We start from the raw sequence: 144179 nt of genomic DNA, 5'->3' as shown, positions 1-144179 counted from the left end.
CTTCATCTCAGCCCTTGGCTTCTTTTCATTGATGATATCTTCATGCCAGATCCATCAAACGCTGATGTGTCTTTGTCCATCCATTCTAAATGTAAACTTTAAATTTTGAATAGGTAGCCTGTGCAGCTAAATTACATCCCAATTGACCTCCAACCCAGTATGTTTTGAAGGGTAGAATGAAACCAGAGGCCCCCCCTCCCCCCACCATGGAGGAAACCAACATGGACATGGGAAGAATATACAAACTCCTTACAGACTGAGCCAGATTCCAACCCCGGTCACTGGTTCTGTAGCAGCGTTACACTAACTGTACCTTTTCTGTCCAATTCCCTGGACATTGGACACTGATGTACCCCAGACTGTGCTTCAGAGAATAAGTTAATTTCATGCCCTTTTTTTCTTTCCAATGAGTGAACACATTTCAGCCACAGTCAGGAAATGTGTAAAGAAGGTCATGGTTCAGACACTTCTGAAGAGCAATTGAAGATTTCCTGATTTGCTAACTTCAGTTTTATTCACATCACACTTCTTCATATGGATGAACATAATTATTTTTTTATTTAATCTTATACCTGTCAGCAAGATCGATGCTTGCCTTATCATCTCCAAGAGTTAATGGGCTGGATTTTACGGGTGAATGCTAGCAGTTTCACATCATTGCCAGCAAGTTCACAATTTCCATGCATGCTTGAGTGAAGTGGATCATTACGGAGACGAGGAAATAGTATATAAAGTTAACTTGCATGTTACTTTGAAACATGCATTAAGACGGTGATTTATTTCTATACCAAATAAGTCTAAAGTAGCAAGTTAAGAAGTACACAACCTCTTCATCTTTCATCACAGAAAAAATTGAGAAGACAGCAATCTGCATGTTCTTCTTCTTTGGCTTGGCTTCACGGACGAAGATTTATGGAGGGGGTAAATGTCCACGTCAGCTGCAGGCTCGATTGTGGCTGACAAGTCCGATGCGGGACAGGCAGACACGGTTGCAGCGGTTGCAGGGGAAAATTGGTTGGTTGGGGTTGGGTGTTGGGTTTTTCCTCCTTTGTCTTTTGTCAGTGAGGTGGGCTCTGCGGTCTTCTTCAAAGGAGGTTGCTGCCCGCCGAACTGTGAGGAGCCAAGATGCACGGTTTGAGGCGATATCAGCCCACTGGCGGTGGTCAATGTGGCAGGCACCAAGAGATTTCTTTAGGCAGTCCTTGTACCTCTTCTTTGGTGCACCTCTGTCACGGTGGCCAGTGGAGAGCTCGCCATATAACACGATCTTGGGAAGGCGATGGTCCTCCATTCTGGAGACGTGACCCAACCAGCGCAGCTGGATCTTCAGCAGCGTGGACTCAATGCTGTCGGCCTCTGCCATCTCGAGTACTTCGATGTTAGGGATGAAGTCGCTACAATGAATGTTGAGGATGGAGCGGAGACAACGCTGGTGGAAGCGTTCTAGGAGCCGTAGGTGATGCCGGTAAAGGACCCATGATTCGGAGCCGAACAGGAGTGTGGGTATGACAACGGCTCTGTATACGCTTATCTTTGTGAGGTTTTTCAGTTGGTTGTTTTTCCAGACTCTTTTGTGTAGTCTTCCAAAGGCGCTATTTGCCTTGGCGAGTCTGTTGTCTATCTCGTTGTCGATCCTTGCATCTGATGAAATGGTGCAGCCGAGATAGGTAAACTGGTTAACCGTTTTGAGTTTTGTGTGCCCGATGGAGATGTGGGGGGGCTGGTAGTCATGGTGGGGAGCTGGCTGATGGAGGACCTCCGTTTTCTTCAGGCTGACTTCCAGGCCAAACATTTTGGCAGTTTACGCAAAACAGGACGTCAAGCGCTGAAGAGCTGGCTCTGAATGGGCAACTAAAGCGGCATCGTCTGCAAAGAGTAGTTCACGGACAAGTTTCTCTTGTATCTTGGTGTGAGCTTGCAGGCGCCTCAGATTGAAGAGACTGCCATCCGTGCGGTACCGGATGTAAATAGCGTCTTCATTGTTGAGGTCCATGGCTTGTTTCAGCATCATGCTGAAGAAGGTTGAGGGTTGGTGCGAGAACACAGCCTTGCTTCACGCCATTGTTAATGGAGAAGGGTTCAGAGAGCTCATTGCTGTATCTGACCCGACCTTGTTGGTTTTCGTGCAGTTGGATAACCATGTTGAGGAACTTTGGGGGGCATCCGATGCGCTCTAGTATTTGCCAAAGCCCTTTCCTGCTCACGGTGTCGAAGGCTTTGGTGAGGTCAACAAAGGTGATATAGAGTCCTTTGTTTTGTTCTCTGCACTTTTCTTGGAGCTGTCTGAGGGCAAAGACCATGTCAGTAGTGCCTCTGTTTGCGCGAAAGCCGCACTGTGATTCTGGGAGAATATTCTCGGCGACACTAGGTATTATTCTATTTAGGAGAATCCTAGCGAAGATTTTGCCTGCAATGGAGAGCAGCGTGATTCCCCTGTAGTTTGAGCAGTCTGATTTCTCGCCTTTGTTTTTGTACAGGGTGATGATGATGGCATCACGAAGGTCCTGAGGCAGTTTTCCTTGGTCCCAACAAAGCTTGAAAAACTCATGCAGTTTGACATGCAGAGTTTTGCCGCCAGCCTTCCAGACCTCTGGGGGGGATTCCATCCATACCTGCTGCTTTTCCACTTTTCAGTTGTTCAGTTGCCTTATATGTCTCATCCTGGGTGAGGACCTCATCCAGCTCTAGCCTTAGGGGCTGTTGAGGGAGCTGGAGCAGGGCGGAATCTTGGACTGAGCGGTTGGCACTGAAAAGAGATTGGAAGTGTTCTGACCATCGGTTGAGGATGGAGATCTTGTCGCCGAGGAGGACTTTGCCGTCTGAGCTGCGCAGCGGGCTTTGGACTTGGGGTGAGGGGCCGTACACAGCCTTTAGGGCCTCGTAGAAACCCCTGAAGTCGCCAATGTCCGTGCTGAGCTGGGTTCGCTTGGCGAGGCTAGTCCACTACTCATTTTGGATCTCCCGGAGTTTGCGCTGAAGATGGCTGCATGCGCGATGGAAGGCTTGTTTCTTCTCTGGACAGGACAGCTTTGTAAGGTGAACCTGGTGGGCAGCTCGCTTCTTTGCCAGCAGCTCCTGGATTTCCTGGTTGTTATCGTCGAACCAGTCCTTGTTTTTCCTGGAGGAGAAGCCCAATACCTCTTCAGTGGATTGCAGTATGGTAGTCTTCAGCTGATCCCAGAGGGTTTCAGGGGACGACTCCATGAGGTGGATTGCATTGTCGAGCTTTGCTTTGAGGTTTGCCTGGAAGTTTCCTCTCACTTCGTCTGACTGCAGGTTTCCAACATTGAGCCTCTTTCTGGGGGCTTTACTGTTCCTGGGCTTTGGCTTGAAGTGAAGTTTGAGCTTGCAGCCAACCAGCCGGTGGTCAGTGTGACATTCCGCGCTGGGCATGACCCTGGTGTGGAGAACATCTCGTTTGTCTCTTTCTCGCACCAGGACGTAGTCCAGGAGGTGCCAGTGTTTGGATCGGGGATGCATCCAGGTAGTCTTCAGGCTGTCCCTCTGCTGAAAAAGGGTGTTTGTAATGACAAGCCGCTGTTCTGCGCAGAGCTCCAAAAGGAGGCGCCCATTGTTGTTGCACTTGCCGACACCATGCTTGCCCAGGATTCTTGGCCAGGTTTCTGAGTCTTTGCCGACGCGAGCGTTGAAGTCGCCAAGGATGACAACCTTGTCGGCTGTAGGGGTGCGTTGAATGAGGTTGCGCAGGTCAGTGTAGAACTTGTCTCTGCTGGTTCTGCCTGGAGGGTTGGAGCATAGACACTGACGAGGGTGATGCGACGCTTGTTTTGAAGGGGGAGTCGCATGGACATGATCCGGTCCGAGTGGCCTATCGGGAGGTTTTCAAGTTTGGAGGCAATGGAGTTCTTGACCATGAAGCCTACACCAGATAGGCGTCGTTCATCCAAAGGCTTGCCAACCAGTAGTGTGTGTAGCCTGTGCTGCGTTCTTGGAGGCTGCCTACATCTGCCAGGCGGACTTCACTGAGAGCGGCTATGTCGATGTCAAGTCTGAGGAGTTGATGTGCAATGAGGGCAGACCGACGTTCAGGTCGGTGGCTGTCAGCCTTGTCTAGCATGGTTCTGATGTTCCAGCATGCTAGCTTGAGTTTGTGAGCATCTTTTGAGGGGGAGGACATGGAGGGGGAGGACGTGAAGGGGGAGTACGTGGACCTGTCCTCGGGCCTGCGCAAAGGAGCTTTTAGGTGGAGTGCAGTGCGCGCAGTACTGGCCCCACCCTTTACACCCATGGTTCGTGTGCCGTGGCCAAGCAAGCTGGGACGTGGCAGCGAGGTCCTTGGGTCGTAGGTTTTATATCGGAGTGGCCTTCTCCTATGCAGTTTTCTTACCCGGGCTGGAGGGGCCTGCCTCCCCTCCTAGGTCGGTCCATACTGCCCGGACCGGAGCCGGGGCCACCGCTGCTCTCCCTGTGCCCGGACCATTTCTAATATATTTAGAAATTATAAGATTGGTTCTACAATAATATGATAGTATGATAGTGGGACTGATAGCAAAGTTTCTCCAAGACTGCCCTGTGGCCTGTTCCCAAATTAGAACAAGGACCTTACAAGGCATTGGTGAGGCCAAATTTGGAGTACTGTGTACAGTTTTGGTCACGAAATTATAGGAAAGATATAAACAAAATAGAGAGAGAGCAGAGAAGGTTCACAAGAATATTGACAGGATTTCAAGGTTTGAGTTACAGGGAAAGGTTGTGCAGACTGGGGCTTTTTTCTCTGGAGCGTAGAAGATTGAGAGGGGACTTGATAGAGGTGTTTAAGATTTTGAAAGGGACAGACAGAGTAAATGTGGATAGGTTGTTTCAATTAAGAGTGGGGGAGATTCAAACTAGAGGGCATGGTTTAAGATTGAAGGGGGAAAATTATAAGGGGAACATGAGGGGAAATTTCTTTACGCAAAGGGTGGTAGGGATGTGGAATGAGCTTCCGGCAGACGTTGTTGAGGCGGGATCATTGGTTACATGTAAGGATAGACTGGATAGTTACATGGAGAGGAGAGGACTGGAGGGGTATGGACCGGGTGCTGGTCAGTGGGACTAGGAGGGTGGGAATTTGTTACGGCATGGACTAGTAGGGCCGAACTGACCTGTTCTGTGCTGTAAGTGGTTATATGGTTATATGGTTAAGTAGCAGATAGACATTAGAATATAATAATGATATATTGAAATGCAATTAAATATATAGCACAAAATAAATGACACAGAAGTTCACACTGGAAAGAGGTAATTGGAGATGATGGTGCCATAACTGTGGTAATAAGAATGCTTTACGCACACAAAGGTACATGACGATCATGCAGTGTAGGTGATGTCAAAAGGGACTGATCATGTACCCTTCTGTCATGGATTGTTTAGAAATGAGGAGTGTACAATGGGGAAAAAGATGTGCCCTACCTCCAAATGCATATAAAATGCCTTGTTTTGTACAATAAGAGAGTGCATGTGTGTCACACATATAAGATGACTATATTTCTCCTTCATGCAGGTGATCAATCAATAAATACTTCTCTCCTTGACTTACATTTATGAGAGGCATAGATAAGGTAGATATCCAAAATATTTTTTTCTGGGTGAAAATATCAAATACTAGAGGGGGGGCATTTAAAGGGCATGTGCAGGGCAATTTTTGGTTTGACTTACAGAGAGTCTTGAGTTACTGGAACTGGCTACAAAGGATAATGTTGGAAGTAAATACAGTTGTAGCATTTAAAAAGATCCTGGAGAGACACATAAATATTCAGGGAATGAAAAGATATGGATCACATACAGGCAGAAGAGATTTACTTTAATCATTTCGGGGCACAATAATATTTGCGACCTAACAATGGTATGTATATCAAAGTAGTCATGTTTAGTACTTTGTTGTATATCCCTTGCATGCAATGACAACTTGGTCTGTAATTCATAGAGAGCACCAGGTGCTGAGTATCTTCTCTGGTGATGCTCTACCAGGCCTTGACTGCAACCATCTTCAGCTCCTGCTTGTTTTGGGAGATTGTCTCCTTCATTTTTCTCTTTAGCATATGGAAGGCAAGCTCAAATGGATTTAGACCGGGTGACTGACTTGGCTATTCAATAATTTTCAATTTTTTAGCTTTGAAAAACCCTACGTTGCTTTCGTAGTTTGTTTGGGATCATTTTGTTGAACAACGAGGTGTCATCCAATGAGTTTGGAGTTATTTGTTCAAACTTGAGCAGATAAGACGTTTCATTTTGCTACTGCCATCATCAGTGAAGATAAGTGCACTAGTACCTGTGGCAGCCATACGTGCCCAAGCCATAACACCCCCATCACCTTATTTCACACATCTTGGATCTTGGTCAGTTCCTTTGTGCCTCCACACTTACCTCTCACCATCACTCTGATACAAGTTAATCTTCATCTCATCTGTCCACAAGTCCTTTTTCCAGAACTCTGCAGCCACTTTTAAATACTTCTTGGCAAACTGTAATCTGGCCATCCTGTTTCTGTGGCTAACTAATAGTTTGCATCTTGCAGTGCAGCCTCTGTATTTCTGTTCATGAATTCTTCTGCAGACACTAGTGATTCTGATATGTTGGACAAATGTTTGGGGATTTTTCTTCATTATGATGAGAATTATTCTGTCATCGGCAGTGGAGGTCTTCCTTGTAAAACTAGCCACTTTGCAATTACTTAGCGCACCAGTTCGCTCTTTCTTCTTAACAATGTACCAAACAGTTGATTCTGGTGATCCTGAGGTATGAGCGATGTCTCGCCATTTTATTTTTGTTTTTCAGTTTCAAAATGGCTTATTTTACTTTCATTGGCACATCTCAATATTGTAAAATGGCATCTACAGACTCCAAAGGTGAAGCAAGCCTAGCTCTTTTATACTTGCACCAATGAAGCAGTTAAACATACCTAGTAATCACAAACACCTGTGAAGCCAATTTTTTCAGATTTCAGATTTATTGTCAGAGTACATACATGACATCACATTCAACCCTCAAATTCTTTTTTTTTCTGCAGGAGAGGCAGAATTAGAACTTTTTGGTAGAGTAAAATAACTGTATGCAGTGTATACATGTAAATAAAGAACTGTAAACAGATAATGAATGTAAACAAACTGACTCTGCAATACACAGAGAATTAAAAAAATCAATAAAGTGCACAAGTATGAGTCTATGATTAAGTTTGTTGTTGAAGAGTCTGATGGTGGAGGGGTAGCAGCTGTTCCTGAACCTGGTGCTGAGAGTCTTGTAGCACCTGTACCTCGTTCCTGATAATAGCAGCGAGAACAGAGCTTGTGCTGGGTGGAGAGGGTCCATGATGGTTGCTGCTGCTCTCTGGCTACAGTGTTCCCTGTAGATGTTCTCAATAGTGGGGAGGGTTTTGCCTGTGATGTCTTGGGTTGTGTCCATTATCTTTTGGAGGGCTTTATGCTCAAGGGTATTGGTGTCCCCATACCAGACCATGATGCAGCTGGTCTGTACACTGTTCACCACACATCAGAAGAAATTGGCCAGGCTTTCTGGTGTCATACCAAATTTCCAGAATTTCCTGAGGAAGTAGAGGCACTGACGTGAGTTCTTCACAATGCCATCAATGCATTGACACCAGGAAAATTCCTCCAAGATAGTGACTCCTAAGAATTTAAATTTGCTCACCGTCTCCATCTCTGATGCCCCCATGATCACTGGATTGTATACTTTCGGCATTCCCTTCCTAAAGTCAACAATCAACTTCTTAGTTTTGAGAACAAGGTTGTTGTTGGTTCAGCCAAGTTTTCAATCTCGTCACATTTCTTTATACAACCCACTACCATGGTATCATAGGAACATAGAACATAGGAAGTAGGAACAGGAGTAGGCCAAAAATGGCCCATCGAGCCTGCTCCGTCATTCAATACGATCATGACTGATCTAATTTATGACCTAACTCCACCTACCTGCCTTCTCCCCATATCCCCTAATTCCTCTATCATATAAAAATTTATCTAACCGAATTTTAAATACGTTTAATGAAGCAGCCTCAACCACTTCCCTGGTTAGAGAATTCCAAATATTCACTACTCTCTGGGAAAAACTATTTTTCCTCATCTCTGTCCTAAATTTACTCCCCCGAATCTTGAAACTGTGTCCTCTGGTTTTAGTTTCCCCGGCCAGCTCAAAAAACCTTCCTACATCTATCCTATCCATACCCTTCATAATCCTATATGTTTCTATAAGATCTCTCATTCTTCTGAACTCGAGCGAATACCATCCTAGATGATTTAATCTTTCATCATAAGTCAACCCCTTCATCCCAGGGATCTACCTAGTAAACCACCTCTGGACCGTCTCCAAATCCAGAATATCCTGCCTCAAATATGTAGACCAGAACTGGACACAGTACTCCAGGTGCGGTCTCACCAGTACCTTGTACAGTTGCAACATTACCTCCCTACTCCTGAATTCAATTCCTCTAGCGATGAAGGCCAACATTCCATTTGCCTTTTTAATAACCTGCTGCACTTGCAACCTAACTTTTTGCAATTCATGATCATTGTTGGTGACCAAAGAGTATGGTAGCCTAAAATGGAGAAACAATGTATAAAAGCATTGTAATTTCTACATGGTCAAACCAAAATGTATATAAATAATCTTGAATAATATCTGGAATGTGCACTTCAATCACATGTGAATTGTTTGATTTGAAAGTGAATCACAGGGGCAATAAAGGGAGAAAGTGTCTTTATCCTAAACATTATGGGGCCTCACTTTATCTTTGTACAGAGAGACTAACAAGCAATTTTCAAAAATAGGATTATACCCATTGAAAATTGCATCAATACATTTATTACAATTTTGTCTTTTAAAATCTTAATTTTGTCTATTTTAAAGGAGAATGTGTCAATACTCACTTTTAGCGTCTACAACGTAGCATCTAAATAATATCTCACTGAATAGATGCTGTATTAATACAGACTGTTTGCCAATTATGTTAGTGACAGTGTCATTCCTTTCTTCATAAAATTTCTTCCACAGTAGGGGAGGTATCAGTCCCCTGCCCTTCACTCTGGTTTGGATCCTGGCTATTACACCATGTTTCCAGTCTTGACCTCGGTGGCAGGTGTCATTTAGGAGTTCTGCATTCCAGCTGGCATGAAAATAGTCACTGTGGCCCAATGCAGCCATGCCAACTAAAATGCCTTCCTGAGATAGTCCCACTTGCCTGCCTTTGGCCCATATCCCTCTGAACCCTTCCCATCCATGAACCTGTCAAAATGCCTTTTAGCTCTTGTAATTGTACCTGTTCCTATCGTATCCTCTGGCAGCTTGCTTCTCAGATTTCCTCATTCCCCTAACACTTTAAATCTATGCCTTCTAGTTTCAGACTCCCCTTCCCTGGGAAAAATATTGTGGCGAACACATTATCTATACCCTTCATGATTTTATAAAATTCAATAAGGTCACACCTGATCCATTCGCTCCTGGGAAAACAGTTCCAGCCTATCCTGGTCATTTCCATTAATGCTGCCTCCTCTCTCCTGGACTCTCTCTCTTTCCCTGCCCTCCTTGTTTTCTTTCCTCCAGTTCTCCACCATCCTTCCTTCCTTCCTCCTATCATAGTGTTATCTTCCTTAGCCCTCTGTCTTGTTCCCATCACTCTCAGTTTCTTTCCCTTCTCAAATACTATTTATTGTCATGTAATAAAACAGGAATGTTGTAGCGTACGCGCTACGTGAGCATGGAGAAGATTGACACACTCCAAAGCCTTGGAAAACAAGACTGATTTATTGCTCTGGCTATCACATTTATATGGGCCCCTAGCGTTGACGTCAGGGCCCCGTATCATTGAAGCATTTACCTCGGGTTGGCCGGCATTCCTGCCAGAACTCCCCATCTTTCCACTGTGCAGAGATCACCTGAGACGACGGCCGGTGTCACCCCCATGCTCGCGCAATCGCCACGTTCATTGGCCATTTTGCAGGCCGGTCAGTGTCTCCGTGTGCGGGCTGCTGCAACATATGTTTTTAATATAGTGGGAGTGAGAGGAGTGGGAGAGGGACATAGGATGGACAGAGGATTTAATATTGGTTCCTAAATGGTAGCAAAATTGAGCATGAAGGTCTATGTAAAGCAGCTGTCGCTGAAACTAAAGGGGGATGGTGGGGTTCCCAAAATTTTGAATGCATGACCTGTTGGCTGCCCTCAGTGCTGTCCCCTGCTTGTTGCTGTGGGTGTCGAGGCCTACGGGGGAGAAGGACAGTTATCTCAGCGCCCGTGCCTGACAGTGAGTCTCAGACATGGAGAAAACTAGCACATTGGCCAACCGCCACAGCCATCAATGACATTTTCCCAGGGTATTTCCTGAAAACCTGCACCCCATTGCTGATGGTAGAAGCATACCTGTCCCAGGGTGTTCATAGGCCTCTCTGGTGGCCTTGATCTCTTTGGGGGCTGTTCATACACTTTTCTGATGTGATCTGCGACAGTGCTAGTGTCCTTCACTGAAGTCCTCATCTGTAAGCAATGGCCATATATCCTCTGGAAGCTACTCCAGAAAGATCTGCTCAAAGAGCAGGCAAGGTTTGTGGCCCTTGGTTGAGCGAGCATCTCACTTATGAGGGCAGACAGGGCCTTGTCCCCCAATCCATCCAGGTGCCGAAACCAGGCGGCGCCCTCATGCTAGAAAAACCCAAAAGTGCGAGTTAGTAGCTCTTTGAGGGCTGCGTATTTGCTTCGCTCTGGAGGCTGTCATAGGAAATCTATGATTCTTGCCGCTGTGTCCTGGTTGAGGATGCTCATGATGTAGAAGAAGCAGGTGTTGTCGGTGGCATAGCTGGAATTGGGAATCGGCTTGCTTGAAACATATGTGTAGCTGCAACATCCAGATGTTGAGATCATGTGGATGGCTGCTGGTTCCACATGTTCCGTCATCTTCAGGTCCAACTGCCAGTTGGACATGTTGAGGTCACCAATTCAGTGAACGTGCTACGCGAGCATGGAGAAGAACAACACGCACACCAAAGCCTTGGAAACCAAGACTGATTTATTGCTCTGGCCATCATGTTTATATGAGTCCCTGGCACTGACGTCAAGGCCCTGGGTCATCGGAGCACCAGCCTCGGGTTGGCCGGCAATCCTGCCAGAGTTCCCCATCTTCCAGCTGTGCAAAGGTCACATGGGATAATGGCTGATGTCACTCCCATGTCTGCGCAGTCACCACGTTCGTCGGCCATTTTGTGAGCCAGTCTGTGTTGGTGTGTGTGGGCCTCTACAATGTAATATTACACAAAATTTCCTTTAGTCTGCCAAAGCCAGACAAAGATTTGCCATTAGCATTGCCTGACACCCCTTATAGCCAGAGAAAGGGAAACCAATGAGAGTCCCCCCAGAGTCACTGAGTGTCTATGAATTCACCTCCAGCTCTCCCATAGCCTCTGCAGCCACGCAAAAGACCAGTTCAGTTCCTACCATCGGCAACCTGAGCCCAGATTCAAACCTCTGACATGATGAGGAAGCCTTCAGGACCCAGGGCCCTTTGGGAGCCCTTCTTGCCCTTAGCAACCTCTCAAATCTCAGTTCTGATACCTGGTTCTCACAAGCCAATCTCCAGCAACCCACAGCCTGAATTGAGCCTGTGACATCAAATTGCCTACTGTCCACTTCCTGTGGGTTTCTCGCCCGCAAATCGCCAACAGTTTGCCGCATGTATGTGTCCTTCGGCCACAGTGGTCCGCCACCGTGGTCACTGTCCTTATTAATTTGGGTAAACATTTAGCTAACCTATTAGATAACAATTTTGATACAGTTTTATAATCAGTACTTAATAATCATATTGGTCTATAAGAAGATGGTAACAAAGGGTCTTTCCCTTTTTGTGGAATAATTGTTATTAAAGCTGTTTTAAACGATTCTGGTAAATCATTAGAATTTTCCATTTGATCCAATAATCTCATAAAAACAGGAATTCTTGATAAAACTCTGGCACTCCCAATGCTTTGTTACATCCATAAAAGAATTTGATAATTCCATTTTTTTCCTCCATATTTAACTCAAATAATATAACTTGTGACAGATAATTTTTTCTCTATCTTTCAAAGAATCAGATTGATATAATCTTTTATAAAAATTCCTAAAATCATCATTAATTTCTTGCTTTTTGTAGGTTGTTTGACCAGATTCCCTTTTTGTTGCAATTATTGTTCTTGATAGTTGTTCCATTTGTAATTACCATGCTTTGCATTCTTTGCAGCAACATCATCTTGTATTTTCTTCATCTGTTCTTTAATGCCTTGAATCTCAAACTCGTTACCTTTATTTTTTCCATCCGCCACTTCAAATCTCATGTCCACCTGTTGCATTCATTTCTCAATTTTTTCCCCATTTTTTTATCTTCATCATTTCTTTTCACCATAGATTGCTGAAAACCTTCCATGTACTTCATTTCAGCTGCCTACATAAAAATACCTGTAATTGTTTCTTTTTTCTTCTTCAAAATTCCTTGTTCTTGACGTTTTCCTTGTTCTTCCTGGAGCTGGAAGCTTCAGGAATCTTTTTTTTAAATTGCCTCCATTTTTTTTATGTGTTCTGCGCACGCACAACTCCTTGCGCATGCACAGAGTCACTTCTTCTCCCGTTATAGTCAGCCATTGTTAGGAGAGGCCTTGCATAGCAGTGTCCAAGGTCTCCCTGGCTTCTGGCCTATCTCCTTTGGATATTACCTTCTGGACAGCTCCTCAAGGTAGGACTCTCTTCTTTAACTTGCTCCTTTTCTTGTTCAGATCCTTGTGTCATTGTAGCAGCTTTGTCTTACTTTGGTGGCATGTTGATCTGTTCTATATATCTTTGAACACTTCTTTCTTCTGTTTCCAATAACTTTTATAACCATTTTTGTCCTTTTTTATCGAGGAGAATAGGGATTTACAGTCTAACCCCACGTCATCATGTGGCACGCCCCAACTCTGCTTCTTCTCAGTGGGTTGGGTGGGGGGGGATATCTCCCCATTACTGGTGCCCTGTACCAGTCCCATGCTCCTCTGGAGTCTGCAAACCTTTGTGGCCACTACTGAACACTGGTGCTGTAATCTTGGGCCCAGAACCTGAAGTCACAGGATTTTAAATAAAACATTGTTGGATTCATTAACAGGCCGTTAAAAGCCTGTATAGAGCATCAGCAGTCAGAATGGGTGGTAAGACCCTACAGGGGGACACTGTGACTCTACTCCGCATTGTCCCCGAGTCTGCACCAGCAGTGGCGCTGCCATTCTAGCCGCCATTTCTCTGGCACTTTCCTACCTGTATCTACCTCTTATCTGTTAGCTGTGCTTTACCCCTTTCCCCTTCCCCCTTCTTCTTCTATCCTCCTCCTACCCACCCCCCACTCCACCCCCAACTTTGTATTCAAGCATCCACCTGTCTTTCCACCTTCTCTGGCCCAAATCACTGACTGCCTTTTACTTCCTATGAATGCTATATGACCTGCTGAATTTCTCCAGCACTTTTATGTCTAGGTCCAGCCTTTCATCTCTTCTGATAGCTCAAGACCCCCAGTCACAGCAACATCCTTGTACAGCTTTTCTGCACAATCTCTAGCTTAATCAGTTCATCCTGTGGGATGGCAACCAGAACTATATATAATATTCTTGGTGCAGTTCACCAACATTTTATACACCTGACATCCCAATTGACAGCACAATCCAATAAAGTTTAGGCCTTCTTCATCACCATGTCTGCCCTATGTTGCTGCTTTCAGAGAACGGAGTACGTACCCCAAGGTCTTGGTATTCTCTAACAATCCCAAGGCCCTGTTGTTTACTGTGAAAGTCATGCCCTGGTTTATCTTCTTAAAATATGACATTTTGCATTTGTCTGAGTCAAATTCCATCTGCCACTCATTTTTCACTTTCTTGTAAGAACATTTAGATTATGAGTCCATTCTTCTGGAGAACAAGTGCAAGGCAAATTAAGTGCATGTGTTCTTTGATACCTTTGAAAGAAAGATAATGTCTTTACCGTCATCACTCTGGGTCATCGAAGAATAGGAATTAGTTCCAAAGGGACTGGAATAGCGGGAAAGGCTTTGGCGAAGCCTGAATTCATTGCCTTTGCAGTTGACACGGAAAGAAACAGCCAGCATTTCTGTCCATGATAACAATCAGGGAGAAACTTTTCTAATCCAGTTGAGCCATCAGTGACCTTGGACCTCAACATCAGGGATCTTTTTTGCAGTCTAGTTTACTTATTTTAATCATCTAAAACTTGATACATTTTGAATTAGTAGGAAATTTAAATCATAAATGTGGTCTATGATCATCAAAATTACAGCAAACCAAACAAAACCTAGGAGAATGCTATTGCCCTTCCAGAAAACAAACAATTGTAATTCAAATGTTGCTAGAAATTATTGTTTGCACCATTAGTCTGTAAATACCAAAGACAATACAACAAAATGTCTTTATTTACTATTTTAATGGGGACATTAACTTTCATCATATAAATCCTTCCTCGGCTTGTATTTATAGCTTGGTTATAATTAAATTTACAGACATACAAGCAGCAATTTGCATTAAATTACTAAAGAATTAATTATCTTAGTTATAGCTTAATTACTGCAGAACTTAGGTATTGAGTTTTGAGGCAATGACTGTAAAATGTTAAATCTTTAACTGTAATATTTAAATGTAGCAGTGTATTCCTTTCAGTAAGCAATGTGATGTTGCTCTATCATTAGTTGATAAGAAGTGAATAAACATCTTTTTTTTAAATTCAAGCTTTAAAATATGATTTTTTTTTTACAATTAATGCCTTAAAGTAGTGCTGTTGATTTATTCAGTCACTGGGACAGTTAATGTTGTGCCTAATGGCAGCACAATTTGCAGATTTATTGCAAGTTTTTTTCTGCACATGTATTTATTTTTAGGAACTCGATATGGACTGCAAACTGTAAAGAAGTTGACACAACTCTCAACCTTGGCCAAAGCTCTGACAGACACTTACCTGGCAGCATTCCTGGAAAAATCAAGCACTTTGGAATCCGATGCTGTAGGTTTCTGAGAAAATGGAAAAAGGAATTGTACCTCTTTACTGCTGAATTGGAGATAAATAATAGGAATGGCCATCCAGAGAGAAGATTTTGCAGTTTGAAAGGCCTTCAAGATGTGTCTAAACCTACAGTCAGAGTCACCGTGTTGGGGAAGCTGGCACATTCGGAAGTCAATCCTATGCCTCAGTTCAATTGCATTGCATGTAAAATTCATGTGCTATGTGAATAAGTTTCTGTAAAAAAAATACTACTTCCATGTTGACAGCAAAAGAAAGAGCAGAAATTTAAAATAAGGGGCAAATGCAGAGAAATCTGAAAATACTGAACAATCAAACGGTATTAACAATAGTCAGCAAAACATTCTCACGTCTGATTTTATCTTTGCCTCTGCATCAATCACAATTACTAACAATCTCACTTTGATACCCCTTCTGAATCAAAGGGAAATCATGGTTAACAAGTAAAGTTTCAAGCATCAGCGCAACTGTTTCTTTCCATCAGCCTTCCTTTAGCACCGAACACTGATTTTTGTAACTTCTCTGGAAGCCTTCTTCCCCCCCAGGCACTTGAGTTGCAGCACAATGATGAACGATTGATGATTCAAATTAAACAACATGAAATGCCATTCGTCTCTGATAGACCCGATGAATTCTCAACTTCTTACGGTGCTGATTGATTACTTTATTGCCTGCTTCATATGTCACCCTGAGAGCCATCCCCAATATGTTCATAAGGTATGGTTGGCTCTCAGGAAACAACTGGAAACCAGTTCTGATATTCTTCTTTTAGACAATCCCTCAGAGATAAAGATAAATAGCTTTCAATCCACCTCAATGGATCATGAGTCAGTTATAGGGCCCACAAACTCTGCCACAGGTGGGGACGAAGTACTGGCGTCACTAGGGGTGACACCATTAGAGTGGGAGACATCAAAATGATTGTCTATAAAATGTTTGTGCTGTGTTTGATCCGCACTATCAATGACTCCAAAGGCTGAGTGAGGAACGATAGGCTTGAATAAACATTAGATTTCAGATGGCCCAACTCTGTGCTTGAATGAATGGAAGGGGGTAGGGAAGTCAACCTTTATGGCCGGGTCACAGAGGGAGGGGTTACAGGGGATCGAGTCATTAGTGGGCAGGCCAGCCACTTATACACAGAACAGCACATACACATCACTACATTCATCCTCTCTTTAAAACACAAAACCCAGTCCTAAAGGTTCAGTTGGTCAGGTGGCTTCCTCTGCCTCTGTGACCTGTGCAGCTCTGCCAGGGGCGCACAAGTTGGCTCCCTTACTGGTTGGGTGTCTTTAGCTGTCACTGTAGGGAGTGGAGTTTGGTTGTCTGTGGGGGCGGTCGTGGTGTTTGGCTCAGCTGGGTGAGAGTCCCGGGCATGTGGTGGGGTGCCCGGGGGGTGCCGCTAGCCCGCCCCAAGTCACTGTAGGAGACAATGTGTGTGTATGTGGTGGCCGGGACTGGGGCTGAGGGTGTGTGAGTGTCTCTGGCATGTGCCAGGTCCTGGACAGAGACTGTGTCCTTGTGGCCATCGGAGTACTGGATATAAGCGTGTTGTGGATTAGTGTGCAGGAGCTGCACCTCTTCCACCAATGGGTCGCTCTTATGGTCCCTCGCATGATTCTGCAGCAGGACGGGTTCTGGAGATGAGAGTCAGGGTGGCAGAGTGATTCCAGTCGCTGACCTCCTGGGGAAGGAAAACATGCATTCATATGGGGTCATATTTGTAGCAGTGCATAGAGGAGATTAGATGGCATTGAGTGCCTCTGGCAAGACTTCCTGTTAGTGAGACACTGCTAGGCCTTTTGACTTAAGGGCCAGGAAGATTGCTTTCTAAATGGTGGTGTTTTCTCGCTCCACCTGGCCGTTCCTTCTGGGGTTATAGTTAGTGGTCCTACTAATGGCTATGCCTCTAGCCAAAAGGTACTGCCGCAGCTTGTCGCTCATCATGGAGGATCCCCGATCACTATGGATGTAATCTGGGTAACAAATCAGAGTGAACACGCTGCAGAGTTCCCTGGTAACTGTAGCAGAGGTCATGTCGTGACAGGGGATGGCCAAAGGGAATCTGGAGAACTCAACTATGACATTAAGGAAATAGACATTACTTTTGGTCAAGGGCAGGGTTCCCTTGAAATCGACACTCAGCCATTCGAAGGGGCACGTGGCCTTGATGAGGGTGTGCCTTGTTGGGCCTGAAGAATTGCGGTTTACATTCCGTGCAGACCCGACAGTGTCTGGTCAGAGGCCTGATGTCCTCAATGGAGAATGGGAGGTTCTGGGCTTTTATGAAGTGGAACAACCTTATGACTCCAGGGTGGCAGATGGAGGGACTGGAGGCGGTTGAGATGCGCACTGGCACAAGTTCCCTGGGATAGGGCAACTGGGGTGTCACTGAGTTGGCCCGGCCAGTACAGGATATTGTAGTAATAAGGGAAGGTTCTCCACCTCAGGATTTTATCATTCTTGATTTTACCCCGCAGTTTTGTGTTGAACATGAAAGCGAAGGCTCTTTGGTCCATCAGCAAGGCAAATCTTTTCCGGGCCAGGTAGTGATACCACTAGCGCACGGTCTCAGTGATCGCCTGTACCTCCTTCTTGACTGAGGAGTGCCATGTTTCAGGGCCGTGGAGGGTGTGGGGGAAAAAAATGCTACTGGCCTCCCCGCCTGGTTGAGAGTGGCGGCCAGTGCGAAGTCAGAGGCATCGCTCTCCACCTGGAATGGGATAGATTTGTCCATGACAAGCATTGTGGCTTTAGCGATGTCTCCTTTGATTTGGTCGAATTCTGCTGATATGGGGAAGCTTGGGGACCTTACTAAGGGATAAGCCTTATCGACATAATTGGGCACCCATTGGGCATAGTAAGAAAATAAGCTCAAGCACCATTTTAGCACCTTGAGGTTGTGTGGTATCGGAAGCTCCATAAGAGGATGTATATGGTCGGGGTCGGGGACAATGTCACCATGCGCCACGATGCATCCAAGGAGGGCTAGGCTAGTGATACTAAACACACACTTCTCTTTGTTATAAGTCAAATTAAGGGACTTGGCTGTGCTGAGAAATTTTGCCAGGTATGTGTCCAGGTCCTACTGGTCATAAGTGAGCAAGAGCTGTTGTTTTCGTTGTGGCTGGTGTTTTTATAGTTGTTGCTTTTGTCAAATTTTCTGGTGTTTTAGCTACAATTGTGGTCATTAGTATTTGTCAGCCGAGATCAATAACTTTTTTGAGAATGAGATAGTATGATATTATAACTTAAAAGTGTACTTTTAATTTAGCTAGTTGTTTATCCCACTACTATTTCCATTACGTTCAGTGATATACGGGAATTACGATTTACAAGTAATATCAGTGCAAAAAAAGCATAACTAAGGATTTTGTATGGTCTGGTACTCGATGAAGCCAGGACAGGTTGATTTGGAGATAGTGCATTTTTCCCCTATTTATGTGGCCCTTCTGTGTGTTCCTAACAAATGCACTCAAAGATCTCAATGCCAGCTTGAATGTTTCTTCTCTATTTTGAATTGTGATGAATCATGTGTTAGTGGGAAGCTTCATTTTTTGAAGGAGGCCTCAGTGACATCCATACATTATTTCCTCTCTCCAGTGCTAAATGTCTTGCTACAATGGAGCTTAGAGTTCAAGTACTGGATCTGTGTGCGACATTATCTAATGGAGTTGATTTATTAAATCTGAGCAGAGCCACAATGGCGAAGGTAGACAAGTTGGGCTGAAAGACCCGTGTCTCTGCTGGAAAACTCTGGTTCTGTGGTGTTCACCCTAAAATGTAATACCATCTTTGGTTCATTTCTCTTGTCACTGAGTTTGGAGAACAGTGGGTTGCTGCTGGAGGCAGATATAAAGGAGGAGGCTATAAGGGGTAGCCAATAAAATGAAAAACAACCTCAAGTGGAAGAACCACTGTGGAGCAGGTTCAGGGTGTGAGTGGATCTTTGACACTTTGGCTCCAGGGGCTTTGGTGAGCAGAGGCTGAGGGCAATGGAGAGCTCCTCCTGTCAGATGTGGGAAGTCAAGGATCATTGCTGAGAACATCTATGGGAAGTGACCCTTGCCTGTCATGAGCTGCAGCTGGAACAAAGAACGAGTCCTTCAGTTGGACGGATCTAGATTCATTCACGATGCTGAGAGCATCATGGATGTCTGTCACTGGGGTGGTTTGATTTGGGGGCTAAAAGAGGGGCAGGACTGGCAGTTCAGCATTCTAGGATAGAAGTGTTTCAGGAAAAAGAGAGGTAAAAGAGGAGGGGAGTTTACATTATTGGTTCAGGAGGATCTCATGACAATTGTAATAGTACAGTAGCACAGTAATTGAATGGGAATTGGAGGAGCAAATGAGCCAGGACATTGCTGCCAGCTATAGGTCAAATAAGGTTCTCATGGTAGAAGATTTTAGCTTTCCAAATATTGATTGGGAAAGAAATGATGCCAAAAGTTTAACTGCGGTGGAATTTGTCAAATACATTCAGGAACGTTCCCTCCAGATATAAGTACAGGGTCCCACACAGGAAAGGGTAATGCTTGATCTAGACTTGCGACATTAGGAAGGACAAGTGGATGTAATAATTGTGGATGGGCCTTTGAGGATCAGTGATCATTGTTTTTATTTGGTTTAAATAAGTTATGGAATGGGCAGGACCACCACAAATTAAAATTGGGGCAAGGCCGACTTTGAAGGTAGACGACAAGAACAAGTTCAAGTCAATTGGAACAGTTTATTTGAAGGAAGAGGAAAATCAGGAAAATTGGATGGTTTTAAAAGTGTGTTGACAAGAGTCCAGGGCATGCATATTCCTGTTAGAGAGAAGGGTCAGATTTGCAAGTGTAGGAAAGCTTGGATAATGAGGGGAAATTCATGTCTCAGTCAAATAGCAAGAAGGAGGCTTGGGGGCAGGTGCAAGTGGCTGGGATCAAATAGAAAGAATGAGGCTTGGGGGCAGGTGCAAGTGGCTTGGATCAAATAGCAAGAAGGAGGCATGGGGGCAGGTACAAGTGGCTGGGATCAAATAGCAAGAAGGAGGCTTGGGGCAGGTGTAAGTGGCTGGGATCAAATAGCAAGAAGGAGGCTTGGGGCAGGTGCAAGTGGCTGGGATCAAATAGCAAGAAGAAAGCATGGGGCAGGTGCAAGTGGCTGGGATCAAATAGCAAGAAGGAGGCTTGGGGGCAGGTGCAAGTGTCTGGGATCAAATAGCAAGAAGGAGGCTTGGGGGCAGGTGCAAGTGGCTGGGATCAAATAGCAAGAAGGAGGCTTGGCGGCAGGTGCAAGTGGCTGGGATCAAATAGCAAGAAGGAGGCATGGGGGCAGGTGCAAGTGGCTTGGATCAAATAGCAAGAAGGAGGCTTGGGGGCAGGTGCAAGTGGCTGGGATCAAATAGCAAGAAGGAAGCTTGGGGGCAGGTGCAAGTGGCTTGGATCAAATAGCAAGAAGGAGGCATGGGGGCAGGTACAAGTGGCTGGGATAAAATAGCAAGCAGGAGGCTTGGGGGCAGGTGCAAGTGGCTGGGATCAAATAGCAAGAAGGAGGCTTGGGGCAGGTGCAAGTGGCTGGGATCAAATAGCAAGAAGGAGGCATGGGGGCAGGTGCAAGTGGTTGGGATCAAATAGCAAGAAGGAGGCTTGGGGGCAGGTGCAAGTGTCTGAAATCAAATAGCAAGAAGGAGGCTTGGGGGCAGGTGCAAGTGGCTGGGATCAAATAGCAAGAAGGAGGCTTGGGGGCAGGTGCAAGTGGCTGGGATCAAATAGCAAGAAGGAGGCTTGGGGGCAGGTGCAAGTGGCTGGGATCAAATAGCAAGAAGGAGGCTTGGGGGCAGGTGCAAGTGGCTGGGATCAAATAGCAAGAAGGAGGCTTGGGGGCAGGTGCAAGTGGCTGGGATCAAATAGCAAGAAGGAGGCATGGGGGCAGGTGCAAGTGGCTGGGATCAAATGGCAAGAAAGAGGCTTGGGGGCAGGTGCAAGTGGCTGGGATCAACCTGGAAGAGATTCAGAAACTTAAGAGAAAATTAAAAAGGGAAATCAGGAGGTGGGAGATATCTTTGGCAGATAATATATTAGATAATCACAAGAAATCTTCCAGGTACATAGAGGGGGAAGATTGAAGTCCTCAGGAATCATTGCAGTCAACTGTGTGTGGAGATGGGCAAGGTCCTCAACGAGTATTTTTCCTCTATTTTTACTGTGGAGAAAGACATGGAGACTGGAGAACTTGGGCAGCCAATTTTAGTGCCTTGAGAATAGTCATTATTAAGTTGAAAAGGTGCTAATAGTCCTGATCAGATAACATCAAGGAGTCTTGAGGTAACTAGACAGGAAATTGCAGGTGCCCTGGCTAAGATTTATGTGTTGTCATTAAACCTTGATGAGAAGACTGGAGGGTGGCACATGTATGACCTCTATTCCACAAGGGCTGAATGGAAAAGCCTTTGAACTTCAAGCCACTGAGCCTAACATTTGAAAGTATCCTGAGGGAGAAGATGTGCATGCATTTGAACTGACAAAAATTAATTCAGGGAAGTCGGGAAGGATTTGTAAGTGGAAAGTCATGCCCAACAATTTTGATTGAGGTTTTTGAAGATCTTACCAGGAATGTTGACCAGGGCAGAGCCATGGAAGTGTTAAGAATGGATTGCAGCAAAGCATTTGATAAGGTTTTGAACACAATAGTAGATTGGAGAGAAAATTGCTTTCATGGAAGAAAGCAGTGGGTGATGGTGGAGGACTGTTTTCCAGACTGGAAGCCTGAGACTATTGGTGTGCAATAGGGTTTGATGTTGGGCCCATTGTTCTTTATCATCTGTATCAATGATATAGATGAAACTGTACATGACATTATTAGCAAGTTTACAGAGAATACTGAAGTCTGGTACTATAGAGAGTGAAGAAGGCTGCCAAAGATTGCAACAGGATCTTCAATGACCAGGCAGAAATATGGTTGAGAGAATTTAACACAGAGAAATATGAGGTGTTACATTTTGGGAGGTCTGACAGAGGTAGGGCCTACAGAATGAATGGCACGGATCCGGGGAGTGTTGTAAAGTAGAGGGATCTAGGAGTACAGGTGCAGAGGATCTTGAAACTGGTGTGACGGGTAGATATTGTGGCCAAAAAGACTTTCAGCACATTGTTCTTCACCAGAGTATTGATTATAGAAATTGGAACATCAAGTTGCTGTTGTACAAGATATTAAAGATGCCCCAGTTGGAGTGTTGTGTTCAGGTTTAGTCACTGAGCTTGTAGAAGTAAATGTCTTTCTAGTTTAGGTTGATGTTAATTAATACATCAAATACATTTAGGACATTAATTAATTAAAACATAAATACAACATGGTTAATGTTTATGCTGAAACAGCTGCAGATATGGACGGGGAAGGGGGTCCAGGATGTGTGTTGCCTGGCAACAACAGCCTAGATAAAATCCCACTAGCCCTGACCAAGGACAACGAGAGGCTCTGGAATGAATGCTGTCTAATATCAACAGCCTGGGTGATAAACCTCTACCTGTCCCATTTTTCTCTGGAATCATGTGGCTTACAAGAAACTGTAAAAGTGCTGGAGAGGAGGGGATTGTGATTGGTTCACCATATGGTGCATCATGTAGATGAATATTGCACATCTTAATGCTGATGGGATAATGCTTGATGCCTAGGAGGTGACTGTTTTGAAATTAGGTAATGTCAGATGGTGCTGGAGAATTTAAACCCATGCATTTATATACTCGGGGAGCTCCTTGATCCTCTACAGAAGTGACAGACCTCCCATAAGCCTCTGTATAAAATAAAGGGAATTGGGTAAAGAAAAGTCTGAGTCCATCATTCGTCAAGAGAGTAAACGGTTGATTGGAACCAGGATCAAGGATTTGTGATATCCACTAATAACTTGAATGAGAATCTTGTTGGTATGATTAGTCAGGCAATAGTGTAGACATTCGTAGAGGGGAGGAAGTTGGATCACTTGTGTTAATTACATGAGGAAAATCAACAATTGCCTCTACTCACTCCACTGGCAGAAAAACAATCCCACTAATTCTTTGCACAAAAGAATTCTGGGTTCTTCAGCACCCTAAAACTCCATTACGAGAAAAGGTATTCAGATCTATGGAAGCAACTGTCTAATTTTACTTGTTAGCATTTTGAGCTTTAACTTTAGGTAGCTTAAACTGTAGATACAGCTTCAATGTTTACCACAGACTATTTCCTGGCAGTTTCTGGAATCAGGAACATTGGTTATAATGATCTGTACTTCCAGCATTTACACCTTTGCTTCAAAGATTTCAGAGAAAGAATTGAAGTCACTGAGTAGGCCAGTGGTTGTCAAACTTTTTTTCCCATTCAGTTACCATCTTAGGCAATTCCTTACTAACCACAAAACATCCTATGTTATGGACCCTGGACAATTTTATTTTGGACCAGGGATAGGACTGAACCTAAGGTGAGAGAGAGGATCATGCACTGCTGTGAAGCACTGAAGTAGAGCTGGATAAATTGACAGCTGCATGGGAAGTGCAGAAACAGCTAAGCGCGAGAACCAGTGGACTCACAGAGAGCACAGCCGCTGTAGTCTACCTCTCTCCACCAATCGGGAGAACTGAAGACATGTGCTGGGGCAGTTGAAGAGCCCAGTGTGCTGAGGTTTGAACAGGTTGGTCAATGAGTTGATTGGTTGAAGGGCAGTCAGTCAGACAGTCGATCTGTGTGTGCGTGATCACTCGGCTGCTTCAGCAAACAAGAGGCTGAGTTGTTTCATTCACAGGCGTTAGCACTGCCATCCATAACTGTCTGTCAGTGTGCTCACCCACTAGTTTTAGTGGGGGAAGAAGTCTGAGCTACTTTGTGTGTGGGTGCCAGCACTGTTGTCCTGACAGAAGTTTGTGCCACTCTGATGCCCAGAGTGTGGGTGTGTCAAACTTGGGCTTCCCTAGACCCCTTCCAAGAGGAGAACTTGGTGTGACAGGAGTCACTTGATAAACCTATAGTGGGCTTCAGATGCATGAACCTCATGTAGTGACTGGGTGAAAATCTCCATATGAAGAAATCAAAGGTGGTTGTTACCACATTCGAAACTCAAGAAAGTCATAAGTCTACAGTGATCACAACTATTCGTCTCCACGCTCAACTAAAAGACCAGCGTACAACCAAGCTAAGAATCCCAAGCCTGGAGACCGGACTCTGCGAGCTGTTCCTTTTTGACTGATGGACTTGACATGATTGATTTGAGGTTCTGTTTTGAAATGTTCTTCTCGGGAATTTTGAGCTCCTTATAAAATTTCTGTTGTCAGTGTAGAGTTGACATAAAGGCTTATGTTCAAGTGTTAATTTATTGAGGTAATTCTATTAATTTGTTCATAATTTTTTGTTTTAACTTAACTCATCTCTTTATGTGTCTCTCAATTGTTGCTGGTGAGGCATAACAGTAAATAAAAGCAAATACACGGTCATGAGGTGTAATGACTGAAGAAATCTGAATTAGCAAGTGAGAGAAAAAGAGATTTAAAAAATAGGATACATTGCAGTTTTTACCTATTCATTGTCAGTCTCATTCTTCCCAGGCTGTGCTGAAGATTTATGGTAACATATCGTCATGCTAATCCAAATAAATCACACAAGTCTGATCAGTCAAACCTCAGGACTTCAAAACACATATCTTTTGATCAAGCTTTTAGCCAAACCAAAATCTTACACTGACATCATTTAATAAATATTTGAAAAGAAAATAGTTATGGAAAAATGTACAGGAAACGATCATGATAAATAGTTCCACAGTTATATATGTACCTATACCAATGCACTGTAATTTTGATGAATCTTACCACTGCAAGCTCAGTACTTTCAAATAATGCACTCAAATGTACAATGGTAGAAGAATAATGCACAGTAGTTGGTTGTTCATTAAAATGAGACCACACAGTTCTTTTGAAGAAATGTCCTCTTATTCCAACACAATCACACTTTACCCAGCCCTGCCAATTTCTTTTCTTTCTTGTGTTTATACAATACTTCATTTAAAAATATTTAATGAAAAGACTTGAATTTATAATGTGTATTTCTTGAAGTCAGCATGGGGTGAAGGAAATGTGGAAGCTAATTGCTCAAGCAGCAATGTAATGGCCAAGTTATCTGCTTTTAGGTGTCAACAAAACATTAACCATTTCAGATTTATTGTCAGAGAACATATATAACATCACATAAAATGCTGAGTATTTTTCCCAGGAGTCCATTATTCAAATTAGTGCCATCAGGACTTTTTTATTCACCTTTGATGTCAGACAGGACTTTTACTTAATTTTTTAGTTTGGGTCTTCAGTCAAGAAGGCACATCCGGATGCCTTCCCGATCATTGTAGGGGACTTCAGTCAGGCCAAACTGAAGAAGTCTCTGACAAACTACCATCAACACATCAAATGCGAGACCAGGGGAGCCAACACACTCGACCACTGCTACACCACCATGAAGAATGCATACTGAGCCATACCATAACCACACTTCACCAGGTATGATCACCATTCCCGTCATTCAAGCAGAGACTGAGGACCACAGCGCTAGGAGTGATGATGGCAAAAGTATGGTCGACGAGGCAGAGGAGTGCCCTTGAATCGCTGGACTGGAACATATGCAAGAACACATCCATAGACTTGAATGAATATACAAATGATGTCAATGACTTCATCAAGACCTGCATGGAGGAGTGTGGGCCCATGTGCAAGTACCAGATGTTCCCCAACCAGAAGCGCTGGATGGATCAGAGGATTCGCAATCTGCTGAAGGCGAGAACAAGGGTGTTTAAGGCTGACGATCAAGATCTCTACAAAAAAAAGCATACTATCTGTGGAAGGCCACCTCTGAGGCAAAGTGGCAATTCTGGAGGAAGCTAGAGACAGAGACAGATACACTCCAGCCATAGTAGGAAGTGCAGGCCATTACAGCATACAAAACAAGAGTGAATACCATAGAGAGATGTGCTGCTTCATCACTTGATGAGCTGAGCACCTTCTATGCCTCCTTTGAGAAGAGATAAACAGTGCCTACTAGAATCCCTGCAAAGGCTGAGAACCCTGTGATATATGTCTTTGAGGACAAAGTTAGAACATGTTAGATGCCGAAACTGGCAGGATACTGAAAATCTGCACCATCCAACTAGCTGGAATGTTCGCAGACAATTTCAACCTCTTAAAGCTGCAGTCGGAGGTTCACACCTGCTTCAAAAGGGCATCAATCATCCCGGTGAGCAAGAATAGAAATGTGACCTGCCTCAATGATCATCTACTGTAATGAAATGCTTAGAGAGGTTGGTCATAGCCAGAATTAATGCACCTAAGCAAAGATCTGGACCCATTGCAATTCGATCCACAGCATATACAATATTGCTGGCTCTCCAATCAGCTCTCGAACACCTCAAAAACTGCAACTTATTCATTCAGCTGCTCTACATCGACTACAGCTTGGCCTTCAATACCATTATTCCCTCAATGCTGGACAAGAAGCTACAAACCTCTATATTCCCTCTGCAACTGGATCTGTGACTTTCTCATTAGAAGACCACAGACAGTACAAATTGGAAACATTGTCTCCTCCTAAATGATTATCAACGCTGACGCACCCCAAGGAAGCGTGCTTATCCCACTGCTTTACTCATTATACATCCATGACTGTGTGGTCAGGTACAATTTCAATGCTATCCACAAGTTTTCTGATGACACCACAGTTGTTGACAGCATCACAAATGGCAATGAGGAAGAGTACAGGACAGAGGTAGGTCAGCTCATTGAGTTGTGTCATACTAACAATCTTGCACTCAACATTAGCAAAACCAAGGAGATGATTGTGGATTTCAGGAGGAAGTCAGGGGAACACGACTCAGTCCTCATCAATGGCTCAATAGTGGAGAGGGTCAAGGACATCAAATTCCTGGATGTCAGCATCTCCAAGGATCTATCCTGGAGCCTCCACATTGATGCAATCAAAACAAATGCTCACCAGCAGCTATACTTTGTGAGATACTTTAGGAGATTCGGTATGTCACTGAAGACACTCAAAATCTTCTACTGGTGTACTTGGAGAGCATATTGACTGGTTGCATCACTGTCTGGCATGGAGGCACCAAATTTCAGGAGAAGGTTGTTAACTCAGCCTGTGACATCACAGGCACCAGACTCCATTCCATCAAGGACATCCACATGAGGCGGTGCCTTAAAAGGAACTTCTATCCTCAAAAACCCCACCACTCAGGCCATTCCCTCTTCACTTTGCTACAATTGGGAAAAATGTACAGGTGCCTAAAGATGAGCATTTAATGGCACAAAGACAGGTCCTTCCCTGCTGCCATCAATGAACAAAAGACACACTTTTCGTGCACTAATATTTCTATTTTTATTTTTTATATTATTGTTGTCAGATAGTTTATAATATGAATGTTTGCACCATGACGCTGCCGAATTCCATGACTTGTTCATGACAATAAATTCTGATTCCGAATCTGAAGTCTGTGGAGTGCAATTTCCAAATCCCAATTTGGTGCTATCAAATTTTCAAGGTTATTTGAAATCCTAACTGCGCAGAACAATTTTCTCCTCCATGTCGACTATTTCTCTAGTTATTGACCATAATCATTGGAAATATTTTTTTTTCTTTATTTCCCCTCAAAATCTTAAATATCTCTCTAAAATCTCTACTCTGAGATGATTGCTATTTCTCCAATGTACTTGCATCACTGAGGATCCCAATGTACCCATGCCATTGACGACCACAATCAGTGAGGATTAGAAAGAACATCTCCTCCACAATCTACATCAGTACCAGAGAAACACAGGGCTGCATCCTTAGACCCCCTGGTCTACTCACTTTACATCAACAACTAGGCTCAACACACTAATGACATCATGAAGAAAGCACAACAACACCTCCACTTATTCAAGAGAAGGCAGAAGTTTGTTATGACACCATAAACCCTAGCAAATTTCTGCAGATATGTGGTGGAAAGTGTTCTGGCTGAGTGCATCATGGTCTGGTATGGCGACACCTATACCCCTGAGAGTAAAGCCCTGCAAAAGGTCGTGGACACAGCCAAGGTTATCCTAGGCAAAACACTCCTTACTATTGAGGACATCTACAGGGAACTCTGGTGATGGAGAACAGCAGCAATCATCTAGGATTCGTGCCACACACACTCTAATCACTGCTGCTATCAGGAAAGAGGTATAGACACCACAAGAGAGACACCACTAAGTTCAGCAAGAGCTGCTACTATCAGACTCCTCAACAACAAACTCAATCAGGGACTCATTTCTTGAGAACTTTATTGATTTTTGTTATTTTCTCTGTATAGCACACTCAGTTATTTACATTTGTTATCTGTTTACAGTTCTTTATTTAACATGTACATGGTGTGTACAGTTTTTTATTGCACTACCAATAAGTGGTAATTCTGCCTCGCCCGCAGAAAAAGAATCTCAGGTTTGCATGTGATGTCATATAAATTCTGACAAGTCTGTCAATAAATTTGAAATCGGATATCATTCTTTCTCCAGGGTAGCATTCCCATAAAATGTTCTATGCATTCTTCAAGGTCTTCACATGCTGCCAAATGAATGCTCTGTAGAATTGGACAATATATTTCAGGTGAACTATTGATTTATCAAGGTTTATTTTTGCATCTTTATTTATATTATGTTCAGCATCCCAATGCTTTACCATCTGCTTTGTTAGCTCTCCCCGCCAAATCTTAAAATTCAAAAACAAACATCCCAGATAGCTCTATTCATGCGCCCTTTAAAGTCGTACTAAAAACTGATATTTTCTCTCATTATTTTGCCAATCAGGTAATGCTTTTCTACACTAGATTTCATGTCCACTTTGTCCACTTATTTCACTTGAATTTGTAATTTTCTCACTCACTGTTTCCCAAATTGTGCTTTGTGCCTGCTTCTACATCATTAACAGACTTCAAAAAAAACCAGAAGGTCTAATACTGAACTCCTGAAGATTCCCAACTCATATCCCTATCCATTCAAAACACAGCAGTTCCCTGTAACACTAACTGAGTTGGTGTTTGACTGTTCCTTTTAACCCTGAACTGCCCTTAGTCTTCTCCTCGGTTACCCAATTGAAATAATTGATGTACTAGAATGAAACATCTTCTTTACATTTCACAAAGGCTCTCATTTATGTTTATTTCCAGAATAGTTTCATGTCCTGAATTATTGTTCCTTAAAGTAGGCAGCGTGGTTGGCTTAGCAGTTAGCTCAACGCCTGTGACTGGGACTGGACCATGGTTCAAATACCGCGTGGTCTGTAAGGAGTTTGTATGTTCTCCCCATGTCTGTGTGGGTTTTGTCCAGGGACTCATGTTTTCTCCCACCATTCAAAAAATGTACTTGGGGTGTAGGTTAATGGGTTGTAAATTGGATGGCACAAACTCCTAGGCCAAAATGGCCCATTATCAAGCAGTATGTCTACATTTTAAGTATTTAAATTTTTTCCAAAGCAAATGATACATTGGCAATTGATCTCTTTCCTTGAAGAAGGGGCTTAAACATGAAACATAGGTGATATATTTTTACCCCCCAGTTATTTTTCAACTTTTATTTTATTGGCACATGTAAAAATTATATGTAGAGCCAAAATTTCTATATATCAAATCAATACATGCTTTTTTATCATTTTTCTCTCCCCCCCCACCCATTCCCTCCCACACAGAAATACCCTCAAAGAAAAAAAAGAAATGAAATAGACTAATGTTAAAACAATACTGTATATTAACTTGTAAATAAATTATGACCTAATTATTCTAAAGCTTATGACTATCAGGTTTTTTCATCCTATTGACAAAATGTGACTTGCTGAGTTCGTTCAGCATTTTTGTGTTTCTACTAGAATCATAGCATCTGCAGACTTTTGTGTTTCAGTCTTTGTGGTAAACCACTACCATTTACTTGTCGGGACACATCCATTGGCTGGTTGTACCTGTGGCTCCACCCACAGATTCCTGACTAAAGGTGACCGTTCCACAGCCAACTTCCCAGTTTAGGACAGTCGACCATCATGGACGGGCCTCCATTCTACTGTGAATAAAAGCCTGTCAGTTTTGCATAACTTCCAGTCTTTTGGAGTTATTGATGGTACATCAGTTTAATTTGTGACCCTGACCATGAAGGTTACAGACTATAAAGGCTTCAAACTGCTAGTGATGTCACAGCTATGCGCCGCTGTGCTACTTAGGCAGGACTTTCAATGTCACCTTAAAAGTGTGATGATGAAATACGACGGGCCCCATTTCCCCTGCCCGCCATTGTCTGCAACTAGAAATTATTAAACCACACACTGTGCTCTGCCCTTCACCTGTCCCTTCTAACATCCCCAGCCAACAACCCAAACCACCACCAAAAGTACACAGTACAGTGCTGAGGACAGGGCCTTCATTAGGGCTGAGGTGCAGCGGCTGTTCAACAAGGTGATCATTGAACCCAGCACCAGTCCTTGGAGAGCACGTGGTGGTAGTGAAGAAAGGGGTGAAAAGCAGAATGGTCATTGACTATAGTCGATAATAGATACACACAGCTGGATGTGTACCCCCTCCCCCGTATATTCAACATGGTGAACAAAATCGTGCAATATCTGGTATTCTTCACAATCAACCTAACGTCAGCTTACCACCAGCACCCCATCTGCCCGGAGGCTCACCAATATACACATTTCGAGCTGGATGGCCACATCTATCATTTCATGAGGGTCCTTTGACATCACCAATGGGGTCTCGGTCTTCGAGAGGGATATGGGCATATGGTAGTGTAACAATATTAATATTTGGGGAGAATTTATGAGGTTTTGAGTAGGTCACATTTTAAAACAGATTTTATTTGAAAGACTGAAGAATTCACATTGTAAGATGTCTGGAGAAGGTAAGCACCTAGGTGTTAATTGAACTGATGTCATAAAATGCTTGACCATTGTCTTGTTGGAGTCATGCTGTCTATCAGTACCCTTTTCTGCAAAGTGCTCACAGAAAAGTCAGTTCTGGATTGTTTACCTAAGATAACACCTTGAGAAGAAAAAAGAACTCCTGTTGTTTGCTGGAGAAGATGGGGGTTTTGCAAGACATGAGTCACATGCTCTCTTTGGAGTTTCAGTTGAGTTAACAGCTCAATAAGTCAGTCAGTCAGTGTGTGGGACACTGACAAGTAACTGAAAAGTGCAATCGAGGGAAAACTGTTTGAAACTGATGAAAGCAAGTTCCAGAGCAGTAGATGATAGGAAGTGCTATCTGTCTAATGTTTTTCATGAAATAGAGGAAGGAATGGAACTCTGTGGTAGGTTGAAGAAAGAGGTTACCATCTAGAAGACCCTGATGGGGGGCAAGTTTCATCAGTGAGACATTGAGGTGACTAATGGTGTACCTCAGTTGTGGAAATCCTGGAACAACAAATCTCTCTCTGAAAACCCTACATGAACCTTCCTGAGTGGTAAACAGTTACCTTTTAAGCAGCAAGCCTGGTGAACTTTATATATGTTAAATTCTGTGCACAATATGGTGATTGCCTGCAACCAAAGAACTTGGAAGAAGGAGAAGTGAGATTGAACTGTAAACCAAAGAACTTTTCTTGAATTTACACACACATTACATACATGTGCGCTTAGAATTAGAAGGAGGTAATTTGGGTTATTATAGAATATAGTATAAGAATAGAGTAAAGTTAAAGTTTGATTCTATTTTCATGTTTGAAGTTGATTAAAAATAACTTTTGTTTTGAAAGCCACTTGTCTTGGTGAATGTCTATTGCTGCTGGGTTTTGGGGTCCTTTTGGCTCATAATAGTAGACCAGTATGATCTGCAGGGCACATTCCTGTATCTAAACAACGTCACCATCTTCATTCATGACCTGCATCACAATGACGTCAACCTCCAAAATTTCCTTCAGACCACCAAACTCCTCAAACTCAAGTACAATAAGGATAAATGCATATTTTGTACTACCTGCCTTGCCATCGTTGGCTGTGTCACTGAGAACGAAGTCATTGGCCCCATTTCTGATAGCATGTGTCCACTTTTGGAACTTTGCCTCCCTAACAGCCTTAAAGCCATAGGCTTTTTCTCTTACTATTCCCAATGGATCCCCAACTATGTAGACAAGGACTGCCCTCTCGTTAAATCCCCTCTTTTCCTCTAATACCAGAGACCCTTGTAGGCTTCAGCCACATCAAGGCAGAGACTGTCAAGGCTTCGATGCACTCTGTTGTGACAGATTATGTTGTGTTTGTATTGTATATAGATATGTTTTGGGGAGATAAACTAGGGAAGGTTTTCTAGTGTAGGTCACATACAAACACTTTAAAACAGATCTTAAAAAACTGGAGCTCTGCTCATGTAAGACATGTCAGTCCCAGAGCTTTTACAAAAGCTTTAGAGAATGCCCAAGAGACTTCACTAATGGATTGTTGTTTACTAAAAGGCAACAGATGAAAGAATTTGTTGGAGCCACATCTATCTGCAGTGGAATTTGCTGTTCTAGGAGAGTCATATGCTTTTGCAAGCAGAGAGAGTAAAACAGGCTTTCTCTCAGAGAGAGAGAGAGAGACAGACAGACAGACAGACAGACAGACAGACAGACAGAATTCAGTTCTACAGTTTTACAGTCAGCAGTAGCAGCTGGGACTGGAACAGGACAAACTGGCAAGCTTATGGAAAACCCCATTTGGAACATGGGTTGTGAGTGCTTAGTTCAACCTGGTCAGAGCCCTTGTGCTTCATGCAACAGGAGAGGACTGGCTGTCTCATGTTTCACTTGAAATAAGAAAAACAAAAAGGAAATCTGTGGTGACCTGAAGGAAAGAGGTTATCATCTGGAGAACCCTGAGGGGGCAAGTTTTGTCGGCAAGACACTGAAGTGGCTGATTAAGAAATCAGTTGTGTGTGTCCAACATACAACAAATCTCTCTCTGTAAACCAACAAGAACTTTCCTGAGCACCAAAGTCTGGTAAACTTTATAAATGTTAAATTCTGTGTACAGTATAAGAATTGCCTGCAACCAGTGAACTTGGAGGTATGGGAAGTGAGACTGGACTGTGAATCAAAGAACTTTTCTGAACTTACTCACATGTTACATACACGTGCGCTTAGAAATAGAAGGTGGTAAAATTATATTAGTTAAGTCAATAGTGATAAGTTAAAGTGTGATTCTGTTTTCATGTTTAAAGATAATTAAAAGTAACTTTTGTTTAAGTAACCATTTGTCTTGATCAATATCTATTGCTGCTAGGTTTTGGGGTCTTCTAGGCTCATAACACTGTGGACAAATCCATTTGTTCCAGGTGGAGAGTGATGCATCCGACTTCACCCTGGCTGCCACTAAATCAGACAGGCAGACTTGTCTTGTTATTCTCCTGCACCCTCCAGGGCCCCAAAATTTTATACTCCTCTGTCAAAAAGGAGGCCCAGGCCATTGCCAAGGCAGTACGATACTGGAGGCACCATTTGGCTGGCAAATTATTTACCTGTCTGATTGACCAACATGCATTTGTATTCATGTTCAATAACCAGCAGTGAGGTAAAATCAAAAATGACAAGATATTGAGGTGAAGAATTGAAATTTCCACCTACAATTACAATATCTTGTACCAGCCGAGGAAACTCAACGAGTCCCCAGATGTTCTATCCTGCAGAACCTGTGCCAGAGCACAAATAGACCATTTACAAGCCCTCCACAATGATCTCTGCCATCCTGGAGTCACCAGGTTCTTTCACTTTGTCAAGGCTCACAATCTGGCTTACTCCATCAAGGAGATCAGCTGGATGACCAAAAACTGCCGTGTCTATTCTAAATGTAAACAGCACTTCTACCGGCCAGGCAGAACACAGATGATAAAGGTCACCTACCCCTTTGAATAACTGAGTATCAATTTCAAAGGGCCCTTTCCCTCCTCGGTTTGTAATGTGTACTTCCTCAACATCATTGATGAGTACTTGCATTTTCCATTTGCCATCCCATGCCCAGACATGGCAGCTGACAGTCATAAAGGCCTACACAGTCTCTTCATCCTGTTTGGCTTACCCTGCTATATTCATAGTGACTTGGGGCCCTCCTTTATGAATGATCAGCTGCACCAGTGCATGCTTTCAAGAGGCATTGCCACAAGCAGGATCACCAGCAACAATCCCCGAGGGAATGGGCAGATGAAGAGGCAGAATGCCACAGTCTGGAAGGCCTTCCTCCAAGCCCTGTGGTCTAGAGGCCTTTCTGTCTCCTGTTGGCAAGAGGTCCTCCCTGAGGTGCTCCACTTGAAAAGGTCACTCCAATATATTGCCATCAATGCCATATCACATGAACAAATGTTTTCATTCCCTAGGAAGTCCACCTCAAGGACCACGCTGCTGGCCTGGTTGACATCACCAAGGCCTGTCCTACTCTGGAAATGTGAGGTCACATGTCCGACCCACTGGTTGAAAGGGTCCATCACCTCCACGCCAACCCCCAATACGCCTATGTTGTGTACACTGATGGACCGGAAGACATGGTCTCTATTAGGGATCTGGCACCCTCAGGAGCTCCGGAAACCATTACTGATCTCCCCACACCCCTTTCACATCCCAGATGCACCAGGACCATGACAGGTTACCCCAGCCCCAATGCCAGACGATGCCGTGCATCCACCAAGCCATTGCCAATGAGTGAATACTGGTGCCCCAGACTGGCCGAATCCCATCGCTGCACCGCAATCACAGCCAGTACCAAGATGGTTGCAAATCAGACCACCCAAGAGACTTAACTTGCTATTATAAACACAGATTACAAAGCTTTTGTGCAGTTCACCCTGCCAGACTCTTTTTTAAAACCAAGGGTTGAATGTGGTAAACCAATGCCTGTATATTTATCTGTCGGTGCACACCCATTGGCTGGCTGTATCTGTGGTTCCACCCACAGACTCCTGAAAGAAAGGTGACTATTGCACAGCCCTCTCCTCAGCTCAGGAGAGTTGACCATCATGGACGTACCTCCATTCTATTGTGAATAAAAGCATAAAAGTTTTGCATAACTTTCAGTCTTTTGGAGTTATTTATGGTGCATCAGCAATTTTGTTTCACATTTATCCTTCTCGCTTTATAGAGGTGAAAGCCAAGAAATGACATTGTATCTTTCCTGCATCAGTGAGTGGCAATATGTGTGGGTAAATTTTGAAGGTTGATTATTAATCAGCAAGACCTCACACAACCTCTCCAGCAGCAAAGACAGACCCCATCTCTGGAAATGTTTTATACCTATCAAAACCACACTTCAGCTTGATTCGCTGTTGAAGCCATGGAACAACTGAAATGCTGGGAGTAGTATTTGATACACATTAATAGTGGGAAAGTGTTCTTAAAATTAATTAGGTTGTTTAAAAAGTTTAACATTCAAAAAGATTTTAAAATATTTCAAATTTGACAATGAGATAGACAACAGACTCGCCAAGGCAAATAGCGCCTTTGGAAGACTACACAAAAGAGTCTGGAAAAACAACCAACTGAAAAACCTCACAAAGATAAGCGTATACAGAGCCGTTGTCATACCCACACTCCTGTTCGGCTCCGAATCATGGGTCCTCTACCGGCACCACCTACGGCTCCTAGAACGCTTCCACCAGCGTTGTCTCCGCTCCATCCTCAACATCCATTGGAGCGCTCACACCCCTAACGTCGAGGTACTCGAGATGGCAGAGGTCGACAGCATCGAGTCCACGCTGCTGAAGATCCAGCTGCGCTGGATGGGTCACGTCTCCAGAATGGAGGACCATCGCCTTCCCAAGATCGTATTATATGGCGAGCTCTCCACTGGCCACCGTGACAGAGGTGCACCAAAGAAAAGGTACAAGGACTGCCTAAAGAAATCTCTTGGTGCCTGCCACATTGACTACCGCCAGTGGGCTGATAACGCCTCAAACCGTGCATCTTGGCGCCTCACAGTTTGGCGGGCAGCAGCCTCCTTTGAAGAAGACCGCAGAGCCCACCTCACTGACAAAAGGCAAAGGAGGAAAAACCCAACACCCAACCCCAACCAACCAATTTTCCCTTGCAACCGCTGCAATCGTGTCTGCCTGTCCCGCATCGGACTGGTCAGCCACAAACGAGCCTGCAGCTGACGTGGACTTTTTACCCCCTCCATAAATCTTCGTCCGCGAAGCCAAGCCAAAGAAAAGATTACAGCACCACTAGCCCAGGTTCAAATCTGGTGCTGTCTATAAGGAGTTTGCATATCCTCCCACATTGGCATGGGTTTTCTCCCACTCTTCAAAAGTGTATGGGGATTGTAGATTCATAGGTGTATATGGGGGCCATGGGCTCATGGGCTCAAAGGGCTGTTACTGCGCTCTAAGTCTAAATTTAAATTCAATTTAAATGCATTTAGTTGAATCAATTTATTGATTTGTTAATTCCCTGAAACTTGGCTTCATCTGAGTGGAATTTGAAGTGAGAGGAGCTGATGTACCAAATCTAATCTGAAACAAGCAGGGCCATTTCCCGGACTTGTTAATGTAATTGCTGGCAAGCTGCAAGGAAATTGGTTCTCCACCTCTGAACTCAATGAGTTGTTGAACACAAGTATGCAGTCAGAATGCTAATGCCAAGGACCTTTCAGGAATGTTGGATCTTCAAGAGTCACGTGAATTCCCTTTGAAGTGATTTGGATTTTGTAGACTGGACCAAACACAGTTGTAAAGCATTTCAGATGTCAGATTTATTGTCAGAGTACATTCATGATATCACATACAATCCTGAGACTATTTTTTTCTGTGGTGAGGTAGAATTACCACTAATTGGTAGAGAAAAAAGACTGTACACATGTAAACAAATATAGAACTATAAACAAATGATGAATGTAAACAAGCTGACTGTGCAATACAGAGAGAATTTTTAAAAAAATAATAAAGTGCAGAAATAAGAGTCCTTAAATGAGTCCCTGATTGAGTGTGTTGTTGAGGAGTCTGATGTTGGGGGGGGGGGGGGTGTAGCGGGTGGTCCTGAACCTGATGGTGCAAGTCTTGTGGCACTTATACCTCTTTCCTAATGGCAGCAGTGAGAACAGAGCATGTACTGGGTGGAGTGAATCCTTGATGATTGCTGCTACCATCCAATGGCAGCACTCCCTGTTCTTGAGAATGGGGAGAGTTTTGCCTGTGATGTCCTGGACTGTGTCCATTACCTTTTGGAAGGCTTTAGGCTCAGGGGTATTAGTGTCCCCATACCAGACTGTGATGCAGCCAGTCAGCACACATCTGTAGAAATTTGCCAGGGCTTCCGATGTCATAGCAAACCAGTGCAAACTCATGATGAGGGAAAGGCGCTGACATGCTTTCTTCACGTTGCTGTTAGTGTGTTGGGTCAAGGAAAGGTTTCAAGCACTTTCATCAGACTTTGAAGTTAATGTACAAATAATATTTGTATTGTACAGAAACACCCAGAGGCTTGAAGTCCCAAGGAGCCATTACTTGGCATAGAGCTTTCACAAATTAATTAACTAGTTTTGTTATTCTCCAGTTTTCTTCAGCCACAGGGTAGGAACCTACGAAACTCATTGGCACAGATGGCTGAGGAGGTCAAGACATTGGGTGGATTTAAAGCAGAGATTGATAGGTTCTTAAATAGTAAGGGCATCAAAGGCTATGGGGAGAAATGCAGGTTTCTGATGGTTTGGTCTGAAGTGTGTGTGGCTTCAGAGGCTATGGGAGTGCAGGAGGCAAATCCATGGACACTAAGTGTCTCTGAAGGGACTCTCTTTTGCTTCTCTTTCTCTGACTGCATGGGGTGTCCAGGTAATTTCTGCTGATGGAAAATCTTTGTCTGCCTTATGGCAGACTAAATGTGATTTTGTGTAATATCAAAAACACACCATGCTGGAGAAACTCCATGGATCTTTATATAGCAAAGGTAAAAATGCATAACTGACATTTCGAGCTTGAGCCCCTTTATATAGCAAAGGTAAAAATACCTAACCAACGTTGTGGGCTTGAACCTGAATACATAACATTGGTTGTGTATTTTTACCTTTGCTATATAAAGGACACTGTTTGACCACGGTGGCTACAGATTTTTGTGTTTTATTTTGCATAATACTACATTTTTTATTTACATTACAATAAAATAATCTTGAATGGGGTTGAAAGGAAGAATATATCAGCCATGATTCAAATGACAGAGCATATTCAATAGGCTAAATGGCCTAATTCTGCTCCTACGTATTATGAATTTGCTCTGCTGTCCCTGAATCAAGATGCCACCTCAGTGCAATGCTAATAGGAGACAGATCTTTTGGCATGCTGTCTTTCTGATGACACTTTAACCTGAGGCCCCTTTACATCCAGATGTACCAGTAACAAATGATAGAACATAGAAACCTATAGCACAGTACAGGCCCTTTGGCCCATAGCACTGTGCTAACATGATCGATACGAACTGCCAAGAATGTCCCTACTGCATTTTTCTGGTTTCCATGTACACAGCTAACAGTCTCTTCAAATACCTCCCCCCACTGCCACTGCCATTGCTGGCAATGCATTCCAAGCAGCTAACACTCTTGTGACAAATTTACTTCTTACATCCCCTTGTTCTTAAACCCAAACACCTTAAAACTATGCCCTCATAATGATAGCCATTTCACCCTTGGGAAAAAGCCTCTGACCATCCACATGATCAATGTCTCTCACTATCTTGTACACCTCTATCTTGTTGCCCCCTTCTTCACTTTAACCTGCGTTCATGCAGTGATTGATCATTCCAAGAAGAAAAGACCAAATTTTCTTAACCTATCCTCATAAGGCATGCTTTCCAATCCAAGAAACATCCTTGTAAATCTCATCTGTAGCCTTTCGATTCCATCCACATCTTTCCTCTTATGAGGTGACCAGAATTGCAAAATTACCTCACAGCTCTTGAATTTGATCCCATTGTTAATGAAAGCCAACACACCAATGCTTTTTTAACAACACTTTCAACCTGTGCAGCACTTTTGAGTGTTCTATGGACGCAGACCCCAAGATCTCTCAATCTGTTCACACTGATCAGAATCCTCCCATTGTTTTCTGCTTTCAAATTTGATGTATCAAAATGAAGCAACACACCTCTCTTGGTTAAATGCCATCTGTCATCTTTGCATCCTCTCAAAATCTCTCTGTAACCTCTAAAAACCCTCCAGACTATCTACAACATCATTCACTCTCATATCATCCACAAACTTACTAACCCACTCTTCCACTTGCTCGTCCTAGTCATTTATAAAAGCCACAAAGAGGAGGAGTCCAAGAAAGATCCCTGCAGAACATCACTCACGAACCATCAGCCACCACCCTTTGCCTCTGTAGGCAAGCCAATTCTGCATCCAAAAGACAAGGCCTCCTTTGATTCCATGCCTCCTTACTTTCTGAATGAGCCTTGCATGGGAAACATTATCAAAAGCCTCTGTAACTTTCATCAATGCCTCTGTAATATCCTCAAATATTAGGTTCAGGCTCGTGAGACACTACCTGACGAAAACATGCTGATTATCCCTAATTAGACCATGAGCTTCTAAATGCTTTTAAATCCTGTCTCTCAGGATCTTCTCCGACAGCTTGCACAGCACTGAAATAAAACTCACTAGTCTGTCCTATCTCCACTCTCTTCTTCGAACAGGTGAACATTTGCAACCTACCAATTCTCCAGAATGGATGGAATGCATGCATTTGGAATCGTACACTTGCAGTGAAGAATCAGCCATGACCATTTTAAACGGTAAGGTAGGTTTAATGGGTCATGTGATTTGCTGCTGCTTCATTTTTTATATGCTTTCATTGTCTTATATTATTTCTCCAATGATGAGGAACTTGAAGGAAAATGGGGTGTGATGGCATTTCTGCTTGAATTCTCAGTGAAGTATTTACAGGGAAATTCTGCTGAAGCAATCCCTTGGAAACACTTTATAAAATCTAGGTCCAACTGCTACATTGTGCTGTTGATAGATTAGGTAATTATTGACCAAGACAAGTGTGATAATCAGGCAAATGGGTCTGGATTTGAGCTTCTTGATGGTTGGGCAACACCATTTATCTCCACAAGTAGTGCCAGGTCTCGGCTTTCAGGCATATAAAAAAAAGGGCAGGTGCCTCAATAAAAAGGTGGAGTGGGGAGGAGGAGGGGAGGGGAGGGGAGAGGGGTGGGAAGAGGTGAAGGGAAAGGGAAGGAAGGGGAGAGGTGAGGAGAGGGAAAGGGGGTGGGGATGGCGAGGCACACAGGATAATAAGTAAGAGAGAATGTGGATACCAGGTGGGAGGATAGAAGAGAAACAGGATGAAGTGGTAGGGGGAGAGGGCCAAGGATAAATCTCTGATAGGAAAGGAGGCAAAGGGATATGGAAAGGGACACAGGAGAGGCAGGGAACTCATGAAACTTGGTGTATTCTCTCCACCAGTCTCTTATTTGTAATTACAGAATGTGTAATTCTGCAACAGAAATTTCATTCCTAAACCATATCATACACTGTGGGGATGGGTTGCATCTAAATCCCAGAGGAAGCAGGATCCTGGCAGGGACGTTTGCTAGGGCTACTCAGGAAGCTTTAAACTAGAATGGTCAGAGGAAGGGAACCAAATAAAGGGGATCAGCAAGAAGAATCAGGCTGCAAACTGAAAAGGTTTGTAGGCAAAGTTTGGGGCTGTATAGACAGGTGATTGAGAAGGAAAACGATCAGTAGAGTAATGGAGGGGAGATTGTGGAAAGAAATAACAGATTTGACTGTAAAGATAGGGACAAATTGAGAGAAGGATGTGTGAAATCTCTGAAATGCATTTCCTTTAACGCTACGAGTATTGTTAGGAAAGTGGACGAGCTGAAGGTGTTAATAGACACTTGGCAGTAGGATGTGGTGGAGGTCAGTGAGATGCAGTTCCAGGAGAGTTGTGATTGGCAGCTAAATATTCCTGGATTTTGCTGCTTTAGGTGTGATAGAATTGGAGGGGTAGGGGGTGGGGTTGTGGCATTGCTTGTCAGGGGAAATATTGCAGTGGTGCTTAGGTGAGATAGATTGGAGGGCTCACCAAGTGAGGTGGTATGGGTGGAACTGAAAAATGGAAAAGGAGAAGTTACACTGATAGGAGTGTATTATAGACAACCTAGTGGGGAGCAAGAAATAGAGGAGAAAATGTGTAAGGAAATAGCAGATATTTGTAATAAGCACAGGATTGTGTAGTGGGGAATTTTAATTTTCATAATATAGATTGGGAAACATGTTCTGTGAAAGGACTGGATGGATTAGAATTTGTAAAATGTGTGCAGGATAGTTTTCTACAGCAATATGTTGAGGTACACACTAGAGAAGGGGCAGTATTGGATCTACTGTTGGGGAATGACATAGGGCAGGTGTGTGTTGGGGAGCACTTCGGATCCAGTAATCATGGTACCATTAGTTTCAATATAATTATGGAAAGGGTCCAAAGATTGAGGTTTTTGAGTGGGGAAAAGCCAGATTTAAAGAGATGAGAATGGATTTGCAAAGAGTGCATTGAGATAATTTGCTTCATGGGAAGGAGGTAGAGGAGAATAGGAGGTCTTTTAAAGATGAGATTTTGAAGGTACAGAATCTTTATGTTCCTGTTAGGATAAAAAGCAAAGCCAAACATTCAAGAGTTGTGGTTTTCAAGGGAGATTAGAAAGTTGGTTTGAATAAAAAGGGAGGCCTACATTAAATATAAGAAACAGGGTGTAAATATGATGATTGGAAAATATATGGATTGTAAAAAGAATTTTAAGAAAGAAATTAAGAAAGCAAAAAGAAGATACAAGGTGGCTATAGTGTACAGGGTGAAAATAAATCCGAAGGATTTTTCCTAGTATGTAAATAGCAAAAGGAGGGTGAAGGATAAAATTGGTCCCTTAGAGAATCAGAGTGCTCTGAGCCAAATGAGATGGGGGAGATATTGAACAAGTTCTTCTCTTCGGTATTGACTAGGGAGAAGGATATTGAATTATGCAGGATAAGAGAAGCAAAAGGGTGATGATGGAATATGTAGGGATGAGGAAAGAAGGGGTATTGAGGGAAGTCAGAGAATAGCAGAGGCTCTGACAGTGATTTTTCAAAAGTCATTAGAGAGGGACATAGTGCCAAAGGTTTGGCGTGGTTCCTTTGATTAAAAAGGATTTGATAGAGGTATTTAACATTATGAGAGGGATTGATAGAGGTATTTAAAAATATGAGGATAATATTCCTTGGGAGACATAGGCAAAAAAGGGTTAACAGCAACTGGAGATTCATACAATTACGTTCTCTGCTGGAAAGCTAAAGCTGATCACCCAAGTGAAGATAAGAACTTGCATGCTTCTCATTTTCAGACTATGAAAGAAACCAGGCATGATATTGTGTTTTACTATGTGGGCCGTAATGAAGTGCATCTTCCAACCTTGAATGAAGGAAATAAGTTATATAGGAAAGTGAAAGTATTATAAAATGAAGCCCATCTTATCCATATCAATAGAAAGTTAAATTATATTGTATCCATTCAAATCTATGAAGATAATACATGTGCCATATACATAGAGTACTTGACAAAGATTGTTCTATATCTTAATGCACGGATGAGAGAAAGAAGAATTTACAGATATTTTGATCTTGATCAATCAGAAGCTGGAGGGATTCAGCCATGCCTGGAGAAAAATGGGTAGTCATCTTTTTGGATCAGGATCTTTTCTCAAGACAAAGGTGGAAACCATGTCAGCACCTCAATTTCTCAGGAGTTTGGCATGACATCAGAAAATCTGACAAATTTCAACAGATGTGTGGTGGAAAGTGTGCTGACGGGCTGCATCACAGCCTGGTAAACAGACACCAATACGCCTGAGCAGAAAGCCCTCCAAAAGGTAGTGGACTCAGCCCAGGACATCACAAGCAAAATCCTCCCCACCATTGAGAACATCTACAGGGAATGCTGCCATCAGAGAGCAGCAGCAATCATCAAGGATCCACACGCTCTATTCTTGCTGCAACTATTAGTAAAGAGATATAGGTACCACCATGTTCAGGAACAGCTCCTACCTCTTCAGCATCAAACTCCTCAACAACAAACTCAATCAGAGACTCATGCAGGACTTTTACTTTTGCACTTCATTGATTTTTTTCTCTTTGAATTGCACAGTCAGTTTGTTTATATTTGTTTACATGTGTATGTACCTTATAACCATATAACCATGTACGGAGCGGAAACAGGCCATGTTGGCCTTTTGAGTCCGCACCGGTCCATTGATTTTGTGCGCCCTCTTCAGGCATTGGTCCCGGTAGATTCAATAACGATGGGTGAATTCAATGCAGGTGGAATCTTACTGAAATTGAAAGCAAGATTGTTGTCCTGGAACCACACGACCAGATTCTTGATCTCCATCCTGCTTTCTGACTCATGGTCATCAACCTTCTGGAGTACATTTATTTCACCACGAATAAATGGTAATTCTGCCACAGGAACTGCAGGGAAAAGAATTTCAGGGTTATATGTGGTGTCATATATTTACTCTGAAAATAAATTTGGACTTTGAACTTTAACTATGAACTTTGAAAGGAAGGTAGCAAGCAGAGAAAGAAAAGGGAAAGTCTCAGAAAGAGGCAAAGGGAAAAAGGATATTGGGAATGTAAAGGTGAGAGAGGTGATACAGCCATGAAGTTTGGAAGGATTTATAAACTATCAGAACAAGACAGGAATTGAAGTTCAACCCAGGAAAGTTAAGCGTCAGTTCTATATAACCATTAGAGTTTCAGGTTCAAATAGTTTATAACTTGCATTTTAATACTTTCCATGAGTAAAGGAAGGCTTACATTTATAAGGCATTTTCCACAATCTCATAATGATACAAAATGTCCATTAGAGGTGAAACGTTCCTTGTATTATCAATTGGGTGAACTCATAAAGAGTGTAAAGAGGAAACCCCATGGATATACATGACCTTGGATGTACAATCTTTTGTTGCTTAGTGCTTACGTCCCATCTTTAAATGTTCAAAAAGTGAACAACTGAACATAAATACATCTTCAGTGTTAAAATATCATATGCTAGTGATCAAACCATATAACATATAACCATATAACAATTTACAGTACGGAAACAGGCCATTTCGGCCCTTCTAGTCTGCACTGATTTACGTGAAACTCCACTAGTTCCACCTACCCACTTCCTTGCCCGTAACCCTCCAACCCCCTCACATCCATGTACTCATCTAACCTCCTCTTAAATTTCAGAATTGACACTGCCGCAACTATCTCTTCCGGAAGATCATTCCACTCATTCCATTCATTCCACTCAGCCACCACTCTCTAAGTGAAGAAGCATCCTCTTATATTACTCCTAAAGTTTTGTCCCCTAACCCTTAACTTATGACCCCTTGTTCCAATCTCCTCTACACTCAGGGGAAAGAGCCTATTCACATCTACTCTATTTATTCACTTCATCATTTTAAATACCTCTATTATCATATCCCCTCTCAACCTTCTACGCTCCAATGAATAAAATCCCAGTCTACTCAATCTTTCTCTGTATTCAAGATACCGCAATCCAGGCAACATTTTTGTAAACCTTATTTGCACCCTCTCTACAATATCTATATCCTTCCTATAATTTGGAGACCAGAACTGCACACAATACTCCATACTTGGCCTCATCAATGCCTTAAACAGCCTCAACATCATTTCTCAGCTCCTATATTCTATGCTTTGATTTATAAAGGCCAGCATACCAAAAGCCTTCACCACCCTATCTACATGGGAATCTTCAAGGAACACTGAACCATTATTCCAAGATCCCTCTGTTCCTCAGCATTCCTCAATGCCCTCCCCTTCACTGCATATGTCCTATTTTGGTTATTCTTCCCAAAATGAATCACCTCACACTTATCTACATTAATCTCCATCTGCCAACTTTCAGCTCACCTTTCCAAACTGTCCAAATCCTTCTGTAGTCCATGAAAACCCTCCTCACTAGCCACAACTCCCCATATGTTTGTATTGTCCACATATTTACTCACCCAATTTACCACCCCATCATCCAAATTATTAATATAAATGACAAACGACAAAGGACCCAACACTGATTCCTGAGGCACACTGCTCATCACCAGCCTCCATCCTGACAGACAGTTGTCCACCATGACTCTCTGGTGCCTATCATCCAGCCACCGCTGAACCCATCTGACTATCTCTATATTAATCCTTAGAGACTGAACCTTCCTCACTAACCTTTCATACAGAACCTTATCAAAACCCTTACTAAAATCCAAATAGACCAAATCATCTGCATTACCTTTATCAACCTTTCTGGTCACCTCTTCATAAAATCAATCAAGATTCATCAAACATGACTTTCATCTCACAAACCCATCTTGGATGTCCCTGATCAACCCTTGCCTTTCCAGATATGTATACATATTATCCCTAAGAATTCCTTCCATTAGTTTCCCCACCACCGATGTCAAACTTACTGGCTGATAATTGCTTGGCCTACACCTTGCGCACTTTTTAAACAACAGAACCACATTTGCAACATGGCAAACCTGCTGCACCACACCCTCCTCCAGTGAGCATTGAAAAATTACTGTCAGAGCCTCTGCTATTTCCTCCCTGACCTCCCTTAAGGTCCTGGGAAAAATCCCATCAGGACCAGGAGACTTATCTACCTTTATATACCCCAGAAGTTCTAAAATCCCCACTTTACTAATCCCTATCTTTTCCAGAACTAACACTTTTGCCTCACTTATCCTACACAATTCAATATCTCTTCCCTCGTGAACACCAACAAGAAGAATTTATTCAATATCTTCCCCCATCTCATATGGTTCCTCAGACATTCCTCCACTCTGATTTTCCAGTGGACCTATTCTATCCTTAACTTCCCTTTTGCTGTTCACATATTTGCAAAAACTTTTCGAATTTACTTTCACCCTATTTGCTATAGACCCCTCGATCCTTCTTTTTGCCTTTCTAATTTCCCTCTTAAGGTTCTTACTACAATCTATGTATCATTCAAGCATCTCATCAATCCTTTACTTCTTGTATTTAACGTAGGCCTCCCTTTTATCCCAAATCAACTTCCTAATCTCTCTAGAATGCCATGAACATATGGCCTTGCCTTTTGTCCTGACAGGAACATAAAGATTCTGCACTCTCAAAATCGCCCCTTTAAATGCTCTCCAATTCTCCTCTACGTCCTTGCCAGAAAAAAAGATCACCCAAACTACTCCCTGCAAATCCCTTCTCATCTTCTCAAATCTGGCTTTCCCCCACTCAAAGACTTCCATCTTCGGACCAGACATCCTTTTCCATAATTAAGCTGAAACTAATGGTACTATGATCACTGGATCCAAAGTGCTCCCCAACGCACAACTCCGCCACCTGCCCTATTTCATTCGCCAACAGTAGATCTAACACTGCCCTCTCTCTAGTGAGCATCTCAATATATTGATGCAAAAAGCAATCCTGCGCAGGTTTGACAAACTCTAATCCATCCAGCCCACTCACTGATTGCGTCTCCCAATCAATGTTTGGAAAATTAAAATCCCCAACTAACACCACCCTGTGCTTACTGCATGTTGCAGTCTCTTCAATCTGAGGCGCCTGCAAGCTCACACCAAGACACAAGAGAAACTTGTCCGTGAACTACTCTTTGCAGACGATGCCGCTTTAGTTGCCCATTCAGAGCCAGCCCTTCAGCACTTGACGTCCTGCTTTGCGGAAACTGCCAAAATGTTTGGCCTGGAAGCCAGCCTGAAGAAAACTGAGGTCCTCCATCAGCCAGATCCCCACCATGACTACCAGCCCCCCCACATCTCCATCGGGCACACAAAACTCAAAACGGTCAACCAGTTTACCTATCTCGGCTGCACCATTTCATCAGATGCAAGGATCGACAATGAGATAGACAACAGACTCGCCAAGGCAAATAGCGCCTTTGGAAGACTACACAAAAGAGTCTGGAAAAGCAACCAACTGAAAAACCTCACAAAGATAAGCGTATACAGAGCCGTTGTCATACCCACACACCTGTTCGGCTCCGAATCATGGGTCCTCTACCGGCACCACCTACGGCTCCTAGAACGCTTCCACCAGCGTTGTCTCCGCTCCATCCTCAACATCCATTGGAGCGCTTACATCCCTAACGTCGAAGTACTCGAGATGGCAGAGGTCGACAGCATCGAGTCCACGCTGCTGAAGATCCAGCTGCGCTGGATGGGTCACGTCTCCAGAATGGAGGACCATCGCCTTCCCAAGATCGTGTTATATGGCGAGCTCTCCACTGGCCACCGTGACAGAGGTGCACCAAAGAAAAGGTACAAGGACTGCCTAAAGAAATCTCTTGGTGCCTGCCACATTGACCACCGCCAGTGGGCTGATAACGCCTCTAACCGTGCATCTTGGCGCCTCACAGTTTGACGGGCAGCAACCTCCTTTGAAGAAGACCGCAGAGCCCACCTCACTGACAAAAGGCAAAGGAGGAAAAACCCAACACCCAACCCCAACCAACCAATTTTCCCCTGCAACCGCTGCAATCGTGTCTGCCTGTCCCGCATCGGACTTGTCAGCCACAAACGAGCCTGCAGCTGACGTGGACTTTTTACCCCCTCCATAAATCTTCGTCCGCGAAGCCAAGCCAAAGATATTATTGTGACACTATCAAAGTAAGGACAAAAAAGCAAGAAGCCACTTTTCTGAATCCATGGTTTTTCCATTCAAGTGGCCCCTGGAAAGAATATCATTAAACTGAATCATTAAGTATGTTGCATTGTACAAAGATATGTTGAGTTATCTCTGTTCTAACATCAGATCGGACATTGGTACAAGTTATCCTTTCCAGGCACCTAGAGAAAAAGAGGAAAACATCAAAATATTCATATACTAAATTTAACTATTTCTAGAAGCACATTTGCCCATTTTATCCCATTGGCTTAGTTCAACCTGCTCTGGGACTTACTGGACTTTCCTTAATAAATTCAACCCTCTGATCTACCATGAAAAAAATAATCAGCTGAAAAATTATCAACATGACAAGAGAGTCCTTACACTTCAAATGAAGCGAGTTTATGTTCCAAGAGTAGAAAGTTACTAAATATTTATCAGCTGGCACAATCCAAGACCCAAGGAGCAGGTGCTGTGAGAGTCTTCCGTTCATAAACTCCAGGTTTTCACATATTGGTGGCAGGTTACGCCCATCACTTCCACTCCCCTCCAACCTCAAGATTTTGTATTAGGTAGTTGTTCTCATATTTTGAGATATAAATATAAAATTGTGCCAGCAAAAGTACTGGCTGGAACAATGCTGTATGTCAGCAACTTTTGGTTATGAAATAAAATTTACAATTTAAAAGGAAATTAATCAAATGACTCCAGTAGGCTTCAAAACCAGGGCTCTAAAAGTTAACAAGGAAGGTATTAAATTATTGTTTGTTGTTAGAGGTTATGGGGTATTGGAGGTTGAATAAAAAGCTCGTTGCGCACTCTGATCGAAAGACCTACCCCTAGACGTACATTCGAAGCTCAGTGCTGTTTCTTTAGAAGTTCTCTGTCCTCTGCTCTGGTAGCTTTGCTAGATTTACAGGCTACAGTGTCAGAGTGAGAGCAGCTTTGAAGAAATTTCTGCCAATTTGAGTTGAATGTTTGAGTTTCCTTCAGAAATTTATGAAGAACTGAATTAAATAACCAATATATGGTGTCCCAGGGCTATGAGAAATGTATTAGATTTCAACTGTTAGCTTAAGATCAACTGTGTGGCATTAGGATAAATTAAAGATACCAGGATTGTTGGGTATCAACTTTTTACTTGCCTCTCACATATCACTTTAAATAGTCTCTATGCCATAGGTACTCTGTGATTAGTAAGGGAGTGCTTCAGGTGTTATGTGGGTGAAAAGAAAGAGTTTGAAAACCATTGTTTTAATTATATCTAATTGACTCATTATGTGCATGTTTTCATAACTCCAAAGGAAATGGGCAAATGACAATTTTTCTCAAGCAAAATATTTCAGTAACAATTGGGTCTAGAGCCATGATTCTCAACCTTCCCTTCCCACTCACATACCGCCTTAAGCAATCCTTTACTAATCACTGAGCACCAATGGCATAGGGATTACTTAAAATGGTATGAATGTGGAAAGAGAAAGGTTGAGAACCACTGGCTTAGGAGAATGAGGGGTTTCATTAAAACAGGAAAAAATATGAAAAGACCTGATATGCTGGATGAGAGGAGGATATATTCCTTGGCTGAGGTGTCTAGAATCAAGTGAAACCATTTCAAAATAAGGGGGAGGTCAAAGTGCAGAAAGATTTCAAGGTGGGGAATGAACCTTTGGGATTCTCTGCTCCAGGCAATTGCTGGTAAATAGCATACATTTGATCACTCAGACCACCATCTACATGTCTCTTTATATTTAGCTAGCTTCTTGTGAGTAATCTTTCCCATACATACAGACTGCACAATTAAAATTTCCACCATTCAGTTCATAAGTGTAGTTTGACTTCATAGAGTATTTGTGGAAATATTATTCCTAAAATTAATTGCCCACTATTTAACATTACATGGCAGAAGTGCAAGATGTTTAGAATAAACTGAGTAATATGTGATACCTTCGGTCATCATGTAGTGGAGTATTTACTGCTTTTATTCATTTGCCAGTCAATAGGATAAGAAATGTATTCACAAACATTGAACCGTGATGTTTTACTTGGCTTCACATACATGACTAATATCTTATTTTAGTTTAATAAACGCAGTATATACTTGCTCCTGGAATGTTTCCAAACTATGACTTCTAGTTGTAGCAATGTTATGCCTGAATTGTAAGTACAACAAATAGGAAAACTAAAAATGTATATTATGCACAATAAATAACACCCCAAAATATTAGCAGAAAATGCAAAGGAAGATCCATTTTAACAAAGTAATTCTGATTTCAAGACTGAACCATAACCATATATTTTCTGCCTGTGCTTCAATAGAAGGGCTAAGGAACATCCACCAGATTAATTCATACATAATTTAACCTGCTTCAGTTGTAAAAATTTGATTTATTTCTCTAAAAGTCATTGTCAATTTAGCTGGAAGAGCTTCTGAAAGTCTGTAACCTAGGTTAATTTGTTGACTACAGCACAGATAACACTTGTAGGCACTTGACAGTCTCTTTATTCTGAAGATCAGTAATTCATATACAATCAATTATGATAAATGTTAACTGGATCCAAAAGGGCAAAATGTCATCAAATGTAATTGGCCAGGGATTTCTTCAAAGCTGCTCTCACTCTGACACTGTAGCTTGTGCATCTAGCAAAGTTACCAGAGCAGAGAACAGAGAACATCCAAAGAAACAGCACTGAGCTTCGAATGTACGTCTAGGAGTAGGTACTTCAATCAGAGCACTGGACGAGCTTTTTATTCCAACATTCGGGTTCATTGAAGTCAAAAGGAATACATTACAGATGCAAATAACAAGATATTAACTCTACACATTCAAGGAAGTATTGTAAAGCACCCTCCTGGCACTGACTTGTCTCTCCATCTGTGGCAAGTCAGCTCACAAGATCACAAGGAAAAAGATCAGAAGCAGGCCATTTGGCCCATTGATTCTGCTCCGTGAATCCTCCCTGAGCTAAACTGTTCTCGTATCTAGTTCCAAGTTCCAGCCTTGTCCCCATATCCCATGATACCTTAACTAATTAGATACCAATCAATTTCCCCTTTAAATCCTCCCAATGATCCTGCTTCCACAGCTGCATGTGGCAATGCATTCCACAAATCCACTACCCTCTGGATAAAGAAAATTCTCCTCATCTCTGTTGTAAATTAGTACTTTTTAATTCTAAGATTGAACCTTCTTGTCCTGGAATCACCAACAGGGGAAACATCTCATTTACATCTACTCTGTCCAATCCATTCATTATTCAAAATGTTATTATGAGATCCCCTCTCATTCTTCTATATTCTAATGAATAGAGTCCAAGAGCCACTAAGCGTTCCTCATATGTTAGCCTTTTCATTCCTGGAATCATTCTGGTAAACCTCCTCTGTACCCTCTCCAACCTTGCTATACCTTTTCTAAGATTATGGGCCCAAAACTGCACACAGTACTCCAAATGAGGTCTCACCAGTGCCCCATAGGGTCTCTTCAATGCCTCTTTATTCTTATACACAATCCCTTTTGAAACGAATGTCAACATCGCATTTGCATTCTTTACTGCCAATCCAACCTTGCAGTTACTCCAGAATTTCTGGCATCAGTCTTACACCCTGGCCACTTGGACAATGAAGGCTGTTAATGGTTCCCCTTTCATCACAGCAAAATGTGTTGTTTCACTTTCCTCTTTACATGATCAGGATCGTAAAATTATATTTTTGGTAAATGCAACTGAAATCCTACACTCTGTGATGTGCTGCAGCCTGTGTATAACTACAGTTAACAACATAATTTATCATCTAATCTCTGATCCTTCCATAAAGTCATAAAAAATCACAGCTGAGAAACAGACCTTTCACCCCACCAGGCCTGTGCTGCCCATCAACCACCCATTTAACACTAATCCCACTATTTATTCTGCTCACATTCCATCATACATCAAGGCACAAGGGGAAATCTACAGTGACCAATTAACTGACTGACCCACACATCTTTGGAATGTGGGCAGAAACCAGAAACTCATATGGTCACAGGAAGAACATGCAAACTCCACACAGACAGAAGCAAAGGTCAAAATGAACCTGGGCCTCTGCCACAGTGAGGAAGAAGCTCTATTAGAAAAGCCAATTGAAAGTACTGTCACTTTAATGGGCAGAAAATAAGAAAAATGGAACGTCCATTGTACAAGGTCTCTCCCAACAGAAAAATAATTCAGTTGAAAATTAAGTTGCAAGCCCATAACTGGTTGTGAAGCACATAAATAAGTATGATTTACCCTTAATCAATGTTCCATGCAGGACTCAATTTTGACTTGATTTTGAAGTCAGAAGAAATAGTAAAAGGACAGAATTCAATAATGAAAATGTTGCCCAAGTTGTGCACGGACAGTTCAAGGTTTTCATTTCCTTAATATGCAGCTTGTGGGCAGTAACATGTATCAATCGAGGTGTGTCTGAAGATGTCGCTTACCTACTGCTTTACCAATTTAACTATCCCAGATCTTTCTGAGAAGTAAAGTGAAATCGACAGATTGTTTCTTGGAACAACATTGCCTAATATCTGCTCACGTAGAAAAGCCAATAATATATATATTTTTTAAGTTATCTCGCATGGTGCTGATAGTCACATTTTGGGAAGAAGATATGGAGGAAAATGGCACAGTAAGTGTGAACAGAAAAGATTAAAAGTTTGATTAATACATAATTAAAACTATAAAATGTAATGAATGAAGTAATCGTGAGCCTATTTTATTCTTAGATAACTTGAAAATAAAAGGTTTAGATCTCAAGACAGTCGTCAGATGTATAAAGAGGCAGATGAGAAAAATGTTTTCATGCAAAGTGTTATCATCATGAAAAAGGTTTTCGCTCAAACAGTTGATGCTGAATCCATTAGAGACAGAGTCTCTGAACAAGGGATGGAGGCTGCAAAATAAAATTATTCTGGAAAGAATACTAGGAAGATGAAATTGTCTGGAATGAAATCAAACTTTGGAAGAGTTAAAAATTCTACACAGGTGAGAAGAATCAAATAGCCTCCTCCAATGTGAACATTTCCAACTTGGTACCTGCTTCAGCCCCCACAAAGATGTTTTCAGGCAAACACAAAAAGAAGAAAATAATTTAACCAAATAACTTGTATTTTTTAATCATGTTAATAGTCATTAAATATTTTTCAAAATTACATCTAATTCTAAAGCTTCTAAAATGCACCCTGGAGAGGGAGGAGTCACCAGGATTAATAGACAGTAATTAATACAATGCCAAATCCAAAGAGGTCAATAGATCAAAAAGCAACATTTTAAGATCCACAGGAACAAGAAGTTGTTATTTGGCTTCTAAAATGCCACAGGCTACTGTCAATCTAAGACAGTATAGTTCTTATCTTAAACTTAGGGGAGACAGAGTCAACCAAAGATAATTTCCCTGCCTGCACTGCATGGTAGCAGTTGCCTATTGTATTCTGCTTTTGAAATGTTGCCCCACTGTCTTTAATGAGTTGAAGCTTTGGAAGAGAGTACAGCAGCCTCCCCATTGCAGTAGCACACACACAGATGCAGGTGACCAACAACGAAGTCCATTTTGGCCCTTTTGTCCCAATAGGTCACTGAATACACTAAGTCAGGCAGCATTTGTGCCTTCCTTACTCAAAGTAGGCACATTTTTGAAAGCTAATACATGATTTTTCCAATAAAGTTTAGATCAGTAGTTCTCAACCTTTTTCTTTTCACTTACATACCACTTTAAGTATTCCCGATGCCATTGCACTCTTTGAATAGTAAGGGATTGCTAAAGGTGGTTATGTGGGTGAAAAGAAAAAGTTTGTAAACCACTGTTTAAATTGTATCTTACTGACTCGTTTTGTGCATGGTTTCATAACTCCAAAGAAAATGGGCCAATTACAATTTTTTCTCAAGCAAAATATTTCAGTAACATTTAGGTCTAGAGCAATGATTCTCAACCTTCCCTTCCCACTCACATACCACCTTAAGCCATCCCCGACTAATCACAGAGCATCGATGGAAGAGGGATTAGTTAAAGTGGTATGTAAGTGGAAAGAAAAAGGTTGAGAACAACTGGTTTAGATTCGTTAATTGCATGTTAGTATTTTGGTTTGATAATGAAACATTAATGAAATTATCCTAGATATGATCAGAAAGTCAGATGTTTTGATCGAGTGAACAGATTTGATCTGCAAGACAGCAAAGTTAGCATAGCTTACAGTAGAGATGATTGGTAATAATTAGTTGAGGGCAGAAGTAAAAATAGGAAATTTTAGATATACTCAGCAAGTCAGGCAGATACTGTGGAAAGAAGACCTCAGAGAGCTTCCAATCTGAAACGTTAGCTGCTTCATTTTTGACAGAGTCTACCTTTTAGTTTAAAGTAGAGATAATTGGATAGGGTTAGATGGGAAATTGGTCCGGTTAACGTTATGGGTGATTGGGTGAGCTAAGTTTAAGGAGGAGATAATTGGTTCAAATTAGTTTATGATGGAGAAGAATCAATCAGTTTTACTTAGGGCAGATATGTTTTGATCATGTTGTTTCATTGAACAGAAACCAGAGAAGTCGATGTTAATGCCATTTGATTGGTGGCTGCCCAGACGGCATATTAGGTGTTGTTCCTCAAATTTGCATGTGGTCTCAGTCTGGCAGTGGGTGTTGTTCCTCCAAACCAAGAGACAATGCTGGAGGAGCTTCAGCCCTTGATCTTATCTCACAAGTCTGAGAATCTTGCATGGATAAGAGTGGGATAAGAGCAGGGGCTGTAGGAAGGATGAGCAACCGGATCGTGACACCATAGTTCATGAAGCCATTCAAGGGGGGAGGGGGGAATAGAAGAGAAATGTAGTAGTAATCAGGAAAAGTATAGTTAGAGGGATAGACAAAGTTCTCTGTCACAGGGATAGAGCATCCCAAAGGTTGTGTTGCCTACCTGGAGTCTAAGTTCAGGATGCCTTATCTCACTTGCAGAGAAATTTGCAGTGGGAGTGGAAAGATCCAGTGGTTGTGGTCCATGTGGGTACCATTAACAAAAGTAAAACCAATAAAGAAGTTCTGCTAAGGAAATTTGAGGAGCTAGGGACCAAATTAAATAACAGAATTGAAAAAAAAATGGTTATCTCTGGATTACTACTGGAGTCATGTGTAAATTGGCCCAGGGTACAGAAAATTAGAGAGTTAAATGAGTGACTCAAGGATTGGTGTTGGAGAAATGGATTCCAATCTGTGGGACATTGGTACCAGTATTGGGTAAGGAAAGAACTGTTCAAATCTGAACCTGGATCCTGGCAAATCACATAATTAGGACTGTGGACAGGGCTTTAAACTAAATAGTAGGGGGTATTTTCAACAGACCGGAGAGGAATGGATAAGGTAAAAGAGAAGTGTGGATAAAGTAAAACCGAAAGTTAAAAAAGAAAAAAGTAAGACCAGAGAGGATAAAAGACAAGTGCACAAGAGGCAAAGATTAACGGATTTTAAAAGCATGATGGGTATAAGGGCACTTTATCAGAATGCCCATAGTATTTGAAACAATGTTAGTGGAATTGTGGCACAAATCAGTGAAAGTGGGGTATGATTTAGTGGCCATACAGAAATGTGGTTGCAGAGTAGAGAGGATTGGGAATTAAATATCCAAGGATATCAGGTTACAGGAAGGACAGACAGGGAGGTAAGGGAAGTGGGGTACTGCTCTTAGGATGAGATCAGGGGAATAGTGAGAGATGATACAAGATCTAAGGAGCAAAATATTGAGTCCATTTAGGAAGAATAAAGATAGAAAATAAATCACCAGTTGGAGTGGTCTATAGGTCACCCAGTAATAACATTACAGTGCCACAGGCAATAAATCAAGAATTATTGGAGGCATGTAAGGATGGAACAACAGTAATTGTGGGGGACTTTATCGTGCATATAGATTGGGTGAATCAGATTGGTGAAGGCAACCTTGAGGAGGACATCATAGAATGCATATGATATGGCTTTCTTGAACAGTATATTACTTAACTTACAAGGGATCATATTATCTTGGATCTGGTCCCATGCAATGAGACAGGTAAAATGAGTAATCTAGTAGTTAGTGATTCTCTAGGAAAGAATGATCACAGTATGATTGAGTTTCTCATACAAATGGAGGATACAATGGTTTGGTCTAAACCGAGGGTGTTATACCTAAACAAGGGAAACTACATGGAGATGAGGGAGGCAGGATAGAGTGACAACATGGAGGGAAGGTTGAGGAACCTTGGAGGAGTCTCAAAGAGATTTTTCACAGTGTTCAGCAAAAATATATTCCAGGTAAAAGACATGAAAGTTGGTGGAAGTCAGCCTTGGTAACTGATGAGATCAAGGAAGTCATCAAAGTAAAAGATCATGCCTTCAAGGTCATCAAGAGCAGTGGGAAACCAGAAGATTGGGAAACCTGTAAGAAGCAACAAAGAACCACGAAGCAACAATAAAGGGAAGGTGAGAAAAGGTAAGTATAAAGTTTTTTAAAATAGACAGTAAAAGTTTTTATAGTTATTCAAAGCACAAAATGGAGCTAAAGTGAAGGTTGGACCCTTGGAAGATGAGAAGGAAGAATCGATATTAAGGAGTATAACATGGTTGAATATTTAGGGATACTTATTCTGTCCCTGAGTTCTATGTCCTTGTTCTTTCCCTAATATGAGATCTAGGTAAGAAAAGTAATTAGATTCTCCGAAATGGATCCTGGAACCCAACAGTTCCTCTTTCTTTCCTCCTTTTTTTTTGCTCTTCTGTTTCTTTCTCTCTTACCTATTTTCTTTTACTTTCCTTTCTTTTTTTCTATCTTGGGGTTTTGTTTGGGTGGGAGGGAGGATGGAGCTGTTTGGAAATATGGACAACTGGGATCACTGACTTTTTCATTTCAATTTATGTATTTGGGTAATGGTTAATTCTTGATACATGTTTAACTACAAAATTTAAAAAGTATTCAAAAAAAGGAAAATTTGATATTGGGTAATGAGGAAATGGCTGAACTTTGAATGACTATTTTGTGTCTGCATTCACAGTAGAGGATACATGGTATATGCCAAGGACAGAGGTTATGGATGGGATGGGAGATGAGGACCTGGATATAATAGCTATCACTAAAGAGTCTTTACTCAGAAAACTTAAGTGTCTAAAGATAGATAAATCACCTGGTCCTGATGGGATGTATCCTAGGGTACTACAAGAAATGGCAAAAGTTATAGTTGAACCTTTGGTAATAATTTACCAAAATTCTCTGGACAGGTCCCAGTGGAATGGAAGATGGGAAATGTCATGCCAATATTCAAAAAAAGGATGTAGGCAAAAGGCAGGGAAGTTTTGGCTAGTTAGTTTAATATCTATGGTTAGGAAAATGATTAAAGCTATCATTAAGAAGAAAAAGAGAGGCATCTGGAGGACCAGGCAGGTCCTGTTTGACAAATTTACTGGAGCTTTTTCAGGACATAACATGTGCAGTAGTTAGAGGGAAGCAGGTGGATGTTGTTTACCTGGATTTTCAGTCGGCATTGGAACAGATGCCGTATAAAAGACATCCAAAAGATAAGTATGTATGGAATTGGGGGTGATGTATTAGCATGGATAGAGGATTGGTTAACCAATAGAGAGCAAAGAGTTGGGGTTCAGGGGTGTTTTTCTGTTTGGCAATTGGTGGTTAGCGGGATACTGCAGGGATCGGTGCTGGGCCCACAAATGTTCACAGTATACATAAACAATCTGTAAGAGAGGACATAGAGTACTGCATTTAAGTTAGCTGATGACACTAACTTAAGTGTGAAAGCAAATTGTGCAGAGGTTATACAGGTTAAGTAAGTGGCAAGGGACTGGCAGATGGAGTACAATGATGGCAAATGTGAGGTTATCCACTTTGGAAGGAAGAATGGAAGATCAGAATGCTATTTAAATAAAAAGCGATTGCAGCATTCTAAGTTGCAGAAGGACTTGGGAGTGCGTGTCCATGAATCTCAAAAGATTGGTTTACAGGTGCAGCAGGCTATCAAGAATATAAATGGAATGTGGGTTTTCATTGCAAGAGGGATTGAATTTAGGAGCAGGGAGGTTATGCTGCAACTGTACAAGTTTCTGGTGAGACTGCATCTGGAGTACTGCGTGATGTTCTGGTCTCTTTAATTGAGGAAGGATGTACTGACTTTGGAGGCAATGCAGAGGAAGTTCAGCAGATTAATTCCAAGAATTAAGGGGTTGGCCTATGAGGAGACACTGAGTCATCTGGGACTGTACTCACTGGAATTTAGAAGAATGAGAGAGGATCTTATAGAAACATGTACAATTGTAAAAGATTGGTTGAGGAAACTAGAACTAGAAGACATAGGGGACATAGCTCAAGATTCAGTGTAGTAAATTTAGGTCAGAGATGAGAGGAATTGCTTTTCCAGGACCGGCGCTAGAACCTGTGTTAGAGGGGAGCATTAGCAATTTTGATGGGGCTCATTTAGATGGAGGGGGTCCTAGCAGGGACATGTCAACAGAGGAGGGAGGTGTTGCTGGCAGCGACCTGTCTCCAGAGGAGGGAAGGGAGGCTGGAAGGGACCTACCTGTCATTAACGCCATCTGCCCTTCCAATGTGTGGAAGGGCACTAGGATGCTCTTTTTATTGCGTCAAGCTTCACTAGACACTACTGATGCTTGACACACGCTAGTGACACTGCTGGAGATGGGTGGAGAGTCACTAGTGTGGATCAATCAATCTAGATGCTACTGATGCAGGAGAGAGTGGGGCAGGTCTGACAGCCAAGGATGGCTATGACTGTATGGGGGGGGGGGGGGGGGGGCGGTTGCACAGCACCTTGTTTGGGGGGATAATGCCAGCGGATGCCCCCCTTTGTGATGACCCTGTGCTTTTCCCAGAGGGTGGTGAATCTGGAATTCATTGCCCATTGAATCTGTGGAGGTGACCTCAGTAAATATATTTGGCAGGTTTCTACACAATAAGGGAAAAGGCAGGTACGTGGAGATGAGTCTTTCATCACATCAGCCATGATCACTGCCACAGGTTATATTAGTATGGTTATGGATAAATATGTCTTTAAAGGTGATAGATTGTAGGGATTTAGTGTAGGTCACTGAAGAAACAGAGTAACACTTCACAAAAGACATCTCATTAAAAATGCAAGAGCTTTGCTGAAGCCAGACATTCAGGCTCTGGTTGATTTTGCAGAGAAAATGGAACTGCTCTGGAAAGAACTTCAAATGGAGGTGCAAATGGAACAGAGTCTGGGCTCAAGTATTGATAAGATCCTTCAAAGATTGAGTTTGGATCCTTGGGAGAGATCATTTGGTTTTTACAAGCAGAGAGAGGAAAAAACAAACAGGATTCCTTTCACAGAGAGAGAGAGAGAGAGAGAGAGAGAGAGAGAAAGAGAGAGAGAGAGAGAGAGAGAGTGAGAGAGAGAGAGAGAGAGAGAGAGAGAGAGAGAGAGAGAAGTCAGTTCTACAGTAGCAATTGAGGCTGCAAAATGGCAAAATGGCAAGCTGGCAGGCTTGTGAAAAACCTCATTTTGAAGATGGGTTGTGAGTTCTAAATTCAGCCTGTTCAAAACACTTCTAGTCCTTGCAAGAGAAAATAGATGGCTAGAGTGTTTCTCCTGAAATAAGGGAAACAAGAAGAACTCTGTCATGACCTCCTGGAAAAAGAGGTTATCATTTAGAAAACCCATGATGGGGCAAGTTTCTTTGGTAAGAAACTGAAGTGACTGATTGGAGGAAATCAGTTTGTGTGTGTTCAATGAGCAAAAAATATCTCTCTGAAACCAACAGGAACCTTCCTGAGTGGTAACCATTTAACTTTAAGCACCAAAGCCTGGTGAAGATCCATAAATGTTAAACTCTGTACACAGTATAAGAATTACCTGATATGGGTAATTTGGAGGAGTGAGAAGTAAATGATTAGACTGTGAAACAAAGAACTTTTCTGAACATATACACATTACATACACATGTGCTTAGAATTGGAAGGGGGTTAAGTTAGGTTAAGTTTATAGTATTAAATTAAAGTTTGATCCTGCTATTATGTTTAAAGAAAATTAAAAGCAACTTTTATTTAAGTAACCATTATCTTGTTGAATTTCTATTGCTGTTGGGTTTTGGAGTTCTTTGGTCTCGTTTCATCACACTGAATGATGGATCATGTGTGATGGGCTGAATGGCCCACTCCTGTGCATATTTCTTATGTCCATAATTGAATCATTTCTCTGATTTCTCCTGACTCTCACTTTCTCCAAGTCTCCTTCCCTCCAGTTCTGTCTGTCTCTCTCTCCCTCTCTCTATTCCTATCCATCTTTCTTCTTTTCTCCAGCTCTGCATTCACAAAGCTGCTCCTGTCCCTCACTCAACTATTAGCTTTTCTCTCCTGCCTTCCCATCCACGTCCACTGTGACAGAGTATATAGAAATGTTTCTGGGAGATAAATTGGGAAAGGTTTGTTAGAGTAGGTCACATGCAAACAATTTAAAAGAGATCTTATTTGAAATACTGGAGATATGCTAGGTATAGTTGCTTCTCACGCCTTTTTACAAGAGCTTTGAAGAGTGCTCAAGAGACTTCTCTGATGGATTGTTGTTTACCCAAAAGCAACAGATGAAAGAGCAGGTCGACTCCGCTATTGTCTGCAGGAGACGTGCTGTTGTAAGAGGGTCATGTGGTTTTGCAAGCAGAGAGAGAGTCAAAGAGGCTTTCTCTCAGTCTCAGTCTCTGAGAGAGAGAGAGAAAAGCAGAGATCACTCTGACTGTGTTTCAGCCAGCAAGAGCAGCTGGAACAAACAGGACAAGCTGGCAAGAAGCCCCAGTTTGGAAGATGGCCTAGTCCCAGCTCTTGTGGTTCATGCAAGAGGAGAGGACTAGCTGACTAATGTTTCACTTGGAATAAGAGAAACAGAAAAGACCTCTGTGGTGACCTGAAAGAAAGAGGTTATCATCTGGAGAATCCTGAAGAGGCAAGTCTTGTCAGCAAGACACTGCAGTAGGGTTGTGGATGTCCTTGAACAACAAATTTCTCTCTGAAAACCAACAAGAACCTTCCTGAGCAGTAACCATTTACCTTTCGAGCACCAAAGCCTGGTGAACTTTATAAATGTTGAATTCTGTGCACAGTATAAGAATTGCCTGCAACCAGTGAACTTGGAAGAATAAGAAGTGAGATTGGACAGTGAATCAAAGAACCTTTCTTAACTTACACACACACATTACATACACGTGCACTTAGAATGAGAAGGGGGTTAAGTTAGATTAAGTAAGTTAGTGATAAGTTAAAATTTGATTCTATTTTTATGTTTAATGATAATTCAAATCAACTTTTGTTTAAGTAACCATTTGTCTTTTTGAATATCTATTGCTGCTGGGTTTTGGGGTCCTCTGGGCTTGAAACACCACCTATGGCCTCTTGGCTGTGGGGCTGGGATCCTCCCCTTGCTTTTTCTCCCCTTCTCTCTGCCTTTTTATTCAAGCACAAGCCTGGTTTTTTACTCATGCCATGACGAACGGCTCGGCCCAAAACATTGGTTCTATATTTTTGCCTCCTATGGATGTTGTGGAACCTGCCGAGTTTCTCCAGTTCTTTTGTGCATTAATTGAGCTCCTTGTGTCAAGGTAATTAGGTCAAAACACTTTGTTTTTGTTGGATTTACGATTTTTATGGAAGGATAATGCTTTGTAAATATGAAAAAAAAACTTGCTTTCATTGTGTCAAACAGATGCTATTGGTCAGAAATTTCTGATCAAAATTGTCCTATAAAACTGTTATAAGAGATGCAAAACTCAGGAGGTATATACTGATTTTTAATGATTGATGACCTCCAACATTCGGTGTCTTTCTTTGCAACACAGCTCTATGGAAACTGTAAGAAAAAAACTCTTGTAATTAACATCTGCTGTCTTTGTTCTTACTGCCCTCTTTTGGTCGAAGTATTTTTCATTTCAAAAACTGATGCCAGGGAAATGTTCCTGTCAACAAATTTGTTTCATCATCTTGTGGACTGGCAAAACACTTTAGACACAATATTATTTTTTAATCAAAAGGAGAATTGTATGGCTGGCTCATGTTGACAGTTGACATGGGTGACCACATAAAATCAGATTTTAAAAAACACATGATAATTTATTGTAGAATTCACCCTGCATGGCACCCGATTTCCAACATTCATATTTATTCAGTAATAAATAAATGAGCCTCTGATTGAGTTTATTGTTCATAAGTCTAATAGTGGAAGGGTAGTGACTGTTCCTGGACCTGATGGGGATGAGTCCTGTGGCACCTATATCTTTCCTGATGGCTGCAATGAGAACAGAGCATGTCCTGGTGGATGATTCTCATTGCTATCCAACGGCAGCCACCCACATCATTTCAACATTGCCCTTTTATTTCTCAGTTTTAGTTAGGGATATTAGGGACAGTAGTATTTGTGTAGTCTTCCAAAGGCGCTATATGCCTTGGCGAGTCTGTTGTCTATCTCGTTGTCGATCCTTGCATCCGATGAAATGGTGCAAAAACAACCAACTGAAAAACCTCACAAAGATTAGCGTATACAGAGCCGTTGTCATACCCACGCTCCTGTTCGGCTCCGAATCATGGGTCCTCTACCGGCATCACCTACGGCGCCTAGAACACTTCCACCAGCGTTGTCTCCGCTCCATCCTCAACATTCATTGGAGCGACTTCATCTCCAACATCGAAGTACTCGAGATGGCAGAGGCCGACAGCATCGAATCCACGCTGCTGAAGATCAAACTGCGCTGGGTAGGTCACATCTCCAGAATGGAGGGCCATCGCCTTCCCAAGATCGTGTTATATGGCAAGCTCTCCAATGGCCACCGAGACAGAGGTGCACCAAAGAAAAGGTACAAGGACTGCCTAAAGAAATCTCTTGGTGCCTGCCACATTGACCACCACCAGTGGCCCGATATCGCCTCCAACCGTGCATCTTGGCACCTCACAATTCGGCGGGCAGCAGCCTCCTTTGAAGAAGACCGCAGAGCCCACCTCACTGACAAAAGACAAAGGAGGAAAAACCCAACACCTAACCCCAACCAACCAATTTTCCCTTGCAACCGCTGCAACCGTGTCTGCCTGTCTTGCATCGGACTTGTCAGCCACAAACGAGCCTGCAGCTGACGTGGACATTAGCCCTCCATAAATCTTCGTCTGTGAAGCCAAGCCAAAGAGAAGAAGAAAGAGAGTATTTGTTATTTAAAATGTAGGAATTATACATGTAAATGAGGATTAACTGCATATCAGAAGGCAACCAATTCCATCTTTTCTGTTTTTAATTGAAAAATCAGTTTGGTTGACTTTTGGTTTCACAGATATTCCATCGCTTATCCTCTCATCCACTTATTTGGGCGGCTCAGTTAGCATAGCGGTTAGCACAACATTGTTACAGCGTCAGCAATTGGGGCCAAGGTTTGAATCCCATGCTGTCTGAAAGGAAAAAAAAACATGAAATGCTGGAGAAGCTCAGAGGTCAAACAGTCCCCTTTACGTAGAAAAAGTCGAAATACATAACCAACATTTCAGGCATCAGAGTATGAGAGAACCATGCCCTTCAACAACAGTCTCTACAAATTTTCATGATTTACTTCTTCTCTCACACCGCCATGAAGGCCTCAAGCCTGAAACAACGGTTCTGTATTTTCATCTTTGCTGCATAAAGGACTTAAAGGACCCCGTTCGACCAGCTGAGCTTCTCCAGCATTTTGTGTTTTTTTTAACTACAACCACATTGTCTACACATTTTTGTGATTTACTGCTGTCTCTAAGGAGATTGTTTGCTCTCCCCATGTGTGCATGGGATTTCCCCAGGGACTCCAGTTTCCTCCCACCCTTCAAAACATACCATGGGTTGTAGGTTAATAGGGTGTATTTGGGAACCATGGGTTCGTGGTCCGGAAGGGCCTGTTATCTTGCTGCATGTCTAAATCAAATTAAAAATCCTCATTCTGCTTTATTCCAATTCTTATTGAACCTGTTGTTTTTCTCTTGTTCTTGTGCGTACTTGCTCATTATCATTCACAATGCCCCCTTCTCTCTCTTCCTGTTACGTCCCCTGTAATCTACTGTCATTCACACCTGCTTTTTTTAACTAAACTATTTTGGAGATCATAAATAAAAACTATTCATCGGAACATTCGGATATAAGAGGTGGTGCAGATAACTTAGTGGTTGATGCACTCTTACAGAAGCAGCGACGTGGTTTGAATCCTGCGCTGTCTGGAGGAGCTTATATATTCTCCCTGTGACCATGTGGGTTTCCTCCGAGAATGTCGGTTTTATACACGTTCTAAAAACATACAGGTTGTAGGTTAATTGGTATACTTGGGTGGTACGGGCACATGTTACTTTACTGTATCTCTAAAAAACAACCACCTGAAGAAACACACAAAGATCAGCATGTACAGAGCTGTTGTCATACCCACGCTCCTGTTTGGCTCTGAATCATGGGTCCTCTACCGGCATCACCTACGGCTCCTAGAACGCTTCCATCAGCACTGTCTCTGCTCCATCCTCAACATTCATTGGAATGACTTCTTCACCAACATCGAAGTATTCGAGCTGGCAGAGTCCGCAAGCATCGAATCCATGCTGCTGAAGACCCAACTGCGCTGGGTGGGTCACGTCTCCAGAATGGAGGACCATCGCCTTCCCAAGATCGTGTTCTATGGCGAGCTCTCCACTGGCCACCGAGACAGAGCTGCACCCAAGAAGAGGTACAAGGACTGCTTAAAGAAATCTCTTGGTGCCTGCCACATTGACCACCGCCAGTGGGCCGATATCGCCTCCAACCGTGCATCTTGGCACCTCACAGTTCGGCAGGCAGCAACCTCCTTTGAAGAAGACCACAGAGCCCACCTCACTGACAAAAGACAAAGGAGGAAAAACCCAACACCCAACCCCCACCCACCAATTTTCCCTTGCCACTGCTGCAACTGCGCCTGCCTGTCCTGCATCGGACTTGTCAGTCACCAACGAGCCTGCAGCAGATGTGGACTTTACTCCTCCATAAATCTTCGTCCGCGAAGCCAAGCCAAAGAAAGAAGAAAGAAAAACAGAAATAAGTCACATGGTTTTTCAAGCCTTCCTCAAATGTCAAGAAGATCAATGCCAAACCTGTTTCACAAGTTCACTGTCCTGTTCAATCTCATGACTCCCTTTGTGTCTAAACAAATCAGCAATTTAATGCTTAAATATACTTTTTTAAGCATTAAATTTTTTAAGCATTAAATATCCGGTACCGCACGGATGGCAGTCTCTTCAATCTGAGGCGCCTGCAAGCTCACACCAAGACACAAGAGAAACTTGTCCGTGAACTACTCTTTGCAGATGATGCCGCTTTAGTTGCCCATTCAGAGCCAGCTCTTCAGCGCTTGACGTCCTGCTTTGCGGAAACTGCCAAAATGTTTGGCCTGGAAGTCAGCCTGAAGAAAACTGAGGTCCTCCATCAGCCAGCTCCCCACCATGACTACCAGCCCCCCCACATCTCCATCGGGCACACAAAACTCAAAACGGTCAACCAGTTTACCTATCTCGGCTGCACCATTTCATCAGATGCAAGGATCGACAATGAGATAGACAACAGACTCGCCAAGGCAAATAGCGCCTTTGGAAGACTACACAAAAGAGTCTGGAAAAGCAACCAACTGAAAAACCTCACAAAGATAAGCGTATACAGAGCCGTTGTCATACCCACACTCCTGTTCGGCTCCGAATCATGGGTCCTCTACCGGCACCACCTACGGCTCCTAGAACGCTTCCACCAGCGTTGTCTCCGCTCCATCCTCAACATCCATTGGAGCGCTCACACCCCTAACGTCGAGGTACTCGAGATGGCAGAGGTCGACAGCATCGAGTCCACGCTGCTGAAGATCCAGCTGCGCTGGATGGGTCACGTCTCCAGAATGGAGGACCATCGCCTTCCTAAGATCGTATTATATGGCGAGCTCTCCACTGGCCACCGTGACAGAGGTGCACCAAAGAAAAGGTACAAGGACTGCCTAAAGAAATCTCTTGGTGCCTGCCACATTGACCACCGCCAGTGGGCTGATAACGCCTCAAACCGTGCATCTTGGCGCCACACAGTTTGGCGGGCAGCAGCCTCCTTTGAAGAAGACCGCAGAGCCCACCTCACTGACAAAAGGCAAAGGAGGAAAAACCCAACACCCAACCCCAACCAACCAATTTTCCCTTGCAACCGCTGCAATCGTGTCTGCCTGTCCCGCATCGGACTGGTCAGCCACAAACGAGCCTGCAGCTGACGTGGACTTTTTACCCCCTCCATAAATCTTCGTCCGCGAAGCCAAGCCAAAGAAGAAGATACTTTTTAATATATTTTATTCAGTTTTTCCACTCAAGGTCCAACAATTTCAGTATTATTAATATCATTATCAACAATATCAACATTATTTGCATTTCATATTTGTTAATTCCATACAGACTTTTCAGAGTTCAAGTTCTTTTTATCCCCTTCCCTCCCATCTTCCCCTCTCCCCCACCCTCAAACTCTAAACATTGAACACTTATTACCAAACTAATTAAATTTACACACAATAAACAAAACACTCACAACAAAGGTATGAAACTTATATTTTGGGGGGGACGGTGGTTTATGGATCTATCGTGTCGCGGAGGTCAGTGCATAGACTGCCTTCCTTTTTCCCATGGCTTTTCCTGTTTAGAATGGGATGGACCCTTTCCGCTCCCCCTGAATTAGGAGGGTAGGGAATGTTTGAATATACTTAATGACAAAGGCATTCACAGCTCCCTAAGATTTAGATTTCCAATGACTGACAACATGTTGAGTAATTCTCATCTCAGTTCTAAATAGGTATCTCTTTGCTCCACAACTATTCCCTCTCTCAGTATTTTTTAGTCTGTGGAAACAAATTTTCAAGATTTACTCAGTCAATTCCTCTGATAATTATGCATGTTTAATAAGATCACCTCTCATTTTTCTAAACACTCAAGAATAATTTGCTTTTCCGCTAACCTCACTTTGTGGTGTGACCCCACTATATCACAAATTAAACAAGTCAGTATGAACCTGAACCAATCCTGTAAACCCAACCTTAGGTACAGAGGCCCAAAATGCATATGATACATGAGGTCTGCTGTCTTCAAAACCATGCATATCTGCACCATAGTTTATTCTTATGGTCCAGCTAACATCCCACTCTCATCTGTAATGATGGTCAAATCACTAACGTAAAACATTAATGCTCATTTACTCTCCTCGGATGCTGCCTGACTTGTTGAGCCTTTCTAGTATTTTCAGAATTTATCTTAAATTTTCAAGATTGCTTTTTCGATAGACTATGCCTTCCCAATTGCTTGCTGTACCTGGATGCTTATTTCATGGACCACGAATCAAAATCCCTTCTAGCTTCTTGGTGCTTGTAAAAAGATTTTGATTTTATTCTTCCTGCTGACAAGTAACTTCACATTATGTTTCATCTGACATCTTCTAGCCCACTTGTTTAATCTGACAAAAAATCCTTTTGCAGAGGCTTTGCATCCTCTTCACAGCTTCCTTTCACATCCAACAAACATAAGTATGTTACATTTTGCTTTTTCATTGCAATTATTAACATTAATGGCAAGGTAAAAGACCAGTACTGATCTTTATTATATTCTTCCTGTTATAGTCTGCTACTTTGAAAAAGATATAGCTATTCTTCCCTTCTGAATTTTAAAGAATGATTTACCCCAGCAAATACAAAACTCCCTTAGCCATGAACACTTGCTTTGTGCTACATTGTCTTGTGAGATACCTTGGAGAATTCATTTTGAAATCTGGATACACGATATCCACCAGTTTTACTAAATAAAACCCTGCTGGTTAAATCCTCAAACAAAAGCTGTGAGATTTGTCAAATGTAATGTCCCTTTCAGAAAGCTATGTTGACTCTGTATAATTGCATTTTGATTTTAGGAGAGTACTGTCACCCATGTCTTTAATAATGCATTTCACCACTTAGTTAGTGTAGTGCGCATCGAAAGAACCAAAGACTTGTTGATCCAAACCAAGGCTTTTATTAACTAAAAGACTGGAGCATATCACAAGTAGGTCGACCAGTCCAGAATGACCTGGTCTGGCTAGGAGCAATCCTTTAAGACCTGCCAGTAGGTGTGGCTACACTCTCAGCCAATCACAGTCATCCTATACGACCATCTGTATATATGTACATAGACACATCGGTGATAGAACCTGTACTACCACAGTTAGCAATTGTTATCAGACTATATTCAATTGTTCTCCATGGCCCCCTTTCTCTCCTTCCTTGAATAGCAATCATATTTCATCTCTCAATTCACATCTCTAAACTGATCATTTTTGTTATTATCTCATGGCTGTTTGTAGAAGATTCCTTCTGAAAATTGTATAGAAGTGACCACATTTCAATCAAAAACATCCCTTGTTGGCAGTACACCACTTCCAGATGACCTGAGGTGCAATACTATTGTAATCCTTTCTTTTGCATGTGTTGACAAAGTCGTTAAGAATGTTGCACCAAACCAAACAGATGAATGCATCACGTGACATAAAGCACACAGTGCTGATAGCTTTGAAAATATTCAGTCTTGAGAAAGGATCCTGACTTGAAATATTGATTGTCCATTTCTCTCCATGGATGCTGCCTGTCCTGCTGAGTACCTCAAGCATCTCTTTGCTTGACAAGAGCCCAGCTTCGACAGTTCTTGTGTTTCTCCAACTCTGAACATCCATGGAGCTGAAGTAAAAAGAGAGACTACATTTGGTTTCAATTTTATCTCAGCTAAAAGTATGAATGTAAGTTGAAGTTTCTGTTCTAAATCATTGAGGCAAGGCAGAGCACCCCAATGAGTGAATTATCTTTTTATATTTAATTGGACACCAAGAAAGGCCAAATGGGCATTATCTTTGATGTCTTGCACCATCCATATAATCATACCCCACCCCAGGTCTTGGCTGTCTGAGGAGGAAAGACTCAAACATTGGGAAGAGGCAAATATACATAGTAGCACAACACTGCCAGGAGAATGAAGCTTGGAAGTAAAAATATCAAAGTGAACTCTTCCTGAAGAATTGTAAATATGCAGTAGTCAACGTGGACCATAAATTATGAAAATAATAAGCACAGCCTTATTACCATAGCTAGAGCATTACCACAATTTCCTATCACATTCAAAGAGCTCTGTTACAAAAGTTGACAATTTATTAACGTTCCCCAGGAGGAAGCTCCTGACTATTTAGTGAAAAGCCCTGATGCTGGTATTAGAGAAACCAGGATAAGGTATGCAATTTATTTCGGAAACAACATGACAGAAGTCCTAACATGATCAATTGAGCATTTTCGAGTGCCCATAAAATAAATCTGTGTACATATTATGGGGCATTTTTGTTATTCAGCTGTTATCAGATTTTGTAAGAACCAATCATTCAAAGTGCTTCTGTAATTAAAATATGATAAGCAAATCCAAAATTCATTTCTATTTTCTGCATGTAGTTTTATTTGGAATATCACCTTTATCGAAAGCTCATTATTTTGTCTGACAGCTATAACATAGATTATAAGGAATGTGTATATTATTATTCATTGTATGATATGCAGGCATCACTCAAGAAGGTAAAATGTACTGCTCATCCCTATTTCCCTTGAGAAGCCCGTGTTGAGACAACTTCTTGAGTCATGAGTGAAAGTGATTCAAATGGATTTGCGAGTAGACAGAAATAATATTAACCTCTTTCATAAGTGCAGTTTGAAAAAAAAGATAGGTATTGGCCTATGGGTACTTATCAGATGCATTTGGTTAGAAATTATTAATTTTATGCTGCCTAAAGAAATTACCCATATAAAAGATTTGCTCATTCGTAAAAGGGCTGACCTCACAGAAATAAAACTCTTTCATCATGTTAACACACTGATTAAAAGTTTGACAGCTTTTGTGATGCTTAACACTAATGTTAATTTAGCTGTAAGCACACAATTCCTGAACTTCTACAAGTTCTGCCTGTGAATATTTGCAACTTGCGCAGACAATTTCTAGCCTAAATCCTAGAGAAACGAGAGATAGGGTTATATTACATGTAGATTTCTGCCAAAGCTGGAACAGAAGATTAGGGCAAGATGAAGCTGTTTATTTTATGCTGGAGGAGTTTGTGAGCTAATGTGGAGGGTGGGAGGTGAGAGATTGTAGTCCACACTTGAAAGGTAAAGCAAACTTCAGGAAAACTAGTCAACTCAACTGTTCCCCTGACCCAGTCCTTTTTAGCTGCTATAACTACAGTACCTTCCCTTCTCTTTTCCACATAGCACAGTTACTTCCAGTCATTTTAACACCCAATGTTCTATTATTTGTTTGGTAATCTGAAATTAATGATAATGGAATGTATGCTTTGCCTTCTGAATTCTCCTCCAAAATTCTAAAATTCACTATTTTATTAAGATCCTTGGATTTTGAATGATTCAATGGTGCATCTGAGCAGTAGAATAAGAGATAACTACACCAAAGAAGTTCAGGTTATCCAGATCCTGTTCACTTTATAGTTTTGCAAGTTTATTCTTCTGAATTATTTAACCAATTTTCTCTTGAAAGTCACAATTGTATCAACCTTCACTATGACCCTAGCAGTGCATTCCAGACCCAAATCACTTGCTACACCAAGTTTTACTTCATGACACTTTTGTTTCTATGGCTGATCATCTGCATTCTATGTCCTCTGGAACATGACCCTCTGGAACATAACCCTCTGTTAATTGGAAGAGTTTCTCTCCACTCTATCTTTATCCTTCATGATTTTAAAAAAATGCTATCTAATATCTCAACCTCCTCTGGTCCAAGGATAACAATTCCAATTCCAATACATGGATTCAGTATATCCATGGAACTCAAGTCCCTTATCCCTAGGTGACCCATCTATAATGTCATTTCTGACGTTAAGCCCACCTGAAATTAGTGAAACTGAATGAATGGTTTGGATGGGGAATGCAGCCAAATTTATAACAAAAAATATACTATGCTCTCCAAAGCAAAAGTGCAAAACCAGGGTTGTAGAGGTCAAGGGAAAGATGGGAGTCGGTTGTGGTGATTTCAGAAAGAAGCTGGTCAGATTGGAGTGAGGACAGCTTGACATCAATTATAAATGCAAGATATGGATTTGTTCAGTATAATTTTTACATCAATTATATCTTACGCCACAAAAGTAACACAGATCAAAAGCCGAAATTTCAGCGATATGTTTCAGATGAGAGACTGAGTCGGGAACTTTTTCTACATCTCACATGATCATGTAAGAAGGTGAGGCCATTTTGGCAAGAAATCAAAGAAAAATTAACCACAATAACAGGAGTGGCCTTCACGGGCAATCTGGAGCTGTATCTATTAGGTAAATTCATATAATGTCATCTCTGGCCATTGTCATGACATCCTCCTTAACCAATAACTCCTCTTTTATCTCCACTTCTGTCCCTTCTGAAGCATGTATTCCCTGGAATGTGGAGCTGCCAGTCCTGCCCCTTTCTTACTAGATTTCCATAATGGCCATCGCATCCCAGTCATGTGTTTATCCATGCGCTAATTTCATCCACTTTTCCTGACAAGCTTCTAACATTAAGTTATGCACAATTTACACCAAAAGTCCTTTTTTACTCCCTGCCTTTCTCCTATCCACTAAATCAACCTTTTTCTTTCCACTCACATACCACTTTAAGTAATCTCTGTGCCATAGGTACTCTGGGATTAGTAAGGGATTGCTTAAGGTGGTATGTGAATGGGAAGGGAAGGTTGAAAATCACTGCTCTAGACCCACTTGTTACTGAAATATCTTGCATAAGAAAAATTGTCATTGGCCTATTTCCTTTGGAGTTATGAAACCATGCACATAATGAGTTAATTAGGTATGATTAAAACAGCAGTTTCCAAACTTTTTCTTTCCACCCACATGCCACCTTAAGCAATCCCTTATAATCATAAAGCACCTATGGCATAGGGAATATTTAAAGTGTATGTGAATGGAAAGAAAAAGGTTGAGAACCACTGCACTAAACATTTCCTCATCATCCTCTAACTCTTCACCTGCCTCTGCTTAGGATCTCTTCCCCTTCTCCCCTACCATCATCCTAGTATAAACCCACCCATGCAGTCCACCTGCCTGCCATGATGTTACCCCTGGTCCAAGTGCCACCCATCCCTCTTGAAGAGGTCACCTCTCACCCAGAAGAGATCCCAATGATCAAAAATGTGAGTCTCTGCCCCCCTACACCAGCTCCTGAGCAATGAATTTATCTTGTCTGTCTTCCCATTTCTGAGTTCACTTGCATGTAGCAGCAGATGTAATCCAGAGATCATTACTCTCGAGGTCCTACTTCTCACTTTCTTAACTAACTGCCTATACTCATTGTGGAGAACTGCATCCCTCACTCTACCTATGCTTTTTGTACCCAATTGTGATTCCCTCTGGTTGTTCACTCTATCCCTTGACAATGTCCTCCAACAATTTACTGACATTCCTTGACCTTGGCACCTGGAAGGCAGCACACAATCTCTTCTACGGCCACAGAACCTCATGTTCATTTATTTGCAGCAGCTGAATCTCTTGGACTGTTCCCCTAACTATTGAGTCTCCTGTCATAATCACCATGTCTGCATCTGAGATCTGAATGCAGTGCCAACGACCTGATTGCTGCTTCTAGTCCCCCACCCCACCCCAAAAGGTTATTCACCCTAACAGTATTCAAAACAATGTTCCTATTAATGAGGAAAATTAGGAGAACACTGTATTGTCCATCTACAACCCTTGCCAGTCCTGGTGGTGAACTCATCTATCTACCAGATGTCCATTAGGTGTGCTACCACAGTGAAAGGCTCATCTCTGGTGATTTCAGCATCTTGGATGGCCCAAAGTGTATCCGACTGTCTTTCTGGAACTGCAGCTGAGTACACTTTCCACAGAGGTCAACAGCAGGGAGAAGTCACAGATCCTCGACTTTCAGCGTGCATCAGGAGAAGTGCTCTCTCTCTCTCTCTCTCTCTATCTCAACGCAAGTGCGCACGCTTGCACGTGCACGCACACACACATGCACGCACACACACGCAGGCACACACATGCACGCACGCACACGCGCGCGCGCACACACACACACACACACACACACACACACACACACACACACACACACACACACACACACACACACACACACACACACACACACACACACACACACCTACCTTCTGGCAATCTATCCCATAGGATGATGATAGGTTCCTTTCAGTCAGTTTGTGGGGTTTGATATGTGCGTCCTGGAGTGACTGTACAGGCTGATCCTTGACAGGCTCTGCTTACCACATACTTGGCAGGTGAGGAGGCCTAGAGGGAAAACAGGGGCAGAAGTTCTGTGGCAGTGCTTCCTGTACCTTTCCACTGTTGCCTCTTTGAGCTTTTTCTCAGCAGTGTCCATGTCTTTTCGGATGCCGTCCCTCTACTGTGAGCGACCTTGTGCCAGATCCTCCCATGTTGATGGGGCAATGTCAGCTTTCTTGAGGCTCCTGTGCAGAACATCCTTGTACTGTAGTCACTGGCCTCCTCGTTTTTGGGTACCACTGGACAGTTGGCCATACAAGATGTCCTTGGGTAGTTGTCCTTCAGGCATTCTGACAACATGTCCTGCCCAGCGCAGTTGGGTTGACATCACCAAGGTGAAACTGCTGCTATTCCGCTCGAGAAAGGATCTTGATATTGGAGACCTTGTCTCACCAGGTAAGCTTCATCAGAGAACATAGGTGACGCTGCTGCAGTTGGTCAAGCTGCCGTAAGTGACTCTGATATGGGCACCACATCTCACATCCATATAGCCAGGCTGATATGCCAACGGCCCTGTTCACCATGCACTTGATGACCAACGTGATGTTCTGTGACCATACCCGATCTTTCAGCTGACCAAAGACAACGCACGCCTATCTGGTTCTTGACTCAATCTCTACATCTAGAGAAGCTGAGGATGTTATTATGCTGCCCAGGTAGGAAAACCTGTTGGCAGCATTGAGATGAGAGTCATCAATGAGGACAGTTGGTTCCTTGTAGCCTCCATCTTTTTCAGGCTGATTGTCAATCAATAGCTCTTCACATGCAGAGGTGCGCATGTGCAAATGCACGCACATGCATGTACACTTACATGCGCACACACAGCAACTATTGCTTTTATTAGCTAAAAGGTCAACTCCCCTCCTTTTGATCTCCCACCTCCAGCTGTAATTGCATCTCCTGTTGGCTGCAGTAGCCACAGCATCTCCAGAAATTCATTTGCTTTGTATCTCCCACCTCTTTCGTTTAATTTCTGTTTCAGTATTAGCTCGTTATTAGCTCCCCACCATGACTACCAGCCCCCCAACATCTCCATCGGACACACAAAACTCAAAACGGTCAACCAGTTTACCTATCTCGGCTGCACCATTTCATCAGATGCAAGGATCGACAATGAGATAGACAACAGACTCGCCAAGGCAAATAGCGCCTTTGGAAGACTACACAAAAGAGTCTGGAAAAACAACCAACTGAAAAACCTCACAAAGATAAGTGTATACAGAGCCGTTGTCATACCCACACTCCTGTTCGGCTCCGAATCATGGGTCCTCTACCGGCACCACCTACGGCTCCTAGAACGCTTCCACCAGCGTTGTCTCTGCTCCATCCTCAACATCCATTGGAGCGCTCACTCCCCTAACGTCGAGGTACTCGAGATGGCAGAGGTCGACAGCATCGAGTCCACGCTGCTGAAGATCCAGCTGCGCTGGATGGGTCACGTCTCCAGAATGGAGGACCATCGCCTTCCCAAGATCGTATTATATGGCGAGCTCTCCACTGGCCACCGTGACAGAGGTGCACCAAAGAAAAGGTACAAGGACTGCCTAAAGAAATCTCTTGGTGCCTGCCACATTGACCACCGCCAGTGGGCTGATAACGCCTCAAACCGTGCATCTTGGCGCCTCACAGTTTGGCGGGCAGCAGCCTCCTTTGAAGAAGACCGCAGAGCCCACCTCATGAACAAAAGGCAAAGGAGGAAAAACCCAACACCCAACCCCAACCAACCAATTTTCCCTTGCAACCGCTGCAATCGTGTCTGCCTGTCCCGCATCGGACTGGTCAGCCACAAACGAGCCTGCAGCTGACGTGGACTTTTTACCCCCTCCATAAATCTTCGTCCGCGAAGCCAAGCCAAAGATTAGCTCGTTATGCATTCAATTGAAATTTCATAAGAATCAATCTGATGACAGTCTAATATCTGTCATGGTCATTTATTTACATGCCCCACTCTTCTCGTTGATTAAAATGGCCCAAAAAGATTTTCTTTATAGTTCAGGTCAAAAGGATGTCACAGAGAAAAGCCACCTAAACAATTTAATTGGCTTAGGTATTGCAGTTTCCATCCAGATACAGGGAGGGTTGAAAATCACTGCTCTAGACCCACTTGTTACTGAAATATTTTGCATAAGAAAAATTGCCATTGGCCTATTTCCTTTGGAGTTATGAAACCATGCACATAATGAGTCAATTAGGTATGATTAAAACAGCAGTTTCCAAACATTTTCTTTCCACCAACATGCCACCTTAAGCAATCCATTACTAATCACAAAACACCTATGGCATAGGGAATATTTAAAGTGTATGAGAATGGAAGAAAAAGGTTGAGAACCACTGCACTAAACATTTCCTCATCACCCTCCATTCCAACTTTTAACTCCTCACCTGCCTCTGCTTAGGATCTCTTCCTCCCTCTCTCCTACCATCATCCTAGTATAAACCCACCCAAGCAGTCCACCTGCCTGCCAGGATGTTAGTCACTCCCTGGTCCAAGTGCCACCCATCCCTCCTGAAGGTCACCTCTCACTCAGAAGAGATCCTGATGATCAAAATGTGAGTCTCTGCCACCTGCACCATGTTTTAAATATATTCTTCATCATGCAAACATTGTGAGTGAAGGTATTTTGGGAAACTAATGTTGAGCTTTATATCAGACACTAAGGGTAGACTCTCTTTTATCAAGTTTATAAATGTAAACACTGCAACTAAAGTGAGTGCGACCAGATTTGATGGCAGTTTTATCAAAAGGTCTCTCATCTGCTTACACGCTGATAGTCGAAACACATCAATAGAGAAGGATGCTTGGATGGGTTTGACACGTGTTCCATGGACTCACTTCCAGGCACAGGTCAGCAATAGGAATGTATTACAATAGTGATTTTTTTTTAAAATTGAATAAAATGACAACTGATCATGAGAAAATGCTGCACCCACACTAATTTCATTCAGTAACCTTCCAGCCCATGGAAATTAAAAAACAAATGGCAGAATCTAAATTCATGGTCTTCCAAGGCAGATATTACAAATTCAGAATGGACTAATACAGCAAGGAATCATTACATAATCATTCAGCTTTCATACATGCAGAAAATCCCAAGGTAAAAATGAACAAGTTAACCAAATGAAAACTACAAGAAATATAACAACAATCCATATCTCCGGTTGGGCTGCTATTGTCCAAGAACCATACAAACAGGGGCATAGTTTCAATTCAGTTTGCTGCCATTCGTCATATTTAATATCTTCACTGGGAAATCTCATACATTAAAAATATAGAGACTGTCTCCACTGATTATACAGCCATCCTGTCACCATCTAGAATGCAGCTTACTTGCCATCTACTACTTGCTTTGGCTACTGCACAGTGTGCGTAAAAATTGCTAACTTGAATGCACACAGCACAATCAATTTTAATTGCTCACATCAAATGTTTTAAAATCTATTTATTTCAAAAGCAATTTTCAAACTTTTTTTCCTCTCAATCATTTAGATCTGGGCATTTCAGTCAAGGCCAGCTTTTATTGCTATTGCATCTCCAAGGCCACATGTTTTAGAAAGTTAATTTGCAAAACATGGCTTAACAGACTATCATTAATCACAAAAGAAAATGTTACAGCAGAAGATTAAATATTTGAACCAGGAGAAATCTTTCAAGAAGAACCCCAGAGGTGGAGAAAGTCATGGAACAGGCTCTTTGGAAAATTGTGGAGACATCAGAAGGGAAATCCAGGCCCAATTCACTGAGATAAAAGAAGAAAATCTGCACATGCTGGGGTTTGGGGCTATACATAAAAGTGCTGGATGAATTCAGCACGCCATGCAGCTTCCACAGGGAATTAAAGTTTCAGGCCTGAGCACTTTGTCAGGAATCTCGAAAAACAGGTCGACGTCTGAATGAAAAGAATGGAGGGAGGGGGAAGGAGGAGTGGGGGGGTGGTGGATGGAAGGGGAAAGAGGAGGAGCAGAGGGTAACAGGCAAGAGGTAAAACATGGATACAGGAGAGAGGATAGAAGTGAGAAAAGCTGAGAAGTGATAGGTGGAATGGGCAAAAGGGTAACAAGGGCAGCTCTCTGATAGGAGAAGGAAGGGAAGAAAGTGGGAAGAGAGAGGAAAGAAGACATAGGGAAAAAGAAACTGTGGAAATTGGAGATGTTGATATTGATGCTATCTGATTGGAAACTGCAGAGAAGTTTCTCCAATATACAGGTGGCCTCAATTTGGCAGCAAATGAGGCCATGGGCAGGAAAGTCAGTGTGCCAATGGGGTGTGGAATTAAAATGGTTAGTGCTATGAGCCCAGAGGACCCCAAAACCCAGCAGCAACAAAAATTCACCAAGACAATGGTTACTTAAACAAAAGTTGTTTTCAATTATCTTTAAACATGAAAACAGGATCAAACTTTAACTTATTACAATTAACTTAACCCTCTTCTAATTCTAAGTGCATGTGTATGTAATGTGTGTGTAAGTTTAGAAAAGTTATTTGATTCACAGTGCAATCTCTCTTCTCACTCCTCCAAGTTCACTGGTTGAAGGCAATTCTTATAGAATTTAACATACATGTATTTCACCAGGATTTGGTTATTGCTATGGTTTTCGGAGAGAAATTTGTTGCTCGTGGGACACTCACAATTGATTCCTTTTAGATCAGCCACTTCAGTGTCTTGCCGAAGAAACTTGCCCCATCAGCGTTTTCCAGATGACAACCTCTTTCTTTCAGGTCACCAGAGAGTTCCTTTTTGTTTCCCTTATTTCAAGTGAAACATTAGGCAGCCAGTCCTCTCCTCTTGTATGGACCACAAGGACTGAACTAAACACTCACAATCTGTCTTCAAAATGGGGTTTTACCACCAGTTTGCCAGTTTGTCCTGTTCCAGTCCCAGCTGCTGCTGCTGAACTGTAGAAATGAATATTCTCTCACTCTCTCTCTCTGAGAGAAAAGCCTGTTTGGCTCTCTCTGCTTGTAAAACCACATGACCATCTTAGAACCGCAATTTGCACTCAGACTGTGGCTCTGAACCTAATCTTCTGAGTTCTTTCATCTGTTTCTTTCCAAAACAAAAATCCATTTGTGAAGTCCCTATAGGCACTCTTTAAAGCTTTTGCAAAGGCACTCAGAGCCGGACTGTCTGGCTTCAGCAGAAGTCCAGTATTTTAAATGAGATCTGTTTTGAAGTGTTTCTATGTGACCTACGCAGAAAAAAAACCGCCACAATTTATCTCCTTTAAAACACATCTTTATACAATATAAAATATAAACATAATCTGTCACATTAGCCATTGGGAGGTCCTTGGTGTCACAGAGGACAGAGCAAAGATGCTCAATGAAACAATCTCCCAGACTGCGTCCATTCTTCTTGATATAGAGGAAACCTCAATGGGAGCACTGGATTCAGCAAATGACCCGCACAGATTCACAAGTGAGGTGTTGCTTCACTTGAAGGACTGTTTGAAGCTCCAATTGATGGTGAGGGAGGAAGTACATGTTGGAGTAGCACTTGTGGTCACAGGGGGAGGAACAGGAACTAAGGGGTTCATTGGTGGGAAGCGATGAGGATAAATCACAGAGGGAGTGGTCCCTGCGCAAAGTGCCTGGTGAGGAAAAGATGTGTCTGATGGTGACAGAAATTCTTGAGAATAATATGTTGTGTGCAAAGGCTGGTGGGGTGGTAGGTAATGACAAGGGGAACCCTGACTTTGTTACGTCTGACAGGGTGAGATAGGGGTGAAGAGGATAGAGTAATTGTGTATGAAATAGGTGAGGGCTGAATTAATGGCAGCAAAGGAGAATCCATGTTTATTGAAGAAGGGGGACATCCGGAATGTCCTGGAAGGGAAGGCCACATGCTGGGATTAGTTGTGGCAGCAATGGAGCAATTGAGAGGGAGGAATAGAATCCTTACAGGAGACAGCATGTGAAGAAAGATCACGATGGTCAAGGCCCCTGGTGAAAGTGAATAAAATAAGGTCAATCCAAGAGATCAGATTTAGGGGACAATAGCAACAGTAAAGACTTTTAGAAATTGAGGCAATTGTACAGAAGCAGAACATTTGAAGGGTCTTAGATGGATTTAAAAACATGATGATAATTTTAAATTTGAGTGATTGCTGGACCTGAAGCAAAGATAAGTTTGTGAGCAGGGGAAAGTTGGTCTGGGAAACGCAGGAGAAGAATCATTATATTTTGAATGACATTAAGTTTAATATTAATAATCAGAATTAATGTTTCCTTTCACATTTATCGATTAATTATTCAAGATGTTATACTAAAGCAAAAGAATAATATTTTATTATTGATTCTTCTTATTTGAAGAGTAATATGATTTGTGATCTTAAATTTCTTGGTAGAACTAAATAGGAACATGGGTAGGCTATTCAATCCTTCAGGCTTCTTCTGCCATGGTTGATCTGCAGAGTAATTCCATCCTTGACTAGAAGGATTGCATCCTCGGGTTCTAACCGACGTAGCTGCAGAGATTGTGGAGTATTTGGTAATGATCTTTCAGGAATCAATAGATTCTGGCATGGCCCCGGAAGACTAGAAAATTGCAAATGTCACTGCACTGTTCAAGAAGGGAGGGAGGTTGCAGAAATGACATTTTAGGCCAATTATCATGATGTCAGTAGTTAGGAAGATGTTAGCACCGTTTGTCAAGGATGGGATAGCAGAGTACTTGGAGGCATATTGGCAGGATAGATCAAAGACAGCATGGTTTATTTAAGGAAAATCTTGCTTGACAGCCTATCGGAATTCTTTGAAGAAGTAACAAGTAGGCTGAATAAAGGAGATGTAGTAGATGCTGTGTATTTTACTTTTCAGAAGGCATTTGACAAGGTGCTGCACATGAGGCAATTTAACAAGTTAAGATCCTATGATATAATAGGAAACATAATAGTGTGGGTAGAACATTGGCTTATTGACAGTAAATGGAACTTCAGAATACAGGGTTCATATGCTGGTTGGCTGCCAATTGCTAGTGGTATACCATAGGGGTCGGGTTTGGGGCTGCTTCTTTTTTGTGCTGTGTACTAATGATTTGAATTATGGGATGAATGGCTGTATGTCCAAGTTTGCAGATGATACAAAGATTGGTGGAGGACCAAGTAGTGTGGAGGAACCAGGAAGGCTGCAGACGGACTTTGTCAGATTAGGAGAATAGGCAAGAAGTGTTAAATGAAATATAATGTTGGAAAATGTATGGTCATGCCCTTTGGTAGAAGAAATAAAAGGGAAGACTATTTTCTAAATCGGGAGAAAATGGAAAATTCTGAGATGCAAAGGGACCTTGGAATCATCATTCAGGATACCCTGAAGGTAAACTTGCATGTTGAGTCGGTGGTGAAGAAGGCAAATGCAATGCTGGCATTCAAGAGCAATCAAATATAAGAGCAGGGATGTTATGTTGACCCTTTATCAGGCACTGGTGAGATCTCACTTGGAGTCTGGGGCTCCTCATTAAAGAAAGGATGTGCTGACGTTGGAGAAGGGTTCAGAAGAGGTTCACCAGGGGAGGAAAAGTTTTTCCTATGACCAATGTTTTATGGCTCTTGTCCTTTACTCGTTGGAATTGCAAAATAAATGATGGCACTGCAGGAGCTGCTGTAATGGCTGCTATACTGATGCTGGATCAGATCTCTGAGGGCAAAGGCAGCGCTGCTCTGAAGTGTTAAAGCACCCAGTTCTAATGCCAACATCATGGCTTGAAACAGACTGTTAAAGGAGTCAATGGTGTTGGTAAGCAAAATCCTGCAACCGCAGAGGCCTGTGCCTAACATGGCAGCAGCAGTGCTCGGCAGCAACAAAGAGGGATTGCAGACTCTGGGAGAGAAGCAGACTGGTGCAGGGCACCAGAAACAATCCCATTGAGAAGGAGAAACAGAGCAGTTGGCCCTATTGGACAGTGACCACGCAGCAGACCAGTGAAGGGCTCAACAGCTAATGAAACGTTAAGGGAAAGTGAACACGGCAGCTGACCAGCAAGGGGCTCAACCACTGAGGGGCCCCCCCACAGGCTGCAGGTAATGTTGTTGGGGCACCTGCACACTCTGCTGGACACTGGCTTACGTGAACCAGGTATTACAGCTGGGATTCGAGAGGATGATGAAGGTCATTTTAATTTAGATATACAGCACATTAACACGTTATTTTGGCCCACAAGCCCATGCTGCCCAATTGACCTACAACCCCCAGTATGTTTAAAGTGGTGGGAGGAAACTGGAGCCCCCAGAGGAAACCCACGCAGACATGGGGAGAATGAGAAAACTCCTTAGAGACAGTGCGGGTATGAATCCCAGTCACGATCGCTGCCACTGTAACAGCACTGTGCTAACCGCAACGCTAACTGTGCTGGCCAATTTAATAAAAGAAGGTCTCCCAAAGGGCCTCAGGCACTGAAGGCTTCCTGATTGTATTAGAGGTTTGGACCTGGAGCTTGGGTTGCCAATGAATGGAATAGGAGTCTGTGCCACTGCAAAGGCTGCATGAGCGCTGGAGGTGAACCACAAATACTCAGTGCCTCTGAAGGAACCCTCTTTTTCTTCTCTTTCTCTCAGTGCAAGGGATGCCAGGCAATATTAATGGTGATTCTTTGTCTACCTTATGGCAGGAAAAAAGTGTGAGTACATCATGTATCTTACATTTTTAATGGATTATTACATGACAATGCAAGAAACCTTGAGTTTTGAATTTAAGAGAATCAGGGGAATCTCAATGAAGCATTTCAAATTTTGAAAGGCATGTACAGAGTTGCTGTAGAAAGGTTGTTTCCATGGTGGGAGAGTCTAGTATAAGAGGGCATAACTTCAGGAATGAAGACCACCCTCTTAGAACAGAGATGCGGAGCAATTTCTTCAGCCAGAGGATGGTAAATCCATGGAACTTGCTGCCACAGGCTGTTGTGGAGTCCAAGCCATTGGGTGTATTTAAGGGAGAATTGATAGGTTCTTGATTAGCCAGGGCATCAACGGTTATAGGAACAAGGCCGGGCAGTGGGGCTGAGTGGGAAAATGAGTCAGCTCATGATTGAATGTTGGGGCAGACTCGATAGGCTAAATGGATTATTTATGCTCCTGAGTCTTATCTCCTGTCTTGGCCAGCCTTCAAACTCTTTACTCCCTGCAGAGGTGCATTAAATGGTTTCTACACAGAATGACAAGTGCTCCAAAGATCCCAGAATAAGAACACTTCAGATTTATTTTCAGAGAACTACATAACATCACTTACAACTCTGAGATTCCTTTTTCCTGCGGGCATGGCAGAATTACCATTAATTTGTAGTCCAAAAAAATAAGCTGTACACAACATAAAACATAACCAAAGAACTGTAAACAAACTGACTGTGTAATATAGAGAGAACAGAAAGAAAATCAATAAAGTGCTCAGGTAAGAATCCTTATTTGAATCTTTGATTGGATTTGTTGTTGAGGAGTCTGATGGTGGAAGGGTTCCTGAACCTGTTGTTGTGAGTCTTGTGGCACCTATATCTCTTTCCTGATGGCAGCAGCGAGATCAGAGCATGTGCTGTGTGGTCAGAATCTTTGATGATGCTACTGCTCTTCAATGGCAACATTCCATGTATATGTGCTCACTAGTGGGGAGGGTTTGGCTGTATCCATTACCATTTGGAGGGCTTTAAGCTCAGGGATATTGGTGTTTCCATAGCAAACGATAATGCAGCCAGTCAGCACACTGTCCACCATACCTCTGAAGCAAATTTGCCAGGGTTTCTGATGTCCTACCAAACTTCTGCATATTCCTGAGGAACCAGAGATGCTGATGTACTTTCTTCACAATGCCATTAGTGTGACGTAATGGAGGATTTAGACCAGTTTATGCAAGAAGGGATGCAGTTGCATCAGTAGACATAATCTAATTTCCACCATGAGGCCCAGAGATGCAGTTGTCTTTTGTTGGTCGCAGACTGTCAGGAGACCTTGAAGATAATTAAATGATTTGTTCAAAGAGATAAGATATGAAGTAAACAACTTTTGGGTAATATAAGCCATGGTCCCGCTGCTGAAGTTAGAGACTCTCCGAGAGGTGGCAAAATCTCTCAGCAAGAAGAAGAACTTCTAGTGTCCAGCTAACGTCCCGGTCGAGGGAGGTGGAGAAGCTGCTACCGGCGCCTCAACAATCTACTACAAGTGTGCAATCATTGCCTCGCTTCGGCAGTTGGGATCAGTCCAGACATTGATAAGTTTCGTTGGGAAGGGCTAGCTTATTGTAGTTTGAAATCAGCTTTTGAATTTGTAATAAACATTTGTATAAACTGAACTGCTCTTGGTATGTGTGTCTATTTTCGTTCGGTAGCTCAAACACTGTGACCAATCTAAAACAATCAAAATGAGAGGTACACATTTACCCAGGACAATTGGTGCAGCGAGCAGTGTTGGTCTCAAGATGTTTTGCTGAAAGAAAGAGGTGAGCCCTGAGAGGTTCTTGATTCCAGGATGGACTTCCAAAGACAATGTGTTTGGCATGTTGGCCAATACCCTGTCTTTGTTGGGACCACCCCTCAGTTGGGATGAGAAGTTAGATCCATTAAGTACACCTCTGGGAGAGCGGGTTGTCACTCTCCTTCAAGAAAGTAAATTTCCTGTCAAAAAGGGGATGCTGACGGATGGTTTTTGGCTGCTGGCCACAGCCTTACTCCACTCCGTTCAGCGAGAAGCAGAATCAGTTCAGCAAGAAGTAGAATCTCAGCGTAAGAGAGAGCAACTAGAGGAGGAGCTAGAAGCCCTGCGACAATGCTGTTCCATGATGAGTGAGATTGTTTGCACCAGTCAGGACCGAGCCAAAGAATGGGAGGATAAGCATGTCCAAACGATCTGCCGTAATATTAAACTACGGCAGCAGCTCTGTGCAGATAAAGAAAGGCATGGAGTAGAACCCGATCCACGTCGTATTCATGCCATGATAAGGAATGGTGACGATCCTGATGTAATTGATGAATGGGACAGGAATATCTGGAAAGATGACCATGGTAATAATGCAGATACTCCTCAGCATGTGCCTAACATACTACCCTCTCCACCTGCTGTTCACGCCCGCCCCATAAGGCAGCAGACTTTCCAAACAGACAGAAGGGAGGGATGATGTAAGTGTCGAGATTGAAGGGATAGATACCCTGGTCTCCTACGTGGACCCAGGGGAAAATACCCAAACCCCTGCTTATGCTCTATGGCCTAACCCCTCTATGGGAAGGCCTAGGCCTCGTCCCATCCACTGGGCAAAGGACCCTGTGGGCTAAAGTGGGAGCAGAGGTCAAGAGGAGTCAATGATCCGTGACTTCTCTATAAAAGAGCTGGCTGCCATTGGAGATCGATTTAGGCAAAAGGCAGGAGAAACTCTGGCAGCCTGGCTCCTGCATGTTTGGGAGCAAGGAGGGGGTAATGTATATTTAACCCCTGAGGAATTGTTGGGATTAGGAACATTGACTACTGATATCCGGGTCACTGCTGAGCTGCGGGGTAGAGGGAAAGAGATGGATTACTTACTTGCCACACTAGAGGATGCCCTGCTACGAGTACACCCATCACCAGTAGATTGGGATTTACATTTGCAGAAATGTAAACAATTGGGGCACCCCAGAGGTGGGTATAGCAGTAATTCGTCAGCAGGCCCTGACCTCTGCCTTGTATGCAGGGCTTTTGAGGCTGTGGGTACATGGGGGGACCCCTGATGAAGAGATATTCACAGCCGGAATACATACCAGATTGGTTTGTTCAGCCCAACCCACTGTACGGGGACTGGTTCTGTCTGTAACTAGTCTGGTCATTGGGCACCCTGTGTCTGAGGCGGTGCACGCCTTATCTGGGTTTCGAGAACTAGAGTTGGGAGGTAAAATCCACTCATGTACAACCTAGGTTACATCAGACAAGCAGGATGAACAGAGAGGGACTGCTGCTAATAACGGACCGACAAGAAAGGACTTTTTCTAACCTTGTTAAAGTTAGGCGTACCTAACAGTGATATTGATGGGAAACCTACTGCAGTCCTTTATGCCCTTTATAAGAGGAAGGCAGGGGAACATCATCCCCAGCTGCTGAGTCCTCCTGGCCCAACTGTGCATTTTGCTCCCACTGCGGCTCCTATCGAGCCAGCTTCTCTTGCTCCAGTTATCCATGATGAGATACAACAAATGGTTAAAAAGGCTCTTATGGATAATAGTGGCATGTGGGCCTGGAAGCCCCCGAACCCTACTAAAGCATGAGGGTGTGGGCGGGGTCCCCATGTCTACTCTATTGAGACGGCAGATACACGAGGGCCCGCGGTCCTACATACTGTTAACAATCCATTGGGGTGGGGGTATTGACCGCTAATATTTGGCCTTGGTCGACACCGGTGCGGAGCACTCAGTGATTCCTGGTAACCCCGACCTCTGGACTGGACCGACATTTTGAATAGAGGGGATGGGAGGAGCGGTCACCCTGGCGAAGGAAATAAAAGTCCGCGCCACGGTGGGTGATGGCCCTTCCCCTGTCTGGTTACCACTGACGAGTCTATCCTGGGTATTAATATGTTGGCCAGTTCGGCCCTTAATATTAGCCAAGGGGGATTTGCATTTGGAATTCGAACTATTACATAAAGACTAGTGGTGGGTCAGGATAAGTGGGATCCTGTGATGGTGCCTCCCCCCCCTGAAACCACTATGCATTCCACAGTATCAACTCCCTGGGTGGCAGGAAGAGATTACTGCCACCATCGATGCTTTGCAAGAAGGGGTAGTGAGGCCTGCAACATCGCCCTTTAATAGCCGTGTTTGGCCAGTCCAGAAGCCGGATGGCTCCTGGAGAATGACAGTTGACTATCGTTTTTTGAACAAACATGCCCCATCACTTGCTTCGGCAGTTCCAGACATTGTCACCCTTATTGAAAACATTGCTACTGGGAACTCAAGAACATGGTATGCCGTCATTGATCTCACTAACACCTTCTTCAGTATTCTTATAGCTGAGGTCTCACCGGATCAGTTCGCTTTTTCCTGGAAGGGGCGTCAGTATACCTTCACCTGCCTCCCTCAGGGCTACACTCCCACTATTTGCCACAGCCTAATTGCCCGTGATTTGGAAACAGTGCCAGTATCGCCTTCCCTCTCAATTGACCATTATATTGATGATGTGATGATCCAAAGGGCCACGGAAGAGATGGTACAGAAAGCAGAACAAGAGGACGCCTGGTTAACTGATGGTAGCAGCCAGTGGGTGCAAGGAAAGCAGAAGTGGAAGGCGGAGGCTTACCATCCCAGGTCAGGAACTCACTTATCGGAGGAGGGGGATGGTGGCTCCAGTCATTATGCTGAATTGAAGGTGGTCACTTTACCACTAGACCCCCATGATCACCCTCTTCGCTTGTTTACTGATTTCTGGGCTGTGGCTAATGGACTAGTGGTATGGATGCCTGATTGGCAAAAGAATGACTGGCTGGTACATGATCACCCAGTGTGGGGTAAACAGTTGTGGCAGCTGTTGTGGGATGCTTCCCATCATCGTGAGATAACCGTATATCACGTTCACGCCCATACAAATGCGACGACGAACATGGCACAACATAATGCAGTAGCAGATCAGCTTGCCACTATCAGCCATGCGGATACTGTCCCCCTGTCTTGATGGGCACATGAACAGAGTGGCCATTTGGGGGAGAAGGGATCAGCTATGTGGGCCTGTACACATGCCTTACCCATCCATCAGGACGATGTCTACATAGTCGTGCATACATGCCCAGCATGCCAGCTTGTGAAGTCCCGTACCCTTCCTCCTGTTCCGCATGGCCGAATAAGATGGGGAGCTCGCTCGGCTGTGGTCTGGCAAATTGATTAAATAGGCCCTGTATGGGTAAACATTACATCCTAGTAATGGTTGACACCTTTTTGAGCCTGGTTTTTGCTTTTCCCACCAAGACGGCTGACCAAGCTAGCACTATCCAAGGACTAAACCATTTAATTTCTCATTATGATGTTCCAGAGGAGATTCAGTCTGATAATGGATCGCACTTCTCCGGGAAGGCAATCTGTGATTGGGCCACAATATTCTCCGTTAATTGCTCGCACTATTGCTTATTTTTGTTATTATTATAGTTTTGGTTTCTCTTTTTCGCTCCTTCTGTACTCAAATGCTTGTTAGGTCTCGTAAGTGACAGGCTGCGACCAAGGGGTGGAATGTAATGGAGGATTTAGACCAGCTTATGCAAGAAGGGATGCAGTTGCATCAGTAGACATTATCTAATTTCCACCATGAGGGCCCAGAGATGCAGTTGTCTTTTGTTGCTCACAGACTGTCAGGAGACCTTGAAGATAATTAAATGATTTGTTCAAAGAAATAAGATATGAAGTAAACAACTTTTGGGTAATATAAGCCACGGTCCCACTGCTGAAGTTAGAGACTCTCCGAGAGGTGGAAAAATCTCTCAGCAAGAAGAAGAACTTCTTGAGTCCAGCTAATGTCCCGGTCGAGGGAGGTGGAGAAGCTGCTACCGGTGCCCCGACAACCTACTACAAGCGTGCAGTCGTTGCTTCGCTTCGGCAGTTGGGACCAGTCCAGGCGTTGATAAGTATAGTTGGGAAGGGCTAGCATATTGTAGTTTGAAATCAGCTTTTGAATTTGTAATAAACATTTGTATAAACTGAACTACTCTCGGTGTGTGTGTGTGTGTGTATTTTCTTTCGGTAGCTCAAACACTATGACCAATCTAAAACGATCAAAATGAGAGGTACAAGTTTACCCAGGACGTGTGATGGGGCCAGAAAAGATCCTCTGAGATAGGGATTGCCAAGAACTTAACTTTACTCACCTCTATTCCCCCAATACATTGTATATCAGTGGGCTTTACATTCATGAAGTCAACAATCAGCTCCTTACTTTTGGTGACATTGAGTGCAAGGTTATTGTTGTTGCACTATTCATCCAAGATTTCAAACTCCATCCTGTAAACTGACTCATCCCCTTCCTTTATACAAACCACTGCCATTGTATCATCATCCAATTTGTAGATGATGCTATTGTCATACCGAGCCACACAGATGTAGGTGTAAAGTGAGTAGAGCAGCGGGCTAAGAACACCTGTGGTGCTCCAGTACTGATGAAGATTGTGGAGGAGAGGTTCTTACCAATCTTCAGTGATTGTGGTCTGGAGGTGAGGAAATCCATGTTCCAATTTCACAGAGGGATGTTAACTCCCCTCCTGAGCCAGTCACACGAGAGCTGGGAGTTTGCTGATCAGTTTTGAGGGGATGGTGGTGTTAAATGCCAAACTGTAGTTGTTAAAGAGCATCCTGATGTATGCATCATTGCTGTCCAGGTGTTTCAGGGCTTTGTGTAGAACGAGTGAGATTGTGCTGATACGACCACCAGCCTACTGCAGGGGGTGATCTCTGTACGACCACTAAGACCACGATGACAACCTGGAGAGATTTCTCCGGATGGCCAAGGTGTGGAACCTCACTTACAACAAAGAGAAGTGCACATTCAGCCTCACCTGCCTTGCCATCCTAGGGTACATCATGGAACATGGTTTCATTGGTCCTATCCCAGAATGCAAGCACCCACTAATCTAACTGCCCCTCTTCCACATGTTCAAGGCCTTCTGCAGGTGCCTTGAGATTTTCTCCTATTACTCCCAGTGGGTCCCCCGTTTTTCGGACAAGGTCCACCCACTGGCCCAAGCCACCACCTTTCCCTTTCCTTCCCCCATGGCGCAAGCAGCTTTCGCTCCCATCAGATAGGACATCACCGATGCCACGATGCAGGCCAAGGATAAGGACACCCCATTCCAGGTGGAGTGCGATGCCTCTGATATTGCCCTCGCAGCCACCCTCAAACAAGGGGAGTGACCCGTGGCTTTCTTCTCCAGGACCCTCCACAGTTCCAAGCTTGGGCACTCTGCCATTGAAAAGGAGGCCCAGGTGATCGTGGATGCAGTCCGCCTCTGGTGCCACTACCTGGCAGGCAGGAGGTTCACCTGGACAGACATACAGATAGACCCCACATCGACGCCTGCCGTGGCTTTGCTGGACCCAGCTGTGATAGTACAGACCTATCACCAATGTATATAGTGTATATAGTTACAGTATCTAGACTGTGCTTACAGCGATTGGCTGAGAGCTTAGCCACGCCTACTGTCTGGGCCTTAAAAGGTTGTGTCCCTAGCCAGGTCGGATCATTCCGGACTGGTCGGATCATTCCGGACTGGTCGGCCACCTGTGAAGAGCTCCTGTCTTTTGCTAATAAAAGCCTTGGTTTGGATCAACAAGTCTTTGGTTCTTTCGACGAGCTCTACAATTTTATTAGCAAAAAAAAAAGATTTTTTTTTGAAAGGGATGGAGCATTTGACTCGGCCAGAAAAACTTGATATCGACCCACAGTCAGCTACAGCCTTCAAAGCCTTTAAGTTCTGGCTGCTGAACTTTGAAAACTTCCTGAGATTCATTCGGGTAGAGGAGGATAACCAGCGTCTAACAGCATTGCTGTCTATGGTGTCCTTGAGAGTCTACGAGAACATCTAGGATGAGACCACTTACACCGCAGCCATAAAGGTACTGAAAGAACTGTATGATCAACCGGTGAACAGAGTTCATGCCCGGCTCGTGCTTGCGTCGAGGAAGCAACAGCCTGGCGAGCCCAGCAGGGCATATTTACAAGTATTAAAGGCGTTGGGCAAGGACTGTAACTGTGTTGACAAAACTGCTGCCGAGATCACTAGCGACCTCGTCCAGGATGCCTATATGGCCGGGCTCCTTGCTCGAGCAAAGGGTAGAAAAACTAGAGGACGTGGCCCGGATTGCAATCACAATGGAGGATGCAGCCTTAAAGTTCACCGAGTTCTCTAGGGACTGGACCCCACGTTCTGATGTGAGTAGAGTGCCCTTCTACCCTACCACCCCCTGAGATACTGACGGCCTGTCGGCTGCTGCTACATTGCCCCCTGCGAACCCAAAATGTTATTTCTGCAGGAGGGACAAGCACAGCAGGTCCCAGTGCCCAGCAAGAAAAGCCAGGTGCCAGAAAAGGGCCTTAAAAAGGGCCACTTTGCTGCAGTCTGTAGGTCTAAAATGGCGGCCGGTAAACACAGTGCCTCGTGTGAAGCCCAATTGCCACTATCCCATTCAAACTCTTCTTCCCCAGAGCTCTCGTCCAATGAGAGCGAGGGCTCCCCTGCACGGCAACGCCTGACGTCACAGAGACGCCGAACCCGGAAGGGGCAGCCCGCCCTCGCAACCATGGTGATGGCCCACCTCTCGACCCGTGCGGAACACTCGACCCGGTCACGGTCCCGACTGTGGCAACCGCTGCTGCTGCCGCCGCCACAGCCACCCCCGGGACCGACGCTACCGCCGCTGCTGCCGCCGCCACAGCCACCCCCGGGGCCGATGCTACCGCCGCTGCTGCCGCCGCCACAGCCACCCCCGGGGCCGACGATACTGCTGCTGCTGCCTGCTCCCCATCGCCGCTGCCGATGTGGCCACCACGACCGACTGGGGACCCGACGCGGCCAACCAGGTACTCACCCTAGCGTCCGTCGCTGACAACCACCGGTGCCCGACTGCCACGATCGACGACCTACCCACCGCCAACTGCGAGCAACAACCCCCACTACTTATCTTTCATCCGCCGACGCCGCCACAACAGCACTTCCGGGAGGTCCTCCAACCTGCTCCTCCAGCGCTGACTATGTCTATGACGTCATCCCGTTGCGTGACATCATCACGCAGAACTCCCCTGTCAACTGGATCAGTGGCTGCTTCTATAACACTAAACCAGCAATGCTCTCATCCCCTCACTAAAGCAATGGAACTGATTAAAGTGCATGGACACTACACCAATTGTTTATTTGACTCTGGGTCAACTGACAGTTTTATCCGGCCAGATCTGGCCCTCCGTTGGGGACTACTACCCCACTACCCAGAGGATCTCATTAGCGACGAGGTTGCACTCGACCGGGATAAAGGGGTATTGCAACGCCACGCTGGAAGTACAGGGCATAACGGTCACCCACTTCAAATTATTCGTCCTTCCCCAATTGTGCGCCCCAGTGTTGCTGGGATTAGATTTTCAGTGTCAGTTCAGAACGGTGTCCCTACACTTTGGGGGACCCCATGACCCCCTCTCGGTCTGCGATCGCCCCACCCCCGAAGCACTCGAGCAACCCGCCCCCGTGCCCTGGGGTCAATCCTGCAGCCTTTCCGCACTCCGGATTGCCCCGCCAGCACTCTTCGCAAACCTCACCCCTGACTGGAAGTCTATGGCCACCAAAAGTCGGCAATATAGTTACGAAAACAGGCGATTCATTAGGAGTGAGGTGCATAGATTGCTGGATGAGGGCATCATCGAACCCAGTTCAAGTCCCTGGAGAGCCCAGGTGGTGGTTGTCAAGAACGGAGAAAAGCTATGGATGGTGGTCGACTATAGCCAGACCATTAACCGTTTCACGCTCCTGGATGCGTACCCCCTGCCACGCATCACGGATGTGGTGAACCAGATCGCCCAATACCGCATATTTTCCACCACTGACCTACGTTCGGACTACCACCAGCTCCTGATCCGCTGTGAGGACCGACCATTCACGGCCTTCAAAGAGAATGGGCGACTGTATCAATTTCTCAGGGTACCATTCGGGGTCACGAATGGTGTCGCGGTCTTTCAGCGGGAAATAGACCAGATGGTGGACCAGAACAGGCTAACCCGCTACCTTCCCGTATCTGGACAATATCACCATCTGCGGCCACGACACGCAGGACCACGACACCAACCTAGACAAATTTCTTCAAACTGCTCGTCGACTGAACCTGACTTACAATTTGGACAAGTGTGTCTTCTGGACCACACGACTAGCGATTTTAGGTTGCGTGGTGGAGTACGGGATAGTCATGCCAGATCCTGACCGCATTGTCCCCTAATGGACGTACCCCCGCCCCCTCATACCCAGAAAGCGCTGAAACACTGCCTGTGCCTTTTCTAGTATTATGCCCAATGGGTTCCACACTACGCCAACAAGGTGCGTCCTCTTATCAAGACCACCTCCTTTCCACTCTCGACCAAAGCCAGAGCGGCTTTCGATCGAATCAAATCCGACATCGCCGCTGCAACGCTGCACGCGATCGATGAGTCTGTCCCGTTTCAAGTTGAGAGCGATGCATCCGACTTCACCCTAGCAGCTACCTTGAACCAGGCCGGTCGGCCTGTGGCCTTCTTCTCCAGAACTCTCCAGGGTCCAGGGAGTAGACACTCCTCGATCAAGAGGGAGGCCCAGGCCATAGTTGAAGCGGTGCGTCGTTGGAGACATTACCTCGCTGGGAGGCGCTTTACACTGTTGACTGATCAACGCGCGGTCTCCTTCATGTTCAGCAACAACCAGCGTGGTAAGATAAAAAACGACAAAATCGCCAGATGGAAAATCAAACTCTCCACCTTTAACTATGACATCCTGTACCGGCCTGGTAAGCTCAACGACCCGCCTGACGCGCTTTCCAGGGGGACGTGCACCAGCATACAGATGGACAGACTACAGAAACTCCATGAGGCGCTCTGTCATCCAGGGGTCACTAGGTTTGCCCACTTTGTGAAGACGCGCCAACCTACCCTACACAGTCGAGGAGATCCGCTCCATGACTCGAGCCTGTTCGGTGTGCGCTGAATGCAAGCCCCACTTCTTCCGTCCGGATAACTCCCACGTTATCAAAGCCACCCACCCCTTCGAGTGTCTTAGCGTAGACTTTAAGGGGCCCCTACCGTCGACCAACCGTAATAACTACATCCTTATGGCCATTGACGAGTACTCCCGCTTCCCGTTCGCTGTGCCCTGCCCAGACACCACTGCCACCTCAGTGATACAGTCCTTTCACAGTATTTTCGCCATTTTCGGGTACCCTAATTCCATCCACAGTGATAGGGGGTCCTCATTCATGAGCGCAGAGCTGCAACAGTACCTTCTGGAGTGTGGTATCGCTTCAAGCAGGACCATCAGCTATAACCCACGCGGTAACGGCCAGGTCGAGAGGGAGAATGCCACCATATGGAGAGCGGTTACACTGGCTCACCAGTCTAAAGGTCTCCCCACCTCTCACTGGCAGGAGGTTCTCACTAGTGCCTTACACTCCTTCCGCTCCCTCCTATGTACCGCAACAAATGCCAGCCCCGACGAAAGGATGTTCCTTTTCCCGAGGAAATCCGAATCAGGAACCACTGTACCGGCATGGCTCACCGTCCCTGGCCCCGTCCTTTCACGACGCCACGTCCGGCACTCAAAGAATGACCCCTTGGTCGACCGAGTGACTCTACTCCACGCGAACCTGCATTACACCTACTTTGAGTACCCAGACGGGCGGGAGGACATTGTTTCGGTGCGGGACCTAGTTCAGGACGCGGTAGTCCCAGTAAACACCCCAACCCAACCTTCCCCAACTCTTTATTCCCCAGGCCCCATGCCGCAACTGAAGGACTAACAGCACCCCAACGACCCGGGCCACCCTGTCGACAACACGACTGGGGAATTGAGCGAAGGAGCGGTCACACCCGACGAGCCCGCTGGCGACACCACTCCAGCGATCCCAATCCCGGCACCACAGCGGTCACGCCGGATGGTCAGACCCTCTGACTGCTACAGTCCTTAACCTACCCCTTCCTTTCATTCTCTCCCTCGTTTTTTTGTTTTTTTTTCCAGGGTCAGTTCTCCAAGAAGGGGTGAATGTGATAGTACAGATCTATCACCAATGTATATAGTGTATATAGTTACAGTATCTAGAGTGCGCTTACAGCGATTGGCTGAGAGCTTAGCCACGCCTACTGTCTGGGCCTTAAAGGGTTGTGTCCCTAGCCAGGTCGGATCATTCTGGACTGGTCGGCCACCTGTGAAGAGCTCCTGTCTTTTGCTAATAAAAGCCTTGGTTTGGATCAACAAGTCTTTGGTTCTTTCGACAAGCTCTACACCAGCCAACCCTCAGGCAGCAACCACACGCTCGCCGACCTTTGACCAGGAGCCAACCCTGGTGACTCCAATGGCCACCGGACCACCTGAATCTGTAAATACTACCCGGCACTGTTTCACACACAGTCCCCCCCAAGACAATTTTAAGAAGGGGGGTGAATCTGGTGATACGACCACCAGCCTACTGCAGGGGGTGATCTCTGTACCTGCATGAAGACCACTTAAGGGGCTGACTTCACCTGAATGGCTGTCAATCAGCCAACCTGAATATAAAGCTGAGCCAGTCACACGAGAGCCACCGAGATATGAATCGGTGTTCAGACTTTTACTGGAATAAAGTCTGTGTTACAGTCTTTTGAGTTTTGTTCTTGCTTGCTGCTACCTCAGGGCACCACAGAGATGGCATCTGTCAGAGACCTGTTACTAGGGTAGGTGAACCCTAATGGATCCATGTCATTGGTCAGACAGGAGCTGATATGTTTCATCACCAGCCTTTCAAAACACTTCATCACAGTTGATTTAAGTGCTATTGGTTCATATTCATTAAGGCCGGTTACTACTTGGTGTACTTGTCAGTAGGCCCCCAAACTCATCAGTAGACCCCCATAATGAAAATCATTGTGTATTTTTCTTGGAATATGAATTGTGTAATGAAGCAAGAGTTTAATAGATTTAAAATTTAAGATTGTGTATTGACTAATCAACAATCGACCTTTATGATTCTTTTGCATCAAGAAGTGTTTTCTAGTTGGCTCAGATTTTACCTTTTTTTTCTGAGACTTCGCAACCATCAGAAAAATGTCAATTCCTTCAAAATCTCGCCTCTTATTATTAAATAATTTTGTGTAATCTGTAACGGCACTGATTTACCACAGCTTACAAACAAATAAAGAATACACTCACTCGTTTCTTTCAGCACACACCACGAAATCGACTTTCTTTTTCTTTTCACTAGACACAATGTTGCATTCTTTAGCTCCCCAAAGACCACCCAGCTAAACTCCACTCACCTTCTCATTGGCTCACTGCCACACAAATGATCCTGACACTCTCACTCTCCTTCTGCATCTGAGATTCATCACCCATATACTGACACTTAATACACTCTCGCATGCATGCTATGATCCTCATGCGTCGCATCACTTACATCATCAGCAATGGCCAGTCCCTCTCCCGATGAAGGTAAGTACATTCTGCAAGAAATCTATCATCATAATCTAATTCTTTGAGAAATATTATAATATTTGGGATTAAATTATCTTTGCTCATCACCATATATTTTCATTCTGCCAATTTTCACCTAATTCTGATGAGAGTCAGGAAGGTTTATACTCAATTTCTTCTCTAAGCTGATTGAATGGTTGAATATCTTTCTCTATGCAACGATAAATAATGGAATGAATCCACAATCTGAAGATGGCTTCAAGGAAAAAAAAGGATGTTCCGTTCTCCAACTATGATGTGTTCTGAAATTTTAAGGGCTCTAACAAGCCCTCATTCATGTGATAACTCCCTCTAAGTTTTCCAAAACTCATTGTAGTTTCGGCAGATCTATCAATACAAAGAAACACTTACATTTAAGTTTAGTAGGAACAAAAAAGAGTGAGATAATTTGCACAAAAAATACAGTTTATTTGTATATTTCTAGCTGTCAGATCTAGTTTCCTTTATTGACTTAAATGTGTTGTTTTGTGATGTGATAGCAAAAATAATATACTTGTCATATTCCTCAAAGAAACTTGTAGGTTTGGATAATTTACTAATTGTGTCATTATTGGATGCTCCTTTCAATGGCTCCCAATTTTATACTGAATAATTCCATGAACCTTCAAGCCTGCAGTTAATCCCATTGCACTGACTGACAAAGTTATGCATCTACAAAGATGATTTCCAAAGGTTAAATAATTAAAGGATTTACTCTGCATACATACTGGTCAGAAGTTTTAACTTTCCACCACCAGAGTGCTCAGTAGTGGTGCATCATAAATTGTGCGTCAAGAGGAATAGCCTAACTGAAATGATTTGTGAGGCTGAGAAAATCTGCTTTACACAAAAATGGTGGAGAAACTCAGCAAATCATGCAGTGTTCTTTGTGTCGCAAAAATAAATATACATCACCAATGTTTTGGGCCTGAGCCCTTCATTAAAATGCAGCCAGTGACCTAAATAAAATGTTGGAGAGAAGGGCAGGGGAGGAGCACAAGCCCACAGGCAAGAGGTCATAGGTGGATATAGGTGAAAGAGGTCAAGAACAAAAAAAGATGGTGATAGGAGGAGTGGATAACACTCTGAATGGAGAGGGAAGGGGTGGAGTCAGAGGGATGGAAATGAGAGGGAGTCAGGGAGGTGGCCTAATGGAAACCAGGGAAGGATATTACTTGGCTGCCCAATATCTGGGGGAAAAAATCTTCCTCAGTAGCCATCACCAGAAATTTGCTTCCTATTGCATGTAGTAAAATGCCATTATCCTTTATGTACCTAGTTTCCACCTTGTTAAGCATTTAATGTTCCTAAGATTTTTTTTATATAATCTGAAAGGAAATATTTGCCCATATTAGCAGCAGAAGTCACCACATCAGTTATCTCATACATGTTGAGCCAGTTCCCTGAAACATTTTTCATGATTTGTAATGGTCCATTGGTGTTAGAAATGTGCCACATAATACAGGAAATGTACAGAAATATAGGTCAATGAGTTTCACTGATCCTCTTCCATATATACATTGCACCTCATTTTACATTCTTGGCTGGAAATCAGTTATTGCATTAACCTTTCAAATATCAAATGGACTTTGCAAAATACAAAAATCTCAACTTTTTAAAACAACATCTGCAGAAAGTTGCCAGAAAAGAAAATACTTGCATTTTTAAACTAGAACTGTTGAAATGCATTGAACCAAGAAAATGAAAGAAACAATTCTTTTAAAGTTTGGTTTTGCTGTGCAAGTATTACAGCATTCCCCAGAAGCTCAACTTCCTCCCTCTTAAAGAGACATCGGGATAAAACAATGTTTTCAATCTAAACTTATTCCCACTTTTCTCAATAATTCATCTTTTCACAATCTGTATTCTAAAATAGTCACTTTGATGTCCTACAAAATGTGCAACTTTTCTGCCAATTGTTGTCCCTTGAAATATCAGTTATCTCAGAACCAAAAAAAATCTAGATTGTGTTATGTTGGAATCTAGGGGTTAAAACAGTATGAAATAAATGATAAATTAATAAGTGTATATTTACTGCATGGAATCTAGGGGTTAAAACAGTATGAAATAAATGATAAATTAATAAGTGTATATTTACTGCATGGAATCTAGGGGTTAAAACAGTAAGAAATAAATGATTAATCAATAAGTTCATTTGTACTGCATGAGTCAGGGAAAGAGGAATGTGGCTAAGTGGCTGTCACAGCATGGAGCAAAGTTGGCTGAACAAAATTGGCTGCTCCCAAGATACAGGGAGAGGATATGCATAAAACGATTTAGGAGGAATGCTCAACTGAAGGAGGTGGGAAGTAGCACAGGAGACACAGGCCAGATCAGAACAAAGAATGGCCCGCAAGAATCAAAGGGAATGGAAAACCAGTCTAGGAGGAAGATTAAGGCAGGAGGAGGTGTTAAAGAGAACAGCAGAAATTGGCAGGACAAGAACAGAATGGTGATTAGAGATATCTGGGGATGAATTAATTTCTGATCAACACAATGGGATAGTCTGGCCAGGAGGATTAACATGGGAGTGCTACACCCCAGATATCTGCAAAACAGGAGATGACTTGTGATAACCCTTATGCAAAAAGATCTAGCAAAGGAAGACAACTTTTGTTCTGTATGATAATGAAATCTAGCAAAGGAAGCCAACTTTTGTTCTGTATGATAAGGTTGACCTATATAAACTGAACCAACTGGACAATAGGGGTCAGTCTCGGGGAGTAGCTCACTGGCAGGTGACCTATGAACTAACAGACTGACCCAGAGCTCTGTTAAGTTTTATTCTTGTGCTGTGCTGTGCTGTGTGGTGTAATAAATTGACTGTTGAACCGAATACCTTCTCCTATCACTTCATTCAAAGAACGCGCTGGACTCAGACTACACATAGACTAAAATTAAGAGTAAGTTAAAGCCAGAGTCCAACAATTTGGTGACCCCGACGTGATTTGAACACGCAGCCTTCTGACCCATCACATGAAACGTTACAGGGCTAAGCAAAAGGAGGACAAACATACTATGGAGTCGGCACAAGTGCAACTCCTTAAGCTTCAATTGGCAGAGGCTAGAAAAAAGGCAAACGAGGCAAAAAAGATTTCCTCAAAGGGTGCAAACCAGATGATTCAGCAGCCAACGCAGCCACCACAAGGGAATAATATGAGTTGGCACCCGGCCCCATATTGGGCACCGGGTCCCACCTATGTGGCCAGAATGGGAGGTCCAATGGGGGGATTCCGAGTAAGAGGGAGAGTTCGGGGTGCTCCACGAATGCAGCCAGCCGTATGCTTTGTATGCGGTCAGCCAGGACACTGGAAGAGAGACTGCCCCCTGGCTTGGGATCCTCGGGACACTGGGGGAAGGGGATATGGACCACCACAAAATGAGCATTGGGTCCAGTCCCAGAGATCGTCAGTGCCACCCCCGGTACATCAGGCACCCCATGCGGCTTTAGCTCCAAAGAGACAATTCCCTTTGCTGACAGAGGAGGAGCAAGATTGCCCACAGTGACGGAGCCCGAGCACCCATGAGCAGGCTAGGTTGGCAGACCCTTTCCTGCAGATTAAAGTTATGGACATGAAAGTATCCTTTTTAGTGGATACGGGAGCCAGGTTTTCAACACTCACTGGCACTGAATTTCAAGATAAAACATCATCCTCTAGCGTCCAGCTGATAGGGTTCTCGGGTACACCAGAAAATCTGCCGTTTTCTACACCACTAGTCACTTCTGTGGCAGGACAGACTTTTACACATCAATACATTTTGTCAGCCAGGTGCCCTACCAATCTTTTGGGCAGAGACCTGTTGGTCAAGTGCGGAGCATCCATCCTTTGTGGACCCAGCGGAATAGAGGTCACCTTTCCAAATGGATATTCTATGAACTGTTCATTAACTACACTGCATTCCAGTTCTCAGATGTTGTTGGCGGCAGCTGGAGGATCCGTGTCTGAGGGACAATGGGCTGACATTTACTGGGGGCTGCTGCAACCTGAGGACCCACAGAAGGGAGGGCTGCTAAAGCTTTATAATCAATGGAAGCCGTGGATCCAGACGTTACACCCGTATACCCCTCCCTCGGACCCTCCCCATATGACCCTCTTTTACGATAGGGATGGGGATGAAATGTATCAGCATGCCTTTTATGAAGAGGTAGAGGGCAGGCAATGGGAAATTAATTCGGACTACATAGTGATAGGAAAGGAGGGAGTGGCCGCTGCGGTGGCACTGACATCTGAGCAGCTGGAATGGTATGAGATGGCAGGTGAGGCCATTCCTCATGTCACCCTTGCAATTGGCACTACTCATCAGGCAAAAGATTTGGGACCGATGTGTCGGAACTTGAAGTCCCTAAGGGACTGGTCTGACACCCAAATACCGACAGTGCAGTTCTCCTCATCTGGTCAGGCATACAGAATTTGGTCCATTACATATGATCAAGTCCTCCTTGAGCATAGACAGATTGAACGCTTTCATGGTAGAGAGAAGATGGATCACCCCGACTCGGCCCCTATGCTAGACTCTCTCCCTGAGAACCTGTGGTCAGTGGGATCAGCAGATGTGGGTTTTTGTCAGCAGGTTGATCCCATAACCTTCGAACTGTCAGATTACACCCCTATTTGGCAGATGCAATACTACATCATCCAAAACCAAAGACAGTAAAGGAGATGCTTTTGTTTTTGGGTTTGTCAGGTTATAGTAGGCAGTTTATCCCATCGTATGGTGAGTTGACACATCCACTGCGAACTTTGGTGAATGAGCAGGGGATGAGGAACCTGGGAGCTACACTGGATTGGACTGCACAGGCTGAGATGAGTTTTATTCTATTGAAGCAAGCTCTTACAACAGCTACAGATTTGGCGATTCCAAATTATAACTACCTTTCTTTTTGGATGTTTCTGAAAAAGCACACACAATTGATGGTGTTCTTTTTCAGAAAAAAGGGGGTGGAAGATGTGTGCTGATGTATGTGAGTATCACACTAGACCCAACGGAAGACAGACACCCACCATGTACGAGACATGCAGCAGGAGTAGCAAAGATTCTACAAAAGGTGGCACACATAGTAATGGGACATGGCCTGACAGTATTAACAACACATAGTATTGTAGCATTTGTGAGCTCCACAGCATTTACAATGACTTCGTTAAGGCAGACGAGACTAGAAAAGATCCTGAATGCTCCAAATGTTACGTTTACCCATGAAGGCATTAACATGGCAGAAAATAGTGGAGAGGATGAACCAAACAATAAAAAGTAAGATCAGGAAAGTACAGGCACGGACCAAACTAAATTGGGTGGATGCGTTGCCCCTGGCATTAATGTCAGTAAGGAGTTCGGTAAGTTCTGTGACAGGATTTACTCCATAGGAACTACAAACAGGGCACCAGGTTCCAGGACCGGGAGCCGGAATTCAGACTACGAAGAATGAGGTAAGCTCAATGGGATGCAAGCTTTATTATGAAAAACTAACGGCTCTGGTGTCAGATTTTTCACAACAGGTCACAAGTCCCATCAGAGAAGGGGAAACACCGATACCTTCAGTCGCGGAGTGGGTTCTGCTAAAGGTCATCAAAAGAAAGTGGTCGGAGCCCAGGTGGACAGGACCCTACAGAGTGGTGGAGAGGACGTCCCACGCGGTTCGACTACAAGGAAAAGGCGAGACGTGGTATCATTGGAGTCAGTGTGCAGCAACGGACCCACCGACACGGACACTGGAACAGATTCGAACGGAGGTGACTGAGAACCTGTGAAGCAACCACGGACTAAGAACACTTAAAGTCCTTTTTAAAGAGACTATTGGACTACAGTGACTGTGTATCAGTGGTTGACGGCATAATCAAGTTATTGGCATCAAAACAACGAAAGAAGCTGGGATGAATACTATGTGGGGACTATGGGTACTGGTATTCCGAGCCCTTGAAGGGGCTGGAGTAGAAAACCACTGTACAAAGTGTGTGCACTCGGCCTGGGGGTCGCACAACGAAAAAGAACAGTACTTTACTGATTGGACTAACTTTCCTGAACACTGTGTGGGGGCTCACACAGGACGTAAGTGTGTGCATAATGGACAAGTGTATGATGTTAAATTCAATAAGGGCTCTTTACTATCTAATAAATTAACTGGTGATTGGTCTCATTTTCATGAGACCAAAAGGGGGACTGTTGGAATCTAGGGGTTAAAACAGTATGAAATAAATGATAAATTAATAAGTGTATATTTACTGCATGGAATCTAGGGGTTAAAACAGTATGAAATAAATGATAAATTAATAAGTGTATATTTACTGCATGGAATCTAGGGGTTAAAACAGTAAGAAATAAATGATTAATCAATAAGTTCATTTGTACTGCATGAGTCAGGGAAAGAGGAATGTGGCTAAGTGGCTGTCACAGCATGGAGCAAAGTTGGCTGAACAAAATTGGCTGCTCCCAAGATACAGGGAGAGGATATGCATAAAACGATTTAGGAGGAATGCTCAACTGAAGGAGGTGGGAAGTAGCACAGGAGACACAGGCCAGATCAGAACAAAGAATGGCCCGCAAGAATCAAAGGGAATGGAAAACCAGTCTAGGAGGAAGATTAAGGCAGGAGGAGGTGTTAAAGAGAACAGCAGAAATTGGCAGGACAAGAACAGAATGGTGATTAGAGATATCTGGGGATGAATTAATTTCTGATCAACACAATGGGATAGTCTGGCCAGGAGGATTAACATGGGAGTGCTACACCCCAGATATCTGCAAAACAGGAGATGACTTGTGATAACCCTTATGCAAAAAGATCTAGCAAAGGAAGACAACTTTTGTTCTGTATGATAATGAAATCTAGCAAAGGAAGCCAACTTTTGTTCTGTATGATAAGGTTGACCTATATAAACTGAACCAACTGGACAATAGGGGTCAGTCTCGGGGAGTAGCTCACTGGCAGGTGACCTATGAACTAACAGACTGACCCAGAGCTCTGTTAAGTTTTATTCTTGTGCTGTGCTGTGCTGTGTGGTGTAATAAATTGACTGTTGAACCGAATACCTTCTCCTATCACTTCATTCAAAGAACGCGCTGGACTCAGACTACACATAGACTAAAATTAAGAGTAAGTTAAAGCCAGAGTCCAACAGTTAACCACTGCCAAAAAAACGTTCACTTCAATTATCCAGACTTTAAATACAGCCTGACACTTGATAGAACGTCATAAATAAACAGTGACTTCCAAAAGGAATGGAAAGTGTCTTTTGAACTATCATGGAGGTAGCAACATTAGTTGTGATAGGGTCTTTTTTGTTAAATGATTCATGCAATCAAAACAGTTTTGTAATAAGTGAATGGTTTAAATGTTTACCAATCTCAAATGTTGAAAATAGTAGCAGGATGACCCTTTGGGCCTGCTCCACCATTCAACCTGATCATGTCCCAGTTCTATTTTTCTCCCCACATCTCTTGATCTGGCAATCCCTAGGAACAATATCTAACTCCTTCTGAATATATTTAATGTTTAATGATTTGGTTTTAATGCTTTTGTAGCAGAGAATTCCAAAGGTTCAAGCATTCTTTGCGAAAAAATGTCTCCTCATCTCTAAGCACAGGCCTTATCTGTAAATAGTGATCTTTTGCCCTTGACTACCTGCCAGCCTTCCTGCATATAACTTTGTTCAACCTTATTAGAATTTTCAAGGTTTTTAGGAAATTCTCAATTTTTGGAGATAAGTACAAATGGGTTCTTGATGGATATGACAGGCTGAAGCTATGTTTAATTCTGTGCTATTAAACATGAAAATCTGCAGAAGCTAGAATCAAGTGCAATACATAAATGTGCTAGAGAAACTCAGAAGGTCAGGAAGGCCTCAGGCCTGAAACATTGATTACCATTCACTTCCTATGGTTGCTGCCTGCGTGACCTGCTTAGGTTCTCCAACACATTGAGTATTGCTGTTTCTGTGTTGTGTGACTTAATGTTTGAAATAATGCAAGAATTGACAGACTACAACATCCTGAGTGTACACACGTTTCTGTGTTGTTGAAGTCTGTCATTATGATACAGACTCAAAGTCTGTCATTATGATACAGACTCAAAGTCAAGCCTATGTTGTGGATGTGCTCTCATAGATGGCAATCACCAACATTAGGTGATTTTTTTGGGCTCATTTAGGAGGTGTTCATTTCTCCCCTTGTAAGTACATTCTTGCCTATCTACATCCAGAAAGCTTTGTGAGCTCACAAGACTGCAATTATGCTTAGAAAAACTTCACATTTTTGACAATTAATTAGTGTAGTTTATTAAGAATACTGCAGCAAATGATAAGCATGTTTTCAGCATTAAAATGTGATTAACCATATCTCATGAAAACATATTCACCAAATGCAATTTTTTGGGAGCAAGACCTTGTCTAATGAGAGCACGTGTTGGGAACCATAGCACTTTTTTCCAATATTCTTGTATCTATTGAACTACCGTTGGCATCACTCTTAACATTTCCAATGTGAGATCTGTATGAGTGAAAGTCATCTATGAGAGCACATCCACAACATAGGCCCTGAACTATGTCAAGAATTTCCTGGAAGCACACTTGCAATAGCCAAGTGTCAAAAAATATTGACTATTTTTAAAAACATGTACAAAATTGCAAGGCTGTTACTCAACATTAGCTCCCTTCCCACCATTGGTTCTTTCTGTCCCTACCACCCATTCAGTCTGACAAGCTCATGACCTCAAATCAGAAACTGTGTTTATCTCAAGGACATATACTTTTCACATTCAATTGGTCAGAATTTTATCCTAACTAAGGAGAAATAGGTTTTCATGCACCTTGCATACATTCCAAACTGTGGTACATTTCTTTATTGTCTAAACACATCAAAATCATAATAAATTAGAACTCAACTAAATCTGGGATGCAGACAAGAATTCAATATTTATTGCACTCAACTTTCCTGCTTAATTTCCTTACAACTGTACTTAATTGTGACCTCAGTTTTCACAAATAAAATCATTTTGTAATAATATGAAGCTGGGCTTAATTTATAGGGGGATTGAATTCAGGAGTAGAGAAGTCATGTTACAACTTCAAGTATTGTGTTCAGTCCTGGTCACCTCATTATAGGAAGGATGTGGAGAGGGTGCAGAGGAGATTTACCAGGATGTTGCCTGAATTGGGAAACAGGTTTTGAAGCAAGGTTAGCAGATCTGGGAGTTCTCTCTTTGGAGCATAGAAAGTTGAGAGGAGACTTGATAGTGGTCTACAAGATTATGAGAGGCATAGAGAGGGTGGACAACCAGCACCTGTTTCCCAGGGCAGGATCAGCAAACACCAGAGGACATATCTACAAAGTTAAGGGATGGAAATTGAGGGGAGACATTAGGATTAGGTTTTATACACAGAGAGTTGCAGGTGCCTGGAATGCCTTGCAGGGGATGGTGGTGGATGCTGAAACATTGGGAGCATTTAAGAGACTCTTAGACACATGGATGGAAGAAAACTAGAGGGTTACAGGGTAGGGAGGGTTTAATACTATTTTTTAGGAAGGAATATATAGGTCGGCACAACATTGAGGGCCGAAGGGTCTGTTCTGTGCTGCATTTTTCTATAACATGCAAATTTCAGATTATAGGTGATCACACACTAAAGACTAAACTAAAATTTTGTCATTCTTGATGAGTATTTTGCTCACCATGAACGCGTCCTGTGGGTACTTCTACCTCATCGACAATGAGATTCTAAATTAGTTAAAAATAATGAATCGTTTGATAAAAATCTGCAGGAACTAAACTTGACTGCTATTTTCCAGTGTAATTTTCAAATTTGAGTGCTTGAAAATTCAAGAGTTTGATGTGGATTTTGATATCATTGATAGTGTTGACTTCTTTTGCAACTGGTACAGGTAACAAGACACAACATAAGGTTTTATGATGAGCCATATTTATATTCCATATAAATTAGTGAACCTAAGAACACAAAAAATATAGCAAACCCACCAAAGTAGTTCATTTGATCACAGCTAAACTTCTGTATCTGCTCCACACTCCCTTCCTTCTGTTTTCTCTCCTTCCACAGGCATTTCCAGAGGTTTGGTATGACACCAGAAACCCTGGCAAGGTTCTACAGATGTGTGGTGGAAAGTGTGCTGACCAGCTACATCACGGTCTGATATGGGGACACCAATACCCCTGAGGGTAAAGCCCTCCAAAAGGTAGTGGACACAGTCCAGGACATCACAGGCAAAACCCTCCCCATCATCAAGAACATCTACAGGGAATGTTGCCATTGGAGAGCAGCAGCAATCATCAAAATCCCACACCACCCAGCACATGCTCTGCTCTCGCTACTGCAATCAAGAAAGTGGTATAGGTGCTACAAGACTCGCACCACGAGGTTCAGGAACAGCTGCTACCCCTCCACAACAAACTCACTCAGAGACCCATTTAAGGACTCATATTTGTGCACTTGATTGATTTTCTTTTTATTCTCTCTGTATTGCACAGTTGGTTTATTTACATTCATTATTTGTTTACAGTTCTTTGTTTATATCTTTATGCTGTGTACAGTTTTTTTTGGGACTACCAATCAGTGGTAATTCTGCCGTACCCGCAGGAAAGGAACCTCAAGGTTGTATGTGTTGTCACATATGAACTCTGACAATAAATCTAAATACTCTGGGTTCTTTTTTATAAAGAGAAGAATGGTCTATTATTCTCATCCATGAATGTACTGCTCAATTGAGTATATCCAGGAGAGATTTCCCATAATTCATAGCAGCCTGTTAATTACTCCCTGATTGTTTCAAATATCAACTTTTGTCTCTTCTCACCAGAAAATGTAGCCGAACTGTGCCTTCTTCTGCATTCAGTGATGTAAGTATTGAAAGTATTTATCATATTTACTTTCCATGCACAACTTTTGACTTGTATGCAAGAAATAAAATTCCCACACTGCACTGCTGAATGCCCACTCTGTTTTTAATTTACTTCCATCCTTCGGGAGAAATCAAACTGCTGTATGTTTGGCTGGCAAAGCTGTATCGCATTCTTTTTGTTAGGGTTTGTTCTTCTCACAATACTCATCCTTTGGCCTCCCATTGACTTGCTGCTGCAGGCAATGGCAATAGGGGTAGGGAGGTGCTATTTCCTTGGCATGTGTGAAATCACACAAAGAACAGCAAGAGATGCTAGGCAGATTAAATACCTACAGCATTCTGCAGAAGTTATTGCACCAGTTCTAACAAAGTCTTAACACTTTATCAGTGGCGATCAGAAAAAAAATCCAATCTAAATAGCACAAAGCATGTCACAGGAGTATTTTCAATCAAAAATGAATACCAATGAAATGTGGAGCTAAAGGTTAAACAAACAATCAGTTTTTAAGGAAGCAACTTAAAGGAAGAGAAGGTGGAATTCTAAAACTTACATGTGACCACTAATGATGAAGTAATTGAATTTTTGGTTACTGACATGTTGACTGAGAAAAGTTTTGCTTTTGCATCCTATTCAACATACTTAAGTGCAGCAGGCGGTGCAAACTAATCAAAAATGCCATATATAATTATTGCAGAGTGTCGGACTCTGGCTTTACCTTACTCTTAATTTAGTCTATGTATGGTCTGAGTCCAGCGTGTTCTTTGAATGAACTGATAGGAGAAGGTATTCGGTTCAACAGTCAGTTTATTACACAGCACAAGAATAAAACTTAACAGAGCTCTGGGTCAGTCGTTAGTTCATAGGTCACCTGCACAGTGAGCTATTCCTCAAGACTGACCCCTATTGTCCAGTTGGCTCAGTTTATATAGATCAACCTTATCATACAGAACAAAAGTTGGCTTCCTTTGCTAGATTTCATTATCATACAGAACAAAAGTTGTCTTCCTTTGCTAGAGCTTTTTGCATAAGGGTTATCACAAGTCATCTCCTGTTTTGCAGATATCTGGGGTGTAGCGCTCCCATCTTAATCCTCCAGGCCAGACTATCCTGTTGTTTTGATCAGAAATTAATTCATCCCCAGATATTTCTAATCACCATTCTGTTCCTGTCTGGCCAATTTCTGCTGTTCTCTTTAACACCTCCTCCTGCCTTAATCTTCCTCCTAGACTGGTTTTCCATTCCCTTTGTTTCTTGCAGGCCATTCTTTGTTCTGGTCAGGCCTGTGTCTCCTGTGCTACTCAACACCTCCTTCAGTTTGAGCATTCCTCCTAAATCATTTTATGCATTTCCTCTCCCTGTATTTGGGAGCAGACCATTTTGCTCAGCCAACTTTGCTCCATGCTGTGATTGCCACTTAATCACATTCCTCTTTTCCCCTGAACCATGCAGTACATATAAATTTATTAATTAATTAATCATTTCTTTCATAATGTTTTAACCCCTAGATTCCAACAAGAGCAAGAGAGAGAAATACAATTGCTATAAGATCTACGTCGAGGTACTTTTGTGAGAAAGAGAGATCACCTTTTGACTTTGGAGGTTTATTTCAGGGTCTGAGAGCAGCAGGAAAGAAGTTGTCCTTGAATCTGGTTAAATGTCCTTTCAGGTGAAGTCTGCAGATGCTCTGATTGCAATAAAAACACACCGAAATGCTAGAGGAACTCACCTGGTCTTTCCAGCATCCATAGGAGACAAAGATATATTGCTAAAGTTTTGGTCCTGAGTCCCTTTTCAAGGGATAAGCAGAATGACCCAGAAGCAGGAAATCTCAGAAAGTCTCAGATTTCAAACAGTCCTGGCTGAGGGGGAGGAATCTAAACAACAAAAGGTGCTAAAATGAATAAAAGGTGATAATTGGATAGATAAGGGATGATTTATCATGTTTGTGGGAAGGAGATGGAATGGCGAGATGGAGATAGGGAAAGGCAATGGGGAAGAAGTGAGAGGGGAGCTAACAAAAGCCAGAGAATTCAATATTTATGCCATCCATTTGGAGGGTGCCAAGTCAGAAGATGAGGTGTTGTTCCTCCAATTTGTGGGTGATCTCTGTCTGGCAGTGCATGAGATCATGGGCAGACTTGTCAGCAAGGGAATGGGATGGGAAATTGAAAAGGGTGGCCATTGGGAGATCCACACTATTGCGGTAGATGAGCTGAGGTGCTCAACAAAGCAATCTCCCTGTCTGCGTCCAGTCCCTTCAATATAGAGGAGATCACAATGGGAGCATCGGATTCAATAGATGACCCCTGCAAATTCACAAGAGAAATGTTGCTTCACTTGGAAGGACTGTTTGTGGCCTCAAATGGTGGTGAGGGAGGAGGTGTGGGTGCAAGTGGAGCATCTCTTGCAGTCACAGGGATAGGTCCCAAGGGGACAATTGGTGGGGAGGGAGGAGTGGACAAGACAATTGGTGGAAAAGGGAGGTAAGGGGAATGTGTGTAGAGTTTTAAACTGAGGGATGAACAAGAGACCAGAATCACAGACCATGGGAAGTGCTGAAGGGCTGAAGAAGTTTACAAATAGGAAAGACCTGGAAAGAAAGGTGAAAGCCATAAAATCCAAGACTTGCCTTATATTAAAGTGCAGAGGTGATGGTCCTGATGTGAACATTGTTGATGTATTATTTAGGCTACAACATTTAGCATAGGTTTAATATCCATTATTTATGATAAGTTGGTGAGTTTGAGACAGGCCCCTCTAGTTAAAATTAAAAATGCCTCAGAGCAGGATTTAACCCTCTCATTAACAAACAAAGTCTGGGATCTAACTCTTAAGCTGTTTAATACTACATCCTTATGTGCCCATTATTGCTTAGTTCAGGGGTGTCAAATTCAAATTCACGGAGGGCCAAAATTAAAAACTTGGACTAAGTCGAGGGCCGAACTAAATATTTATTGAAAATTTTCAACAACATCTGCATGTTTTCTCTTCTTTCAACATATGTAATGTTAAACTTTTTCTTATTAAAATAAATGTTTAATAATAGTTTTAGATAAACTCTTTCCAGAAGCATTAACAAATGAGAAATAAAATATTCAATAAATAATATTTCTCTGTAGAGGATTTGTCAAATGTTGCTAGTGTGCTGTCGAATAGTAAAATCTGAGGGCTATTGAGAATGTGGGAGAATAATATGATTCCTGAAACAATCAAATGGGTGACTGATTGTGGGCATGAACTCTAGCAGGGTTATTTCCCATGCCCTTTTTCCATTGGTACAGATATCCTTTGATTGACACACTTTTCAAGTTTTATGCCTAATGAGCTTGTATCCAGGTGCAGGACCATTTTTAACCAGGAATATATTTATCACTGTGACATGAAACTATTGGAAGATCGTTTTATCCTGAGATTAAAGTTCATAATACTTACTCAGGCCTATGTGCGGGAGGGCAGGCTTTGCGGGCGATCAGGTTGGATAACGACAGTGCGGGGGAATCGGCTCTCGCTGCAGGGCGGCATCTCGGTGGATCAGCGGCCCCGTCACCGTGAGTCGTGGGTCGGCCTGGGAGGGGGCAAAGGTCCTGGCGCGGTCAGGCCCGAGGCCTCTGGTTCCAGGCGCTGGGAAGCGGCCTTGGCTTCCCTTGACACCGGCCAAGCCCCAAAACCAGAGTCCACGGTGAGACCCTGCAGTGTAAACAGAGGAGGTGGGGGCGATTAGCAGGCTGACGCCAATGCATTCTGGGATTTGTTGTATTACTGTGCATGCGCTATACTGGTGCGGCGGCCAGCGGGCCACCTCTAATACATTTTTGAAATGATCTTGCGGGCCAAATATAATTATATCGTGGGCCAAATTTGGCCCGCGGGCCAGAGTTTGACATGTGTGCCCTATGCCATTGGAACTCTGTAATTAGTAAGGGATTGCTTAAGGTGGGATGTGAGTGGGAAGGAAAGGGTGAGAATCACTGCTCTAGACCCATTGTTACTCAAATATTTTGCTTGAGAAAAATTGTCATTGGCCCATTTCCTTTAGCGTTCTGAAACCGTGCACATGACGAGTCAATGAGGGATGATTAAAGCAGTGGTCTTCAAACTTTTTCTTCCCACCCACAGACCACCTTAAGCAATCCCTTACTAATCACAGAGCACCAATGGCATAGGGACGTGAGTGGAAAGAAAAAGGTTGTGAACTGTTGTATTGTGGTAACTCCACATCTGATTAGGTTAATTGTTAGGCAAGTGGTCAGAGAAGGACCCCCCCCCCCACCCCAAGAAAGGCTTAAATCACAGGAACAAAATAAGCTTCCGTCTCACTGCTCCCAATCTTACAGACAGTCCTGATGTGGAATGTGGGGTCGCAGCTCCACGTTCACCCGAGTTCAGGTGCTAGCTGTGTGGAGTTTGTACGCTCTCCCCTTGTCTTGGACCAACAGGTTGGTCGCCTGACGAAGGCACCCGAACCCCCCATTGAAACGCCGGCGTCCGGGGCAGTGGAAGAATTGGCTGAGAAGAGCGCGTTGCTCCCACCCCCCCCCCCCCCATGGTTGGAGAGGGATTAAACTGCGATCTCACGGCGCCCAGCTCGTCTCCAACAAAAGGAGCGGGAGGCAGGGTCCGCCGCGCATGGAGCGAGGGGGAAGGCATCGCCAACGAGACGTTCGGTCCGGTGTCGCCACTGAAGCGCAGACCCAGCGAGGATGGTCCCCAACTCCAGCCGTGTCTGTGTGTCCGGGAGCCGGGCGGGCTGAGTGCGGCGCTCCGATCCCCGGGATTCGGGACTCTGAGATCCCTCCACACCTCCGGCATCTTCATTTTCACCTTCAGTGTGCATGCGCTATACTGGCGCGGCGGCCAGCGGGCCAACTCTAATATATATTTAATATGATCTTGCGGGCCAAATATAATTATATCGCGGGCCAAATTTGGCCCGCGGGCCAGAGTTTGACATGTGTGGCTTAGTTCATTTTAAAGTTGTACATAGAGCCCATATGTCTAAAGTTAAATTATCTTGCATTTATTCAGATGTAGACTTCTTGTTGTGATAAATGTAAAAGAGATAGGCTTCTTTAATTCATATGTTCTGCATGAGTCCTAGCTTTGAAAAATATTGGAAGGAGGTATTTCAAACTTGATCTTTAATTCTTAGTGCCTTATCCTTTGGTCGCTCTTTTTGCTACAACTGGAGAGGATAATATTCTTTTAACTCCAATTAAATGTCAGACTCTGTCTTTTGCATCTCTCTTGGCTTGACATGCGATATTGTTTAGATGGAAGGAGGCAGTCCCATCCACTCATGCTCAATGGCTAATGGACATCTTGTCCTGTTTAAATCTAGAAAATTATTCAATTAATAATTCAAGTATAAGGTTTCAAAAGCTGTGGTTACCTTTCCTGAATTACTTCCATAACCTCTAGGCATAATATTATTTTTGAATTTTAATATTTGCCATTTTATTTTATGAATGAATTAAAGTTATTTTTTAGTCATACACCTTAGGTTCGGGGATGGGGTTTAGACTCATGCTGTACGTGATAGAAATATTCTTTCTTGATGTAATTTTGTATTATGGTTGCGTTACATGTGTTTTAGAGTTTTCTAATTTGTCACTAATATTATGCATTCCATAAATGTTTTGAATATACATGTCTATTTGTGAAAATCAATAACAATATTTACAAAAAAAGAAAACATGAATAGAACAGGATTGGAAGAACAGAAGTTTACTGAGCATAGACTGAGAGAAGTAAGGTAGATGTGAATTGAAGTAGTCAGTTCTAGTGATAACAAATGCATGGTTGAACATTTCGGCAGCAGATGAGCTGAGAAAGGAATGGAGTTGGGTGATATTATGGTCGTGCTGACAGGACATGGAAGTAATCCAAACCTCCTGTTTGTGTCAAAATGACAACAAAGTTGTGAACAGTCTGATTCCGTTTCAAACAGTTGCCAGGAAGAAAGACTGATGTCATTTGATTTGCAATAGTATTTCATGACCAGAAGTCGAGAATCAAACTTCTAAAACAATACAATTTGACACTGGTGTTAAGATAATCATATTCCACCCCAATAAAAAAATAATTTTCAGATATGCAGCATTGAAAAAGGCAACACCATGTTTCTGAATTTCTAGACTGTGATAAGATCACAAGATAAAGGAATAGAAGCAGACCACTGCTTCTGTGTCTCTACACCAAGCAGAACTATGCTCATGCCTAGTTCCCATTTCCAGCCTTTTCCCCATATCCCTTGATAGCCTTATTAATTAGATACTTATCAATTTCTTTTTTAAATTCTCCCAATGATCTGGTCTCCACTGCTTTGTGCGACAGTGAGTTCCACATGCCCATGACCCTCTGATTAAAGAAGTTCTTCCTCATCTCTGTTTTATATGGATAACTTCTAATTTTAAGACTGTGAGCCCTTGTCCTTGATTCACCCACCAAGGGAAACATCTTATCCACATAAGCTCTGTCAAAACCTTTCAAAATTTGAAAGGGGTCTCGATGAGATCCCCTCTCATTCTTCTATTCTCCAATGAATACACTCCAAGAGGCGCCAAACGCTCCTTGTATGTTAGCCCTTGCATTCCAGGAATCATCTAAGTAAATCTCCTCTGCACCCTCTCCAACAACATCACATCCTTTTTAAGATAGAGGGCCTAAAACTGCACTCAGTACTCTAAATGAGGTCTTAACAATGCCCCATAGAGCCTCATCACCACCTCTTTACTCTTATAGACCATTCCTCTTGAAATGAATGCCAACATAGCCATTCGCTTTCTTCAAAACAAATCTCATTTGCTTATTAACTTGCCGTAATATATTTTGTGATGGAAGTAATTAACAAAGAACATTCATCTCTTAATGAGTTTGAGCAGATGGATTGAATATGGTGATAAGCTTGTCATGTTATAAGTTTTAAAGCAATTTGAAATGTACTTTCCAAATAAACATTGGATTTCTCTGAAGTGAAAGTCAAGAGGCCTTCAGATGAAAGTTAAAATGATCTTCTGCAAAGTTATTTTTAAATCTGATCAGCTGGGGGTCACAGCCAAATGGAACCGTAAATTAATACACATTGCAATCAAGCAAGAATGTCCTATCAAAATGAACGTTTAGAATTATGAGAAAGACACTCCTTATGCCAAATTTGGATGCATCTGTTGCCCATTCAAGATTTAATGCAGCCATTGCTGAAGAAGATCCAGGAGTAGGTAATAAATGTATGTTGTAAATCTGTCTGAAAGATTAATAATATCATTACCGCCCAAGTAATTAAAGGGAAAGTAGAAGCCTGAATTTAAAACTAGGTAAAGAAGAGGAAACAAAAACTAGTGGTGAACAGTTATCTCCCAGACTGGAACAACAGTACCACACCCTTTATGACATGACTGTATAGAAAATAATTCCAAAATTTACAAGCAAATCAAAACTTGTAAATTCAGTAAATAGTGCACAACAGAGCACCATCAAAATTCTGGAAGACAAAATAGATAATTATGTGACATACAAAATTTAACACAGAAATGAAATTGATAATATATTTTGAAGAGGACATGCAAAGAACCATTATGAAGTTAGAGGCATGGCTTTAAAAAGGTGCCAAAATTCAGAAACTGCAATGATCGTGATCATGTTTGCATGGCCACTAGCAAGGCCTTGATTATAGTTCCTATTTGATTAGACTTGGCTGCCAGCAGGGGGCTGACACAGAGCAAAAGACAGTACGCAGATCCTTAATGGAGGCTGCAGCCTCATGACCTGCCTCATGGTGCTGTTTACAACAACTTTAAATGAAAGAACCTTTTCCTACATCCATGTGTTGTCTAAGAACTCACATATACGAATACAAGATGAATCAGAAACCACCAGATATTATAATATTAAACTTAGCATGACACATTGACAAGGTACTAAACATACAGATGCTTCACTTTGTAAATGTTGACATAGTCAAAATCAAGAAAGTTATTTAAAAAGATTTAAAAATTATTGATTTAGCATACACAGGAGATCTATGTACATTTGTGTGCACAAGAATTTAAGAGTACTTGAAGGAGGTCTAAAGGGGATGAATGAAAATCACATCAGATATGAGGGCTTCAGGCATACAGAGAATAATTGGGATTTTTTTTCTTCAGAAATAAAAGCAGAAAATGCTGAAAAAAACAATCAGTTCAAGCATCATCTGGAGCAGAGAGTCAAATGCAGACAGGGTGACCATTTTGCAGGACATCTGTGTTCCCTCTGCAGGAGCAGCCCTGAGCTTCCTGTGGCCTGCCACATAAATTCTCCATCTCACTGACCTACATGTAAGTTTCCTGCACTGTTATAACGATGTCTGATGCAAGTTTGATGAACAGAGGGAAGGTCACCTCCCTCTGGGCTTGCTGCAGCTTTCAGGATTCAGTATCGAATTCTCCAGCTTTGTCAGTATCTAACGGAACTGCCTATTTCTGCTGAAAGCCTGAACCTCTGGGCTTGACTCACATCAGCACATTAACACAGACATGGAGACATAATTACCCTATATCCAGCAGCATCAACCTATTTGATGTGGTCTCACCTTATACACTGTTATTCCCTTATCTTTCCATCCCATTATCCATTTTACAATTCACAATGACCTTTTTCATCTTTCTTTCTTTCTTGAAGAGTTTTTCAAGCTAAAATATTAACTCAGTTTCTTTCTTCCCATAGCAGCAGACCTGTTTCGAGCATTTTCTGTCTTTATTTCAAATTTAAAGTTTCTACATTTTCATTATTAATTTCCTTAGAGAAAGTTTAACAAATAAATGCAAGAGTATTTAAAATGTTGAAGACTTTTGATGGACTTTGGATGGAGAAGGTAGCAAAAAACCATCGAATAGATGAATTAAGAATATTTATTCAGCCATTTACTAGGGTATGATATCACATCTCTTGACAGGATCACAAATGCTTTTTCAGTATCTTGTGAGATATAGGGTGACAACTGTCAATTCAAACCAGCAAATTAAGATACTTGATTTACTTGTAGAAAATGTACATTACACTGAAGATCATTTCTCATTGTGGCTTTCTCTGCAGCTACAAACAGACTTTGGAAGCTCCTAAGCAGAAACATTGCAGCAATATACTGAGAGCAGTTGGTCATATATTGCAATTCTTGAAGAGTTACTAACCAATATTATACAGGAGATAGGAGAGGCGAACAAAGAGAGCAGAAAACCAGGAAATTGGGTGTGTGTGTGTGGGAGGAGAACATCAACAGTGTTGTTCACCTGATAATGTTGCAGCTCCCCAAGTGGAATACACTGTGCAGTTCTTCTATTTTGCCTTCGGCCTCTCCATCACAAAAAAAACAAGGCCAAGGACAAACACCTTGGGCTTGGCTTGCAAATTTCCAAGAATCCAGTTCTGAGCAATGAAAAGCAAAGGAACAAGTTATTTAACAGCCAGTCCTACATTAAAAAGCTATCAAACTGGTGCATCATGCAAACTTATTATAATGATTTGGTGGGCAAGTAACCAGAGTTACTGTATAGGTATATGCAGGGCACTTAGTAAATATTCTACTTGCCATGCTGAGGATTATTATCGGGGTCTAAACTGCTGAAACTTTCACAATTTGAAAAAATATGTCTTTGGAATGCCATCATACAAATTAAAGTGTAAATTATTTGTTTGTTGGAAAAATAAACAATGATGAGTACAAAAATAAACAGCTTCATGTTTTATTAAAGCCCTATGTAATTATCATAAATCCTTTATTTGTTCAGATACAATCAGCAAACAGCAGAAACAGATCCACTTTACTGCTATCTTTCTCCAAAACAGTGTTTCACCCCAATTTTTCATGGTGCCACATTAAAAAAATATTTAAAAAATACTCTTAATTTTTTTTCATTAAGACAGCTAAATTAATTTTCCCTGTGCCACAGGGAGAAAACAAGAGTTATTGTTTGGCTTTCTGTTATACGTGGACCTGATTTTTCAATCCATCTAGACAATTGGCAAATCCCAACACCCAACTTGCTGACCAGAACCAAAATAAAAATATCCCCAGTGTCCGTTTACTTATTTTCTTCTAAATACTCCTTTCTGGGCTTTCACTCTTCCTAAATTGTATTCCTTGCTGGTTTTTTTCTCCTCCTATTTATATTTTTGGTTACCTTTCAATGCTACCTCTTAAATTTAAATTTAGACACACACAGCACGGTAACAGGCCATTTCGGCCCACAAGTCCGTGCCACGCAATTTACACCCAATTAACCTACACCTCCGATACGTTTCAAACAGTGGGAGGAAACCAGAGTCTATGGGGAAAACCCACACAGACAAGGGGAGAACGTACAAACTCCTTACAGACAGCATGGAATTCGAACCCCATTCCTGATTGCGGGTGCTGCAAAGGTGTTGCACTGACCACTTCTTGTTAGCTTTGATCTCATGATACTCAGACCTTTCCTATTCATTCAACCTAATTCAATCACCCTAATAAGCTGTGTGAGCTGATTGGATCTACAGCAGTGAGCCAATGTGTTCACAAAAGTGAGTGAACAAAGAAATGTTCTGACAAAAATGTCAGTGACAAAGGATGAAACATTGTCATTCATGCATATTCCTAACAACCATCTGTTTCTCACAATCTTATTAGCTGAGTGGGTATTAGTCATCATATCCTTTAAGGAATAGTTCTGTGTACAAAAGAATTGGGAATAAGAATGTTTTGAAACCAGAAATTCCATATGAACTTTATTTTTAATATTTTAATCACATTTAAAATCAAATAAGTACTTCTTCCACACAAAGGATAAGTGGCCACCTCATTTGCATTGGGTGGTACAGGCTCATGGGGCTGAATGGCCTGTTATTATGCTGCATCTCTAAATTTAAATTTAAAAACCCACAATTAACACAGAGTCAGAATCCAAATCCTATTAGCCCAAATCCTATTAGCCATTCAGCACAATGGAATGTCGGTGCAGGATTGCGGCACATTTCAGGCAGCAGGAGTACATTCTGTGGATGCACTGAAGCTTAGCACAGCCGACATGGTGGCACTAGGGTGAAGGGCCACAGTCTCAAATCCTTCTGTTACTGGGCATTGAGGGGCTGAAACCAAGGGGAAGGCCCTCAAACAACAGAGGAAAGTAATGACAAGCTACCAGTGATGGCAAAAATACTAAAGAGAAATGAATGTTTGACATTGCGGTTAGCACGATGCCTTCACAACGTCAGTGATCGGCACTGGGGTTTGAACCTCACAGTCTCTGTAAGGAGTTTGTACATATGTTCTCTCTATTTCTGTGTGGGTTTTCCCCAGGCACTCCAGTTTCCTCCCACTGTTCAAAATATACTGGGGGTGTAGGTTAATTGGGCAGCACAGACTTGTGGGCCAAAATGGCCTGTTACCGTGCTGTATGTCTAAATTTAAATGTACAGTGTTGGAAATGTATAGATTTGAAACTAACAGTGCAAAGAGATTTTGAACAGTTTTCTGTTTGTAAATAATTTATTGTGAATAAAGTTTATTTTTGGAAAATAAACAACACAAATAATGCAGCAGGGAGGATTCTTGACAGTTTTGAGTGTAGCTGATGGGGAATTATATTCTAAAGTACACACCAGGCAATGCATCCTGAATGTTTTATTTAACTGGCTTCTGTATGTAATTGCACATTTAACATTAGTACAATATTACATGAAAACTAATCAATAATGGCACCACCTTCTTCAACAGTTGATGAACATCATATCAGATGGACACGAAGGGAAGTGACTGTTGCTTTCAGGGCACAAGATCCTGGAATATGGACAATCATAGGGACCATTTAGGGTGAGACATGTGATTATTTTTTCTATTAGACAACCTGCGGTAGTTAAGATTAGAACAGACACTTCATGTAATGATTTACACACTCCATCTTAGATTTGCCTCTGTGTTTATGGCGAATATTAGTGGTAAAATAGGCATTTACGTTAACATAATCCTCACTTGTCAGGAAGACGCAACACCAACCGCACTTCCTGAGAAGATTCTAGCAGGCAATGCTACTGGCCTCCTTCTGCAGGAGTTCTGCCGATAGTGTCCTGGCCGCTGCATCGTCGTGTGGTATGGTTACTGAGGAGAAATGGATCAGAGGTCAATCCACAGGACCATAAGAGTGGCAGAGAGGATCACTGAGGTCTTCCTTCTGTTCTCCCCCCCCCCCCCCCCACCACCCCCACCAATTGACATGATATACCGGAATCATCTGAAAAGAGCAGGTAATTCTCAGGTAAATTTGTACATTGCTGTTCATTGAAATACAATGTATAATAAATATTTAGCCCAAGATGTTTTCCCAAACATTGATATGTTCTACCACTCCTGAACCACAATATGTTCATTCATAAATTAATTGAGATGGAATTTCAGATATCTGAATATGTTTCTAATCCAGGATAGTGTGCTTCTTGGTGGAGGACTTATTGTTAGAGGCATCTCAGAAACAGCACACTTCTACAGTTTGTAGAGCTGCCTCATTGTTCCAATATTCAGATGCAATCCTGGCCTCTACTGCTGTTTGTGGGGACTTCATGTGTTCTCCATCTGACAGTGTGGGCTTCCACCTGACACTCTGACTTTTACAATGCTCCAAGTGATTTACGGTAGGTTAATTGACCATTATAATATCACCCACTGTGTAGGCAAATGGTTGAGCCTGGGGGAGGGGAGGAGGAATCGGGATAATGAAATGGAATTAGTTTAGGATTAGTGGAGAGTCAATGAGCTAAGTGGTCTTCTCTCCACAATAACCACATGCCCTTGCCTCCCATCTCCTTCTTGGCGTTAAACTTCTCATGTTTTGGATGTAGTGTCAAGGAAACCTTGGCAAGTTACTCATTGGGAAATTACCCTGATTTAATAATGTCCAGTGGCTCACATTAGAATGTTTACAGCTGCTGTGACCAGTCTAAATGATCAGCTCCAAACAAGATTTTACCCTCACAATTTGGCCTCTTGTTTGTGCCAGAGGGCTTCATGTCATTGGAACCCACATTCCAAGAGTTCACAGGCTTTCAAAATGGTGAATTAAAAGATAAATAAAAATCTGAAAAGAAAATTAAATTAAAATCTAAAAGACTGAATTGTAATAATTTGGCTGATCCAATGATCATTTTTGGCAGCAATTTTCTTGATAGGGTACTCTTCCTAATCCAGTTAACTCATCTGCTTTAGATGTAAGATAATGACTGAAACTTATTTCAAATATAACGCTTATTTTAGCATGTAAATCAACCTTCAGATGTTGAGTCCCCATTTTCATGGTATTATCATATAGCAGGCTCATAGATCACCCCCAAATTTCTGCAAGGTATGTGCCAGAGACTGGTGTCCAGGCCTTCCAGCAACAACCCAAACTTTGTTACAACACCCCAGTCATCAAGTAACAAATCTGTAAATTAAGCAAGCAAGTAAAAAAAAAGTTTAAAAAAAACATTGCTGCTGGCCAGGAAGATGTCAAACAGAGCTGGGTCCACGTCTTCAGCATTAGCTGCAGCCAGAGTCGGGGACGGCGACTCTATTCTCAACATTGGGTGTGATGCTGTCTCCTTCAAAGACGTCGCCTCACTGCCCAAATGTGCTCAAATGCAGGAACCAGCGACGATCTTGGCCTATCAAGCAGGAGCAGCGACCTCACCATACCAAGCAGTAGTGGCAATCTCAGGCACCAGTCAGCAGCGACAACCTCTGGCTCCCAGGCAGCAGCGGCGACCTCTGGCTCCCAGGCAGCAGCGGCGACCTCTGGCTCCCAGGCAGCAGCGGCGACCTCTGGCTCCCAGGCAGCAGCGGCGACCTCTGGCTCCCAGGCAGCAGCGGCGACCTCTGGCTCCCAGGCAGCAGCGGCGACCTCTGGCTCCCAGGCAGCAGCGGCGACCTCTGGCTCCCAGGCAGCAGCGGCGACCTCTGGCTCCCAGGCAGCAGCGGCGATCTCTGGCTCTACAACTGTAGAATATCTGAGTGGGTTATGGCAATGCCTGGCTGTGGGGAGATGTCAGGGAGTGGTTCCACCAGCAACTGCGAGATTCTTCCAGGTCACCTTATACGCTGAATGTACGTTTTTTTTTAGTTGAATTTAAGGTCTCAGTTTTGTTTCTGCTGTATGTCGACCCATGATTTTTGAGTGCTGTTTGAGTGTTTCAAGGCTTGACTTACATGCTTCTGCTTTAGAATGCTGACGTTTAGAGAAGTAACTTAGAAAACTAAAAAGATTTAAACCACAGAAAGAGAACTTCATTTACATTATCATCAGTAAAAGAAACAAGAGGAGCTTGTAACAAGGTAAAACATAGCAAATTGCTACAAACCACTTCATTTCAAAGCTACAATTCACATAAAGAATTCCAACCGGTAGATGTACTCCAGTTCAAATTTGTAATGTTATATGAATAGAAGATAGACAAAGTCACATCATCTATGTTAATGGCTCGGTTTTTTTTTGTGTTCAATGATTGTATCTGAGCTAAGCAAATTATAAAATACAAAAGGTGATTTTAATTATTGGTCAGCTGATCAGAAGAACACATCAGCTCTTCCTAACTTTTGAAAATAATTTTAATTAACACAATTACAATTTTGTTTTATCATAGAATAGCAATTCATATGCATCCAGAAAACTATTTCTTCAGGCAGCATCTAAATCGATGAGCAGAAATCAGTTAACAGCAAAGCAGTAACAGGATGGTTACTGGTAACTCAATTTAATCTGTACCCATTTTGACTGTAGGGAAAAAATTAACATTTCCTCTTGTTTCATAAGATGTAAATTAAATAATTTCTTGACTTCCTGAATCCAATATTGTTTTGTAGATTATTGTTGATTTGCTTTGTAGAATAAATAACTCATATATTGAATTTTACAAGGATAGTTTATGTTTCTTCCTCTAAATTTTTCTATGATTATTTTTGGTTAGAATTGTTATTTTCTGATACTATAACCCTATCCATAAAACTGTGCACAAGAAATATCTTGATGCCATTCCATCTAGATAACATTTGAAATCATACTTAATATTCTTTTTGGATCAGGCTACTAACCTTTGCTCAAAATTTAGTTTCCCATTATCTTAGTTTTAGTTTTAATTCCATGTGCTGTTTCCTTTGAACCCTTTGGACTACAGCCATTTTATACTATACACCAGATTGGGTCTATGGATAAACTTTTACAGTACAAACACGAGTGTGAACCAGCTAGTGGTTGGGTATAAAACCAGTCCCAGAAAACCAGGACACAGAATATATGCACTTTTTGGTAGTCCCTGAAATCTGGGACAGAGTCCAAAAGGTTAAAATTGCACACGCAGATTTATTTTATGAATACAAATTTGGAAGAACTGAGGTCAATTCTTTTTTTTTTGTAAAAATGATTCCAGCTCTGAATGACAGACATCCACATTTTCATGGTTTATAAGTTCAAGTTCAATTCAGGTTCATTTATTATCATCCAATTGCACAAATACAACCCAACGAAAAGGAAGATTTTTGGAGCTGAGATTTTGGATCACAGAATCTCAGTGTTGAGGCTAGAAGATCCGTGGTGAGTAAATACAGGAAGAATTTTAATGCTGAAAGTGCCCTGCAAATGAAAGCAAACATAAGATATGTTGCATACCTATCTGGGTTAAACACATTTCACAGAAATAGATAGAAGCTAATACACTCTGTATTATCACAACCGGACATGGCATTCAACAAAGATTTACTTTAATGACAAAGTTAAAACAATTGTTAGCTCACAGCCAGTTCAATTATAATTCTAGAGATTAAAAAAATAGGTACAGGCACCTGTGGTGGTACACCACTGGCCTACTGCAGGGGGCAACCTCTGTAGCTGCAGGAGTGTAAGGGGACGGGACAACACCTGGCCAGGTGTCGATCAGTCAGCCTGAATGAATTAAGCCCCACCCAGTCGGGTGTCAACCACCCTCCGGGATAAAAGCCTGTGCCGGCCTCCTGAGGCCTCACTTAGTTGCTGCAGCCACAGCCAGTCTGGCTCCGTGGAAGTTTTTGTAAATTAAAGCCTGTTGTACAGTCTTTACCTTTGTGTGTGTCGGATTCTGGCTAACAGTGCACCACACCACCATAAATAAATACAAGGATATAATTACAACTTCTTCAGGTCAACTTAATAGGTTGTAAAGCAGCAGTTATCAACCTTTTTCTTTCCACTCACATATCACTTTAAGTATTCCCAATGCTACAAGTGCTCTGTGATTTAGTAAGTGATTGCTTAAAGTGGTATGTGAGTGGGAAGGGAAAGTTGAGTATCATTGCTCTTGACTCAATTGTTCCCGAAATATTTTGCTTGAGAAAAATTGTGTTTGACCCATTTCATTTGGAGTTATGAAACCGTGCATGAAGTAAGTCAATGAAGTACGATTAAAACAGTAGTTTTCAAACTTTTTTTTTCCACCCATATACCACCTCAAGCAATCCTTTACTAATCACAGAGGACCAAAGATATAGTGGTATGTGAGTGGAAAGAAAAAGGTTGAGGACCACTGATTTAATTGGTCATCTTTCACTTTCTCTTTTCAATTTAAATATGACTAATGGCCTTTTCTGCATATTTACTTAAATTTATCCTGAAGGAACTGCAAACTTTCTATTTTGAAACACACTTTTAAAATTGACAGGAAAGGCAACTTACCTATGTTACTGTATCTAGAGATGCTCTTGTATTTGAGAATCAGTAGATCAGCTTATACTTTGCAATGGACTTCACTGTAGCAGATAAGAATACCATACCAGAGATATGATGCAAGGTTAAAATACCAAGAGGAAGATATTACAGGATTTAATATGATTTAATAAAAAATAATAAAGAAAATAATAAGACTAAAATTTTTTTTAAAATATGTCTTGTTGGATTTTCCTGTAAAAAACTTATTTTGATAACTGAGGGAAATTACATTCTCCCGTATATGTTTTTTGTAAAGATTATCTTCCAAAAGTTTCTTGACTCAGGGCATACAGTATATATTTTGATGAGAAAATGGATAATGTTACGTTACTCTTTAAAGATCTTTAAATTCTGCTGTGAGCCAGTTAATGGAACTATTACAAAGACAGAAAATTCTGAGCATACGCACCACAGGTCAAGAGAAATAGAAGCAACATTTCAGGTTGAAGACCCTTCATCAGAATGGAAAGGAGTTTTTCCACTTTTCCAATGGTGAACCGGAAACATTAACCCGGTTTCTCTTTCCACATGCAGTATGCTGCCAAGACTTCGGTCTGACAATTAACCTTGACAAGTGTCAATTGGAAATTCAACCATAGAATTCTTAGGGCATAAAATTACAGCAAAATAAAGTAGACGGCATATCTCCGTTATCGGGCAAGGTAGACGACATCCGTACATTCTCCAGGCCTGTCACCGTCAAAGGGCTACAGAAGTTTTTGGGAATTATACATTTTTATCACAGATTTATTCCCAGGATTGCTGACATCCTGTGGCCTCTGTTTGACATAATCTCTGCTCCAAACAAAAACATTACCTGGACCACAGAGGCAGAGGCCGCATTTATGTCCGCCAAAGAGGCATTAGCCAATGCAGCAATGCTTGCGCATCCAAATCCTGAAGCTGCTTTGACGGTGAGCACAGATGCCTCGGGAACAGCTGTGGGTGCAATTCTGGAACAATATGTCAATGGCCATTATCAGCCCCTTGCCTTCTTTAGTCGTCATCTAAGACCAGCGGAAATAAAGTACAGCACCTTTGATTGAGAATTATTAGCACTTTATCTGGCTATAAGGCACTTTCGTTATATCTTGGAAGGTTGACATTTCACCATATTCACAGACCATAAATGCTCATTTTTGCCTTTAACAAAGTCATAGATCCTTGGTCGGCAAGACAACAATGACCTTTGTCCTACATTTCGGAGCTCACTACGGACATACATCATATTTCAGGAAAGGACAATCTGATCGCAGATTTGTTCTCTAGATCAAGTGTGTGCCATATTCAAGGTGGAGTCAACATTGCTGAACTGGCTGCAGCACAATCCATGGATCTGGATATACAGGCATACATTACAACTATTACTGGACTCGACATTCAACAGGTGGCACCACAACAAGGTAATCCAGAACTCATTAGTGATGTATCATTGGGCTATCCTCGACCGTTAGACCCATTATCTTGAAGACAGTGTTTTTGTGATGACATTCACAATCTATCACACCCATCCATCAGGACTTCAGTCAAAATAATGACAAACAAGTATTTGTGGCATAGACTGAAAAAAGATGTTGTGCAATGGGCATAAACGTGTATATCCTGCCAATCTGTGAAAATTCAACACCACACCAAGGCACCCCTGCAACTTTTTCCAACAATACACAGATGATTTGAGCATGTACACGTGGATCTGGTTGGACCATTACCAGTATCACAGGACATGAGGTATATTCTCACAGTAGTACACCACTTCAAATGCTGGCCAGAGGCCATTCCATTACCAGTCAATGAAACTGAGGCATGTGCTAGAGCGTTCATCTTAAATTGGATTGCTAGATTTGGAGTGCCTACATGCATAACTTCAGACCGTGGACTACAGTTCACTTCGGCATTATGGGCTTCCTTGGCTTGTTTTCATGGTACACTACTCCGTACCATCCGCAGTCCAACGGCCTGGTGGAATGTTTCCATCGACATCTTAAATCTTCAATGAAGGCTCAACTCACCGTCCCCCAAATGGATCAATGAACCTTGGGTTCTACTAGGAGCATGAACAGCTCCACAAGAAGATCCGTCTGCATCGTCAGCAGAATTGATGTAAGGTACGGCCCTTATGGTTCCAGGAGATATTCACTTCATAAGCAATTCAGACATGGACATCGTGCAACAACTCCACAAGGGTATTGCCAACGGCAAACCATCCTCTACCAACTGGCATTGCAAACCTAGGCAACAAGTGCCCCAATCACTATTAAACACTGGATTTGTATTCGTACGAAGACCGGTTCCAGGGGCACCGTTACTAAAACCAGATGAAGGACCATTTTGTGTGATTGAGAGATGGAGTGGTATATACATTAGACATTGGAGGGCATCCACAGCTATTCAGCATGGACAGACTTAAACCCACCCATACAGATCCTACTTCACCAGTTCAGTACTCTCAACCCAGGCGACGTGGACATCTGCCTAAGTCAAGCGTATCTGGCATCTTAAGTTACGGTGACTATTCTGGGGGGGGGTGATGTAGTGGGCGCACAGCCACCGTCAGTTCACAAACTTACCTAACACATCGCGGGCTAGCAGTGCTGGGCGCCAAGGTACACCGAGTGGATCAGATGAAGCACCTGTCTAAAGACGTGGGGTGCTAATGGCTCATAGCTTTAACCTGCTGGACCAGCAGCTGTTCACTAAGAGCTCATTAACAGGTAGGGAATAAAAGGTCTGTGTGTGTCTGCAATAAACCAGTCGAGTTGACTAGCTTTGTACGTGTTTGCCTTTATTTAGTAGTGTCTACTGTAGTAGCCGCTACAATATACTTTTTCAAACTTAGTACTCTTATCTACAAAAAAATAGGATTAAATTTTTAATTTAGATTTCTAAATGGCCTTCTTAGCCTTTAAGACCTGCGTGGAACCCCATTAATGATGAAATAGATATGAATTTTAGACCAGATGATTTTTAACACTTGCAGCGTACTATTTTCATTTTTATTCCTTTACTTTGATTACTTCGATTACTTACTTTCTTTACTTCGATTCTAACACTTAATTATGTACTTTATTTTCTTTATCTTTACTTGAGACTGTAGGAGGGTGGGGGTGGGGAGGAGGGTACTGTAGTATTATCAACATGTATTTGATACTCAATACACTATTACATCTGTACTTTGAAATATATTTGAATGCATGCGTGGTTAAAAATGTAAATAAAATTTTCAAAAAGAATCATGAACAGATTGATTTTCATAGTCATTCCCACTGCCCAGCCTTCTCCCCTCACTTTTGATGCCCTGCGTCATCGGGAACCTGTCAATCTCTTCCTGGCTTCTACACTGCCTGGAACAAATATTCCACAGATTTAACACCCTCTGGCCAAAGAAATTCCTTGAAGTTGCTCTGTGGACACCCTTCAATTCTGAAGCTGTGTCTTCTTGTCCTCAACTCTCCCACCATGGGAAACAACCTTCCTGCATCTACTCTCTCCCTATCTTACAACATTCAAATTGTTTCAATAAGCTCTTCCTCCACCATATGCCCCCCTGATAAAATCAATAGCTCATCAAGTCAACTAATTAAATCGACAGATTGTAGAAGTAATAATGGGAGATGATGAGCAGTCAATGGAGTAGGTGTGAGCAGAAAAATATAAAGGTGTAGTAAACGTGCTAACTGAGTGAATGAACGAGACCAATGTTCATGAACGAGTCACGGTGGGCTCGTCAGAACCCATGACTGTTATCTTGACTAGCGTGCTTCCACTTTTAATGCATTCAAAGCTCCCACCCCAGCACACCAGAAATTGAATCATTATGATGTAAGCGCGCAACAGACGTGCATTTGGGCCCCGGGTTTCTACCTGGAAAGAAGGCCGTGTGAGCGACACCATCCTTGATGCGGCTGCTCCAATGACGTGTACATTACACATGGAGCCGATTTGCCCGGCCGTTAAATATGTGCATCACCACTCAACCCCTCCCCATCCACTTTTCCAGAACCCATGCTAGTGAATGTGTTGTTCAAATTTTGTACAGTCATTCATTTATGGGGTTTATCCCGGCGCTTGGCTGGCTTAAGTCCAGGTGTGTTGGCTTCAAGCGGTTGATGGTGAAAAACTCCTGCTTTCCCCCAATGTCCAGAGTGAAAGTAGAACCGTTGTCCTGTATAATTTTGAAAGGGCCCTTGTAAGGTTGTTGGAGGGGTAAACAGTCCATGCCCCGGCATTTTTTAAATCTTTGGGGATGGAGGAGGCAGCTTGTCCACAATGGATCAGTGGTTTGGGTGCAAAGTTACTTAGTTTCTTGCAGAGTCGCTGTACCCCTGTGGTGTTTTCTGGCTCTTGGTCATGTGTCACTGGATGGAATTCACCAAGTACTGTCAGTGGTGCACCGTAAGCTATCTCTGCTGATGTCGTCTGCAGGTCTTCCTTCTGGGCTGCACGAATGCCGAGAAGGAGTCAGGGGAGCTCATCCACCCAGTTGTGGCTTGTCAACCCTGAGTGCTGACTTGAGATGCCTGTGGAAATGCTCAATCAGGCCATTGGATCAGGGGTGTTTGGCGGTGGTGTGGTATAACTGCGTAACAAGGAGGCTGGCTAATTCAGACCAAATGGCAGAAGTGAACTGGGTTTTCTGGTCTGTGGTTATATGTGCCGGGATGCTGAAACAGGATACCCATGTAAATAGCATGGCTCTGGCGCAGGTGTCAACTGGTTGTCTCGGTGATTAGGACAGCCTCAGGCCACCTGGTGAATTGGTCTACCATGGTAAGGAGGTACTGGTAGCCACGTAATAGTGGCAGGGGCCCCACAATGTCGACGTATATATGGGCAAACCACCAGGTCCACATTTCAAACTGCTGGAGAGAGGCTTTGGTGTGCCTATGGACCTTGGTGGTTTGACAATGTCTGTGCGCATTCACTGACCTATTTTCACAAATTGTGCACCACGAAATGAGAGAAAACCATGCGGATTGTGATTCTGATGGACGGAGATTAAAGGCCGTGAACTGAGTCGAATGCTCTCTTTCTCTAAGGTGCCAGAAGAGTGCAGGAGGAGGGTGCCCTGTGGTTATGTCATAGAGCAGCAGCCTGTCACCTTGGCCTCATGGCATGTCCTGCAGCTGTAAGCCGGTGATAGCGAAAGCTGCAGGTCTTAGCATCCACCTGTTGGGCTTTCGCTAGCTCCGAGTAATCGACACCCTGTGACAACGTCTGAAACACGGGCCTAGACAGGCCATCTGCCACCATGTTGTCTGTGCCCAGATGGTCATTGTGAACTTTGAGATATAGGAAAGGTGGTGCTGTTGTCAGGCTGACCAGGGCTCTGAAACTTTCAAAAATGCTAAAGTTAAAAGCTTATGGTCTGTAAAAGCCATGAATGGTCTCCCCAAAAGGAAATATTGAAAATGTCATATGGCAAAGAGGAGTGCTAGCAGCTCCCTGTCGAAAGTACTGTACTTCAGCTCTGGTGGTCATAAGTGTGTGCTGAAAAATGCCAGGGGTCTCCAATTGTTGTCCATGAGCTGCTCTAGTATTCCCTCAATTATGGTGCTCAAAGCATTAGCAGTTATGGCAGTGGGTGAACAAGCAACATGGCATTGGCTAGAGCCTCCTTAGTCTGTTGGAAAGCTGCTCCGGCTTCATCATCCCATGCAAAATCTTTCTTCGTTGCGAACATCATGGTGAACAGCGGGCACATAATGCAGGTGACCGCTGGGATGAAATGGTTATAAAAATTAACCATCCCTATGCATTCCTGTAGGCCTCTTACTGTGGTAGGCCTGGGGAATTTGCAAATAGCATCCATTTTATTTGATAGGGGTGTCGTGCTGTCCCTGGTGATTCTATGGCCCAGAAAGTGGATAACCTCCAACCTGAACTGGCCCTTGGAAGGGTTGAAGGTGAGGCCAAACTGGCATAAGTGGGAAATGTGGTCTTGGTAATCTCTACTTGCAATGAGGATGTCATCCACGTAGATGAACAGGAAGTCCAAGTCCCTACCAACTGCATCCATGAGGCAGTGGAATGATTGTGCCAGTTTCTTGAGGCTGAACAGCATCCTCAGCAACTCCAAGAGAGGTCAAAAGGGGTAATTAAGGCTGTCTTCTGGATTTTGTCGGGGTGTACGGGGATCTGGTGGTAACCACACACCAGGTTGACCTTAGAGAAGACGTGAGCTCTATGGAGGTTGGTGGCAAAATCCTGGATGTGGGGAACAGGGTAGTGGTCTGGAGTGGTGGCGCTGTTCAAGCATCCATAGTCTCCGCATGGTCGCCACCCACTAGTGGCCTTTGGGACTATGTGTAATGGTGTGACCCAGGGGCAATTGGATCTGCGTACAATGCCCAGTTCTTCCATTCATTTAAATTCTTCCTTCGCCAGTGGAGGGATGGCCCCTGAGTGGTTTTATGGTGTTGCACCCCATGCTTCAGCATGGTAGAGGTGAATTGCAGCCTGAAGATCAATGGGAACTCAGCTGTATTCATTGGTGGAAGATGCAACTGAGGCAAGTTGAGGGGCTGACATTCTGGCTTCTCTGAAAGGGAATGTTTGGAAAGTGTCGCTGTGGACCAGGTTTGAGGTTGACCAGCAGGCTGTGCACCCTCAAGAAATCTGTCCCCAGGATTGATTTTTCCACTGAGGCAAGTGTGAAAACCCAGCTGAACTTCTCTCTTACTAACTGCACCATCACTTCCAAAAGTCCTTATTGAGCTGTTGTTGGCAGGTCGCGGGGAGGGACTGTAGTGTCTTGTATAGGTTTAGAGTGCCATTGGTGGGATGATGCTGATTTTTGCACCTGTGTCAATGAGAAACCTACAGTTCAAGATCTTATCGCAAACAGAGTAAGCTGTTTTGTTGGGCAGCTACTGATGCCATCAGCGGTGGATGGCCATGGCGTTTCCTGGAAATGATGTATTTGCAGGCATCTGCTCCCCACCTTTGGTAGTAGAAACACCATTTGCTGTCTAATCCCTCGGTCGTTTTTGCAGGGCCACTGTTGGTCTTGGGATGAGTGGAGTTTGGTCTGTGGCTCTGTCTGAGATCTGGTCAGTTGACTGTTGGTGGACTTGTTTTCTCACTTGGTACGCCAGAGGTGTCTGCTTTAGCTGTAACCTTTCTGGGGTCATTGAAGTCTGCATCAGCTAGCAGCAGCTGAATATCTTTGGGCCGCTGCTCTAGAAAACGCTGTTTGAACATGAGGCAGCGTTTGTGAATGTCTGCCAGCATGAGCATCTTGTGTGCATGCTATTCTGTCATCCAGGCTATCCAGGTGCATGAGCCTGGCTTCCCTCTCATGTCTAGAGAGCCCATACATGCTGATGAGTAATACTTTCAGTCCATTAAATTTACCTTCCTCCAGTGGGGCCTGGATGAGGTCGTCTACCCTGGCCAAGGTCTAAGGAGCTGACCACATGGTAATACTTGGTAGAGTTGGAATAGATTTGTTTAACCTGGAACTGTACCTCCGCTTCTCCAAACCGTGTGTGGGTCCTAGTGTCCAGAAGGGGGGCAGTTTTAGCGCAACTGTGCTTACTGCTGCGGCGTCCACGTTGAGCAGTCCAAAAAAAATTTGGACTTGTCGGGGTCACCAAAGTAGTGAGTGTGCTATCTGAGTGAATGAACAAGACCAGCAGTTGGTGGGCTCGTCAGAACTCGTGAACTTTATTTTGACTAACACGCTGCTGCTTTTAAGGCATTCAAATCTCCAACCCCAGCATACTGGAACTGTGTCATTGTGACGAAAACGCGCAACAGGCGTGCATGTGGGCCTCAAGCTTCTGCCGGAAAAGAAGGCCACGCGACATCATCTTTGGTGCAGCTGCTCTGATAATGCGTGTGTAACACATGGAGCCGGTTCGCCTGGCCATCTAATATGTGCATCGCCACAAAGGGATAATAACGTTTTAAATTGATGGACAAAATGGTTGAAAATTAAATTAGGAAAGGTCAATCATTCTTTACCATCTTAGAGAGTGCTAAATGGTGAGGAATTCAAAATACTAAGAAATTAAAAATTATAAGTCCAAATGTTAAAATCCCTTCAGTTGACAGGAATTTAAAGATTTTAAGGGATTCACATTTAATTAGAATATGTGATATTATCAGAACATTGCATTCTGACTGAATTTTAAAAATTCTAGAAGAATTACGAGCCCAAAGGACCCCAATACCCAGCAGCAATAGACATTCACCAAGACAAGTAGTTACTTAAACAAAAAATGTTTTTAATTATCTTTAAACATGAAAACAGAATCAAATTTTAACTTATCTTTATTAACTTAACTAACCTTAACCCCCTTCTAATTCTAAGCGGACATGTATGATGTTTGTGTAAATTTAAGAAAAGTTATTTGGTTCACAGTTCAATCTCACTTCTCATTCTTTCAAGTTCACTGATTGTAGGCAATTCTTATACTTGGCACAAAATTTAACATGTATAAAGTTCACCAGGCTTTGGTGCTCAAAAGGTAAATGTTTACTGCTCAGGAAGGTTCTTTGTAGGTTTGCAGAGAGAGATGTGTTGTTCCAGGATTTCCACAACTGAGGTACCACCATTAGTCACCTCAATGTCTTGCTGATGAAACTTGCCCCATCAGGGTTCTCCAGATGATAACCTCTTTCTTTTAGGCTACTACAGAGTTCCTTTCTGTTCCACTTATTCCAAGAGAAACATTCTTGGTCAAGCTGTTGCCTTTAGGTAAACAAAACCCAGACGTGACCTTTCTGTGAGCACTAAAGATACTTGCAAACAGCCAGAGTGTCTCCAGTCCAAAACAATGGTCTATTCATTTTATGACATCATTTCAATAAACACCTACTTGTGAAATGTGCATAGCATTCTCCATAGTTTCAGTAAAGTCCACTGAATATGAATTCTTCAGTATTTCAAATAAGATCTGTTTTAAAATGTGTATATGTATGTAACCTAATCTAATTTTATCATTTATCACCCAAATATAAATACATTACAAGGGAAAGATCTTGATTGAAATATATGAGATCCTGAGGGGTCCTGACAGAGAATATGTGGAAAGTTTTCTTTTTTGTGGGAGAATCCAGAATCCATTTAAATTTTAAAAAATATAAATTGAATTCTCTTCTGTCAGGGTCTTAAATCTTTGGAACTTTCTTCTCCAAAGGGTCACAGAAGCAGATTGAATATATTTCATAATAGTCTTCATAAGCAAGGAGATGAAGGGGTACCATTGGTAGACAGGAATGCAGGGTTGACATTGCAATCATTTCTTATTAAGTTTTGGACTAGATGTGATAGTACAGATTCTATCATCAATGTACAGATTGTAGTGTAGGATGACTGCGATTGGCTGAGAGCATAGCCACACCTACTGGCAGGTCTTAAAGGATTGCTCCTAGCCAGACTAGGTCATTCTGGACTGGTCGACCTACTTGTGATATGCTTCAGTCTTTTAGTTAATAAAAGCCTTTGTTTGAATCAACAAGTCTTTAGTTCTTTTGACGCTCTCTACACTAGACTAAAAGAACTAAATGTCTAAATCCTATTCTTATGTTGTATGTAATTATACCCTCTTTCATTTCCCCTCACTCCACCCCTGCCAACACAAACATCAAACTCTATTTGCCATGAAACTTATGATCTGCATTTACTTCAGTTTCCAATTACTCAACTATCTCTTCCCACTTTATCTTACCGACTTCCACGCTTTCTTCAACTAGTGACTGCAAATGTGCCACCAACACCACCCCAGCTTGCCTTCACCTCAGCAATCTGTTTTCCTATTTACAGGTCTTTCACCAAACCATCAGCTTCTTCTGAGCTGCTGGGAGAACTCAGCAGGACAGGCAGCATCCATGGGTGGGGGGAGAAATCAGGTCGGTACCCTTTATGGAGATGGGCATAGGCTTCTCTTTCCCTTTGCCTCCTGGAACTGCCCTGAATCCATGCATAATTGAAGTCTTTCTCACACTCTGGAAATTCAGCTATTAAAATAATCACTTACCCTTGTATATTTCCTATTCATTAGCATCTAATGCATTGGATAGTCGACTGTATTAGATTTTTGAGGAGTAAACCCACAACCAAAAAGGACTTTAATGATCTCACATGCATTTGGAGGCATCAAGGAAATTCTAGGAATGAAAGGTAACTAAATTTTGAATAGAGACAAAAAAGACTAATTGAGTGGGGAGGTGGATATCAACACAATTAAGTTAGTTTTCATCCATGATGGATCAGAGAAAGACAAGGATTTGATAAAGTGGGAGTTTTGGAATAGAATAAGATAAAAATTCATGGTGGTGCAAAAGAATTATCAAGGAGGGAGCCAATCTATCAGCTATTAACATATGTGAAAATAAAATTTCAGTTTGAAATGGTTTTGTTGAACTCCATCAAGATTATTAATTGCGTAAACTTTGTTTTTATTCCCTTGAGTTTAGAATTGCCGAATGATCATCTTAATGAGCTCTTTAAAATTATAAATGGCATCTATTTTGACTGCAAATGCTGTACAGATGAGGGAACCAAGTCCAGGAAAACAAATCTAGAACAATATTAGTTGTAAGGAAAAGTATGCAAATTTTCAGTTTGATCAATGTGTGGTGGAGAGATGAATATTTCATTGCATTTTCAGAAACTTTTATTTGATAGATGAAAACTTAACATAAGTAAATCACAAAAATCTGTAGACACCGTGGTTAAAGCAAAAACACAAAATGATGGACAAACTCAGTGGGTCAAATAGTGTCCTTTATGTAGTAAAGGTAAAAATACATAACTGACATTTTGGGCTTGAGGCCTTCATCAAGGTATGGAAGAATGCCTTCTTCAAAATTAAAACTGTGGGTACCTGCATGGGTTCCAGCTATGCCTGTCTGTTTTTAGGCTTTGTGCAGCAATTCCATGCTACAAGCCTACACAGAAAAGACCCCTCAACTCTTCCTCCATTATATTGATGACCACATAGGGGGTGCCTCATGCACCTGCAATGACCTTCTCAACTTCATCTACTTCATGGCCAACTTCCACCCTGACTTCAAACTCACCTGGTCAACTCTCCCCTTCTTGGATCTCTCTGTTTCCATCTCGGGAGACCAGCTTTCCATCGAAATGTATTACAGGTTCAATAACTCCCTCAACTACCTTGACTACACTTCCTTACACCCTGTCCCCTGCAAGGATTTGATTTCCTTCTCTCAATTCTCAGTCTCCGCCGCAGCTGTTTCCTAGATGAAGTTTTCTAGTCCAGATCTTCCGAAATGTCTGCCTTCTTCCAGAAACATGGCTTCCCCCCATCACCATCAACTCGCCCTCACTTGCATCTCCTCCATTTCCCACTCATCTCCCCTGGGCCCTCTGCCCCCAGATGCAACAAATGTAGTATCTGCCTCAACCTCACTTATCACCCCACCAGCCTTGGATACACATTATCTGCTGGAGTATGTGATACTTATTACAGGATCCCACTACCAGTAACATTTTTCCTTCTCCTCCCCTTTCTGCCTTCTTTAGGGACCGCTCCCTCTGTAATTCCCTCGTGCACTCATCCCTCCCCACCTATCACCCCTTCCCCTGTGACCACAGGAGGTCCAACACTTGCACCCACATCTCCCCCCCCCCCCCACCTCATCACGGTCCAGGGCCTCAAACAAGCCTTTCAAGTGAAGCAACACTTCACTTGTATACCAACAGGACTGATTTACTGCATCTGGTGCAGAGAAACTCTACATCAGAGAAACCGTTCGCAAATTGGGTGTTCGCTTCGCTGTGCGCCTCTGCTCCCTCTGCTGCAACAGCAACCTCCCAGTATCAAACCATTTCATTTCTGAGTCACACTCCCATACTCACATGTCTGACCATGGCCTTGTGTACTCTCCCCACCCTGACCACCCACATATTGGAGGAACAACACCTTATATTCTGTCTGGGCACCCTCCAGCCAGATGGCATTAACATCGACTTCTCTGCTTTCTGCTCACCTGCTCGCCCTTTTCCCCTCCCCTTTTCCAAGTTTCCACTTTTCTTCCCCCTCCACCCACTCAGCCATCCCTCCTCCCCCTGATTGCTGCTGTCCCCTCCCTCCCCTCTCCACCTATCACCTCCTGCCTTTGGCCCACCTTCCCCACCCCCCATCCTTTTGTTCAGATGCCTGACGACTTCCTTCTATACCAGGATGAAGGGCTCAAGTCTGAAATGTCAGTTATGTACTTTTGCACTCTTTGACAGCTGAGTTTCTCCAACATTTTGTGTTTTTACATTCCCCTTTTTCATATTTATTCGGTAATTTTCAGCTGTCTCATTGATTCAGTGTCATAGGTTAAAACTTCCATGTGACTCAAGAGCTTCCCATTTCAAATCTCACACCAAAGACTTTAGCACAAAAAAAATTAATATGAGGGAATCTTGCACCATCAGAACTGTTGGTGAAATATGAAACCAAGAACAACCCTCTACTCAAAGACAAATGGTACCAACAGTTTATTCCAAAGCTTTACTCCAGGTTCTGCCTCATAATTTGTAAAGGATTCTCACTGTAAAAACAGATGCTTTGATCATTTTAAAGAGTCAGTCAGTTCCATAATCACTATTTCAAAGCAATGCGCCTGCCACATTGACCACCGCCAGTGGGCTGATATCGCCTCCAACCATGCATCTTGGCGCCTCACAGTTCGGCGGGCTGCAACCTCCTTTGAAGAAGACCGCAGAGCCCACCTCACTGACAAAAGACAAAGCAGGAAAAAACCAACACCCAACTCCAACCAACCAATTTTCCCTTGCAACCGCTGCAACCGTGCCTGCCTGTCCCGCATCGGACTTGTCAGTCACCAATGAGCCTGCAGAAGACGTGGACATACCCCTCCATAAATCTTTGTCCGCGAAGCCAAGCCAAAGAAGAAGAATTTCGAAGCAGATCAAGGAAATTATTCCTGGAACACTGGATAATCTTCACCCCTCAATCAACACTTCTCGAAAAATATGTCTGATTTTTCTTCATTAGACCTGTGTGCACAAATCAGATTAATAAGTTATAAAGCAGAAGTAATTCATTGTCTGAACTTACTTTGGGACATTCTGAAAAGGGTACTGCTTGCAAGTCGTTTTTTGCTTCAGTGAACACAAGAATCATCCAACTATTTCCTTGAGTCTTGCACTATCAGGTTTCTAATATTTAATGTGTGACAGAGGAACTTTTGTGGTGAAATCATTTTTGCACCATCTGTTTTTGTGAATATTCTTCCAAACAGCGGCATCAGTGAAATTCACCATGCATGGAACATTTTCTGTCCTTTGAATTATTTATTCACATCCATTTCTAGGCCACGGGTTTGTCAGTATTTGCAATGATGGTGCAGTAACTCAATTACTCTGTGAATATCTTCAGTTATTCAGGATATTCACATTTGCATAAAGTCCATCTTTCTGTAAGAACAGGTGGATAGTGTCTTAAAGAGAGGTTTTGGCACATTGGCTTTCATAAAACAAAGTATTAAGTCCAGGAATTAGAATATTCTGTTGAATGTCTGAAAGACACTGGTGAGGCCAAATTGATTGCCTGCTGTTTTGGTCACCTATCTACAGGAAAGGTATCAATAAGTTTGAAAGTGTCCAAGAACATTTACAAGGATGTTGCCATGACTTGAGCAGCTGTGTTATAAGGAAAGGTTGAATAGGTTAGAACTTTATTCGCTGGGGTGACAGTGAATGAGGGGAGATTTGATAGGTGTGTAATTATGAAGGGTATTCGATAGAAGTATAATTATGAAGGGTATAGATAGGGTAAATGCAAGCAGGCTTTCTCCACTGAGATTAGATGAGTCAAAAACAAGAGAGCAAGGATTAAGGGTAAAGAGTCAAATGTTTCAAGGGAACATTCAGAGGAACTTCTTCACTCAGAGGCTGGTGAGTGTAGAACAAGCTGCTAGCGGAAATGATGGATGCTGGCTTGATTATAATCGCACGTCAATAGGACAAGGCAGAAGAAATAGTTTGGCATAGAATAGATGAGTGAAAGGGTCTGCTTCTGTGCTGTAGTGATCTATGGCTTGAACATGAATGCTTTTTGCTGAGCCTCTTGCCTCTGCCATGTGGAGATCATCTTCAATATCTTATTTAAATAAAAACAGTTAAATTTCTGCTTTTAATGCATAGAGCACAGTATCATCTGTCTTGTTTTCTAACCAGTACCTGTATCTTCACACAACTCTACATTTAATTTTTTTAATTTTATTTACAGCATGGTGGAAGCCTCTTCCAGCCATTTAAACCCATGCAGCCCAATTACACCCAAATTAACCAACAAACCTGAACATTTTGAAGGGTGAGAGGAAAACAAGGCAACTGAATGAAACCCACACAGACATGGGGAGAACATACAAACTCCTTACAGACAGCGCCAGATTCGAACCTGTTAGCTAACCATTATGCTAGTCGTAAGTCCTTAGTGATGTGCTATCAATAACTCAAAAGACAGGAGTTACGGAACTGTCGGCTTTAATTTACAATAAACTTGAAGGTCGTCCTGTGCTGTGACCCAGACTTTCTGAGGAGGGGTTATGGTGATGGAGCCTTTATACAGGGTCAAGAGGGAGGAGCCACGGGTGCAGTCACAGAGTGGGGTGGAGCCAGATAAATCACAGCAGTTGACCACATTCATCCAATGATGTTTTATTAATTTGTCCAGCGGGGTGACGTGGGGCACAAGGTCTTACAGGGTAAGTCTGTCTGGCGACCTGGTCCTCCATTGTGACCGGCGGAGAGTCAGTTGCTGTGCTGTAGCTGGGGTCGTTGGTGAGTCTTGGACCTCCAGCGCTGTGTCGACCTGTTGGGGTGTGGTGACTCAACTGGAGTGACTGGTGTAGGGATTGGGTTGGGGTGCAATGGTATCTAGTGTGTGTCCATTAAAAGGAGGGGTGCTGTTTGGTGGGTATGCTCCTTGGGTTCCCCCACGCAATCGAAGTTCCGATGGATACAGTTTCCCCACACCCTTCAGGTAGGCCAAGTATACATATTGTGGGTTTGCATGGAGGAGCTGAAACTTTTCAACCAGTGGGTCATTTCCATGGCCCCTCACTTGCTTCTGTAGCAGGGCTGGCCCTGGGACATCAACCAGGTTGGTGGGGTAGTCCTTACCCGGGGAAGGATAAAACTCTTTCATGAGGGGTAGCATTAATGGCACTACATAACAACGACCTGATTGCGTGGAGCGTCTCGAGAAGGACCTTCTGCTAGTGAAAAACTGGAATCCCCCTGGACAAGGGCAAGGAGGATGACCTTCGACACGGTGAAGTTCTCCCTCTCCATCTGGCTGTTCCCTTGGGGGTTATAACTAATGGTCTTGCTGGTGGCGATACCTCTGGCCAACAGGAATTGCGTAGCTCATTGATCATGAAGGAGGACCCCCGGTCGCTGTGGATGTATGATGGGTACCTGAACAGGGTGAACAAGTTGCACAAGGCCCTGATGACTGTGGTGGTGATCATGTCTGGGCAGGGGATGACAAAGGGGACACATGAATATTCATCAATGACCATGTAGAAATACACGTTGCAGTTGGTGGAGGGAAGGGGACCCTTGAAATCTATACTCAGGGACTCAAAAGACCTTGTGGCTTTCACCAGGTGCACCATATCCATGCAAGTACAGTTTGCACTCCATGCAAACCCAGCATTTCCTGATCATGTCTCTGACCTCCCTAATAGAGTACGACAGATTACGATATTTGATGAAGTGGAAAAATCTCGTGACACTGGGGTGGCAAAGGTTGTTGTGAAGGGTCTTGAGGCTGTCTATCTGGCCATTGGCACATGTCCCTTGGAATAGGGCATCTAGGGGCTCATTGAGCTTCACTGGTCGATACAGAATATCGTAGTTATAGGTGGAGAATTTGATCCTCCACCTCAAAATTTTATCAATCTTTATCTTATCCCGTTGCTTATTGTTAAACACAAATGCCACTGCCCATTGTTCCGTGAGCAGGATAAAATGTTTGTTGACCAGGTGTTGACCCTCTAGTGCCGCACCACCTCAACTATAGCCTGAACATCCTTTTCAATGGAGGAGTGTCGGACCTTGGAGGGCCTTGGAGGGTTCACCAGAGGTCCACGGGCCAACCTGCCTGATTAAAGGTGGCAGCCAGGGCAAAATCGGATGCAACGCTCTCCACCTTTAACGGGCTGATTCATCCACCCATGCATTTTGCAGTTCAAGTGATGTCTTCTTTTACGCAGCAGAAGACTGTCCGGTCCTCTCTTGCCAGGGGGAAGGATGTGGACTCGATAAGGGGGCGGGCTTTGTCCATATAATTAGGGAACCACTGGGCAGAGTAAGAAAAGAACCCCAGGCACCATTTCAGGGCTTTAAGGCTGCGAGGGAGGGGGAGGTCTAGAAAGGAGCACATGCAGTTGGAGTCAGGACCATTGACTCCATTCTCCACAAACAGCCAAGGATCACCAGGTAGCAGTGCAGAAAACACACCCTTATTTTAGGTTGGGTTTAGGTGTTTGACAGTTGTGAGGAATTTCTGGAGGTTGGCATCATGACCTTGCAGGTTATGGTCACAGATCGTGACATTATATAGGTAGGGGAAGGTGGCACGCAGGTCATTTTGTCTACCATCCAGTCTATCTCTGCTGGAAGATGGAGACACTGTTGGTAACACCGAAGGAGATCCTGAAGAAATGATAGGGGTGGCCATCTGCCTCAAAGGTGGTATACTGGCAAACCTCCAGACAGATGGAGAGCTGGTGGTAGGCAAATTTCAGGTTGATCGTGGAGAACACACAATATTGTGCAATTTGATTGACCATATCCGCAATGCAAGGGAGAGGGCATACATCCAGCTGCATATAGTGGTTAATGATCTGGCTATAATCAATCACATTCTGTATTTACCTCCACTCTTGACCACCATTACCTGAGCTGGCACTGGCCTCGATGATCGCCTCATTCAAGAGTTGCTGCGCTTCTGCTTTAATAAACGCCCTGTTCCCTTCACTGTTTTGCCTGCTTTTTGTAGTGACTGGTTTACAGTTGGGGGTGAGGTTCGCGAACAGTGGTGGGGGGTCAATATGGAAAGTAGAGAGACTGCATATCAGTTGGGCCGGCGAAGAGTTTAAAGTCCCTGTAAGTCGTGCCGCGCAGCTGTGGTTCTTAGCTGATTGGGACTTTGAGGCCAGGGTGACCTTATAGCTTACTGACATTATTGCTTTAAGGGAATAACACTGCACTGTGTCACGGTGGATGACAATCTCAGTGCTCCCGCCATGAAAAAACATCCTGTCACCAGATTGTTGATCGAGATGTCCATCATGGGAGAGTTGATGCGGGCTGCTTTGCTCTAGTATCACAGAGGCTAGTGTCGCTTTGTGGTCTGGCTCGTAGTGGCACATAGTCTGGGAGTATAATGACAATGCCCATGCAGCAGCTTGGATATCCCCGGATGTTGGCAACATCCAACATGGCGACACCCCATGTCGCAGTGTGGTCATCTCTGGAAAATAACTGCAGCCAAGATGGCGGCTCTCATGTTGCGCATGAAGTGGTGCTAGGACTGGAAGGTGGCTGTGATCAACATACCTTCGCATAGTATCGCTTATTTCTGCACTTCAAGCACTTAGCATCTTTCGCTGTGCAGCGTTTTTAGAGGGTCTTTGGTTGGCCACAAAAGTAGCACTTCAGGAACTCCGGGGAGATCGTGGCTGTGGTGGGCTTCCTCATTGCACGTGGTAGCGGATTGCTGGCCTGTAAACCCGCATCCCAAGGTAGCGGCCCCCATGTAGACCCCATGCCATTTGCCAAGTTAGTTTCCGTGTTACGGAGGATGATCTCCAGTGATTTCACGAGGTCGATCGCCCCTTTTAAGTCCATCTTATTCTGCTCGAGTAGCCTCTGGTGCACATAGTCCGACCTGAAGCCTGCAACTTAGGCATCCTGGATCATGTCCTCAGTATTTTGAGCGGCTGACTCTAACTGGAAGTTGCACCCTCAAGTGAGTTCCCACAGGGCCCAAAGGAACTCATCACTCAATTCACCCAGTCGCTGTCTGCAAGTGGCCAGCATGTGCCTGTGTTGTTCGGGTTCGTGTAGGTTCCACAGGTTAAAAACCAGACCATAGTTGAGGATGCAAACGGGACAAAAGGGTCAACATCCAAGGCAAACCTCTACACACATACACACACAATACACAAGGGGTAAATGTGCACTTTGGATAACAAGGGAGGAACCAACAGAAGACTGGGGGAAATTACATGAACATACACATTCAACAGTCAGGATCAAGGTGATACTAGGTGTCCCGACCCTTTGACCGGTACAGACATTGCTCTTACTACCTGACCTCGAGACTCACCACAACCCAGTGTCAACAGTGCTACTTACATGCCATGAGGAGTCCAAAGAGGCAGATCAAAGGGGCACATGGTCCTTTATAGTTCTACAGACAGTACTGGGGGGGGGGGGGGTCAATCACTCAGGACAGGCTGGGCTCCATTGGCAGCTGCGGCCAATGGCTTGAAGCCAAGTGCAGGGGCTCAGCAGGGGTCAGCTGAGGTGATTCACCTGGGCCAATTGGATGAAGGTCTGGGCAGGCTGCCTGGACTGCAGCACCTGGTAATTTAGGTGGGCCAATTGCAAGGGTCACCTTGATGGCTGGGGGTGAGTCTTTGACCTTCATTGGCAGGTAGTGTGTCCTCCAAACAAGAGTGCAGCAGCGCCACCAGGTGGTGGAGGCTGCCTGTCCATTACAGCCTGGCGCATATTTCATTGACTTTCTCCTTGTACTGGTACTTGAGTATGTTCATTGTCTCCTTGTACATTGAGGCATCCCTGATCAACACGAACACTCGATGTCCAATCTGGGAGAAGAGTAGGTGCGTCTTGTTTGCCTCTGAAGCCATGACTCTGGAGGAATTTTGCAGAAAGACCTCAAAGTAACATAGCCAGAGTTCAAAGTAGTCTGAGGCTTCTGGCGATTGTGGGTTGATCTCCAGCTTATCAGGCTTCAAGAGTTGTTCCATCGTTGGAAGAAAAATAGTAAATAAAAATGATGCGCTATCAATAACTCAGACTGGAGTTACAGAACAATAGTCTTTTATTTACAATAAACTTGAAGGTCATTCTGTGCTGTGACCCAGGGTTTCTGGGGAGGGGTTATGGTAATGGAGCCTTTATACAGGGTCAAGAGGGAGGAGCCACGGGTACAGTCACAGAACAGGACAGATAAATGAGTGTACAGGAGTTCACCACACTTAGTGTTTAATAGAGATGATCGTTTAACATACAAAATACTGAAAATATAGGGCTTGAGAATTTAGATAAATAATGCTATGCACCCTTGAGTTCCTTTGATATGAAAGTCAGTGAATTATGAATTTTACGTACAAGAGTGAATCAGTCTGATAAGTCACGAGTGACATTTGCAAGTGAATTATGGCCTGTCATGTGGGTGAAAATTAAAATGATATTTCACTGTCCTCTGTGGCCTATTTTATTCATAATTCTCATAGCTTTACTTTAAATTTATTTATATTTTATTCAGTCTTAATGACCATTTTGTGCCACTTATAATCAAGTGAGCTGCTTTCCACGTTCTGTCCTGGTTTTTCAAGATTCAGAGCTGTAATCTTCAGTCCACCCAATGCAAGGAAGCATTGCACAATTCACAGAACTGTCTCATTCAAAAATGTTTTGTATTTCATCTGTGAATCAGAAAGTTTCTGTGAAGCTTTCACTTCCTTCTTCAATATAAATAATGCTCCAATCAAGATTATTTTGAATTAGTCATCTGCTATATAGAACATAACAGCACAATATTGGCCCCTTGAACCATGATTTTGTTCTGACCTATGTAAACCTGCTTCACAACTATCTAATCCTTTCCTACCTACCTCACACACATAATGCTTTATTTTTCTTAGCACCTGACAATGCCTAGGACACACACACACACACACACACACACACACACACACACACACACACACACACACACACACACTCACACACACACACATCCAGAGCCCAGAATGGGCAGCACAGTTAATACAATGCCTTTCAAATCCCACGCTGTCTGTAAGAAATTTGCACGTTCTCCCTGTGTCTGCATAGGTTTTCACTGGAGTATCCGGTTTCCTCCCACTATTCGAAACATACTTAGGGTGTAAATTAATTTGGTGTAAATTGAGTGACCAAACTCATTGGTCAAAATAGCCTGTTACCGTGCTGCATATCTAAATTTAAAAAAATTAAATTTAAACGAGTCCTAGTCTGTTAATTAAAAATGGTTTTTGATTCCTCGCAATTATGCCAATTTGATGCACCATAAAAGGATGCAATAGGACTCCAGGGCCCATTAACTTAAAATTTCAGTAAATATCCTGCCCTCTCTCATCTTTTTAAAATTTGATGGGGGCTTGAAATCCACTATTTTTACTGTTAAATGGAAAGTATCACAAAAGGCTGATATACTGATCGTGTGATCCTTTCCCAGACTCCTGGAACCAAAAATGCCTCAGAAGTGGAAGAGCAGGTGGAAACCAGGAATGGTCTAAAAGTCCCGCCTTTCCATGAAATGTCTTATCAATTATGCCTTTATCTTCCCATAATAATAAATTGAACTTAAACCCACAAATGGAATAGAATGTAGAATAAATGGCTTATTGAAACAAAATCAATGAATCTTGTTTGATTCATTTGGAGATCTTACTTGCCCATTACAAATAGATTATATTAAAGGTAATGACATTTGGCTTATTGTCATATGTATTGTATAATGTACCTATGTACCAAATTTCTTGCTGCAGCTGAACAGATACTTCATAAAAAAGCTACAATAGTGAACATTGAATTAAAAGTAGATTAAAAATACCAAAAATAGGTCATGAAGTTACCATAGGGCAAGAGGGAAAAAGTGGCAATAGAAAAATGCAGGCAGTCCCTTTGTAATGTCAGAGCAGATATTTGTTTAGTATAACAAGGGAAGGTTCAAGATCCTGATAGCTGTGCAAAAGAAACTGTTTGTAAGCCTAGAGTTGTTGGTTTTCAGGCGTATGTAACTTCTACACTAAGGTAGAAATGAGAAGAGATTGGAACCAGGGTGATGGGAGTCCTTTATGATATTGACTGCCTTCTTGAGGCAGGACCTCACCTACAGCAGATGTCTGCAGTGGATGGGAGATCAGAGTCTGTGACGAACCTGGTTATGTTTGTTATCTTCTGCAGCCTCCTGCATTCCTGAATACTTGAATTACCAATTTAAGCTTTGAGGCAAACAGTCAGTATAGTTTCATCAGTGCCCTATAATAATTTGACAGAGTATTTCAAATCTCCTCAGATTTCTAAGAAAATATAAGCATGGTTGTCCTTTCTTCATGTTTGCTAAGATGTGCTGGCTCCAGGTGAAGTCATCTGATATATGAACTCCTAGGAACTTGAAGATAACTAAAGCTCTCCATATCTGTCCCATCAGTACGGACAGGTTAGCGTCACGGTTAAC

The sequence above is a fragment of the Narcine bancroftii genome, chromosome 1, assembly GCF_036971445.1.
Source record: "Narcine bancroftii isolate sNarBan1 chromosome 1, sNarBan1.hap1, whole genome shotgun sequence".
NCBI lineage: Eukaryota > Metazoa > Chordata > Chondrichthyes > Torpediniformes > Narcinidae > Narcine > Narcine bancroftii.
This window is presented reverse-complemented; position numbering follows the sequence as displayed.